Genomic DNA, 144,179 nt, shown 5'->3' on the forward strand with positions numbered 1-144,179 from the left:
CTAATGGCGCAGTTATAGCCAGGAGAACTGATTCAACAGTGATTGGACCTTCTTGATTTACAGGTGTCTTCATACTACAATCACTGAGACACATTTGCTGCACTGATGATCACCATTTCATTAATAATATGAATTCTACAACTAATTAAGGGCAGTTGTGTTGAATAAAGTGAATCAATTTCAAAGTGGGTAAATACTTGACTACATGATTCAAAGTTGAAAAGCAATTATAAGGGGTAAAACCTCCATGGTGGGTGAAACTATACATTACTAAATCAATAATATTATCTATGTCTCTAGTTGCATCTTCGCTTAACTACAACCTAATAGAGCTCCTAATGTGGACAACTTGCATAACCAACCCTTTAAAAAACATTAAATTCAAGTCCAAGATAGTGCTGCTGGTGAGAGAAAGTTCACCCACTAAAAACTCCCATAACACAATACCCAGGATCCATATCTAATATAAATCTGATTTCATTGGATGCCTGTTCTGCTGGCAAAAAAAAAAAAAAAAAAAGGCTAGGATTTCTATAGGTCAGTTTCAGATATAGTCGAGAAATTTATTTATCACATTCATTAAATCCCGGGGATATACACAAGAACAGGGCAGTTACATTCTTGTGCCTGGAGTAACTATAAACATCAGCAAGTATCTAGCATGAAGGGAATGAATAAATGTTAGATTTCTAAGCCAGACAGACAGACACTCATATTTAAATCCAATCCTGACTGCAACCCGAACACTGACTCTGACATTCATTTGAAAGCAGGTCAAACAGAACACAATTGGACGCTTTGTTTAGGACAATCAGGTCGCAGACTGTTGAGGTCATGCTCCTATAATTGCGCAGCATCACATACATATCCAGCCAATTTCAGAGAAGGAAGCACATTGCACGCAGTCATAAATCAATGCCTGAACCAGAGGCAGGTGAATGGAGAGAGGAAGGGAGAAAAAATGAGTCTGAGAAAATAGAAGGAAGAACAAAAGAGATGGAGGGAGATAGTGAGAAGAGAGATAGGTTTTGCTGTCCAAACCACATTCGTCTCCTGCCAAAACTGTTTCTGTCTCCTCCCTCTGTTCTCTTTGGAAATCTATTTATTTTGGAACTATTTCTCCCCTATGAACTCTTAACTTATCACATGATTGATGTGATTGTACAGAGGCAGTGCTGTACACTGAAATCATTTTTAATATCCCACATATACAACTCGATATGTCAAATAAGTGAGATGTCTTTCCGTTTTCTTCATCGTATGTAGGCAGTTTGTGTCATCTGTGCCAGTACTAACTGACATAATTTCCAATACAGGTTAATGCCACAATATGCTCAGAATCACTCACACATTATGACATGTAGAAACTACAGAAAATAATAGAAAGGCTTAGTTAAATGAGTGAGAGTTAAATTCAGGATTTAACTCTCACCAGAATGTGGTGAAGCCAGTATGTGAAGACAGCAATGCATTGCTGCCAGCTGAAACTTTTTTTCAAGGAGTGAAAATAGTTGTGTAAAGCTGCAAATTCTATTAACAAGTTGCTGTGTGGGGTGCTGTCATCAGTCTTGCGAGGAAAACAGACGGCCATCTTCTTTTCGTGCCTTATTTATCTAGCAGGCTCTTCCTTTCAAAATAAGAGCATAAAAAGCTTTGTGATAAAATGCACAATTTGTCTTTTCCTTGGTCTTACTCTATAAACATCAAAATATGTATCATCCATATGAACCCCAATCAAGTCTATCCTCTTTAAACTCATGCAGGCAACTTTAGTCAGAATGAACAAATAAGTAGCCTCGGCAATCCCTTCAGTCACATACACACACACAAAAAAAAGAAGAAAGAAAAAAGAGAGAGCACAAGCTGAAAGAAGAGAGAAAGCTGTTGTTATTACATCGCCTCATCTGAGTTTTTTTTTTGTTTGTTTGTTTCACTCACAGCAGTATGCTGTGCAAATTGTGCGTGGCTGGAGCTGGAGGTAACACAAAACAAGCACTCTTGTGTGAAAGATGAATCAGGCCAGAGAGGCAGCGAGTTTATTTGTGTTGCTCAACTATAACAAGGAACACACTTTGCATTGGCGGCAAAAAGAAGGAGAGGAGCACAGGAAACTGGATGAGTTCATGTTCAATATCACAAGCTTCTTTTTGTCACTTCTTGGAGGTGCCATCTCTCAAAGCAACAGAAGAGAAGTTCGTATTGCTGTTGACCTTGAGCGGTAACCTTTAAAACTTCACCACTTATTTGTAATGTTTTTGTTAGATGCTGTGAGACTACTCAACTCACATACATTATAATGAAGTTCAAGGACCAGTTTTAAATGCAACATATAACAAAAATAGCCAGAGGGCCATTTGTTTTAAGGTTTAATTTAATGAGGTTTCTTCGGTCCTCCACATACTAAAATAACAAAAAGAGCCCTTTTTAAAGGTAAATTTCAAATTTATATGCTAACTCGTTTAACCCTCTTCAACCCAAGCACCTTCAGGGCTCCTGACATATTTCTCTCCACTGTGAGCTCATTTTTCACTGCAATATAAAGTCCTGCACTTCTGTGGAAACAGCCATGGATAGAATTAGCACTCAGAAAAGTCTTGTGTGCCGTAACACGTAGTTGTAATGTTATAAATCATTGCAAACAGATTAAATGAATTTTTAATTATGTTTTGATTAATTTACAAGATTTGAATAAAAAAATGGAATCAACAGTGTTCAGTAACAACATGAACTAGGTTAGTGTTTTGAACATTTCTTATAGATAACCATCATTTTGTCGTACCAAATGGTGCATTGCCTAACAGTTCACACACAAGGCACCTCTTCCAGTGCTGCAACTGCCATCAGGTCTCTGCATGTAAAGGTTAGTAGATGTACTAATGATAAAAGGGTAGAAGTAATAATTAAAGCTGCATGCAGCATTGGTCGGGTCCACACATCCTTGCTGGTCAGTGAATCCAAGCATGTCTACCAAGTGGCGCTGCAACTGAGAGTGTATTTCGGCCTATGGCCTTTTTGATGGCAACCTAGCAAAATTGTCCACCAGGCGGCTCTATCACTGTTTATGTATATCGGCCTAGGTATGTTATCACGGCCGGACTGTGATGACACGTAAAGTTTGAGGCAGATTGGAGCATGTACAGGCCAGTTACGTAGTATTTCCTGTGTCATGGCGAATTGTCGAAATTACGCCAGTCACCATTTCCACACCCTCAGACTTTTGTGGAGCATTTTGATCATTTTAAATTACCCATGCCTGGTTTAAATCCTGGCCAAATTTTAGCTCTGTTAGGGTTACCCTGTTTATTGATTTTGTCTGTCCACAGTATGTCATATAATTCACAATGGCTGACTTCCTGTTGTGTTTTAGGTATGGCTGTCAATTTAAACCATAATTGACAATGGTTGGCCCTGCTGGGGCCTCATGCCAGGCCATCATTGTAAATGAGAAATTGTTCTCGACTTATCCTACCTGGTAAAATAAAGAATAAAATTTTTTAAAAATCAGTAAATTAAACTGTTGTGTGTCATGACAAGCCTACCAAATTTCATAGCTGTAGGTGACATGCTCTGTTTGAAATTTTCCAGGTGGCGCTTTTGAGCCATTTTGGCTCACACCTATATAAGCTCCATAATATAAATTTTTTCACAGGTTTTCAAGTATTTTTAGGCCTTCAAAATTGTGATTCAAAAAAATGTGAGAAAATATATAAAAAGAAACCCATGGGTATCAAGAGGGTCCTACACACCTTTTCATCATAAGAACCGTTTGGGTGGATGCATCAGTCAACAAAACATTTGAGAGTTGTTGCCATTACAACAGTCATCTCACCCTGATAAACCACTTGTTTTAACTCAAACCGTGATCTTTTTGTATATTGACTGAGCTGTTTAACCAACTGTCTATACTACCACTACTACTGTAACATTGGTGATGTGGTCCTATGTGTTGCATGACACCAAATAAATGAAGTATATGTGGAATTATATTCTCCAAGATGCACACTACATGGCAAAAAGTATGTGGACACTCACACTTTAAAGCTGTACGTGATAGCTCTGTGTGCAATTCCAAAGCCATGAGCATTTATCTGCTGCATAGGAGCCTGTGGAAATACTTTGAACCAGATGTTGGAACAGGGCTGCCAGGATTTGCTCCTGTTCAGAGGTGGTAAGGCCTGGCTTGCAGTCAGCATGCAAGCTGATTCCCAAAGTGTTTGATGGGGTATATGCCAAGGCTCTGTGATGGTTTTCCACAATAAATTGTGACAAAAAAGAAAAAAAAAAAACCAAACATATCTTTGTGAACTTGGCTTTACTGTATTACAAAGGTTTACATACAAGAGACTTTTTTTTTTTTTTTAACTATGTGGTGGGATCCTCAGGTATTTTGTCTCGATTGTCTTACAGGTTCACCTCAGTCTTCTGCTCATCAACACACGGCTGATGTGGGATTTGAACTCATGACCTCCCAACAACACAATAGTTTTTCCAGACAGTGAAGCACTATGTGGCTCACCCTGGAAAACCCTTCGATTGGAAAAGTGCAAAAATAAATCCCTTGTTTATTACCTGATACTGCTGATCCTCCAGGCCATATTCCCTCTAATGGCTAGTAGATATCATAGCTAGGTCTGAGGTGATTGCTCTAAGTCAGGGGCCAGCTTCAAAAGCCACGCTTGTGTATTTGTGTCAGTGTGAACCCGTGAGTGCAGGACAGACATGAAAGAAATTAAAGTCCAGGGTCTACCTCAGCATGGCCTGGTCCCCTCGGATGCCTTGTCTTGTGTTGTCGCCAGCCTGTGATTTCACCAGGACCTTATCTTTAACAACAGACTGCCTGTTTCTGCTGTCTCTGCCATGGCTATGGTTTCCGAAAAAAGCATAAATGACACCCATGCATAGCCCCCTGCTAAGGGACGGTAACAATGTAGGGAAATGCACAGTGACTAAAGTACATAGTGATTCAAGCGAAGATACCCACACGGATATGTCTATATCAAAGAACACAGAGAGTTTATGCACACACAGGCCTGCAGGTATACACACACACACACACACACACACACAAAAACACACATACACATTTTTTTTCCTTCACAGCTTTGTGGTTTCTCTGTCTGATTCCCTTCATGCATTTCCACATTTGCTACAGACAGGTCTAATCAGAGCCGCTGAGTGTGTGAACAGGGTCTATTAGACCCTTTCAAATTACCGTTACGACCACATCTGCAACGTCACGCAAACGGAATAATCCCAAAGCCCTGATCAGGTCAAGAAAGCACCCACGTGGCTCAAACCAAAAAATCACAAATAAAGCACTTATGGAGTTTTTTTTTTTCCATATACCCCTGAGCCTGTGTGATTTATGACTGTGAAAATTAAACTTCCTCTTGGAGTTTTTTTTCTCACCAGTATTCATCAGAGAAACTTTTTTTTTAAAGAGATGTGTGCTTGACGGCGTCCAGGAAAGTAAATGCATATCGAAATGGCCAATTTCTTTTGTCTTTAAACCCTCAATCAATAGCAATTAGCAGAGCTTACTTTTTCTCTAGGTCCCAGAGTATTGGAACATGTGGCTGCTAACTCTGTGCATGTGTAGGAGTGGAGTTTGTTTGAGTATTTCCTCTCGACATCCAGATGGGGTGTATATCAAAGGAAGTCATGTAGAACCAAGAAAATAAGGAGGGAAAATGCATTCCTGGTCTGCAATGAGGTGAACTCTGCCAAGCTTGGCTTGAAAACCTCCGTACAGTTTTCAGGCGCTTGTGTTTTGATTAAAAGTTGTTTTCTCAATGAAAGAGTGTGTTCAGTAAGTCTGAGACTGAGGGAACAACAGTATGCCTTCTTGTTTAATCAATTTAGTTGGAGCTTAAAGATGCAATTTGAGGGTGAAATAGTTTTTCTGGTTCTGTACAAATTATAGACATTTGCTCATTTCCAGTTGGGTCTTGTGGATTTTCTGTTTTTGTTTTTTCAGTTTTTTCCAGTGAGAAAGACAAATCCCACTGACCTCTCGTTGATTAGCTTGAGGGCTTGATGCTAACGCTGGAGGATTGACAAACCTGGAAATGTTGCTGTGCCAAGAACTCTGAACAACGATAGTCTGAACACACAAACTGTATGCACATATGCAGCACTCTCAGCTTAATGTCAATTAGTTAATGTCAGGTCCTGAATTATACCAAGAAGAAGTAGTATAAAGTAAAACTACTCATTCCCAGAAGCTTTGTGGCTTGTAATCATCAGATAGTTACTCCACCAAGGAACGTGGCAGAGTTATGTGATGATCTCCGTACATTTGTCGTTGTTAGCAACATTACTCAAAACTGGACTAACAGATTTGGATGAAAACTTCAGGGAAGGTCAGAAATGACACAAGGATCAATTGATTAGATTTTGGCAGTGATGCAGCTTATAGTCTGGATCCACAGATTTGTTAAAAACTTCTGTCAATTTCTGAAGTCAACACTATGTCAGATGCCTGCTGATGATCACATGATTGCAATCCTACTATAAATCCACTGCTTATCTATTGGGAATGATACAAGGAATAATTGATTAAATTGTGGGGGTGTTTCTGAGTCCCATCAATTCCCACCGCCTGCTACATATTTAGGTCACACGATTCGGTATCCGTACGTAACGTATACATGTAAAACACACGCCTGCGCTCAGCACAAAGTCATTTTTTTAATGAAATATTTGATCTGTTGGAAATGATACAAAGACTGAGCACCCTTGGCGGAGTACTGCGATCTCTGAGTGATTTTCTTGTATGTAATGTTATTGTAGCATTCACTTACCACTCAAGGTGCGCCTAGTTTTAAATATTTTAAATTAGCAACATCTCAATCCAATCACAAAGATCAAGGACGGAATTTTTTTAAAGTAATTGGTATTGGCTTTATTGAAAACTTAAGCCCAATCCTTTCTTTACATCTGTTGTCACACCGGTGTTGTAAAGGGAGAGCACAGTTTGTGAAAGGGCACATCTAAAATTTCTGCAGTGTGGAAAAATTTTTAATTGGAAAACAAAAGCAGTCCAACAGCCACTTCTGTGATGAGTATTTCATGAGGTGGTAGTAATAGAGCTGCATTCAGTAGTATCAGTTTGACAGGGCACCAAAAAAGTAAATACTCACCTAAACACACTGAGTTCATGCATGTAAAAGCTGCATTTGAAGGAATGGACACTGGAGGATACGTTTGTTAAAATATGAGAATTGTCCTCGAGACAGCAACAATCTGAAAAAGATTACAGAGAAGGGAACTCAATTCATCACTCTGGATGAGCAGCCCACCACTTTGATAGAGAATACAGCTTTTCACTGTCTTTTGATGCTTTGTATGAGAAGCCAAAGTGCTTTAAGTTGCCTCTGTTTGCACAAATTCACATCAAATGCTCCTTTATATGCAGTACCTGATGAGCAAGTCCCTGACCACCTATAGGGATTTTTATTGAAATGAAATTGAAATGTCAGTTGTTAATTTTTACTGTACTAACTAAACTATAATGTTGAATGAAATTGGTATTTGTATTTGTTGTGACTTGGAATGGAAAAGTTAATCTATTACACCCTAAATGGAACTGAGATTGTATTATTTACTTCAAGCATTGTGGTTTTACTAACAGAATGCAGAACTAATTTGAATTTTGATGAGAGCATTTTATGAAGACATATTTTAGTTTGTTTACTTGGTTCATTCGTTAAAATAAGAAATCAGTGTTGCTCTAAGAATGGTGACAAGTTTGTTTTAGTTTTTTCTCAAAATAAAAATGTTTTCTTAATGCATTGCAGAAATGTTCAGTCATCGAGCCTATACATTGGATTTATTTTATTAACTTTTTTTTACTTAAAGTATGCACAGTGCAACTGTCTTTCTGGTAAAATGGCATTGATTTGGGACTCGGATCGATCAGGGACAAAAGCAGTTGATCGGGACAATTCCTACTACTGCTGCTATTAGCATGCCATTAGTATGTAAAGGACCCAGTAAAGGTACTCTGAAGAGATAAATCTGAATGTTTATGAAATAATTTTTATATTTATGTTGTTGTTTTTGTTGTATAACCATTGTTTTTGTTTTTTTAAACTTTATTTGCAAAAAGTTTTATTTCTTGAGGACCTTTTTCAAATCATTGTTTTGTTTTTGTTTTGTTCTTTGTAAGGGTGTAAAGGTACAGAAAACTTGGTATTATTGGAGTCACAGTTCAGCACATTTAAAAACAAAAATGTGTTAGATTAGATGTAGCCTGGTTTACACAGAAAGTACATGTATGTAAACAAAACTGAACCAAACTTTTAATAAACACTGACATATTTTCCAGGTCCATTGTCCAAACAAACAGTTTGCCATTGTAGAATTATTCTGCAATGTAGAATTTATTGATGTCTATTACATTTAATTAGCAAATACAAGACGTTTCTGTGTCCCCATCACCAGGCCAGTGTGAGATTTTAGAAAGTGAAGCAAAATTTTACTTCTGTCCAATCAAAACTATCCATTAGAATAAATAACAAAGAGTCAGACACTGATGTTATTGAATTTGTTTTCAGCTGCAACTTCACTAAATCTGATGCGACAGAAATGAAGCACAGCAAATGCTGCATTCGTTTTAATCATAGCAGTGCCAGCCGGCCTCCTCATTTAATGCCCACTCTCTGTAGCCTTCAAATAAATGGTGGCGTGTTGCTTTTTGATAGCAGATATGGCCTGGTCCCGAAGCAGGGACCTCCAGTGCAGTTATTTAATTTCATCCAACGGGAAAATGAACTGTTTTGTTTGATGTACCAAACTTCTAATATTTACAACCTGGCAAAGGATGGAAGCACACAGCTGATCGGCTAATTTTCGGGAAATTTGATTAAAGAGTATATTATGTGTTGATTCCCTCAGTTTTTTATACATCTGTTTTACTTTGCACAGTCAAGGCCTGGAAAATTACAAGTCCACACTAAAGGGAGTTATTCTCTCCCACAGAAGAAGTCCTTACTTGCCTCTCCTGGCCTTTCTTCCGTTACTTATTTGCATCACCATGTTAACAATTTGCATAACGTCTGTCATTATATCCTTGCTAGAACCACATCTGCTCAAGCTACATATCAGCCTGTACTCATAGATCTGGGGTTATATCATGCATTGGTCTGCAAGTGTTACTTCGCTTTTGTCATGTCAGCTACCCAATCAGAACAGACTAGAACTTTTTAGGCTAGGGACCTTATAGAGACAGGAGCTAAAATGAAGCATTCCAGAAGGTATGAATATCAGTATAGGAAAAAAAAAAGATTTCTTTTTTCTTATACTTTGTTTTTCTTTTTTTAATTTGCCCAAGCTTTGGATGGAAACTTGGCTGTTCTATCTCATGTTCTGTGTTCACTGTGTGGGACTTCAGCAGAGGAAGTTACATATGATCACGATCATTATTAGCCCATACAGAGTCTCCACCCCATGTTTTGTCTGTGATTCCTTCCTTATGACGACAACCACATTCGTTATTCCTCACATTCTCGCCTGCTTCAGCATCTGAGTTTGGAGGACAATTTAAAAAGAATAGTTGCAGTGACGGTCCTTTGAACGATGGAGCGTGACATGGGTCTTTGCTGTGGCTTTGGAACAGCATGCGGGAGGATAGCGGGTGCTAGCATGGCAGGGCAGCAGTGGAAAAAGGAGGTGGTGGTGATAATGCAGAACGGATGCCCGGCCTGCTGCGGCGGGCCTGTTTTTGGCTCTCCTGGGCAACTGATGAGGCCCAGATGGACGACCAGCTGCTTTAGGTTTCTGAGCCCAGGGAGGTGGGTCTCACCAAGGAAGGGGGGTTTGAAGAGCTGGTATGCAGGTCAAGGGGTACCTCTGCATGAAGGTGTAGACTCAAGGCTCTAATGTCAATTCACGCTCCCTTTACCTCCTTATTGCCACTTGCTATTCTACCTGGAGGGGTTTCTATTGTCCACCACAGGGGCTCTAAGGGTGCTCTGGATCACTAGACCTTGATAAGTGAAGTCAAAGTATCCATCTGCCATTTTTTGTCCACTGCCTAGCTCCCCTACCAGAGGAGTAATTAAAAGGCCACCTGATATCCTGAATTGGTCTGCCTCTCAACCTAATAATACACCCAGACACACACACAGTCCAGACTGTAGCCGTCCTGATAGTCTGACTGCAAGATGAGCCCCTCATGCAGTAACATGTCACAAAGAAGTTAACCTGGTTGATCCTCCTGCCAAACTTCTGTTATATGAAATACATAGTAAATTCCTCTACCTAGTCTTTGAAGTCGACCTCTTTATTTTCCAGACCGCTGGTTAAGATGGGCATCCAGACAGAGCCTCCTGTCAATCCATCGCTCGTTAATTTGGATGATTGCCCCTAACTGGCTGGCAGTTTAGCTTGTTAGACATCTTGTCTGTTTCTGTTTTTTTCTCTTGTCATCATTTCCATCGAGACAGTCAGCTTGCAGAAAAACCTCTGTGTACAGTTTGGTTGAGCATTATTTGTCATCCGTATAACCACAGTCCACAACTGCGTACACTGTGGATATTCTGTTCAACCAATAGAGACAAAAAAAACAAACGGGGCTAAGAGAAAGCAAATGTGAGTATTGGAGCAAGGACATGGCAGACATTTGTAATGCACAATTCAGCCGCAACACAAGCCCCCTTTATTCCTGTTTCACATCGACCACCACTCCCTGCATCCTAATCAAGACCCACAGAAGAAATTTGATATTAAGCCAGCTGCAATGCACCATTTCACTGCAAATACACTGTCTCTTCTAAAGACAAACATGCAGAACACAAACCTCAACCCACAGACTAATTGTGTTTAATAAACACAAGTCAACCCGCCTACCCAGTCTCCTCCCTTCTGGTGTCATCTGGACCCTTTTTTTCCCCCCATCAAGATGCAAATTCTAGCAATTTTGTGAATATCAATAACATCTGGCAGAGCTTCCTGAGCAGAGAGCTTGGGATGTCTTGAGGCCATGCCAGTCACAGCTAAGCCCCTATGAATAAAGATTTCTCACACAGAGAGCCACTTCCTCTCCTTTCCTCGCACTTCAGCTCTAATTAAGATGGAGTTCGAAAACAGATCCGGATTCAGGAAATTCACAGAGGATGAGAGCGGGTACAATTGGCTGGTGTTGTTCTTTGCCACCGGTGGCAAAGGTGATGGAGGTCAACTGGTCCAGGGCTTTATAGAGAAGTCATTATTCAATTATCTGCCTTAATAAAGATGACACAAAAAAAAAAAAAAAAACACATTTGCGAAATGCCAATGAGCACTGCGTCCTCATGGAGTTAACCTTGAGTTATTGTATAATTAAATGCGCAAAAAGAATGTGTCTGAATAATTAATGGCTTGAACTATAACTTCAAATGACTGCCCAGAGGAACATCGAGGATGCATTAAGTCTGTGTTTGCTCACGTAAATCCAGTGTGTTTTTTGACACATAAATCTTGCCTGCTAAGCTTCAGAAAGCCTGCAAAAGTTACCTGCCTTGAACACAACACATTTGGACGCATCAGTCTCAGCTCAGATCTCAAGTCACATGGAACAGCTTGTTAACTTGCTCCAGTTATTGGATAATGGAGCCATCCCACCCCTACCAAACTATCAAAGAGTCAACCAATTCGCTGACAACAGCAGATGATAAAATCAAGCTTGTCTCATGTGGAACCCATCCCTGTCCCAGGTCCCGCCACCACTCCCTGCATTGTTTGCTGAGTGTCGATAACATGTACTGCCCAGCTCTGTTTAAAATGAACAAATGCCAAAATTCCACTTTATTCCTCTTGTTGGATGTGAATTTCTGGCAGACTCCAATGATAACACCAGAGAAGATTCAGAGTTCAGTGTGTGTGTTCTTTCTGGTTTTAATGTGTATTTAACTGTCTAATATCAAGGAATGGTTCTTGGACTTGGATTTCCATGTTGATCTTTTATTTTACTTCTTCAGTCTCTGGTGGCAGAGAATATTTCCGACTTTTGTAACGGAGCCTGATAAATACTGGAATTTTTAAGCTGATGTCAAAATTGTTGTTGAAGCATTAAACCTTTCCATTCTGGATTTTTTTGAATGGGTTCAATAACATTATTGTAACTGATTTCCTGTTAGAAGGCTGTTATTTCCTCTGTAATGTAATGTTTATCAGGTGATTAGGTGGATGTACAAAATTCAAGATTTGCTAGAGTTCTTCAGAGCTCACTCTGGTTATGGGAACACAGAGACTTAATGTATTTCAGAATTCTTTTAAGTGTCTCTGATCCATGGAGCACTGGGTTGCTTTGACCTCACAGTTGTGGAACGGTTGTTGTCTATGGTATAAGAGGTTAACACATTGGAAAAACACTCTGAAGCTCTTTTCCTTTTCCTTTTATCCCCTTCCTTTCTTCTCCACAATATATTTGCATACTGTGTACAGTACAGTGCTGTATTTTTTGTCTAACATTATTTTTATTTTATAATGTACAGTCAGGCACTGCAATGGTCCCGTCTGATTCATTTATAGGATGCATTTGTGTTTAAGTTGTCATTTTTTAAGGCCTGTATCATTTTTTAACACGTCATGTGAAAACACAGTGAGAGAAGAGTGTTTTGTATTTAGCAGTGCAGTGTCCTACTTTTGCTTCGTGTGTCTTAATTTTGAAAACAAAATTCAGATTTTGACAATAAAGTGCGCTTTTGACTCAAGTGTGCAGTGCTTTGTGAATTGTGTTCAAATAAAGAAAATAGTGTGCAGTGTGTTGGGAAATGTGTGCTATTATTCAGGAACAGTTTCTTATCAATTGAGGAAAAACTGTAATATCTTGAAACTGTAATTCAGGTTTAATTGGTAAAGTTTTGATATGTAACTTTATTTTGACAATTCAGGAGATTATTTATTGATCTTAAATGAAAATGTGTCTTTTGGTCATTGCTCATGTATGTAATAGTTTTTTTTTTTTTTAAATGACAAAATTAGCTGAAAAATGTTTAATCCTTTACAGGGATCAGTCAGAAATTGCTGCATGTGGGGTAAGAGAAACATTTATTTTAGTCTCCTGAGAAAAATCTGTATCACTTTAAGTGTAAATCTGTTTTTAAATATCTTTTGTTGTTGATCCTACCCTCAGCAGTTTACTGCTGAGCTTCAATGCTGGTTCTCAAATCTATTTCTCCTAATATAGGGGTATAATACCCTGACTGGATAAGTCCATTTAAAAACAAAAAAAAAAAAAAAAAAAAAAACCTTTCCGTACAAGAGTAATTGACAGTGTTTCTACTGGGTGATGACAAGGCTTCCAATACAACCCCGCATGCATTAGGTCATCATGCACATGCTAGTTTCAATAATGAGTGTCCCATCATCGAACTTCATTTCTTACAAATGACAAGGCAATATTGGCAGGTGTTTGTGTTCATGTAACATATGAATTTAGTTTGTGCTGCATGTCTAAGCCTTAATGCAGCTCCACAATTGAGCTGAAGAAGTGAATGACATTTTACAAGTAACAAATCAGTCTTACAATTGGTGTGAGACATGAGAGGTGGAGAGGCTTATTAGAATCAGTGGTTCAGCCTCGTCAGGTGGAACGCATTGTTTAGAACACCAGCACAGTGTGAAAAAAAAAAACCCTCAACCAGCAATTCACCTGACATTTAGCTGGAAATTAACTCAACATATTACAGTACAGCTCATAAAATGAACTTGCTTTCGATCAAGCACCTCGACACCCATATTTCAGGGTGCTGAGATAAGGTCAACTGTCACAGAGGAATGTTTGCCGAATAAAAACTGATGCATAACAAGCTGGAAGGAGGTTGAAGGTGGGTTTTCTCCTGCCTGCATGCTGCAGATCCTGACCTTTGCTTTATACAATTCAATATGGTTTACCTCATATGTGTTTGTACCATTCTGCCAAACTGAGAGAAGGCCCTCTTGGTTACCATATGCCACAGAGCCTTTCATCTGGTTTGTATCCCTCATGTATTTGTTATTTTGTTCCAGTGTGGAGGCACACAAAATGAGTCTGATTCTTCTCCCCAACTGCACCCATGTCTTTTTTTTCTTTTATGACAGCTTCATTTATTTATTTATTATCTCATCTGTGCTTGTTTCGTTGTTTTTCCTATCTTTTTTTTATTGGATTAGAGCGGGTAGAGGTAGATAAGATAGCAGTCTAGAGAAAGTCTCAGTGTGTTAGATGTACATTTGAACTCCTGAGCTCTTTTGCCAATTAGCAGGATACAGCGATCCCAGCAGTATGTGTTTGAAGCTCCATGAGTGAGGTGCTGAATGTGTGTTTTTGTCAGTGAGTGCATCTGCTCTCAGCTGTGTGTGCGTGCGTGGGTGTGTGTGTGTGTGTGTGTGTGTGTGTGTGTGTGTGTGTGTGTGTGTGTGTGTGTGGGTGTGTGTGTGGGTGTGGGTGTGGGTGCGCACTATTTTGTGCTTGTGCGTTCAGCATCTTTATGTCACACAACGGAGGTCAAAAGGACTGAAAGTGATGTATGTGTTAGAGCAGATGAGCAGTGTCAACACCCAACACAGCAGATGCAGGATGTCACGATATCTCACAGGTTGACAGCTTCAGACAGAAGCAGGTGTGAACTAACTGGCTGGTAATATGTTGTCCTGAAAATAGAAAATAGAAGAGATTCTTATAATATGCTTGATGCCCCTGTGCTAAGGTGAAATAGGTAGTCAATTGATAGTCATAGATCTAAGCTAGTAGTATGGCATTCTACAGCATTTGGCCAAGGAGCTAACCACGTGACAGAAGGAGCTGTTACTATGATCACTATCTGCTTGTTAAGTCTCACGTAGTGCCATTTCTGGGTCCAGATGCTCTTCAGATTTTAAAAGCAAACAAACAGTTGCATGACATTAGACATTAGCATGACTAATGCTGTTCTCTCTGGTACTATATAACCATCGAGTACAGGCATCCATGAAAAAGAGCATTTATGAGGTTAAAGGAAGTTAAAGTAAGCTTGATAGTTAGTTGACATCTAGGATGATATATTGCTCTGCCTGAAGTAACTAAAACAACAACAACAACACAGTACTCCTGTAAGTTTGGACATCAAATTGGTTGAAAAACTATGTTGTAAAACCGAAGTGATCCTGATTTGAGTTGCTGTGTCCCAACAGACTTTCTGATGCTATTTTCTTCTGTGTGCATTTGAATGGTTAACATCATTGCCAGACTGTGAGAAATATAGTGAGAAACACTGAGTAAAATAACGGCAGTCAAAATTTATAGACTTCACAGTTAAGGTGAGAATTCCTGCAAGTACAACTTGCATGCAATCCTACAATGAAGAGTGCAGCGCCAAAGCTGTGGGTCTGTCCTTTAGGTCCTGGAGGCCCACACTTCCTGCACAGATATTTAGAGCTGAGCCGGTGCTAGTCCTCCAAACTAATGTCACAGAGAGGAACTTTATGTGGAGTGTCGGAGGGAGGATACAGTTCATGGATGTATTACAGACAGTACAGTTACATTTTACAATGAGCAAAGCTTTTAGGCAGCATTTCTGCACATAGGTAGGTCCATTATACGAATTGCAACAGACAGTTTGTGTGTTTTTAGTCAGTAGAGGTGCAACACAGAGTTCTGCAACATCTCCAGTCAACTTCTATGTATGTTGCTTATTTTACTTGTCCCTCATATTATGGGCTCTCTCACATAAGGTAGGGTATCTTCTAACATATAACCCATCATACGGATGCACCTGGACACATCATTAGTAATGTTTCCTGGGATCATCGTGTATGTTGTGTCTTTCAGCATGACTTCTTTCACTGCATCATCCTCACCCAGGTGACCCAGCAGGCGTAGTTTAAACCCAGGTCATGTGCAGATAGTACTATGCCTACAGATATCTCTTACTTAGGGAGGTCTTTCAGGCAGATCAGAAACACATTAGATTATTGTTTGAATTTAACTACAATGCTGTTCAGGTGTCACTAAATGTAATTTGGAATTTTGTTGAAGCATAGGTACCTACTGATGTCCTGTTGCCCACAGCAGCAGAAACAATAAGTGCATCTTTAAAATTCAAAGTGATGTGTGCATTTACCTACAGGCACAGCAGCAACTCCTTTATCACAGAGTCTGATCGTAAATAATGTTCTGTTACAGGTCAGCTGTTTCACACAGGTTCTAGCCTTAATAAGTGGAATTATTTACATTTTCTGGACATGACACCCTATTTCCACCCCCATCTCCCCAAGACTTCACCTTGTCCCTCTAATGTCTGACTGATGATTATGCTCTTGGGTGCAGCGGTAGCAAATGGGACAATTTGAATGTGATGGAAAACCTTCTGAATGCATCTGGCCATAAAATATCTCTACTTCCAAAAGCCCAGAATTGTTGTTCTTACAATTATTCTTACTACTGGTACAGTTCTTACACATGTTTCGGTACACATTCAGCCAATGAGGTTAACATGTCAGTTATTGATATTTTGAGGTGCTGACAGGCAAGTTTCTCTTTAATTATTTTTATTTTTACTTTGACCAGAGAGTGGCAAACTGGTGTCCCCTGTGATGAGTCTTTGTGTTAGACTAACAACCTGTCTCCTGCTCTGGAATTAATAACAAATACAAAAAATAAAAATAGAAAAGAGCTATTTTTTAGGTACACACACACACACACACACACACACACACACACACACACCTTACCATCTTGTGCCACCCATTTTATTATTCCTGAGCTCTTGCATTCCCTGTGACTTTTTGTTAGGCATGGTAAAATGGAACAGTCCTCATGAGGTGAAGAAAGCCTGACATGATGTGATTACCAAATGACAAACTTTTGATGGCTCAGAGAAAAATGAAATTACCTCACTGACATCCCAAAAGATTACTTCTTCCTTCTTCCACACCATATCCAAAGGCTCACCTGCCCTCTGGGCCCATCACAGCACACACAGAAGAATCACGTGGAAACAAATTGAAAAATATTACACTAAAATCTCAATCAGAATGAAGATGCATCCTGAGCCCGAGTCCTGTTCTGTGTCAAAGAAATTGTTGCTGGAACATTCATTTTCATGATGTCAGGAATCTGAGTGTGTTTGCGGAGGGGAGGGGAGGCAAGCAAGTCATCAGTGTTGACTCATTACTGCTGTGTGTGTGCTTCTGCCATCTGCCACGACATCATCGTCTCAAACTGCCTGCAAGACTGTTTAACTTTCCTGTTTTACCACAGTAAAAAGGAGGTGAGGCCTTCTGGTTTATACTGGGGGAAAAAAGACAATCTGCTGTTAAAACAAGATGAATAAATCTGTAGGCATTCTCAGACTCGTACAAAAGGCATTTATACATGTAGCATGCAACATGTTTTTAAAACAGCATATATTGTATGTAAGCAACAATATCTGATTAGGAACCAGTTTAACTAGTGAAGACCCTCATCACCCTTTAGCTAACCATTATACAACCCACTTGGATAATATCATCTTAAAGAAGGATGCTATATATGGGGGCTTATTATGTTATGTTAATTCAGTGTGGTCCTTCTAGGGCTGCAGGATTATGGCTAATATAATAATTACAGTTATTTTGATCAGTATTGGGATCACATCAGGTTAGCTGGGCAGCTGTCACACAGCAGCCTCTGGTCTCTCCTCTCAGCTAGTGCAACACTGCAACTCAGACAGATGTGTAATCAGAAAAGAAAAATAGTTGAGTTCTAATGTCAGATTAATGGAGTTTACTACCAACAGGACATCCATTCATTATCTATACACTCCATTCATCCATCCATTCATTAATCCTCATTAGGGTCACGGGGAGCTGGAGTCTATCCCAGCTGACTTAGGGTGAAGACAGGGGACATGCTGGACAGGTCACCAGTCTATCACAGGGTTACACATAGAGACAAACAACCACACTCACATTCACACATATACGGACAATTTAGAATCATTGGTTAACCTCAGTATACTTTTTCACTGTGGGACGAAGCCAAAGAGTTTGGTGAGAACCCATACATGCACAGGGACAACATGCAAACTCTAGACAGAAAGATCCCAGGCCGGGATGCAACCGGGGATCTTCTAGCTGCAAGTCAACAGTGCTAACCACCACCCAACAGAACATGTTTGATGTTAATATCAAAATTTGTTATGTTCATTTAAATGTAGGGAATGCAAATCATAATTGTGACAGAAGGAACATAGGTGAGTAGTCCATACGCATAATCATATGATGTACTCACATGAAGAGCAGGTGATCAGGAATTGATGAAAGTTCACTGGCTTTAGCACAGAGCCCTTTGGTTGTGCCTTTGTCATTCTAGGCTAGCCTTGGGTGCTAGACTGCTTTTTGTTAGAGTTGTGCATTGTGACTCCATGTGACAACCTCTAGTCTGTGACAACAGGTTGACCTTGTACAGGGCTAGGCAAACGCTGACACACTGCTCCTGTTTGTAGTGGGACTGCACTGACACCCTTTATAGTGGTGTGTATACTTATTCCAGAGCAGGCCTGACTGTCTTAGCCTTAATTTCTTTTGTGTGTTTTCAAAAAAAACAACAACAACAACAAAAAAACAATCCATTGTAATGCTCATCTATCTTGAGTTGCTGGTCTTGGGAACACATTGCTATCAGTTATTTTGCAACAAGGTTTACATTTTTTCTTAGCAAACTACGGTTCTTTCAAACTGTTCCTGTTTAGGAAATTAAGGGTTCATTCTCTCTCTTGTAGGGGTGGTGTTGTCAGGGATAAAGAGGAAATTTTCTGTCTGCCCATTGCTTCATGACTGATGTGCAATTTATTATGAAGCCTTAGGTCCTTCAATCTGAGAGCTTGATTTCTTATTGTCATGTTCAAATATTGTAATGCTCTCCCTTGGAACTCTGCCCTCTTACTCAGTCAAATCCTGTGCTCAGATTTGCTATACCCTTGCTTTTAACTGCACAGCTACACACAGATGCAGTTTATTTTTGTGGTGCATGAGATGTTAGGGTTAATTGGGCAAATAAAATAGACTAAATAAAGGCATACCTGCTGGAGTGATTCTCCATATACAAGCGTACATGCACTGTAGTTGTGTGCAACGCTTCCTTCCATTGCTGCAGGCAGGTACCTGCGTACTAGTGAGAAAAATGTGAAAAAAAAAAAATCTCTATTGGGTTCAGCAGGTACTGAAATGATTTGATTTCAGAGGCATGAAATATTTGCATTTCAACCATGCCTGAACACGGACCTCAACTTAATGTATTCAGTCTCCACTGATCTGGGAAAGCTGCCGCTCCAAACCCAGAATATTTCACACCAAAGACTAGTCAAATAGAAAGAGTGCATGGAAGCATAGGAGTGATTTTTCTCACCTCTCTCTCTCTCTCTCTCTCTCTCTCGGGCCTGTTGAATGACAGTGTGACAAAGCAGCCTTGTATGTTTGTCTGAGAAAGGACGGGGAAGTCAGGGCCATGACAAGTGTCTGCTTCGATGCAGGAGGATGACAAAGGCGGTGACAGGAACACTGGCGGACTTTGAGACGGAACGAATCATTATCGTTCCCACTTGAATGCCTGGGTCCTGGTTTATCAGTCGTCACCAGCAACAGCATTAAGTCAGGTATGAGTATCGTTCCAAGCTATCTTTGGAACCTCCTGTTTAACATCTTTCCAAGCTATCTTTGGAACCTCCTGTGTAACAATCTGGATGGTCAACAATGTTCAGACAGCCAACTGAGAATCTATTTATGATTAACAGGAACTCAAATCTTAGTGAGGCCCTGGAAGTGCATGGATGAGCCTTTCTTTTACAAATTACTCTGTTGATTATAGAGCTTTTAAACCAGATCACCTGGGGATGCATTAACCTTCACTGACGAGGTAATGTTAGCTTGTCATGGGCACTAGCACTGATGAAGATTCTTAATTTTTCCTGTCTCATTGTTCTTTAAACATCTATTTCTGCCCAGATAGTACCGCACTGCAAAATGCAGCCAAGACCACAACTTCAGCTACAGAGGTGCTCTGTGGGCTGCCAGGGTGTCTGTGGACCCTTTAAAATCTCATTCATGTGATGAAATATAATGCATCTGCCACTGCAGATGAGAGTTATGTTTTGATTTCTTGCTTTTTTGAAATGAGTAAACGTCAAGACTGAACGGCGGCAGATGGTATGCCACTTTTGGTTTAGTGGCATCTGTCATTTCTACAGTAGTAATTCACTGGTATTCCACTGACACAAATAATCAGTCAACCATAGGTGACACTTAATAATGGTCAAAGTACCACATCAGTATGCAAGTTTGATGCAGGTACCTAATTTTACAAATACTTTAGTTTATCAATCAATCAATCAATCAATCATTTGATCAGACTTCGTTTTTACAGCAATACATGTTTAATTTCTGTATTTATTAGCAATACAGTCCAAGCAAATATGTTTAATATCAAAGAGCATTACGATACTTTCTCTTGTTAAGTTTAATGCTTTTGAAATACAAAGTGATTTGATATCACTGTCATGCAGCTAACTTGGCTATTGTTAGTCTAGCCAACACAGCCAGTCTGTCTAATCAATATCAGAGTGCAAGAGACATTTAACCAGCTTCAAATATATAGTCTGAATGTATGGACCAAGAAGTGTGAACAGTAGGTACCGTTGAGCAAGGGTTCACAAGTCACACACATTTTATTCTGAGGATGTGTACTGTCCAGGGGTCCATTTCACAAAGCAGGTTTAGTAAAAACTCTGAGTCTGTTAACCCTGAAATGAGGGAAACTCCGAGTTTTTCATTTCAAAAAGGGAGGTAACTCAAACCAGAGAAAGAGGGGTAACTCTAGCCTGTTTCACAGAGAGAGGTAACTTAAGCTCTCGGTCAGTTACCGTAGTAACAGAGTCTATGAATCTAACCTGGTTTTTCTCAGTAAACCTCAAGTTTCTCTCTGTCTCCGCCTTCTTTCAGTCACACATGCTATTTGATTTCCTCATTCATTCAGTCAGCAGGTGAGTTTTGGCATAGTTTAGTTCTGCCGTGTGTCAAAATGTCATGTCCTTTTATTAACGATCCAGTGGATGAAGGAGCAGCATTACTGCACAGAGAATTAAATATTCGTCGGGAGATTTTCCGATTATCAGACAGCGCATAGATGTTCTCGCATTTCCAGACAATTATCTTTTTGAGTGGTACCGTTTCACGTCACAGTCCATAATCTACATACACAACCTAATTCGTCCTTACATTTGCAACATTACCAACCGCAGTCATGCTCTCACATCCCATCAGATATTGTGTGTTGTGCTGCGGTTCTTTGCAAATGGAATCCCAAGTTGTTTAAATCAATCCAACTGGACTTTAAGAAGGTTCCTTGAAGACGTTTCACTTCTCATCCAAGAGGCTTCTTCAGTTCTGGTGGTGGTTGATGTTGCCTCAGCTTATAACCTCTGTGAGGTGTGGTCAGTGTTATTCACATTCCGCCGACCATTGCCAAGGCCCATCTGGCTCCTCAACGATGGTCGCTGGGAGCCAGGGAGTGACAAAGGGGGTTGGTGAAATGCAAGTTTCACCAAGCCTTCGAATGGTGGTCATTAGCATGAGCCACTTCACATGAGTTTTTTGTCTCTCACCACCCACTGGAGCACAAGCTAGGGGTCATCAGGACCCTTCAACACTGGGCCGACAAGTTACCCACCAGTACCCAAGGCCAGGAAAAAGAACACAAACACCTGAAAGGGGCACTGAAAACTTGTGGATATCCGACTGGACCTTTGTGAAGGCTCACACAAGATCCAGAAAGGAGAACAACCCAGTGAGGACTGAAGAGAAGAAGAACAGGCGAAATAACATAGTGATCCCGTATGTGTCTGGAGTGTCTGAAAAACTGAGGAGGATCTTCAACAAACACCAGATCCCTGTCTTTTTTAAGCCAAATAACACACTCAGACAAAGACTGGTCCACCCAAAAGACCCCACACCACACAGTCAGAAGAGCAACCTGGTGTATGCAGTTAAATGCAGCGAGGAATGCTCAGATCTCTACATAGGGGAAACCAAACAGCCACTTAACAAGCGTATGGCTCAACACAGAAGAGCCAGTTCCTCAGGACAGGATTCGGCGGTCTTCCTTCACCTCAAGGAAGAGGGACACTCATTTCAGGACACCAATGTTCAGATTTTGGACAGGGAGGACAGATGGTTTGAGAGAGGCGTGAAAGAAGCCATCCATGTCAAAGTGGAGAAGCCATCTCTGAAAAGGGGGGGTGGTCTGCGACATCATCTTTCACCATTTTACAATCAGGTCCTTTCAAAACTCCCCAAAAGAACTACTCAGCAGAATGACTCAGGTGAGGTGGCTCATGCTAACGACCACCATTAGCATACGAGGGCTCGGTGAAACTCGCATTTCAACGACCCCCTTTGTCACTCCCTGGCTCCCAACGACCATCGTTGAGGAGCCAGGTGGGTCTTGGCAATGGTCGTCGGAATGTGAATAACACTGACCACACCTCACAGAGGTTATAAGCTGAGGCAACATCAACCACCACCAGAACTGAAGAAGCCTCTTGGATGAGAGGTGAAACGTCTTCAAGGAACTTTCTTAAAGTCCAGTTGGAATGATTTAAACAACTTTGGATAACCATGACCTGGATGAATGAGAAACTACACAGACATTTTGCAAATGGAATTTTTTTCTATAATGTTGGAGATGCAGAGCACTTCAGTAAGGCAACTGTATGCAGGGCGGTCAGAAGTGTGCCTGGCCTTGAAATGGATTTTCCATGTATTTTCTTAACTTAAGCGTGTTAATTTATAATGTACATGCACGTATTGCTGTTTGATTGTGGCCCCTTGTATTTTAATGAAGAAAAAACAAAAACAAAACAAAAACATTTGTCAGAGACAACCCAGCAAAGAATGATTCAAGTTTCTGGCCACAGTCATGCCCCTGTTTTGTTAATCCCTCTCGAGTGTTTTTCTTTCTGCATCCCAGCAAAGAGCATCTCAATATTTCAGCTGTAAATAAAGGGCTCCAGCAGGACCCAGCAGAGATCAGGCTCAGCCTTTATTCAGATGCAGGTTGGAATTGTTTGAGAAAGTCAGTGCCGATATTCCTCACCTGCACCACAAAGCTGCAGCGGCTCTCAGAACAAAATGCCCACCCCCCCATTAAAAAAGTGATACAGTGGCAATAACATCACCAGGGGAGGTTGAAATTCTCCATAGAGAAACACAACAAAAATGAGAGTGATGTTTGATGCTTTCATGTTGAATGTTGTTTTTTGTCTCTTATTTTCCAGGATGCCAAAGTGTTATTCAGATTGGTTGGAGTCATGAATACAGTGGAGAACTCATCTCAGCCTAGTTTCCCAAGAAGAAAACAATCACCTAGTGTGTGCTGTTGCCATGGTGTTTATAGTCCTGCAGAAATTTGCCTTAGTTTATTTATTTGCTTCCATAATTACTCCTCTGCTACATATCCAACCTCCCTGGAATGATTACTTCTTCTTTTTTTCTTTTTTTTTTTTTTTTAATAAATAAAGTTTGGAGCCATATGAGAATGGCTTAATGAAATGTCAAGTGTATAATTTTTCCCCATGCTGGTATATTGTGATGCACAGTAATATAATGCATAAAATATGAGATTTTATTATTATATTATCTCTAATTTTTATATTTCTCCATGAGATCCACAAGGCTCCTCCTGTGAGACAGACATTTCTGGCAGAAGCAAGAAAATCAGCTATTAGCTGTCAAAATCATGCATATAATCAAAGTATGTAGGTTGGATTTGTTGGTGTAATGTAGATCTGTAGTCTCAAAAAAGCACTGCAGTGAGCTACCTTAGTCTTGGTTTGATCTGCATTTTACTGTTATGTCTTATGAATAACAGCTCTAATTGTGGTTCATCTCAGCACGGCATATGCCATCTTTGCACTCTTCACCTCTGTTTTAGACATTCAGGAACATGTGTGAGCTCCCCGCAGCTTTATTAAAAAAAAAAAACATTAAAAAAACACATTGATTTTTACATGACTATTTCAACAGAGCAGAAATTAGGCTCCTGGAACAACCTTTTGTTAAATGCGTTAGCATCTCTATCTGCTGCCTGATCTAAGCACACACCCCTAAATCATGTTCATCAAACGTCAAAGTTACATAAAGTTTATTTATTTTTACTATGTAAGAAGATGTAACTCTTCACTGTTGCTTTCTCTAGAACATACAATCCTACAATGTCCCTGCCTCTCTCTTCTGTCACCCCCTTCACACATGCTGCAGCTCGAGCACCTCATCTAAAACTCTGCTCAAATGCCATAAAACTACTCTGAAAAATTGCAAAATTGGATCAATTCAGCCATGCATGTTTAACCTGGAAAGCATTTGTGAAGAAGGATAATGATTCAGAAAGCCCCACCCAGCAAAATGACAGGACTGCTTCCTGAAATGTGTGACTGATAGAAGTCTGTATCTATTCCTGCATTCTAAGTCACATATTTATTTGCTTTCCTTACAGAGCGTACTACAGCTGCAGTATGAAACTGGTACATAGTTCATCATAGAATCGCTCCTCCAGCTGTAACTGACTTTGTCACGTTTATTGCAGTCTACCGTGTGAAATCACCTGTGCTCTCAGGTTTGTTACTTGAGTGAGTTAATGTGAAATATGTGTCTTCTCTTTCCCTGTCTAGAGGATTATGGGTCAAAATGTCCAGAAAGCATGCTGGCTTGCATGCAGTAGGACATCCTGGTACTTTTGGTAAACTGCATTCGACATACTACGTATTGGGACATATTAAGTCTCTTTCTAGCAGCGTGGTGATACAGATCTTGAAACCCACACTATGTTTATAAAACTTTCATCAGTACACTGCAGTTTCAAGGCAGAAATAGTCATAGATATGACCACTTACTTTAGTTAAAAATATGACACATCTTTGTGGTTTTCCCTGGACATAAACCTGTCAGAGCCATCAAGGTGGAGTTCCACAAGATTGCAGTTGAATGATGTAGAGATCTGTTAAATTGATTTTAAATCATATTCTCTTAATGACATTGTGCTGCAACCTCAGACGGGATTAGTAATTTTAATTTCTTTTAGGATTTCCCAGGGAGCGTTTTTATATTTCATCTTAAGCTGCTGCCACATGCGCTTCTCCCCCGCGGGATTGCACCTTAATGAAATAACTTAATAGGCTACCATTCAAACAGTTTTCCCTTGTAATATTATTGTGATTGCAAAGGGCTACATTTAAACTTACACACTGACCCAGGCAGCAATGTTCTCCCACGCCGTCTCCCTCTGTTTTGCAGCTGTAGCGATGCTGCACTTCTTTCTAAAAACGTGTTCAAACTCGCCATATGAGCGCATTAAGATCTCCAATTCAAGTAGGGGGAAAAACACAGCCCTCCCTTTCCCCGTTGCCATGGTGACTCATCGAATCGTGGCACCATTGAAACTGTCTTTTTATAGTTGTGGTGCACGTGCAACTCTGGGTGAAACTACTCCGAGTTGATTGAACCAACTCAAATCAGCTGTTCTTGAACCGGAAACTCAGTTTCCTATCTCAGAGTAGATCAACTCAGAGTTCAGGGTTACACTCAGAGTTTGTTGAACCTGCTTTGTGAAACGGACCCCTGATTAACACAGGATGTTTCTGCAAAGATGAGTTGATGTTATTTCCCATCTAAGTTCCATTTACCTCCACTGTGTTTGTTACATTTCAAAGTAAGCTGTCTGGAAATCGGTTTAACTATCTAAATAGCCAATATCCACTTGAGAGTATTTTTTATTGTATTTTATGTTTTGTGGAAGATGTGTAGGACCTGAAGCACTGCAAAATCCCAAAGGAGAATATATACTGGATTATACTTTTTGTATACTGGGCCACTGATAATGCATTGCCATGTATTTTCTTAGCTTAAGCGTGTTAATTTATAATGTACATGCACGTATTGCTGTTTGGTTGTGGCCCCTTGTATTTTAATGAAGAAAAAACAAAAACAAAACAAAAACATTTGTCAGAGACAACCCAGCAAAGAACGATTCAAGTTTCTGGCCACAGTCATGCCCCTGTTTTGTTAATCCCTCTCGAGTGTTTTTCTTTCTGCATCCCAGCAAAGAGCATCTCAATATTTCAGCTGTAAATAAAGGGCTCCAGCAGGACCCAGCAGAGATCAGGCTCAGCCTTTATTCAGATGCAGGTTGGAATTGTTTGAGAAAGTCAGTGCCGATATTCCTCACCTGCACCACAAAGCTGCAGCAGCTCTCAGAACAAAATGCCCACCCCTCCATTAAAAAAGTGATACAGTGGCAATAACATCACCAGGGGAGGTTGAAATTCTCCATAGAGAAACACAACAAAAAGGAGAGTGATGTTTGATGCTTTCATGTTGAATGTTGTTTTTTGTCTCTTATTTTCCAGGATGCCAAAGTGTTATTCAGATTGGTTGGAGTCATGAATACAGTGGAGAACTCATCTCAGCCTAGTTTCCCAAGAAGAAAACAATCACCTAGTGTGTGCTGTTGCCATGGTGTTTATAGTCCTGCAGAAATTTGCCTTAGTTTATTTATTTGCTTCCATAATTACCCCTCTGCTACATATCCAACCTCCCTGGAATGATTACTTCTTCTTTTTTTTTTTTTTTGAATAAATAAAGTTTGGAGCCATATGAGAATAGCTTAATGAAATGTCAAGTGTATAATTTTTCCCCATGCTGGTATATTGTGATGCACAGTAATATAATGCATAAAATATGAGATTTTATTATTATATTATCTCTAATTTTTATATTTCTCCATGAGATCCACAAGGCTCCTCCTGTGAGACAGACATTTCTGGCAGAAGCAAGAAAATCAGCTATTAGCTGTCAAAATCATGCATATAATCAAAGTATGTAGGTTGGATTTGTTGGTGTAATGTAGATCTGTAGTCTCAAAAAAGCACTGCAGTGAGCTACCTTAGTCTTGGTTTGATCTGCATTTTACTGTTATGTCTTATGAATAACAGCTCTAATTGTGGTTCATTTCAGCATGGCATATGCCATCTTTGCACTCTTCACCTCTGTTTTAGACATTCAGGAACACGTGTGAGCTCCCCGCAGCTTTATTAAAAAAAAAAAAAAAAAAACATCAAAAAAACACATTGATTTTTACATGACTATTTCAACAGAGCAGAAATTAGGCTCCTGGAATTACCTTTTGTTAAATGCGTTAGCATCTCTATCTGCTGCCTGATCTAAGCACACACCCCTAAATCATGTTCACCAAACATCAAAGTTACATAAAGTTTATTTATTTTTAATATGTAAGAAGATGTAACTCTTCACTGTTGCTTTCTCTAGAACATACAATCCTACAAAGTCCCTGCCTCTCTCTTCTGTCACCCCCTTCACACATGCTGCAGCTCAAGCATCTCACCTAAAACTCTGCTCAAATGCCATAAAACTACTCTGAAAAATTGCAAAATTGGATCAATTCAGCCATGCATGTTTAACCTGGAAAGCATTTGTGAAGAAGGATAATGATTCAGAAAGCCCCACCCAGCAAAATGACAGAACTGCTTCCTGAAATGTGTGACAGATAGAAGTCTGTATCTATTCCTGCATTCTAAGTCACATATTTATTTGCTTTCCTTACAGAGCGTACTACAGCTGCAGTATGAAACTGGTACATAGTTCATCATAGAATCGCTCCTCCAGCTGTAACTGACTTTGTCACGTTTATTGCAGTCTACCGTGTGAAATCACCTGTGCTCTCAGGTTTGTTACTTGAGTGAGTTAATGTGAAATATGTGTCTTCTCTTTCCCTGTCTAGAGGATTATGGGTCAAAATGTCCAGAAAGCATGCTGGCTTGCATGCAGTAGGACATCCTGGTACTTTTGGTAAACTGCATTCGACATACTACGTATTGGGACATATTAAGTCTCTTTCTAGCAGCGTGGTGATACAGATCTTGAAACCCACACTATGTTTATAAAACTTTCATCAGTACACTGCAGTTTCAAGGCAGAAATAGTCATAGATATGACCACTTACTTTAGTTAAAAATATGTCTTAAAGCATATTTAAAAAAAAATATTGACATGTTAACATTGCTGGAGAGAGTATTAACAATGGATTAACTGACATTTGTGTTAAATGTAAATTCCTTTTCACATGAAGATGGAGACAAACAGAAACTGTGTGTGTGCTTTCTTTAACAATATTAAAAGACAATAATTCAGATGTCATGGGTTTCTATACAATATCCCTTGTACTATAGAGCACCTGTACACCAATATGTGGCACAAAAGTTGATTTGTAGGTCTTTTTAATGATATTGTTTGTCAGATCCTGGAAAACGGTAGACGGTGGGTTAATACTGAAGCATTTAAATGCTCTATTTTAAATTTCTCTTCTGGTTGACAGGTACAGGACCTATGTGCTATTAAATGGTTATCGGTCTTTGCTGTGTATTTTGCTGTGCTAACTCCCACAATGTCTACCCCACTACCCGCATTTCTGAATACTCACAAAAGAGTCTCTGATTTTTCTGTCACATGACTGTGTTGGTTACACCTGAGGCACTAACGGCTTCATAGCTGTGCCAGGTACCCCAGGATTTATTTGTTTTTTATAGAATCCATTTAGCACAAACAATATATTTTTGGCATTTTAAAAAATGGGACATGTAGATAGATACAGTGATTTAAATTAAATACCATAACTCCAAGGCTAGATTTGGCTATGTTTTGTAATGCATTGACATGTAATAGGTTAGTAGTTCAATGGCTGTCCGAAAGTTGAAAATTCAACGATAATTTCAGTTTTTTTAAAAACATTTTTTAAAGCTAACATGCCTTTCAATACCTCCAGTGGGTTAAAATGGGGTTAAAATACCAACTCCATATGTGCAAATAAACAAATCCTGGCACAGGCAAGAAAAGGAATGATATTAGCTGCCACATGTACATCTTATTTCCTTTTCTTTACAGGAAAACACATGTAACCTGATTGCAGGCCACACATCTGACAGCTGTTCTTGTTAATTCTCTTGTTTTAGTTGACATCAATTCAATCTTACCCCTTTGTCAAGATATTTAGAGCCTCATAAACCCAACTGTAACGTGATTAGCAAATGACAACTAATTCCTCCTCACCTGCTGCAGACAGCTTCCTCCCTTTGCTGAGTCAAATGAGGAGACTGGCTCCATATTGTATGTGTCAGTTTGCTACATGGAGAGTGAGTGGTGTAGCAAAATAATCTGTCCTGCTTCCGTGGAAAATGATGCAGGACATAACTCACTCTGATGGTGATTGACTAATGGCTTTTTCCTTGAATGCTGAATCAAAGGAAACACACTGGGGGCACAACTGAAGTAGAACTGGCCCTTTGCCAACCACACACTAGCCAATATTTTTTCTTCTCATCCTGTACTGACTCCAGTCCTATTCTAATGCAGATTTTTTTGTTATTGTGGCATATTTCATCCACAGTTGTTGACTTGACAATACAGAAGCAGATACAGGTGAACACAAGCTAGCCCTACTATCAATAGGAGTCACAATTTTATTGATAAATGGTTCTCTCTCACATCACAGGGCTGATGTTGAGATGTCATTGTCAGCTCCATCAAAGTTGTCTCGCTCAGCTGAAAACATCCACTTTGGGCAATGAGTGATGAGCTGCAGATGTGAACAGGGACTCCATTTCTGATGTCAAGTCATGTTCATCCAAAAAAAAAAAAAAAGCAATTATCCTCTCCACTATCTGCACCCCATTATCATAATTGTATTTGTGGCTCTTCCCACTGTAATAACTTGGCACAGGTGCAGGAAGAATTAACAGGATGCAGGTTCAGACTAAGATGATTGTGCAGAGAATGGAGTTACAACAGCGGGACTCAGTCTCAGGGTGCTGCCTGGTGGTTGGAATGATTTTCAGAACACAATTATGAAGTGCTTACAACAGCAATGCAAGTCTGCTGCAATAAATCAGGCAAGAGAAAAAATAAATGGGCAAATAGTATTACTGTGATCTAAAAGATAAGATAACATCAAGGAGGAAACTGTTTTGCTGGAGTACAATAAACAAAGGTTAGTGAAATATACTCAATTACGAGGTTGGTAATTAAATAGAAATCCAAAAATAATACAAAGTACAGAAACTGTCTAAACAGGTGTCTAAGTGTGTGTGTGTATGTGTGTGTATGTGTGTGTGTGTGTGGTGTGTGTGTGTGTGTGTGTGTGCGTGTGTGTGTGTGTGTGTGTGTGTGTGTGTGTGTGTGTGTGTGTGTGTGTGTGAAGTGTGTGTGTGTGAAGTGTCTAAAAATGTAAAGTGTCTAAGTGGATGCCAAGGGATAGTGTCAATTCAATTCAATTCAATTTTATTTATATAGCGCCAATTATAGTCAAATTGTCTCGAGACGCTTTACAGAACCCATATGCCTGACCCCCAGAGCAAGCCAAAAGGCGACAGTGGCAAGGAAAACACCCTTTTAACAGGGAAAAAATCCTCGAGCAGAACCCAGCTCTAATGTGGGGGGACCCATCTGCTGCTGGCCGGGCGGGTTGAGAGGAACAGAAGAGGTAGAAAGGTAGAGATAGAGGGATGGAGATAGAGGAGTGGTGGAGGGGGGACAAGGACCATAAAACACACAATTTGATACATGCATGATAAGACAGATGATACATGCAAAGTACAACTAACATGGAAACTGATTATAGTTTACTGCTATGGTGTACGGCTCTGGCATTAAATATACTACATATATAGCTGGTGGTAAATTCAAAAATATGTAGATTAGCAAATCAAGTATAGTAAGGGCAATGCAGAGTAGATTGGTGGAAATGGGCAGCTGGAAGCAGTGGGCTGGAGGAAGGTCAGCAGCAGCATCCCACAGATGGAGATTAGGCCAGTTGGTGGGAGAACAACCACACATCTGAAGTATCCAGCTCTGGGACCAGGGACACTCGGAGAAAGGAGACAGGGAGAAACAGAGTGAGTGTAATGCAATAATGGTATATATAATAAATACATAGGTAGCTGTCAAGAAATAAATAAATAAAATGACACAACTACAAACTGTAAACTGCAAACTAAATAACAAGAAACAGATTAACAGAAAGTGAATTGAAAGAAAAAAGATGTACTGCACAGAAATATTGCACTTCACAATGATGATATTGACAGTGAGACTATTGCACCTGTTAAAAACTGCAGGCAAAATAGAGAAGTCCAATAATATTGAACATGAAATTGAATAAGTCCATTGATTATGTGTCCCTCCTGCAGAAGGGGGAGGAATTAGATGGTCTGATTGGCACAGGTAGGAAAGACCTCCTGTGGTGTATCTCGGTGGTCTCAGTCTAGTACTGAAGGTGCTCTGACAGAAGAAAAAGAGCAAATTTCACTTACAAAGCCTGGTTGTTGCTGCAGAGTTTTTTGAGGGCAATTCAATGGAAATTTGTATGACAAAAAATAACATTAAAACAAATAAATGTTCAGACAGTATACCTCAATTAGTTTAGAACATTTTTTTCATGTTTTCATGAAAGCTAGGTCAAGTAATTTTTGTATGGATAATGTTCATCTGAAATTGTGACAGCAAGAGATGCACAAGCTGAACATTCTGTATGTCTATGTTTCATATTCCATTGACTCTAGCTGAACCCAGCTAAAGTCAGTGAATACAACAACTTCTCCATCTGTCAACAGTTTACTGATACACTTGATGATTGCACTGTGATGTATTTTCATTTCAGTCTAATTATAGAGTTGAATGAATTGTCTTATTTTTGTTAATTCATTTCAATTAATGCATTAGATCACTGCAGTACTGTATCTGATGTACTGTACAAGTGTACTCTCAGACGCCATGACATCACTGGTGGATGTGGTTACATGCACACAAAAGTCACTTTTAACCACAGTCATCAGTGTCACAGGCTGAACTGCCTTTAAACTTTCATCCAGAGGGCAGCAAAAGCTTGCTTTTCAGCCAGGTGTTTAAAGGACCAGGTGAATATTTGCTTTGTTAAGAGTGCGCACAATGCATTTTGGTCACAAACACTGAATGTAAAGTTTGGGTCTTTAAAAGAAAGCCTCATGGGCCACACCAGGAGCTGCTTTCAAAGAAAAATAACAAAATTGGATGGTATGTGCTCAGCAGCAGACAGCAGACTAACAGGGTTAGTGACTAGCTGACGAACATTTAATAGCTACAGAGCCTAATGTTTCCTCCAGGACTGGTAGAGACCAAAAACAGAGCTACACTGGTATGAATATCCATTAAATAGATGCAAGAAAACCTGAAGATAATACTAATATAATAATAACAATAATTGTTAACAAGCTCACAATATGAGAGTGATGGCCTCAGGACTTCTGCCAAGTGACCAAAAGAAGATTGAAGTTGTCTTTAATAATAATGAAAGCAGTGGGGCTATCATGCCTCAAAGAAAGATAGATATACACTTATCTTATACACTTACCTTTCTGCACCACAACTAGAGACTCCAAAATGGCTGTACAGTTTTTTTTTTTTTTTAAATAGTGTCATTTTAAACTTGTTGAAAACAAAAACAGAACTTCCATGAGGACAGTGTTTATTGCAAGGCTACACTCATTTTCGTTAGGTGTACCTAATAAATTGACAAGTGCACATAGTCACATACACTACCATTCAAAAGTTTGGGGTCACTTAGAAATGTCCTTATTTTTGAAAGAAATTTTTCTTTTTTTAAATGAAGATAACATTAAATGAATCTGGAAATCCTGTCTAGACATTGCTAATGTGGTAAATGACTATTTTAGCTGGAAACAACAGATTTTTAATGGCATATCTATGTAGGGGTTCAGAGGCCCATTTCCAGCAACCATCACTCCTGTGATCTAATGGTACATTGTGTTAGCTAATTGTGTTGAAAGGCAGGTTGCTTCAAAAACCCTTGTGCAATTATGTTAGCACATGAATAAAAGTGTGAGTTTTCATGGAAAACATGAAATTGTCTGGGTGACCCCAAACTTTTGAACGGTAGTGTATACTGTATAAAGCCTTCACTGTCATGTTTGGAATTGCTTTCAGCTTAATCAGATGCTCATGCAGATTAAGACCCACTGACTTGAATTTGCTGAAGTTGAATAAATGAGTTTGATTAATTTAGGATGTTGCGTTCACCCAACTACAAGACACAACAGAAATGAAACAACTCACTTTCCAGTCTCTTTAGGTCCGTAATAAAGTACACACAGAAAGTTTGCCGTTTCATTTGTTTTTTGTTGGCTAGTGACTGACAAACACTCTAACTCCCTTGCATGTCACTTCTTCCACACTGGAATTTGCTCAGCTTTGCTCATTGTACGTCACATCCAGAGGCCCTGCCCTGATGTCTCCCTCCATGTCTGTGGCTAAAGATTTAAACAGATTCAATATAAAAGTGAAGACTTTTATAGTCTTGGGAAAGCTCAGCAGTAGCATTCCTGTTGATGTTTCCCACCATCCCGCAGCAGTCCTAATCCCAGCTCAGCACAGCACTGACTCCTCCCCCAAGTAATACTGACACAAACAGGTTCTTTTCACCCAGAGCTCTAATGATGACTGCCTGCAGGTGGCAAGCTGTGCTCCCGGCTGCAGTGCTTCAGAGATGGCAATACATTTGATAGGATTTAGTAAGTGATCTAATAGTCGTGGACAGTGGATGCCAGGTTAGGAGGGGATTAGAGTCAGCAGCCTGGCCCTCTTTTTGGCTGGCTGACCAATCAGGGAGGCTCCACTGTACTGGCCTATTTCATTACATGGATTTATGGGTGGGCAGTCACGTTGACCCTGTGTTTCTCTCCCTCGTGTGAATTTGCTCTGCCTCTAGATGTTTGTGTGCCAAATGTGAATCATGGCTCAGTATTAAAACACCATGAAGTTGAGGTATGACTTTTAATAGGACAAAAAAAAACTGTAGTAACACTGTATCAAGTACAGAGAGAATAGTAAAGAAGCTTCATCCCTTGTGTTCATCTTATCCTCCTGAATTACCATGGAGATTTAAAACTGACCACATGCTAGCCATGGTTACATCAAGGTTTGAAGGGCTTTGTATTCTCTGCTGCTGTCCTTTAACATCTATTGTGGATCGTTGAGCTCTCTGTGTGAAACTTTGGCAATATACTGGGCTTTTTTAGATTAGATTTACAGAGATTTAACTCCCTTTGTAACAGCAGCTTGCTAAGTCTGTTGACCTTCAGTTTATGTATGAGTGAAATATTCTCATCACAGCAGAAGCCCACCTTATTACAGATGTCAGGGCTTCATTCTGTTTCAGTTTGTGCTTGCTGTCCATTACAATGACTCCCTTCTTTTTCCCACTGTCTTTTGCATCTCTCTCTTTCAATAACCTCCTGCTAATAAAGGCGACAGAAGCTGGACAGGTGAAGATTAATCCATGTTCTCTAAGCATTCAGAAAAACATTTTACTCCCTCTCTAGTCTTTAGCACACTGCCAAGCCAGGATAACTCCCAGAGGTGGAACGGAGCGACTGAAGAGAGGGAAGAGAGGCATGGCCCAGCAGGCTCTACATGCACACTGAGAGCTTTCTTGGTGGAGAAGCTGCTACTGTGTGGACCCTGTGTGCAGGAGATGGGAAACCCTGCCAGCTCCTCTGGCGCTACTCCTCCACAGGAAAAAGGCCACAGCAGGCCAGTTCACAGCAGGATGGGGCAAACAGGGAGCATAGTCTCCACAGGGAAGGGCTACTGGAGAGGGAGGAGGCTGAAGCTGCTACTTCAGGTTATATGCAGGTCATCTCTGAGGAAACGGACAGCACAACAGGCCTAACATACAGTAGATATCTCACTGTCAATGTCTAGTGCTTTCCAGGCATTTTTATGAAAGTAAATTGCAGTGACACATTTTATTCCAAATAAAATGCTGCCTGGATTAGCATATATAGCATTGTCCAATCAACTACAGTCACAATATATACAGGAAGTAACTGTAGCCTCAGACGCTAGCACAACTTAAAATTAATGATGAAAGATTTTGTGAATGACCCTTTAAAGACTGATGTATCATTAATATAGCACCAAACAGTTATTTGCTATCTAAACATATATTGGAGTAATGGCATCTTTAGCACATACTGAAGTCAGACTGTGTGGGGTAATGGTTGTGGTTGGATTATTGTTTGCTGGTACTTGTGTACACAACCTTTCAGTTTATAAATTAAATATGAATGGACAGGGGAGGTATGATGTTTGTTTGATTTGGTCTGAGGTGCTGGTGCTCTCGTGTGTTCATCCAGTAGGTCTGAAATGTGTATACACAAACCTTTGCAGTTTTAGACTAAATGATTATCTTTTTGAAATGTACATATTTGTTGTGTTTATGTTAACTGGACTAACTTTTTGGAATTTGAGGTATGTTGACATGTTTTTGTAGAATGTCGCTGTGCTGTTTAATAGTGATTTCCATCATTATTAAACAGCATTTTCACGTCAGATATATAAGCACATTCCATATTTCATTTTTTACTACTCGTGCAAAACATCACATATTGGAAAGCTAACATTAGCATTGTTATTTGGTTTGATTCATTAAACAACAGTTATAGGGTGTGAATATTCACTAAGTATGATACAACCTTTTTTTTCATTTTGTCATGTGCAAAAGCAGTAGTATGTACACATATCTGAGGAGACAGATTTGTAATTTTCCAACTGGTTTGCTTATAGTCGTAAAGGAAATTTGATTGCTGCACAGGATTACCATTATTGATGTAATGCAAAATATGTAGTATAATGTCATGGACATTTCCTCAAATTATTGGGATCATTTCAAGTCGGATGTTTCTAGATGAGTTAGATTTGTGTCTGCTTGGCTGGCCAGAGCAGGTTGGTGTTCTTGTGAATAGAGAAGACATGGTGCTACTGCTGAGGCTGTCATATGATCCTCCTGGGAAAATCCATTCAACATGTAGACATCCCTTGGAGTGCTGTTATATCCCTGTACTCAGAGTGTTGGTATATATAATATGTGCACTCTCTGGAGGGTATTTCTTCCTCAGCACTTAGAAAATCTCTTTGTCTTTTATTAAGATATCACAGAAAGATGAAATCTCGGAGAAAAAAAAGTCTGGGAAAGGTCAAGTGACTGGGAGGGACAGGCAAAAAAAGATGGTTTTTCATCCATGATTGATGATGATGATCCGCCTGCAAAGCACTACAGCTCACTGTATAGAACAGGCACAGAGAGGTCACACATGCATAAGGATGAGTGTGAATAACTCCTTCACTCCTATAGACCCTCACAAAGTCACACACACATGAAGTCACAATTACATTTTTTATGCCTTAGACCACAAATATCAGATAATAGGCAATGTGTTGATGTAGCATTAAGTGCTGTGACAAAATGTATGCAATTAAGCAGATTCGTGTTATGATTGCTTTATTCAAAGTCTTTGCTATTGCAGTGGTACAGCATGAGCTTAATGGAGACTGGATTCCTCATATACCAGATCAGGGAAAATCTTTGTGGCAGCACCAAGGATTCAGGTTTGTTGGGGTTAGTTCTAAAAAAACTATTGATTAAAGGTTAGTGTGCTTCTCTAAAGGAGTTTATTTTCACCTGCAAAATTTACACATCAGCAGAACAAGAAGTGGGTAATCTATAAGCTGCAAGACCCATTGAAGCTAACAAAGAATGTGACCTTTAACAAAGAATCTAAAGTAAATGATATTGCAGTATTAGTCAATCTGCTAAGAAATTCTTGTCATTTTAGTGGATGATGATGTTTTCTTGTGTCCTTGTTTTTTTTATTTATTTATTTTTTTTATTTTAATGGTGCGATTAAGTGCTTCACACTGCCTTCACCTTTGTGCATTGTATACCATGGCATATTCCAGTCACAATATCATTTTTTTGCTCTTGTTCTTCTTTATTTAAAAACAGAACCAGAAGAATAACAAAGACTTTTAAGGCACATATATTGCATAAATGGTTAAAATATATCTGATTATAACAATTCCGTGACAAATTAGGTCTGCTGAGGGACTCTCATACAGTCACCTCAGCTGCCTCGAATCTGCTGCTATAAATGTCCAAATAGTTTTCCAGACCAAATCTCTGACATGTGATGGCAGAAAATATCACAAATGTTGGTCTTATAGAAATCACTCACCTTCAGCTGCACTGGCTGTGGCGTGCCTGGCCATAGTTTGTTTATAAAAGATGGACGTGACATCAGGCTCTGAAAATTGAAGCCAACTTTTAAGTGCCTTAAACCTGCTTTCTCTCTAATGGCCAGCAGGGGGTGACTCTTCTCGCTGCAAAGATAAACTTGACTGTATGGGAATGGAAGAGAAAATGATTATTACCTCAGAAAACATTCCCTAATGAGTTTTTGGTCTCAGTTGCTCGTTTGAAGTCTCCTTCATTAGATGATGATGTTAGTTTTACAAATTATGGCCACATTTATAATAAAATTGAGGATAAAGCAGAGTATACTTTAGAATGGGCAACTTTGTGATTGACAAATCATGACCAAACCACAGCACGCAGTGTCCTCAGGTTGTCAGTCAGCTACATGGCTAAATTCTAAACTTCATGGGTGAAAAGAGTAGATGGAATCACAGTGCATACATTCATCTTTTATAAATGGTCTGTAGGCTTGGCAGGACTGCACCAGGTATATGGAGAAACCCTACAGCATGGATCCTTTTATATATTTATCATCAAAAAGAAAAGAGCGATTGTCTCAGACTGTTTCACATTTAGCACAGCTTAATTTGGTAGTTGGAAACAATTAAGACCAGCTCAGTACAAACCGGATCAGTCACACAGCTTCATATCTCAAACATGCTAAAAAATAATTCATTCAAATTTGCATGGAAGATAAAAGGGCCCATTTTATTCTTGTGTGTCAGTTTCCAGCTGAGACATTCACAGCTGCAAGGTTCTGAAGAAAAACACCCTGCACTAGAATCATGTTGATGGATCTAAATTTAACTCTGTCTTATACAGGATTTACAATCACAGCTTTTACTCACTAATAAGACTGTTACAGTATTGACATCATAACAAGCCTCCAATTTCAAGCTGCCCAAGACAGATGCTCTGATAAATGCTTCGGTATAAATTGATGCAGAATAAATCTCTTGGAAAACAAGACAGCCATAAACAGCTTCTTGCCTGCTGAGTGCTGCATTTACATTGAGTAGACAGAGAATTATTAAAGCAACCCTTGAGGAGCTGTACGCTCCTCAGGAGAGTAATTGAGGGAGTGGTGACCAGCAGTGTCAGTCTTTGACTTTGATTATTCCAACGGGGTAGTCAGCTCGCTTGTAAAAGTCTCCACATGTGCACTTCACCTGTCTGGCCAGGATTAGATGGAAATATTAACAAGCTAAGCTGAGCATACATATTCATGAGACACTGTGTGTAGGATGAGTGATGAGCTTGTCATTGGTCCTAAAATGTAGGTTTGATCATCGATAAACTTGAAGGCAAGGAATTTCTAAAGCTTCCCTCTCTAATCTTGGAATCTTGCATCTCAGCCTCAGTTGAAGTGTTGGATTAATGTGAGAACTCTTCTATCTACAGTTCCACATGCATTTTCTTTCTTGGCTTTTTGTGCCTCAGCAGGTAAAGGTAAATTAGTTGGAAGTACAAACTGAGCAGATACATTTGGAAGATTTACTTCAAATATCATTTGCACTCAAAATAAGTCAGTGTATCATGTCAGGCTTTCTGGATTAGTGCACCAAAAGGTAAAATAAATTAAAGGAAATCTTGTAAGCGATTGTATGAAGGCCCTCATCCTTTAATTTGCATCCTCACCTTTGGCTCCGGTGTTACAGTGAGTTGTGTTGTCCTTTACTTACAAAGTGACACAAACGGCTGTCGACCAATGACATGTACACCAGGTACATACACCTGGACTGAGAGTAATGTGCGTTTCTGTCTCACGTTTTTTTTTTTTTTTTTTTAATTTCAAACAAGACTACAGTGAGATGCTAGCAGCTCTTTCATGCGATGCATAAACGTAATAGTGGCACAATTATTTATTTTTTTTCTATACATGCTAGATTTGGGGGTAAATGTACAGAGACCCTTACACTGCATTGTTGTTAGTGTTTTTGAACAGCATGCAAAAGCCAACAAAAAGAAAAATGAGTGCAACCACTTAACAAGACATGACATGTAGAACACAGTACAAACATACTTAGACACATATGGTGCATAAAGAAAAAATCCAGTTCATGCACAGACTAAAATTTTGGGCTGGTCAACAGGTCAACGTGGATCCTTGTGAACACATGTATAACACAGTCACAATGACAGTGCTAACATGCTGATGTTTATCAGGTTTGTTCACCTTAGGCTGGGCTTCCACTACAGTACATACAGGAGGTTTGGAATCCTAACAGATTTTGTTATCAGGTTGCACCACACGCATAAGGACATGCATAACATTGCAATATTTGAATACTAGCAGATCACAAACTACAGGATACTATTAAGTTTATCATGCCAGAGGGAGCAGTCAGGGGCCAGTGCACCACCTGACATGATCTCGTGGGGAAGCAGATGGAAATAAAACTGAGACTGTGGAGCAACAACTTGCTGTAATGCTAATATTACTTTGTAGGGGAACAAACAAAAAAAATAGCATTAATGAAAAAATGGTTGGGTAGATGCAGTCAACACAGTTGTCTGTCAACAACAGCATCTAATTATCAAATCAATGTTTGATGTTAGTGGCATGATGCTGTAAACCTTTCACGCTACCAAATGATAAGGACACAATGTCAGTTCAGACCATGATCCCAGACCCTCTTGATTGGCAGGAAAGGTGAAATAGGAGTAAATCCACCCAAAACTCCTTTAACGTGGACCCGTGCTTAGTTTCACACATCTTAGATTGGTGTGTTAGCATGCTAACAGTTAATTAGTGTTAAGCACAGTACAGCATGTGCAGATAGGAAGATGATGTGATCTAAGGATGGCGCTAGAGAGAAGTCAGTTGTTGAAGCATGTGAACATTGCTTTACAGGAAAGTATGGGGAAGTCAGATTCTCAAAGTTCATCCTCTGGAAAAGTCGATGCCCAACAAGTTTAAGTGCAATTAGTCAGTAGTTGCTAAGATATTTTACTTTGGACTAAAGTGATATCAACAGACCAGCATTGCCATCTCCACAACTGTGCTTCTAGCAAGGGTAAAAACAGATGACAGCATAGGATGTAGTCATGTACCTTTTAACTTTACAAAATGTCTGCCCACCTATCATTTTCACACCATCCCTTAAAGAACAGCATCTCTTAGTGCAGAGGTTGGTCTTGTGTAGACAGAGTAGAAGTCACAAACTCTGGCCTGAAAGCATTCCTGTCTGTCAGCGCAGCACTAAATGATTTACACAGAGCCATTACACTTCCTTCCTACTCATGCTGAATAACCTATCAGCCCTGACGATCCCAACAGTCATATACACTCAGGTGGCCGAGGAACAAAAAGCCACTGATGACTTTTCCAAGGTGCTCCACATCAACAGGTTTTGCCAACTGCAAGGAAAGGCCTCTATGATGAATGAGATTGGAGATGTAATGGATGCTTATTTTGGACTGTTTGACAGGCTGACGTGATGTGAAAGCTAATGGGTTTGCCCATTGTACCACTTCCTGGTGAAGACAAACCCCTCTGAGACTCAGTGTGGGCGCTGTTATCCAACTGGGCTGTAGGCAGAAGCAGGAAGTGACTTCACTCCCAAAGCGGGTTTGATAACGTGCATGCCAGCCTGTTGTACATCAGCAGTGGATAATCCCCTCCTCATATACTAAGAATAGAACATGTTATTTCAGTGTTGGGCAGCCAATGAGTGCTGTTTTGATCAGATGCTTTTGAGGATAAAGGGGGAGTTTTGATGAAACAGTGTTACTAAAAAACATTTACTGAATAACATTCGCGTAATGGCTTGCTTTGATTCTTTTAAAGGAGAGGTATCTAGAAATTCTGCATTTTTTAAGTCCCATAACTACAGCGATACCACTAATAAATCTATCCTACTAATCAATTATGCTTTGCTCAAAAAACAATCATATTTGAGTCCAAATTAAACTTTTAGGAGCTGTTGTAGAGAATCCAGCCAGCCATGTTTCCTATAGCTAAGTACCATCTCTAAAGTAAAATCTGTCAGATACTTCAGCGATACAGAGTAGGTCATAGATGTTTTTTATCTTCTCCAGACATTCCTTCAACATAGAAGCAGCTTCTCTTGTGCCAACTGATTTTTAATTCAGTATTACAGGGTTCTTAGGTTCAAGGTTCTTCTTAGGTCTTCTGAATACGTATTTATTGCTGTTCCCATGCATAATCAAACCAGTATGTAGCAATGTGTGTGGAGAGGTGCACTTTTGATTTATTTATTTCACAGTTTCATTTTTGCATTGCTAAATCGTGACTAGGCCCTTTACAGTTTTACAGACATTCATTGACCCTAGGGGATTACAGGATATTCACTTTAGCGAATACTTAATTTTCTTCTAGCATCACCAAACAACTATTTTATTTTAGTTTGTCTGTCAAATTTCTTCAGTTCAATGGGGTGCCATGAAATTTGGCATTTTGCAGAGTCAACAAACCCTGATGACTTTATTTGTAGTGCTATCGTTCATCCAGTACTTTAGTTCAGGAACAAGAACAATGTCATCAGTCTTAGCTGCGTATTGTGTTTGTTAGCAAATGTTAGCATACTAACTTGGCACTATGGGTTGGTACAGTGGTCTAGTGGTTAGAATTATTGCCTCACAGCAAGAAGGGTTTGAAACTGCAATCTGTCTGGAGTTGCCCTGTGTGGAGTTTGCACATAACCTTGTTTGCAAGATTTTTTATTTTATTTTATTGTTTTACAGTTGTTCCAACGTTCCTCCTCCCTTAATAACCTCAAAAAACAGCTTCTTCTGTTTCGTTTTTACATTTTGTCATAGTGGCCATGTCTAAACACCAATGAATCAAACATGACATGCAGAACAGATATGTTCACATTATTACTAAGCTCAAAGCACTGCTGTGCCCAGTTATTATTGCACATCTGAAAATAGTTTAGTAAAGCATGCTTTTTTGTAACATTTGCTAAAAACTACAGCATCCAGCACTTTGACAAAATCTCACAGCCTATAAAAATCTGTAAAAATGGATATCTTCAGAAGTAAAAATGTGCATGGGGCTGAGTGTCACAAAATAAATAATTAGTTAATTAAAGAAGTAATAACATTGAGAAATAAATTCTCATGAAAGTTGTTGAAAATGAAGTAAGTAATAATATCAATCCTCTTCTTTTATGACTTGATTTGTAAAACAGGAGACAATAAAAGCTTAGAGGGCAAATTCATGATAACTAAGTTTGTCTCTCACATCTACATAATTGTCATAACGCTCAACCTAGAGTGTCAAATAAATAACGACAATGTACCAAAATAGGTGATGGTTTAGCCACCGGCATGGGTGTTCTCAACAAAAATAAAATCCCATTAATCCATATGAGGGTTATTAAATGACTTTCTCCCTCAGTATTGATAGGAAAGCCAAGTGACTATAATTTTTTTTTTTTTTAAGTGTCTTCAAAAAGCAGTGGTGAGAACTTGCAGAGTTGCTTTGAGTTACCGTTCATGATTTTGTGTTTATGAATAAAAATTTGTCATGACCCTCTACTTCAATATAGTACACATTTGTGACTGATCTGAATCCAACCTCACTTTAGCTTCCTACTTAGTATAAAAACCTTGTGATAATGTGAACATGGCAAGAAATAACTCAGAGGTTGTTCTGCAAATTCTTTCTCATATTCTGACAAATAAAGAAAAGATGCAACAAAAGACATTCATAGCAAAAAGTTGTTCACTTACAGGAAAATAAATGTCTGTGAGGAGATTCTAATGTGTGGATGGATTTTCCTCAGAGAAGCTGCCAGACATGTCTAAAAAGTGACAAATATGATAAGAAAAAGATCTTAAATCAAAAAAATAGATTCGTGTCATTGGACTGGTGCAGGTTCTCTGTCTCTCTAGCGACCTGGCAGGGATGCAGTCACAATCTGTCTCTGTGCCGCAGGAATCAAGCACCACCACTCTAACCTTTGCCTCCATCTCAGGAGTGACTGAGATCTCCATGACGACCAAAATTTGAATAGCAGGAGTTTTATTGGAAGTGACACATTAATAAACCGTAGCCTCTAGAGGGACTGTAATCACACCTCAATTATTTTTTTTCCCTTCTTGCATCGTCTCTTCCCCATATATGAACGTATTTATTATGTTAGTGAAGAGAGTGGAAAGACTCCCTGTGGTCACTGTGATGAATCGTTGCACAAGCAGCAGAGTGTCATAACAGACCTAAGTGATTGTCAGACACGCTAATTGGGATTATAGATGTTTACTTACCAAGGAAATCTTTTTAAACCAACCAGGTTGGGGAATGTTCATCAGTATTGTTTCAGACACAAACAATGCATCAAACTATTGTGTGAGCCAAATATTAGAATTTGCTTATTGTGATAATGATATAAGCTTCAAAATTAGAAAGCGATAAAAACAAACTTTTAATTACTTTCCTATGTTGGAGCCCTGATTGGTTAAGCTCTCCTGTTAGCCCCACTGGGACACCACATGCTGACTGTGGGTCTGCCTCGAACTTGTCGCTTTTAAGAACTTTTAACATATAAAATTCAGTTTAAACATGATCCTGCAGCCTGTTTACTGAGGTATTTTTGAGCCTGAAAATAACTGAATTTTTCAGTAGCAAATAACAACTGCTAATGTGACAGTTTCGTTACAGCCAATTTATATATGAAAAGCTTTCACATCTGAGAGTTGTTTTTATTTTGTGCATAACAAATTTAGAACAAATCTGACTTTGCTGTTGGGTGTCACAAAATCTCTGAAGCTTTTTCTAATTTGCCTTTGCTGTCTTTTAAGTGAATTCAGTAAACTGCAGTGCTTACCTGCTTACATGTTCCTATCTCTGGAGATGCATTAGTGTAAACCAAATGCAATAATATTCTTAGTGCTGCATTGATCTGCACTATTTTAACCCAGCCTGAATACTGTAAGAGATAGGCTTCTGCTCTCCACTTTTACAATTCAGACAGAGATTCATAATCCAGATTTTTCTTTGTAAAAGTCTGACCCGGAACAGCCTGTCTCATCATTGTGGTGAACAATGAATGAAATTTGTCATGCTGCTGTTTTCCTTTCAAGAGTTAATGCTCCAACCATGCACAGCAGGATGGATAATGTTGCTTCAGAGTTGTTTAGCTAACTTGAGTTTATGTATGCTAAGTCTTTTGTTAGATATTTTACGCTAGACACACATCCTAAAGTGTCTGAGAAACCTCACAAAAACTTCAGACCTGGCCTCCGTGCTTTGACGGTTGCGGTACGGTGAATAGCAACATTGTGTCTGAACAATACTTGACAAACATGGCCATGGGCATAAAAGCAGGAAGCTGGCATGGCACTCTAAGGTAAACATCAGTGATGTTTCCTGTCCTCTGTGCTCGAGGCATGGCTGCATTGTTCTCAGTGCATGAGCTGCAGCTCTGAGAAAAGAGACTTCTGTGCTACGCTCAGTTTTCCTGAATTGTATGAGAATAATGGTAATAATAACAGCCACTTCCGCATAATAGGACCTGCTATATAGAGACTGGTCCCCCAGAGAATGGAGAACTGTATCCTTTCTCAACCGTGTATTCACTATATACCACAGGACTATAATGATCAATGGATCCCTGTGAACAATCATGACAAAGTGACTCATAGTATTTTAAACACACACACAGATGCAATATTGTGTCATGTATAGCAGTGTTAATTTTGACATCTGACGTTGTTTGAGTTGGAGTCTTTTAAGAAAGATATACATTACTGTTGGATCAATTTTAGTTGTTCGATTTATATATATTTTTTGTCAGCTAACATTGCAGACATTTTAGCTTAATTTTGCCTTTTTCATGTGTTATTCTTATGCATGGTTAGGTGTTAGTGTTAATGATGGACTCTCTTCAGTAAGTCCAGTTCATGATTGATCATTTCCAAACTCTGGCAAAACTGATTTCACTGTAGCCACATGCTCTGTCCTGAAGAGCAGCATCTCATTTGTACTGGAATGTGTTTCATCCATGAGGAAGTAACATCAGATAGCAGTATCTGGTAACATTTTGAACAGTGGGGGGGACTTTTCTAATCAGGCGCTGCAGTGTGTGATTCTGCAGTAGCTATATTATGATGTCTCAATTTGTCTGTCTGGTTAGTCTTTATTTTGCTTTAGTCTTGCTTTTTTTGTGTAAACTAAGTCATTGATGAATATCGTGCATCCATTTTCAACACTAGTAGGAACTGTAAGAAGTAACAATTGTGATTTAAATATATACTGTATATTACTTTTGATGGCCAGTGTCAATATCACATCTACATTCTCTCCCAGAATTTATTGTTCATTCATTTATTTATTTATTTTGGGGATATTAATGCACAAATAAAGCCTTTAGATGCAGTTTGAGATTTTTTTTTTAAAAAGAACAAAACAGCATTTTGTTTTGCAGGAACTTGGTCATTTTAACCACAATGTTTAACCAACTTCAGTAATTTAATTTGTTAATTTGATCTTATTTGATTTTCTTATTAGTTTTTCTAGTTGGGGACATGATAACATGGTCTTAGGCCACGTAAAAGCACTACTGACATGATATTTACTATCAAAAGAATCATGAATAAACACTGCAAGAATAGTCTACCACTTCATGCCTTCCTCAATTTAGAAAAAGCTATTAAATTCTGAAACATGTTGCAGAGCTATGAAGTACCTTTACATCTTAAGACTAGCTTAAACATGGTATCAGTAGGAACATGTGAAGAAACATGGTTTGATACTACTAGAGGATTAAGACAAGAAAATGTACTCTCACCAGTGCTCTACATACCATATATATTACTATATATAGATCTATATATACAGAGGTTGTGATATGAGAGCTTGTAGCTAATCAACCCCATACAAATGTGCTGGCATATGCGGATGACATTGTGCAACTTGACAGCAACAAGGACAATTTACAACAGCATCTGAGTAAGTGGCATGTGTATGTATTAAAAAATGGACTAAAGCTTAACCTAAAGAAGACATGTGGCACTACACAGGAGCAGACGAGTGACCATCATCAAACTCGACAACACTGTGATAAATAAGGCAGACAAGACATTTTCACCTACCTTGGAAATGTACTATTATCAACAAGCTTACTCGACACAGAGATAAACACCTGCATAAAGAAATACTCACAAAATGTTGGATTGATGTTTAGGCTACTGAAGGATAAGGATGTGCCAAACAAAGTCAAGAAAGTGATACACACTGAAATACTGAGGCCCATTTTTCTGTATGGAAGCGAGACTTAGAACATTAATAAGAACAACATGAAGAAATTAATAGCTGCAGATATGAAAGTGATACACATGATAAATGGGGTTACAAGAATGGATAGAATCCAGAATGTGGGTCTATAACTATAGAACTGATGGGACAAGATCTACAGGAAGACCAAGAAAGAGATGGATTCCGTATGTCAAGAGAGGAGACAGCCTACATGAAGTTGAACAGGCCAAAATATATGATGATAGAGAAATATGGCAGACACTGGTGCATAGCAGTCCTGGTGACACTCCTGACTGACAGGCTTTAAGCCTACTCTGGAGTCACCTGAGAAAGTGAGAAAGTAGAAATGCAGGGCAGTGTTTGCAACAGAAATAATTCTAATACATACATGTGTATCTTCGGATCAACACAATTCATATGAATGACCTTGTTGACACTAAAAATGCATACTAGTTTGCAATTATGTCACTATAAAATACTGGAAAAGCCTTGTATATAAAGGCTTTCAGCAATTACTACAAGTTGCATTTTTCTCACTATTGTGTACATCTGCTGAAGGAATGTGCAGATATCAGGTCTAGTTATTTTAACAAGAACCATCCAAGCTAATTTCTATGAAAGAGAATAAGAGTCTGCAGCAAATGCTAGCAGCTCTGAGAGAGAGCTTACACACAGTGGCAATGTGCAAATTTAAGCTATAGTCCAGATTTTTTTTTTTAAACCATAATGGAGGTGCATGAGAGACATAATTCTAATAGTCTAACAATAACCTTATCCACCTAACTGAATTTATCTCAGAAATACCGTCAAGTCAAAACCGAACACATAACCTGCTGAGAAATGATAGAAATGGTTCTCCATCTAACTTCAGAGGTGCTCTAACAGTCACCGGGGTTTTGAGTTGTCTTCAGTGTCAAAGAGATGGTAAAAAAAAATTCAGTGTACTAAAACTTCCAAAATGTAAAAAAAAAAAAAAAAAAAAAAGTAAGCAGTGATTACACTGATAGTCACGCTAGCATTGTAACAGCAGACAAACAGGATGGGTTTACAGATTTGTTATTGTTACATATTAGGAATTGGCTCAAGGGCCAAGTTAAAATGAGGGGTACCATCAGGGCAGTTGTCTCTCATGCAGGGCCCAGACACAGTCCAGGAGCTGACTTCATGTTACGCTTACTCACATCTGATGATGCATCAGACTGATGCAGTCCATAAATAACTATCAAAGAATGCAGCACATCAGTCTAACCATAACATACGTTTTTGAATATAAATTATACTTTTGATCTCCACCCTGCAGTCTTACACTTTCTATCGTCTACGACCTGCAGTCATTGTTTCAGAAAGATCATAAGCTCTCTCTTTTCTTCTTTGTCATCCTGCCACTGGCTTCTGTTCTTTGCAGCTCAGCCAGAGTGAATCATGGCTGTTATATTTATGACAGTGTCAGTCTTCCAACTCAGTTGTCTCTGGACTGTGTGATTAAACATGACAAAAGTGCATACAGGATAAATGTTGGAAGAGCAAAGATTGCCAGTATCATTCAGTCAGTGAATATTTAAGAACTTTAAAACTAAATGTAATGAAAAGGCACAGAAATGACAATTTATCATAGTTAATTAAGCATCAGAAACTGCAAGAAGAGTAACAAATATGTATTTATCAGACGAACATTACATTTTAAGGTCATGACAACAATAAATGTGAAAGTCGTTAGCAATACTATTCCTGCCAAGTACAAAATAGCAGCAAGATAACAAGTGGATAGCTTGAGGCAGCTGCTCGTACTGAGAGTAGAGATGGAGAACACATTTTGAGCATATCATCATAATAACATTATCAATATCATAACCTGTAAAACATTGATAAAGTGAGTCACCTAGAATAAATATGCCTGTTCCATTTGGGATAGCACTCATCTGCAACAGGGTTACATAGCTGACACATGTAGAGCCAAAACAAGGAGACATGGAAACAAAGACAATTGTCATACGTTGCTGGAAAAGTAAAGGATGTTGGGACAAAGTTGGGAGACGCTATAACTCTTTTTATAGATGGCATACATTGCTATTTCATCAGTCCATTAAAGTGATGTCATTCAGTCACTCACAGCTTCATTGAGCTCATCAGAGTAATGGAGAGTCACAGCACATAGTACCACAGTGGGAGGTGTCATTAGACCCTGACTGACTCTCAATTTCTCATCTTTGAAGATGCTACCATGGATCCTGCTGCTTTGTGATACCACAGGTATCTAATAAACTCAAAGACTCATACACACTACTGGAAACAACAAATTATACTTCAGCTCCTGTTAACGTTTGGCCAAAAACAGATTAGATTCAGTACTGGGGCATCTCACTAATATGACCTGTTGTGCCTTCATTGCAGAAAAGTATTTTTTTTAAATGGACATTTCTGTTGTGAAAATATACAGCACAAACATTGTGTTTAGTTGTATTTTCGTCTCATGTGATTTCAGCAGCAAACTGTCTTTTGCTCTCTGGAATTTCTGTCAGTAATGTTGCTGAAAGGTGGATAAAACATTTCCCAAACAGACTGCATGCCTGTGCATTGATGTGACTCCATGCTATTCAGACCTGTGCCATGTTGAAATTGACACAGGCATGTTACCGAGTCCAGTTTTTATGAAAAAGTGAGCTGGGTGCTCCTTTAGATATAAAATCAATGTTCTGGTGCCAACAGATCAATGGACATGGTTTGGATCAAAATCTATTCAGATTAGTCAAGTATGTTTAGGTGTCCAGTTACATACTCAACAATGTTTAAATACTGTGTTTAGTCTTGTTTTGATCATCTATCTACCACAAGTAAACACATGTAAATGATGTGTTGGAATATTAGACTATTTCAACTACAAATTGTTTTTAAAGTATAAGTCTGCTGGGGGGAGAATCAATCAACTAAGGTGCTTGAGTCTAGTTGCCTCAAAAGTTTTATTTACTGTCCACAATACTAGCTTTCGCTCAATCATTTTGAAACTCTCCTTGCCAGCCAACAAGAAGACCTTCATGTACAGTGTTATTACCATAATCTTATGTGATCATCTCGCCAGCTGACTGCAAAGTTAGATTGTGCATTAATTCTGCATAACATTTGTCAATCCTTTTGAGCATACATTCCCCCTGGTTTAAATCACTTTGGACAAGGATGAGATTTTAAGTAACAGCAACTGATATCGTCTGAACTCCAAAACCGGCTGTTGGGTTTCAAAGACGTTATTTAAAAAAGAAAAATAGTCAAAACTTACACCATTCATAGCAGGAAATGGGAAGAAACATCACATCTTCAACTTTTTGACGAAAACAACCAAAGCTAAAAATCTGAATATTTTATCACAAGCAGTTCATTCTATGTCTCACTTCAAATTGTGCTGTTTCTAATGCATCAGTCTTAAGAAATCAATAACTCTGTATTAGGGTTGTCTCTGTGTGTTTGTTTTAGAAATTTCTATCTTCTGTTCGTCACAGACATCTTCATTCAAATTAGATTTTTTTTCTCTAAAGACTGAAGAATAGTGCTTTGTTTTTTAGCAACCAGGTTAAAAAAAAATCATATAATCATCAGTATTGATCAAAAACCCAATCATACTCCAATTATAGTCATTTAGTTGTTTGGCATAGAAACTACCTTCTTCTTAATAACGTGGAATATGCACTTTCTCTGTCAGTGTTAATAGAGCCTTCTTCATTTTGGAACAAAGTCCCAATTTAAGTTTCCAAGAGGAACCAGTGAATCACTTTGTGTTGGGTCCAGTAAAAGTAGTCCACTGATAGCTCTGCCATTGATCTGCAGTGTGTGCTTGCTTTGCACCATTTTGCTTTGGCTGGCTTTGGTAAAACTGTGTTAGCATCACAGATCAAAGAGGACATGGTGTGTCTCCAGCAGCTTCTGGAGGCTCATGCTCTCACAGATGTTTCAAATCCTTTACAAAGGTATGGAACAGACATAGTAACAACCATCATGTGCCAGTGCAGGCATAATCATTCACACTTGAACAAACATAATTATCTAAACATGCATGTATTGTCTTTGCCACATTGTTTTTGGAACTAACATGTCATGGTGGAACACATTTATGTGTTAGCGGGTTAATGCCGTTTGCTGGAGGCCGTTGGCTTAAACTTAGTCCCCTGCTTTGCTACTTTATACTGATCCACTTCAAGTAATGGAACTGCTAAATCAATATTTGTATTCCTCAAGAGTGTTAGGAAGATTGTGTGTCACAATACCTCAATTTATAACAACTCAGGGCCTCCAAATATATTGAACTTTATGGTTTTTGAGTGATAGACGGTGGAAATCTTCTAGGCTGCAAGTGAGCACATCATTCTGGCTGAGCCTGCTACTACTGTAGCTTGTTGCGTATTATCCTTGCAAAATATCAGGTTGCAGACCACATTAAGCTGTTAACCTATTAAACTATGAAGGTTTTTTTTTTTTTTTAATTTTTTTTTTTACTGTGATGTTACTGATTATGTTATAGTTTCACAGTAACTAAACAAATATCAGGGGACATGCATGTAATTATATTCTTCATTGACTCAGTGATTTATTTCTTAAAAACGTGGCTACTGTGCTTCTATGGGTCATATCTAATACCTTTATACCTTGCATAGCGTGGCAGGGGGCGCCTTGGACAGAGCAGATGTATGTAAGGTGCAAGGTGGAAGAGATCTGCAGTAACTCCCAGATGGAGAAAGAGGTCCTCCGCATCGTTACTGAGGCTGCTATTTCAAAAAAAACTGAAGCGATTTGAGATACCCAAGAAGATCTGACTGAGTGCTGAGTCCTGGACTGGTTTGGTCAATCATGCATTCAAACTAAAAAGCAAGGAGGTCAAAACACACTACCAGGAAGACATTGAGATGATGTACAGTGGAAAATAACACAAAGGTCCACTCCAAACAGCACACAAACACAGACACTAATGTACTTACACACATACACAAGTAGCTCAAAACGCCTCTACCACAGCTATTTAGAGAAGAGTTAAACTTTAGTTACAGGCAGCGCACACGCTCACACATTCATTGTCTATCACAATGCTGCATTTAGAGACAAACAAGCACACTCACATTCACACCTACAATTTATAGGCACCAATTAACCCCAACATGTTTTTAGACTGTGGGAGGAATACAAAAACCCATACATGCACAGGGAGAACATGCAAACTCCATGGAGAAACATCTTCCAGCTGCAAGGCAACCATGCTAACCACTGAGTCACTGTGCAGCCCATTATGCAAACAGTTGAGCCTTAATAAAGGTCAGGATTTTAACATGGGGGTCAATGGGGACTGACTCATTTCTGAAGCAAGTCTCAAGTGGTACTTCCATGTTGGCTTATTTTTTAGCACTGCGGTTGCTACTTGATTGTAACTGCAATGTTGATGTTCATTTGGAAATAGAAACTGGTAATTAGAAGAACTGATATAATGTGAATGAGGCATTAGCTTTCAAATATCAAGGGGTTTTGGGAAATGGTGTCATTAAAGGGATATAAATTGCATAAACAAATAGCAATATTTGCTTTTCAACATAGTGTTTGTAGTCTACAAGTGGAGGTATGTGTGTATCTGTCAACAGCCTAATTTAGGCAAGTTACAATTACCCTCTGACTAGTCAGAATCCCATAATATGTCAATAATATCATTATAACAAGTCAAAAAGGGAGTTGGAAATTTCTGTAATTCAGTTCTGATGAGTCAAAACAGACAGTTGTGGATATCTCAAATGTCATTATGACCAGGCTCAACTAAGCATGAGGCTGTTCATGCGAGACCAATAGATATTGGTCTAGCAAAGAATTTGAAAAGTGTTAGCAGAGATAGTGGATAAAAATGCTAGAGAAATTCATGAAATAGGAAAAGCTGATCAGCAAGAAATTTGTGCAACATGAGAGCTTCACTCATCAGGGAATCATGGCTAAAATGTATTAGAACTTGGGCCTTAAATTGCTCTGACTTAATGGTATAATGACTGTATGTGCAGCTCTAGTTACTTCTACCTCCAACTAGCCATAGCGTCTGATGTAACTACAGATATCTGCATCTTCATTTCACCTTGTAGAAACTGTAGATATCTGTAATTATGTTTTGAGTGGGCACTATAGAATGATTGACAAGTTCAAATGTAATTTAAACTTTAATCTGGAAGTAATGAAAATATATCTTGAACTAGAATTATGACTAGTCTAAATATCGTTTTAGATCTCTCCAGAAAAACTACATGCCTAAAACTGGAATTCGAACGTGTCATACTTCATTTGTAGATATATATGATTAACAATGCAAATATATGCAACTGAATTGTGGATACCCGTAGAATGAGAAAGTCCATGCACATAAACAGAGAAATTGATTTGTCCATGAATAATGATGAGTATTCTGAACTGTTCTTTTTTTGTGCAGGAAGAAGTCAACCATGGATATCAACAGATAGAGTCTAGCTGTTAAATGTGTACACGATTGGCAATAGAAATCTAGATGTGGCACATTTTGAATGCAAAAAAAAGAAAAAAAATTAAGCCCAAACAAATAGTTATTCCCGTGCTGCTACTGGGTACGTTAACTCCTCGAGGCAGTGTACTGGCATCAATGTGAAATGTTGCAAGAGGTCATCAAATATTAAAAATCCCAGTACCTGTCACTTTCATACGGCAGGGTGTGTTTTATTCCATATCTGCCTCACAGTATTTCTAAAAGTCCGACAAGACTATTTGCATGAAAAGTGTTATTCAATCAGACAAGTCATTGACCTTTGGAGAGGAAACCAAACAACTCGGGATGACAAAGAGGTTCCCTTGGCAACCAACAAAACACAAAGCATCCCTGCACTCTTTGTGATTAGTAGTTGAACAGAATGTGGGAAGAAAGGGAATGAGTTTAAGAGGAATGAGCTTTTTAAAGAGGGAATTGAAGCTGTTTTTTGTTCAGACAATTCTCTTGATTGGTCTGCTGCACACTGTGTTTAGAAATATCTTCATCAGAATGACATAGGGGACAAATCTGTATGATGTCTGTTTAATGCATCTAGATGTGTGTCTTGTTTTGATTACTTCAGCTCACATTCCCTCCATAAAAATAGCTCCTCAGAGAGGTTGAGAATGTGACTGTCTCCTGTGTTTACTTTGAGCATGATAATCAAGTATGGTAACACACCATAGTTACCATGGCAATAAAGTCTATATTAATGTTCCAACTACCACAGAGATCAGACACATCTAGCAGACTGTAAGATAGAAAATATTTTTTTTAATCCTCACCTAGCAATAGCATTTGGCTCCTAGCTATACTTCCCCTGCAGCTTCCGCTAACATTAGAGCCTTGGGATTAGCAGAGGTGCCAGACAGGAGCCAAAAACAAATCCTCTCACACACCTAACTGTCTTTTCTCTTCAAGTCATTATCAAACACATCCAGAGTGCTATCCTGGCCCGCAGGATATTGTTTAAGTATTCAGTATCATTCACTGTGACACTGCAGACAGGTAAAAGCACCTTGTTACCAGTGTTAGGTTTATTGAAAGGTGATGTGCCAGCTGTCAAATGTGGAACTGCCATGTTGAAGCATGTTAATTTGTTTCAATGTGAGGATAGACTGGTTTCAGTAGTATTATATCTCTCAGAAACAGGATAGAAGCAGACCTAGGGAAGATAGCTGATGATCTGAAGGAAAACAACTCAGTAGATCAGCTAAAGGGTGAGCATATTTCTAATGTGTTGGTTAGATCATCTATGATCCCATGAATTGAGTAGATTATACCCATACAATTTTGGTAGCTTTGCAAAGCCTACAATCCAGAAAATATTCACACTTCATGCACAACTGGCCTGGTGTGTGGAAGTGGGAAAGTAAGGTTAGCATACACTTTAATCAACATTTTATGATCCCTCATCCCAGAATGCATCACATGGCTGCTTACATAGACAATAAATAAAAAGCATAGAAATTGTTGATCCTGTGGACAAATAACTGCACGTTGTTTTATCTTAATGTTAATACTGCTTCCATGGAAGAATATAAATGAAGAGTATCTGACCTTTTGAAAGAAATTCATTGCTGACTTAGAAAAGGTGCAGAACCATAAGCATTTTACATGTCCATTTACAACTTTTTTTGTGTTTTGAAGGGTTTCAAATACTCAAAAATCCTGATTATTTGTAGATTTACATGATTCCCCACTATATATAGAGATATGTGACAAATAATCAAAATTAACAGAAAAACAAGAAACAAAAAACAAAAACAACATGGGGTGTCTTAGTAAGGTGTTGGGTCACCAAAACACCAAAACCTAAAGAAAAGCAACAATGCTCCTTGGTATTGATTCACTAAATGTCCAGAATTCTGGTGGAGGAATAAATAAAAATGATTTTTTTCATACCTCTGTAAACCAGTGCCTGTGGTTTTTACACCAGTGAACCTTTAAATATGCTTTATATTCATCATGGTGGGTTTAGACATCGCATTCTCACTAAATAGTTCTTCATATGTAATTGTTTACAGTCTGAGTATGTCCTGCACTGACACTGTCAGTCACCTGAGGAAGATATTTTTGATCTTCTGTTCCACACTAAGGCACAAACACTGCAGTCATCAAATGGCCGTAGATGGAAATTAATGTAAAAACTCTGGTGGAGTACGTCAAATGGCAATATTTATGTTTGATATTGTACATGGTCCCTTTTTCAAGTAATAATAATAATATGCACTTCTGACTAAAATTTCTGGGCTGTGCAGTGGTTAGCAGTTTTGTCTTGCGGTGAGAAGATCCCTGGTTCACGTCCCGGCTTTCCCGGGATCTTTCTGCATGGAGTTTGCATGTTCTCCCTGTGCATGTGTGGGTTTTCTCTGGGTACTCCGGCTTCCTCCCACAGTCCAGAAATATGCTGAGGTTAACTGATTATTCTAAATTGCCCGTAGGTGTGAATGTGAGAGTGACTGTTTGTCTCTGTATGTAGCCCTGCAACAGACTGGTGACATGTCCAGGTGTCCCCTGCCTTCACCCAATGTCAGCTGGGATAGACTCCAGCCCCCCCACCACCCTAATGAGGATTAAGCGTTGTATAGATAATGGATGGATGGATGGATGGATGGATGGACCAAAATTTCTGTCCCTATAGCGGACTTTGTGATCAAACCTTCTTTCAAAGTCACTTACTGTAGATCTTTTAATTGTACCATGCAGTGCATATACTGTATATACTGTGTGTGTGCGTGTGTGTATACACACACACACACACACACACACACACACACACACACACACACACATATATATATATATATATATATATATATATATATATATATATATTCTTGATCAAAGTCCCAAACAAAATAAACATCCAAAATAAAGCCAGGATGTTTGGAAAAGCTGTGCTAAAAATTCCTTGATCTGTTTAACAGCAATTGGGAACTTTTGAAAAAAATAAAAAATTCATAGGTGGGGCTAATAATTTTCTCTTCAACTGTACACACTGATCTTTGGTACACTGAATTTAAACCCAAGCTTTTTATTATATTTTAGCAGCACTTATAATTATTGAGAATGTTAGCATATTTAATTATTTTTTTCGGCCCAGTAAAATTTGTTTTAAAACATACAGTATACTGAGAAGGCATTGCAATATCTGACAGCTGCTAATGCTATCAGTCATTTAACGTTTGTTTGTGGCACCTCTGCAGCTCTGCTGACCCCAGATATAAACAGACTGTAACACACACAGACACAGAGGAGGAGAGATAGGGTATTTAATCATCAGAGCCCAGACGGGAGGACAGACCCTGTAGGAAGCAGAACTGAGGCCCAAGGTCATTGCAGGGAGTGAGTACTGCAGCCGGTCCAGCTGGCCTTTGGAAGACCTGAAATTATACAAAATGAAAGATCACACGGTTTACATGTTTAACCAAATCAGTACTTCTCATAATACTAACCACTAGCTTGTAACACCTTACATGTTACATATACCAGTACTAAACAACAGCTTTGAGGATACTGAAGAGGAGAAGAAGAAGAGCTTTTTTTTTATGCTACATCTTTTAAAAACAGAGTTTACAAAGTGCTTTACTGACAGGGCAAAAAGAAAAGAGTACTTAGGAAGACTAGTTAACATGGTAAAAGATATTCAAAATAAGTCATACAACAACACCAGATAAAGTCACAAAAGAATCAACAATGTCATATCCAAGTAAGGAAAAAAAACAAGTGGGACAAACGCAAATAGAGGGTAAAACTATAAAAACATAAAAACAAGTAAGCCATCCATCCATTATATATACACTGCTGAACCCTCATTAGGATCGTGGGGGGCTGGAGTCTATCCCAGCTGATTTAGGGTGAAGGCAAGGGCCACTCTGGACAGGTCACCAGTCTATCACAGGGAACAAACGTAATAGAAGTAGAAATCACATAAATCTCTAAATAAGTAAATAAACCAAGGGTAAAAAACTAAAAGAACAAATGAAATAGAAATAAAGAAATCTCTGATGATAAAAACAGAAACGCAAGTTAAAATATTTCATTGGCAGTGGATTAAATAGATGTATAATGTGAAAGAGAGTACTTGTAGCAAGAAACCAAGTGACAATTAATACAACTCTGTAGCTCGCCTCAGCTTTATGGAGCACTTTGTTTCTTCCATTTGATAGTTTGGGTTTTAACCTTTAACTTTACTGTTTGGAGTAGAGCTAAAGGTTCAGTCCATGTAATTCACAAACAGTATGTACACATACAGTATAATAGAAAGTGAACTTATTATTATTATTATTATTATTATTATTATTATTATTATTATTAATAATAATAATAATAATAATAATAATAATAATAATAATAATAATAATAATAATAATAATATGCGCTTCTGACTAAAATTTCTGGGCTGTGCAGTGGTTAGCAGTTTTGTCTTGCAGCGAGAAGGTCCCTGGTTCACGTCCCGGCTTTCCCGGGATCTTTCTGCATGGAGTTTGCATGTTCTCCCTGTGCATGCGTGGGTTTTCTCTGGGTACTCCGGCTTCCTCCCACAGTCCAGAAATATGCTGAGGTTAATTGATCATTCTAAATTGCCCGTAGGTTTGAATGCGAATGTGATTGTTTGTCTGTATATGTGGCCCTGCTACAGACTGGTGACCTGTCTAGGGTGTCCCCTGCCTTCACCTGAGTCAGCTGGGATAGGCTCCAGCCCCCCCACCACCCTAATGAGGATTAAGCGTTGTATAGATAATGGATGGATGGATGGATGGATGGACCAAAATTTCTGTCCCTATAGCGGACTTTGTGATCAAACCTTCTTTCAGAGTCACTTACTGTAGATCTTTTAATTGTACCATGCAGTGCATATACTGTATATACTGTGTGTGTGCATGTGTGTATACACACACACACACACACACACACACACACACACACATATATATATATATATATATATATATATATATATATATATATATTCTTGATCAAAGTCCCAAACAAAATAAACATCCAAAATAAAGCCAGGATGTTTGGAAAAGCTGTGCTAAAAATTCCTTGATCTGTTTAACAGCAATTGGGAACTTTTGAAAAAAATAAAAAATTCATAGGTGGGGCTAATAATTTTGTCTTCAACTGTACACACTGATCTTTGGTACACTGAATTTAAACCCAAGCTTTTTATTATATTTTAGCAGCACTTATAATTATTGAGAATGTTAGCATATTTAATTATTTTTTTCGGCCCAGTAAAATTTGTTTTAAAACATACAGTATACTGAGAAGGCATTGCAATATCTGACAGCTGCTAATGCTATCAGTCATTTAACGTTTGTTTGTGGCACCTCTGCAGCTCTGCTGACCCCAGATATAAACAGACTGTAAGACACACAGACACAGAGGAGGAGAGATAGGGTATTTAATCATCAGAGCCCAGACGGGAGGACAGACCCTGTAGGAAGCAGAACTGAGGCCCAAGGTCATTGCAGGGAGTGAGTACTGCAGCCGGTCCAGCTGGCCTTTGGAAGACCTGAAATTATACAAAATGAAAGATCACACGGTTTACATGTTTAACCAAATCAGTACTTCTCATAATACTAACCACTAGCTTGTAACACCTTACATGTTACATATACCAGTACTAAACAACAGCTTTGAGGATACTGAAGAGGAGAAGAAGAAGAGCTTTTTTTTTATGCTACATCTTTTAAAAACAGAGTTTACAAAGTGCTTTACTGACAGGGCAAAAAGAAAAGAGTACTTAGGAAGACTAGTTAACATGGTAAAAGATATTCAAAATAAGTCATACAACAACACCAGATAAAGTCACAAAAGAATCAACAATGTCATATCCAAGTAAGGAAAAAAAACAAGTGGGACAAACGCAAATAGAGGGTAAAACTATAAAAACATAAAAACAAGTAAGCCATCCATCCATTATATATACACCGCTGAACCCTCATTAGGATCGTGGGGGGCTGGAGTCTATCCCAGCTGATTTAGGGTGAAGGCAAGGGCCACTCTGGACAGGTCACCAGTCTATCACAGGGAACAAACGTAATAGAAGTAGAAATCACATAAATCTCTAAATAAGTAAATAAACCAAGGGTAAAAAACTAAAAGAACAAATGAAATAGAAATAAAGAAATCTCTGATGATAAAAACAGAAACGCAAGTTAAAATATTTCATTGGCAGTGGATTAAATAGATGTATAATGTGAAAGAGAGTACTTGTAGCAAGAAACCAAGTGACAATTAATACAACTCTGTAGCTCTCCTCAGCTTTATGGAGCACTTTGTTTCTTCCATTTGATAGTTTGGGTTTTAACCTTTAACTTTACTGTTTGGAGTAGAGCTAAAGGTTCAGTCCATGTAATTCACAAACAGTATGTACACATACAGTATAATAGAAAGTCATTGTAAGGTGACTGAAATGTTTAATATTGCATTTGTAAATTACTTGAACTCTGTCCTATTATCAGACTTAGATTTAGCAAGTTAACAAACAAACCAAAACAACATAACTTTATTTAATGCTGGTGTTGTAAACAGAATGCACAGATTATTAAGATAATTTGTGTGTGCATGCATGCGTGTGCGTGAATGTGCATGTGTATGAGTGTATGAATAAGAGTAAGTGCAGCGCAGTCTACTCTTATTTATGTTCTTCTGAGTTGGCCTTAATGGAGTTGGCATATACTGCTAGCAATATGTCTGTTGATTTAGCGAGGTGTTGTATGACTTTTACGGCTTTAATTCTGCAGCCATACGTCTGTTTATTCTTGCATCATTGCAAGGATGTCATTAGAACTATTATAACTACAACTGCTTGTTACCCTATATAGTTTTCATATAAATAGCCAATTTAGTTACACAATAACTCTGTGTTTTTATTTCACTGAACTATATTTTGAGTGTATCCAATATTGTTTTTAGAGGATTGTGCTTCTAAGACAAAGAGACACACTGACAGAGGTTGACCAAGTATTATATACTTTTATTCATTTTCTGAACATAGTGATCTTATACAAAAAGAAAGGGGATTTAAGTGACTTTGAATGTGGTATGGTTGTTGGTGCCAGACGGGCTGGTCTGAGTATTTCAGAAACTGCTGATCTACTGGGATTTTCAGACACAATCATCTCTAGGGTTTACAGAGAATGGTCCGAAAAAGAGAAAATATCCAGTGAGCGGCAGTTGTGTGGACCAAATTATCTTGTTGATGTGAGAGGTCAGAGGGGAATGGGCAGACTGGTTCAAGATAATAGAAAGGCAACAGTAATTCAATTAACCACTCATTACAGAAAAGGAATGCAGAGTACCATCTCTGAACATACATCATGTCCAACCTTGAAGATGGACTACAGCAGCAGAAGACCACGCCGGGTACCACTCCTGTCAGCTAAGAACAGGAAACTGAGGCTAACCAAAATTGGACAACAGAAGATTGGAAAAAAGTTGCCTTGTCTGATGAGTCTCGGTTTCAGCTGTGACATTCAGATGGTCAGAATGTTGCATAAACAACATGAAAGCATGGATCCATCCTGCCTTGTATCAATGGATCAGGCTGCTGGTCATAGTGTAATGGTGTGGGGGATATTTTCTTGACACACTTTGGGACCCTTAGTACCAGTTGAGCATTGTTTAAACTCCACAGCCTACCTAAGTACTGTTGATAACCATGTCCATCCCTTTATGACCACAGTGTACCATCTTCTGATGGCTACTTCAATCAGGATAATTCACCATGTCACAAAGTTCAAATCATCTCAAACTGGTTTCTTGAACATGACAATGAGTTCGCTGTACTCCAATGACCTCCACAGTCATCAGATCGCAATCCAATAGAGCACCTTTGGGATGTGGTGAAATGAGAGATTGGCATCAAGGATGTGCAGCCGGCAAATGTGCATCCACTGTGTGATGTTATGTCAACCAAAATCTCTGAGGAATATGTCCAACACATTGTTGAAAGTGTGTCACAAAGAATTACAACAGATCTGAAGGCAATAGAGGGTCCAACCTGTTACTAGCAAGGTGTAGTTAATAAAGTGGCCAGTGAATGTACATCCTAAAACATGTTGCATCTTGACTTCCTGAAGAAACACGTTTGCAATGGATGTAGTGAATAAACATGGAGTCCTGATCATTAAGATGATATTTGGTCAGTATGCAAAATTAGCTATAAACAGTTCCTGTTTGCAGTTTGCTATTGGATGTACTAACAGCTATTGTTGAACTGTCTCTTCAAAACAAGTTGATGAGTTTATTTGTGATTGACATCTGAGATAATTAGCTCTTTGTAATTCATACGTTTGATTAAAGATCAAACTTAGTTTTCACAAAAAACAACAACAAAAAAAACAAGAATGCCTTGTTTCCAGACCCACATGTATTTTGCCCCATGTCTCTTCTCCTTCACATTTAAAAAATTCTTGAACAGTGTTATTTTCCATGAGTGGAAGCTGTGCTAACGGCCTGAAAAATAAGTCCAAATTATACCAATGCTCCTAAATCAGTTTTTATCTTCTCAGTTAAATAAATTATTAACTTGTAATTATTTCCTTCCCATCATAGTCTTTTCTTGTAATCATGACACTTAGATCTCATAAGATCTTTTCTCATTATTACACAATCCAGTTCTCGTAATTAAGAAACAGTTTTCTCACAATCTCATGATTACATTCATTTAAGTCTCAATTACATAATCTGATAATGAAAGATCTTTTCTCATAATTATACACTTCCAGTAAGTACAATAAGTTCTCAAGCTCATTTTTAGGAAATCATTTCTTGTAATTATAAGATAGTATCTGGAGTCGGGTGGCAGTGGCAGCAGGCTAAGCAGGTCATTCCAGGCCTTCCTCTCTCCAGCAATGCTTTCCAGTCCTTCTGGGGAATCCTAAAGCATTCCAAAGCCATTTCAATTATGAAACTCATACAACGAGTTCTGGTTTTACCCCAGGGTCTCCTTCCAGTTGCCCAGAAAACCTCCCAAGGAAGGTGCTCAGAAGACATCCTAATCAAATTTGTCATGCATCTCGGGTTGTGTTAGATGTGAAGTAGCAGCCCCTATTTGTCAAGACCCTATCTGGAAGTCTGAGCCCAGCCACTCTACAAAGTATACTAATTTCTGCCCCTTCTGTCAGTGATCTCAGTCCTTCATGTCACTATCCAGAGCTCATGGACACAGAGGAGGCTTGGAAAATATATCAACTAGCAAATCTAAAGCTTCTCCTTGTGGTTAAGCTCCCTTTTCTCCATGACAGTCCAGTACATATAACACCTGACTTACTGCTGATGCTTCATTAATCCACCTATCCATCTCATGCTCCATTTTCTCATCACTCATAAACAAGATCCTGACATACTTAAACTCATTTTCTTGGGACAGCAACTCACCCCCAATCCAGAAGGAGCAATCCACCTATTTCCAGCAAAGAATCATAGACTTAGATTTGGAGATGCTGACTCTGATCCTGGCTGCTTTACACTCGTCTGCACACCACCACAGTGCATGATGAAGGTGATGATCTGATGAAGCCAACAGAACCACGTCATCTGCAAAAAGAGAGGACTACTGAGGATAGGGACGTCTGGAATAACGTGCTTATCTTGCTGCAACTGCAACCCAAGAAAAATGGATGGATTGATGGATATAAGATAGCTAATCCTAATTCTGAGATAAGGTTTCCATTTTTTTCCTTTTGTGACTTCAATGCACTTCCATATTTAAAAAGCTAAATGTTTACAACACAAACACAGAGTTTTACAGAAAAGTGCCCTTGTACTGTACAGTTGTATAACACTTTCCAGTTCACATTCGATTGAGTTGTGCTTTTTATGTGGCTTCAATTCTGAGATTGGTTATTTGATTAAGCTGATGTGCATAGACAAATCAGTCATTCAGGAGTTAAATATGTTATCAGGAAGCTGTGGTAATGCTGTGGCATGTCAGAAATGATCACTCAGCAGTGCAGTAAAGCAAGGAAAACCTTTAAGACTGTAGTTCTTTCTGTCTAGCATCACACAAAGCACTATGAACTCTATTTTACTTTGTTCCTTGGATGACAGACTATAATTCTCCACGGAGCTGCCTGATAAAATCAAGGTTAGATAACAGTCTTCAGAGCGAAGACATCTCCTGACTTGCTGTATGTGAGACTCCGGTAGAGAATATCTGGGCAGAAGCTCATGGAGGTCACTTCTTATTAAACCACTATGGATATCTACACATGAGCAAAAGCATTACCAGACAGAGTACTGGGCTGTGTCAAAGCGGCTGTGTGTTGCTCAGCATTGATGCAGAGCTACACTGTATTGTGTGTTCAGTGAGAAACTGGAATGTGCTGTGACAAGCAGTGCAGCAGCTTCAAGTCTGCTGTGCAGCAAACACACGTCTGCCAGAGGTGGCTGTGACCTCATCATGGACACATTATGAAGATCAAGTGTCGATGCTGAGTAAATGCCACAGTGCAGCAGGGGAGTTTACAAAGATCAGCCTCTTCCATCAGAAAAAGCCACAGAAATCTTTCTTTTAGTCCCGGGGTCAAATGCTACGTGCACGCAATTCTTTACTTGTTCACATCTTCCAAGTGACGAGTGGGTGCACCGTGCAAATATCAGGGCATTTAAAGTATCTGAAAGTCAGTGTTTTTCCTGCAAACGCTCATACACTCACTGAATAAAATCAGGTTTATCAGATGGTAGACCCCACCCATCTGGTGCTGCAAGTTCCCTCTGCTCATCATATTATCTGTGTGGTTTCCCAGAGGGCATCGTCTTGACATCCAGTGACACAATAACCTACCTTTGTCTCTTGAATTTTACATCAGTTAACAAAAGTAGGTACAAAGTCAACACTGGAGGGTTTACCCACAATGCTCTGTTGCTCCAGAGCCTGGTAATCACACTGAATGTCCATTATATTTTCACTCTGTTACTCAGTCTGACATTATGTTTGTGTCATAGAGCCATAAGGACCGATGATAATATGCCAATGTTCCACTTGAAGATTCTTCATCTGCTCTGAAGTGACCAAAAAAATTAATAATATAAGTTTAATTATTGTCATTTTAATTGACTTATCACTGTGAAATCACTGGACATTATAAGCATTCTTAATTACTTTTACAAAATAGTGCTTTTCTCTCTCTCTCTTTAATGAATCACATTGTACATAGAGAATGCACAGCTAAAATGTTTGCTACATTGCTCAGACTAAAGACATCGAGCAGGAGTTCATGATTTGGCACATTGCACTTGAATATAATGCCTCCACTTCTTTTTATGAATAAAGGATTGTTTCAAATTTAGAGTTGATTCTGCACCAACATCAAGAATCTAAATCATACCCAGGATCAGTGACCAGAAAGCAGAGGACAGAACATCAGAATAAATAAATATGGCGAAACAAAATGGCAATTCAGTCAGATTATCATCTGCTGGCTGTTGTTCTGATCAGCTGTCAGTGTGGACAATACTAGTGTTATTTCAGGTCAGCGTTGGTCCCAGGCTAGTGGCTCTCAACCAAAACGCAAAACAGGCAAACATACTAATAGAATCATGCACTCACACTCCTCCATATACACAAACAACAGAATAAAAATGGCTGCAGTTGTATAAATCATGTCAGTGGTAAAAGGATATGAACATCACACTCACATAAAAAAAGAAATAAATAAATAAAAGAGAAAAGACTACAGTGTGCATATATAACTCCAGTTCTTACAGGAGCAGACAGGAGAACACAGAATGAGGAATCTGGCATGGAGGCAGCAGGGACATCGGGCAAGACTGAGAATGGACTTTCAGCATGTGAAATTAGGTTCCCTGCTGTAAGTTACAGCCCCTCTGCTGAAGAGAATATAAATATTTCCTCGTACCCTAGGGCCCCTGGGTAAAACCTTGCAAGCACAGGGCACAACAGGGATATACATTATGGCTTTTGTCAGACCATAAAATCCATGTTTCTTGATGCTTTAGCTGTGATTATTAGACAAGCCAGAAGGAGGTTAAGAACAGTGGGGTGGTTTTTGCTCAAAAGCCACTATGTCTCCTCAGAGATGTGATAATGGTTCATGTCAACAGAGTTTAGCAGCAGAGGACGACTCCAGAGTATGCTCCACGCCTAATGAACATGTAATTAAATAAGACAAAGTTTTGGCAGCAGAATATTTTCACTGCCATAACTGCAGCTCAGAGACTTGTGGAAACATCATAAGTCAAAAATTTCTCAAGACATACAGCCATAAGGAAAGAGTCCCCTTTTTTCTCTCCTCTTCTTCATGATGAGTGACAGTTAAACGTTCCATACAGAAGAGTAAGGCATAGATACAACAGGGTGTTACTTCATATTGATAGAACATGTCCTTGTGAGGATGTGTGATGAACAACCTGAGCAAAATGGGATGTTTCTCTGAGACAGACAAAACAAAAAGGTCACCTGCTAATGGGAAGGCTATTAGCTCAGATGTGTCTGCAGTCCTGTTTATAGAGGACACAATGTGGGTATGCGCAGTTACTTCTGACATTATGCATGTGTTCACAAACATATGACAACCACTACATGAAGTTTATCTGTTAACTATCTTCTATTACAGCAGTCTGGTCTGTCCAGTTTTTGTCAGTAAGGATGAGGGAACATTTTTACACCGGATGTTGTGAAAGATGCTTCTCTGGAATCATACCTTTCCTTTCTTATGCAGATCTGCAATTTGTAACTACAGCACAGTTCGAGTTAGATGATACAGCAGGTCACTGAGCTTAAACATCGAAGTAAATGTAGTTCAGAGCCCAGGCTTTAATCCACTCACCTCAGAAGAATAGAGCAAAGGCAGTTCACTAAGATCTGCCCTAAATGTTGAACCTGAAGCTGTTAGCGCTGCCCACAGACATACACTATATAGCAGCATATGATATGTGTGTCTGCTGATGCTATATTGAAGCAAATTTCAGATAAAATAACAGAAAATGTAATGTTTTGTGCTGCTTTTGGAGAAATAACAAGAAACAAGGCATAACATTTCATAGATGAAATGTTAGAAAAGTTACAGACTGAATCTGAAAGTCTGTAAATGATGAAGTAAAAGCCAATACACAAGCACCTGCCCAATCATGATCAATGGAATTGTTTTTTTATACATTACAGGATATCGTTCTTGTTGAAATATAGAAAATGATTTCGCCCTTTTTTATAAAAAAAAAAAGAAAATGATTTCCGCACTGATTCCATTCTGTATATCATGTAAACAATGTGTTTTAAAATTACAGAATTAAATCTATTTTAGTGTGTATTTAATGTGTAGGGCAAATACATCTTACATACAGAAGCTGCTGTTACTGTCTACAAGAGACAAAGAATTTTGGTAAGATTTTTTTCTAATTTAACCAATCACTCTCTACTGTCACTGACACACTGACATTTGTAAAAAAGAAAAAAAAAAAAAACTAAATGGGCTGAAATTCACAGAGATGTGATTTTTTTAGTGTGAAATCCAAAGATTTGCTCACTTTTTTAGCAGTTACCTTGTTTTATAAATTTGTGTGTTACTAGTTACTTGGACAAGGAACGTGGCAGAGTTATGTATCAATCAGCGTACGTCTGTTTGTCTGCTTTGATATGGAAGACATTTTCAGGGAAGGTCAGAAATAACACAAGGACCAAGTGATTAGATTTTGGCAGTGATACGGCTTATAGTTTGGATCCATGGATTTGGTTGAAGATTTCTGTATCATTGCAAGATAGCGGCACAGCGTCACTGTAACTATGACTACAAGTGAACAGTACACCAGCTACCTGCTGATGATCATATGATTGCAATCCTACTGCAGACTTATCAGGAACAATTGATTAAATTGTGGGGGTGTTTCCGAGTCCGCTACATATTTAGGTGACGCGAATCGGTATCCGTATATAACGTACACATGCAGAACGGCCTGTCCTCAGGGCAAGGTCATTTTGTTTATGGGTATATCTCTATCAAATAGCCACATTCTATGTTGTTGTGATTTCTGATAATCAATAACTAATAAACAAGTGCTGCATTTCTAAAGAAAAAGAAGCTGCATTTCTGACAATGCCATATGGGGGAATGAACAACAATGCTTTTCTAGTTTAAGTATAATGTGGTTGTGTATACTTGTAACTTGAATGAATTTTTTTTTAAAAAATGCATTTTATGACCCATTATTGCAGAAAACCATCCAACCTAAAAGGTTTACTTTTTTCCTTGTTAACATATACAGTAAATGTGAATGTTTTTTTCCTTCAGTTTTTCAGTGTTCTCTCTTCATTTAATATATCTACACATTATGTGGAACTGAAAAAATCTTCTGCAATTACACAAGTACCTTTGGAGTGGTGGTATTAATAATACTACTAAATAAAGCTGCTGCAATGTACATGCATATAATTTCAAGGGCAGCATGACGTTTGTCCGTTTTCGCTGCTATGCACTAACAGCTCAAGTGCTAATTAAAAAGTCACACACAAGTAGGATATAGAATTTTTATTTGTATTTTTTTCAAGTGCTGAATATGAAAAAATGTGTTCGTGATTTATAATGAAAATGTTGCAGAGAGTGCGTGTAGAGAATTCCCATAAGCACCGTATGAAAATGCATCCATCAACATGCAGGTCGAACAGCAACTGTAGCACAAACACACATTAACTGCTCCCTCAGAGACACATCGGCTTACATGGAAACAAAACAAAAAAAGCCCAGTGTGAGGTCAGAGCAGGAAAAAGGGGTTTGAGAAGCAGCTTTTCTCCAGATGAACTATTATCAAGTATTTATGGTGTCAGCGAGGACCTCACAAGTCAGACAGGTGGTGACAAATTGTTCCTTCCTCCGCCTTCCTTTTCTCCTTCTTCTTCCGCTGGCGCAAATGAGGGAGCCATTAGAGGAGAAACAAACAGTGTTTAACCTCGAGGAAACCTGCACTAACACAGGTGCTGTGTCCAAGTCTGGATATATACACACACACACACACACACACACACACACACACACACACACACACACACACACACACACACACACACACACACACACACACACACACACGAGTCCACACAGAGCCAACATTAATCCATTTTAACAGATCACTTTATTTTTGATTGCATTTGTACATTTTGCTTTCCGTAAGTTGCTGTAAAGAATATTTGTATGTTTGACTGTATCTTTCACAAAGATTTTTTTGTATATATTCATGGTCAAAATCAGCAATTATTGTCATGGCTGCAGTGCACTGATGACAAAAATATGGAATTAAACTTCCAGAGTTTCATACATAACAAATCTAATGAACCGATCCTTATTAATGTGTACCTGCTATACACAGAGACGAGTATTTAGACATTGAATCAACAACCTGGGTGGGGCCAGGTTCTTTGAAGCACACTCATGTTTTTTTTTCTCAAAATCAGGATAACGGTTGTGAAATCGGAATATGAAAATGTGAAGACAAAATGAAATACTTCAAAAAACCAAAGTCCATGAAAACACTCTAATTCAGGTCATTTTACATGACAGAGGTTATCAATAAGCTCTTGTGTATTTCTAAGGAACAGTATATGTGCACTGAAAATCTAAAAGTTCACCTGTAACTATGACTGTGTCTGCAGCAGCTGTGATGTCCTCTCTCTTCAGTTTGATTGCCACCATGGCTGTCATTGCTAGTATCACTGCGCACTGAAAGTTTACTTCTCCTGCAATTTATTTGCACTGGCAAAAGCAAAACCGTAACTTTTAAACCAGCATGAACAACAAGTCCTTGAAGTGCTCCGTGAAACGTGGGAAAACACAATATGTTTTGTTACAAACATGGCCACCGTAATAATTATCCACCAGACACATAAAATGAATACTGAACAATGTTATTCTGAACAAACTTTCAAAATAAACAAAACCAGAAGCAGGGAGAGTATTTTCAACACTTTCTTAACTTGCAGTACCTTTTTTTTTGTCCCACGTTTAAGACCCTAAACTTTTGAAAGGTAGTCTATTTATATAGTGTCTGCTAAAGGAGGCTAAACCAGTTATTTAAAAAAAAGAAAGAAACAAACTCATGTAGCGAGTACATAGTTATCCACAGCTTCTTTTTTTTCCCACACACTGCAGTGTCCTCGTCACAACTGAAGTGAACTTGTGTAAGATCCGTGCAGTGCCCCTTTAATTTTATGATTTAGCAGCCTAAATCTAACACATGGGACACAGAAAACCAATATGAGTAAACATGAATCAGGAGGCAATTATGTTTCTTCCAAAACTCATCTGTTGAGCTAATTAGCTGCAGATTTACATACTGTAGTTTGTAGCAGGTATGTTTGCTATTGCTGCCAGGTTGACTCATGAGTACGTTCTATCAGTATTAAAACATATTTCCACATGACTGCATGACCTCTTGCCGTGCACAGTCTCACGCACACTGCCTTCCTCCTCCACCACACACAGACTGGGGGGATCCACCCCTCCTTCTCCATCCACTCTGGCCCACCCTGCTCCTGACTCTGGACAAGACACACCTGCTTCCACTCAGCCGCAGCCTTTTTGAAGTCAACATGTGGAGGTCTTTCTCTACAGTGCCTAGGGCTGCGCTGCCCTAATTTCCCACTGTATACACAGATTATCTGTGCCTGGGTAATGCAAACAGAGGGATCATCTAAATGTATGTGAACGCCCCTAATGGGCCCTGCCAATTGGTCCTGGAACGGGGCTGCTAGATCAGGGATGACTGCAGTTAAGATTTGCACCATAGCTATTCGTCAAAGGGATTACACAGGCCTGCAGGGGTTGTTCCACAACTTAGAATTATTGGTATGAGAATCATACATACTTATGATGTATATACAGTATATCATCCCTTTCCACTGGATTTGGAAAGAGTCGCCTCTACTTATTCAAAGCCAAACATAAAACTATTCCAACTCCTGAAAGGTTGCTTTTTTTTTGTTGTTGTTGTTGTTTTTTTAGCCATCAGTGAAGATTTCCTTGGATGAATATTTGATATGGAGTTTATTTTTGCTTGGCACTGCTATTGACACTATGAGAATTAAGTTGAGGTAGCAGTGGTACTGCAAATATTGGCCATGTAAACTATTCAAATTGAAATTTAAATCATCCATATGTCAAATAGTATTAAGAATTGTATGTAGCAATCCAAACTAAAACCATTGATTTGGCAGCTTTGCATGTACCCAGTCTCTTTATTCAGTTTTCTGAACTCACATACTTGGATCCAACACATCTACATTTAACTAAAAACCTCGAAATGTCACTCCAAATGAAAGGCAACCACAATGCAGTGTGGGATACAGTTAATGAGTTTAAAAGTATGACAGCATCTGTTATGAGCCCCTATGAGTCACGCTGACAGGTATGGCCAAAATATCCACAGTCACTGAAAACAAGCTGCTTCCCACAGATGTTGCCGACAGATGACAGTTGCTGGGCATCTTCAAACCAGTCAAAAAGAAAAGAGAACTCCCGCTTTGCACCTGATAAAGTACACAAAGGCTTTCAGGCAGCAGGCCCAGGAATTCAGCTCAAACCCCGGGAAACTGGAGAAAGCCACCTGGAGGGACGGTACAGCCAAAAGAAATCTCTCTCAGTACAAAAACCTAACCATGAAATTATCCTACTTTCACGCAGCACTTTGTTAATGAGGACTCGGTGAGTGCGATGCAATGCTTATAAATTCTCAGTGACTGCAGATGCCTGCCTGCCTCACCCAGTAACCCCCTTTAAACAAATCATTATTTTCAGGGATGTTTCCCAGAGTGAAAGACAAGTTCCTATAATAAGCACTCCTCAGTCATTCAAAATCCAGAAATGGTGGATCAGGAATCATATGCATGTGCAGCTGCAGCAACATCAGAAGCTGACCTGTCATGGAAGAATATATGATTTACATATGGCATGACAAAAATTACATCATTAATTGGGCTGGCCCAAACACTGGTGTCTGGGATGGACTGCAGATGATGTCAGGGCCTGAGCATAGAATGACTGCAGACACTTGACAAATTGCCATCTTTGATTTTATTGGTGTTTGATCTTGAAACTGATGTAGGGTCCCTTCATATTACGAGAGGGCATAGATTATGAGCCAATGTGTTTTCAATAGAGGCCAGATCCATCCGTGCTAGCTGGTTTATGAGCGTTTTGAAGTGGTTATTCAGGGAGTGCCATAAGTGAGAGGGACAGGGATCGCCTTTCCAAAACCCTTCTTTAGGGCAGCCAGGGCATCCTTAAAATCATTTACAATACATCCTACTGTAATAGAATCTAAACCAGACTAGCAGTCAAGGCTTAAAGCTTTCAAACAGTGTAAGTGTCTCCAACTGGGAACATCTTGCTTTCCTTCGTAATATATGATATACTGTACTGTAAAAGAGTGCTATGACTAACTGCAAACCAGGATTGCGATGGTCCCACTGATAAAGGTTACCAAAATAGACATAGACCGTAAAGGAATGTCATATAAAATCTCCAGCTTCAATTTCAATTGAAGGCTCATGAAAAAAAAACACTTTATAAGCTTGTTTTAAGTTCTGTTTTAATGACATATGCAACATTTCAGAATTTAAAGGCTGTCGAGTCGGTTCTTCTGGGCTGTCTTACCATATCGAATTTTTAAATTGTACGAAGATACAAAAGCAACTCAAACCCAACTACTGTTACTTGCATTCAATGTCTTCAGTTTTCCTCAAAGGTAAAAAAAAACAAAACAAACAAACACAAAAATACAGGTAATCCGTATTAGCTGTTTTTGGTTGTCACCTGAACTGTGTTGCCATTTAATCAACAAATCAATACAGTTTCAGTGAGGGGATGTGCTGATCTGCTCATAGCCTATAGTAGGGATAAATATGGGTAAATAATACATGAGGAACATGCTGTTAATCTTGTGCAAACACACACACACATGCACACATATAAGATGTCATATTTTTGTATTTTTTCATGAACTAAATTAGTAATGAAGAAAAACGTATGTATAGTACAACTGAATCCTCTCTAAATGAAGCTGTCAGTCTCAGGTTGCACGCATACATGAATGTTCTCATTGTGTCACAGTGTGTGGTGCTATTTGTTTATAGTCCCTCTCTGATTATTGACTTAACCCCTAAAACCACATCTCTGTGCATACCATCATTGCATGTTTTGAGATGTTGTCTTTTCTGTTCCATGAAAATAATCCTTCACTGCTTTAACATGGGTGAGGTGTAAGTCTGTTGTTTCCTTTAGAATGTGCTGATCAATCTAGTCCCAAACTCTCTCTCCAACCATCCTTCCTCGCTTGCTGCAGTTTAAACATGTCAGTTAACTTATGACTTCGGTCAAACATTGTAAAACTACTCTGCACAATGGCAGACTTTAATATTGGATTAATTCAGCCATATAGATTTGAAACTGAAAGAGACTCTGTAGAATATGGAGCTGGAAAACCCCATGCTGCAAGTGGACAGGATCTTTTTTTTTATTTCCGTTTGTTTAGTTTGTGTCTTATTTTAGTACTGACAAATGTAATCACATAATTTTTACAGTCAAGCCCAAAATTATTCATACCTCTGGCAAATTTTGACTAAAAGTTACTTTTATTCAACAAGGAAGGTTTTTTGACTGGAAATGATACCGGCTTCTCCCAAAAGATAAGACAATATACAAGAGGCATCATTGCTGAAAAAAAAAATAATAATAATAATCAGCTCTTATTTACAGTTGAACAAAAAGTGGTATGTCCAGATTTTTTCATACCCTTCTCAATGATCAATAGAAAATCCTTTATGAGCTATTACAGCAATCAAACATGTCTTATAATTGCTGACCAACTTTTTGTATGTCTCCACTGCTATTTTTGCCCATTCGTCTTTTGCGATGAGCTGCAACTCTTTCATGTTGGAGGGTCTCCCTGTCATCACCCTGATCTTTAGCTCCCTCCACAGATTCTCAATTGGATTCAAGTCAGGACTCTGGCTGGGCCACTCCAAAACATTTATGTTTTTGTCTGCTAATCATTTCTTCTCAAACTTGCTGTGTATTTTGGGTCGTTGTCGTGCTGAAATGCCCAGTGCTGCCCAAGGCCTAGTTTCTCTGCAGACTGCCTGATGTTGTTGTTGAGAATTTTGATGTATTCCTCTTTTTTCATGGTACCATTTACTGTGATTAGGTTTCCTAGTCCATTGGCTGAAAAACACCCCCAAAGCATTAGGTCCCTACCACCATGTTTGACAGTGGAGATAGTGTTCTTAGGGTTGAAGGCTTCTCCTTTTTTAAGCCAAATGAAGGCTACAAAATTGTGGCGAAACAATTACATTTTTGTTTCATCTGACCATAAAACAGAAGACCAGAAATCTTCTTCTTTGTCCAGGTGAGCATTTGCAAAGTATCAAGCAGGCTTGTGTGTGCCTTATCTGGAGAAGTGTTGCTGGTCAACATCCGTGGAACCAAGTTGAACTGTCTGCCTTGAGACTTTACCACCAGAGGGGCCCAGATTCTCCAGGTTGGCCTTGGTGGTGATCCTTGGATTGTTTTTCCCCTCTCTCACTATCCTCCTGGCCAGCACAGGTGTCACTTTTGGCTTCTGACCACGTCCTCTGAGATTTTCCACGGTGTGAAACATCTCGCATTTTTTAATAATACTTTGCACTGTAGCCACTGGAACTTGAGCACATTTAGATACGGGATTAGAGCCCTTTCCTGACTTGTGAGCAGCCACAATGCGCAGCCGCAGGTCTTCAGTGAAGACTGTCCACAAACCAACTGCAGAAAGCTGCTGTTTTTCACCTTTTGAGTTGATTAAAACAGCTGTTCCCAATGAATCAGGGTAATTAGGATGCTATAGAACAACTTGGACTATTGGAACGGTATAGAACCTTAGATTTTACCGATAGACTGTGACAGTGACATCACTTCTTGTTCATATGTAAATAAAAGCTTAGAAATATTTTTTTCCACAATGATGCCTCTTATACATCGTCTTACTATCTTTTGGGAGATGCCTGTGTCAATTCTAGTCAAAACAAAACAAAACAAAACTTGTTGGTTAATAAAAGTGACTTTAAGTCAAAATTTGCCAGGGGTATCAACCAGTCAGATGTGAACAGCAACCATTGAGGACAATACAAATTCTTGGGTTTTTATTTGTTTTTAAAACAAGAACTAAAGAACGTCATTTTGTTGAGCAGGTAACACACATTAATGACAATACAGTGTTAACTGTAAACTGTACTGCTGATTTTTATGACCAATTCACCACTGACTTCTCCCCTCTATGATGGATTACAACCACACCGCACAGCTTGGCCCCCTCAGCGTACACATGGGTATGCCATTTCCCTAATCCAACTTATATCAAAAGGCACAATTTATTATCCTTTCTCTCCTTGTGCTCCCCCACCCACCCTTGTTCTTTCTCCCAGGCTATGATGAGGTATGGAGAAACAGAGAGGATTAGGTTACCAGGAAATTGAAAAGGTGCAAGAGCAGCCAGAGATTTGAGATTACTCTGGTTTATAACACATCGCCTGATGAGGATAACACGTGTGTGTTTAACACGGTGCGTGAGACGGCTCCAGCCGGTGGGGGATGGAAGGTGGTGATAGACTGAGCGATACCTGTGGATAAATGAGAATGCAGAGAGGGAGGGGTATTGTGTGGGGGTCTGTGATGTGGTTTGGTCTTCACTAAGGTGAGGTGTGGTGCACATGAGCACACATATGTTAAAATCAGATTATACTGCAGGGCACCGGAAGAAAGCTTCTGTCAGAGGCTTTGTATATAAAGATTTGATGAATTTATGTATATAGCATGACCCTTGCTGCACACCCCAGAATTTATCTCTGAAGCTAGTTTGCAATTCTTCTCTCCAGATGGGACCTTAAAATTCCAAAATTGAGCTTTCTGTGCTTTAATACATTAAGTACGGTATGCCCAAGTTTATAACATACTGATGATCTCATTTGATCTTCAAGGAAATTACTATAACCTCTTGTAAACCCAAGGATTAGCCTCAGCCACCACTGCCACAGCATAATTGTTTGTTTCTTCAGGGAAATTCACTGCAGGCATATCAAAGTGGAAAATAAATGAATACAGACCCCAGAGAGTATGTGTGCATGCAGATGATAAGTTTTTATTTGTGATTATGTTTATAATAGGGGTGCATTTGTACTCCTAAATCAGTAATGGCGTTCACCATGTAAGTATGCGTTTATTGTTTGTTTCCAGGTCTGTGAGAATGCCTGCATGTGGTAAAAATGACAGCAGGGGGTCTCTTCAGAAGCACTTCATGCTGTGAATCAACCCTGGGTTTCCTCTCAAATGTAATTACCACTCTGTAATTATTGACTAATTATACTTTATAGTGAATAGAACTGCTCCTAATCATTTTTGTTTTGTCCAGCTGGGAAATAAATCTGTGGAAAATGTGCATAGGTGCAGAAAAATAACAATGCGTGTCATATTTTCTCCGGGAGACATGTCCTCACCAACAACAAGCAGGACATAATGACCAGCAAAACATAGTCATTAAGTCTGATATTCCTATTGTCATTATCCTTTGCATAATGATATTCAGTGTGCAATGTCAATGGAGACCTGAAGCCAGTCACTCACATGTGATAATAGTAAGTATGCATCAGATATGTGTCATGACTTTATAGTCTCCACTGAGCCAGTAAATCGCAGGTGAGGAAAGCAATGTACTTATTTCCACTGTGTTAATTACATTTGATGACCTAACTAGTGAACTCAACGCAGTTATATCAATGAAGTCATCTGCATATATTTGCTCATAGTCCCATGACAAAGTAGTATATTATGCTCCAGTAAATATTTAGGGGGAAACTAGGGTTGATGATTTAGCTGAAGGTATTATTTAGCCCCCCTCCAACTCCCACCCACACACCCAAACACTATATGTATGGCATTGTACTGACAAAACATGCTCTGGAGTGATGCACTGGTGCTATTCCCATCTCTCATACTTGGAACAACATATCTGGGTCAAGTGAAACCTACCATTTTGTACAATGACAACCTTGGCTGTGGAAACATCATTTAACTGTGTAACTCTCAGAAAATCCCTGTTGAACACTGTCAGTCTCTGCAGGTCTATTCCCAAGGAGTCTCCATTTCTAAAAATGACTGCAGAGATGGTGCTGCGAGGCAAGTAAATGTCATTGAGTGCATATTAGGAAACGTCCCTCAAAAGTTCCTCCTATCGAATCATTGTCATTTATTGAAAGATATCTCAGGTTCATTATGAATTGGCTCTGTTTTTGTTGCTTTCTCCACTGTTTACTTGTAAGATCTGGGGAGACGACAACATTGTTTTGAAAAAGTGGATGGGGTAAAAATGTGTGATAATCTAGTCCTAAATGTATGATAATTATTATGTCAAGGAACGCGGAGGACTTATGTGATGATTGGCATTGGTTTGTCTGTTTGTCTCTCTGTCCATTCACAACAATACTCAAAAATGGACTAACGGATTTGGATGAAAGTTTCAGGGAAGGTCAGAAATGACACAAGGACCAAGTGATTAGATTTTGGCAGTGATGCGGCTTATACGGTAATTTCCGGACTATTGAGCGCACCTGAATATAAGCCGCACACACTAAATTTAAAAAGAAAAAAAATTATACATATATAGGCCGCACTTGTGTATAAGCCACAGGTGTCCACATTGTAACACGAGATATTTACACAGAAAGATTTCTTTTTAACTTTTAATTAAACAAATGTTTTCTTTTTTCAGAACAGTGCCTGTAACATGGCTGTAACATGGCAGTAAAACGTATTCAGTCTGTTCATGCTGCCGACTCCAACATCTCAACATCGATTCACTGATAACAAGCTTATGTGCAGCAGCTCTATTTCCTTCTTTGACAGAAGGAGCTGCATCATATGCATTCCTTCATGTGTTTTCCATGATGAGGGTGTGCGCATGAAGCACAAAATGACTGATCTGAAGAATTTAGTGTGATGGCGTTTGATTTAATTCGAACAGTTTCTTTGGTCCACTGTGACCTGTTCTGCTTTTTCTAGTTTTGATATGTCATAGTTTCAGTTTGTTCCATAATGGTGAGATTCTATATAGAATCAGAATCAGAGCCAGAAATACTTTTTTGATTCCTGAGGAGAAATTGCTTAGGTAACATTTGATCCCATTTAGTTTTACAAAGCAATACAATTTTTTTTTGTAGACGAACACAATTTTCTGTGTTCAGTCAAACATGTCACTATGATTCCTAGCATTGGTGTCCAAATTTGCTGTGCATGGCCCTAAGGTGGCTGGTTATCGTTGTGGAGTTGGGAGAACCAAAAGAATGTTTTATGTCAACATTTTTATTCAACTAAAGACAACAAAAATGTGATCAACGTGATAAATACTGTTTTGTTTGTCTCTCTAGAAATTTGGGAAAACAAACAAAACAGCATTTATAATGGTAACCAGCATGAGGTTTGAATGAGTTAGCATGACCGTATTGATGAAGACACATTGATGAAGACACTGATGCTGTTTCCCAAATTTTGAATAAATACTGCAATAAGCACATTTTAATGGCAGTTAGTAAATGTAATGGGCTCAATTACACAGAAGATTATAATGTGATCTATCTATCTATCTATCTATCTATCTATCTATCTATCTATCTATCTATCTATCTATCTATCTATCTATCTATCCAGCAACCATCACTATCTATCTATCAGTATAATAAACTGAAAGCTAGTAAGAGTGAGGGTCACCTGGGAATGTAGCTCTACAACCTCTAGTCAGCATGTAAAATGTAATTAGTGCGATGAGTCCCCTAAGTATCATCACAGTATCCTTTCCTCTCCCTCCCTTAATGCAATACTTGCAAGACTTTTATTTTGGCACTGAGACTACTGTGTTAACGTCTGCTGTGTTTTCAATGTCAAGTGGAAGCATCAGCAAGTGATTCATGACATTATTAAACATCAATAAAATCTGAGAAATCTATCTAGTGTGTCCTGCTTACTAAAACAAGATGTGCTGTTATTTACAATGAAGTGCTCTCCAGATAAAAGACAGTCACCTCAGGGTTATAGCTGGCAGTGAGGACAAAGATGTATGAGTAAGCTGTATGTATATCTTTAGGTGAGGGGAAGACTCATTAGGAGATGAGTGAGGATGCAAGGAAGATGAGGCCGACAAGAACAGTGTAAGTGGTTGTGTTAGATCAGAGATGTTAAAGGAAGGTATTATGCTGGTATTAATCTCTGGAGGGCCATTTCACACACCATGGCCATGATACCTTCACACATGCACTGAACTCCTATTTATCTACAATTTTGTTCTTAATCAGAGAGACACAGAAGGCCAGAGGCATAAGACAATTAAGTAACTGCTTAGAGTCCAGACTGCTTCTAAACAAGCAACATACAAATGATTAAATCCTTGTTTATTTGTTAAATTATTACTACGAAACATTATCTTCGGTCCATTCTATTTTCATATTTTCACTGAAACTGCACAGAACTGATAACGCCGGTTAAGAATATGTCCAATGTCTTATCATTAAAACTCACAATTACATTTACACAATTATGTTGAAGACTTTCACATAAATTGCATTATTCGCACTAGACCGCCTTCTTTTCAGTGTGACATCGATGTCATTACCCATTGTTGCTGTGCAATTGTGTCCAGAGATGCCCCATCACGTTTCATTCTATTTCATTTGTTGTTCCTGTTGACTGCAGATGTTGCTTTGCAGGCTATGTAGCCAGTTTATACAGGAGACTACTTAATATACATTGACGTTCCAAACTTTGGGGTCACCCAGACAATTTCATGTTTTCCGTGAAAACTCACACTTTTATTCATGTGCTAACATAATTGCACAAGACTTTTTTAATTATCAGTGAGCCTTTAAACACTATTAACTAACACAATGTAACATTAGAACACAGGAGTGATGGTTGCTGGAAATGTTCCTCTGTACCCCTATGGAGATATTCCATTAAAAATCAGCCATTTCCAGCTAGAATAGTCATTTACCACATTAACAATGTCTAGACTATATTTTTGAGCCATTTAATGTTATCTTCATCAAAAAAATACTTTTCTTTCAAAAAAAGAACATTTCTAAGTGACCCCAAACTTTTGAAGGGTAGTGTAATTCATTCATTTTACTGCTTTACTGTCATTCCTTTTCAGCCAACCAATTATATATTAGACGGGGTGTAGCTTGTCACCCTGGTAACACAGAAAATGGAAGAGAGGCTTCAAACATGTGGTGGAAGGGTCATATTTGGACCCAAACTGTGCATTACTCCAAAACCTAACCAAGTAATTTTGGTACTTAACCAAGCTTCTAACATGTAGTTACCGTTGTGAAAGTCAACCTTAGTGCGATCATTTTCAAGACCACGCCATTTTAGTGTCTAAACCAAAGGAAACAGAAAGTGAAAACTGAAAGAAAAAAACAAGTGAAAACAACACTGAAACCTTAGAATGTTAAAAGTTTTGTTGCTGACTTCTGCCTCTGTCCTCCCCTTCTCTCTCTGTATGTGATCTTTGTGGAAGCCTTTCCCACTATACCACAGCTTTGGCTTTTGGGTAGAAAGTGTTTACAATGAAATCGTGTCACATTCAAAAATAAATAAGTATGCAGTTAAGTACTGAAAGTTATGGGAGACAGGGTTTGTCGAAGAAATGCTCACAATGTGTCCTTATTTGACACCAACAGACATATAAGAGTTTTTTTCCATTTTGAGAAAGCCTCATAAGGACATTGGAGGTGGAGGTGGTGAAAGTTACAGGGCTTTCAGACAGAACACTTGGGTTTGTGTCCCATACTGGACCTTTTATTTTTCAGTTAGTTATTTTGTGACTTTTATTTTCACTTGCTGTTATCTTAAGCTGTTATATTAAGTGTAGGCATGAAAACTACTTGGCTGAGTTGAGAAAAAGATCCTGGTTTGTGTTCAAATATTCCCTTTACACATCACACATTAACCATGCGTTACAAGGCAAACTTCTTGTTGCCTGAAAAGGAATGACAAAGACAACACCAATAGGAAAAATCTGGCTACCGACTCATGTTGTCATGTTGTTCAAATATTCACAGATTTTCATAGGTCTATGGGGCTGTGCTGCTGGTTGAAAAATGATGCTAAAGTGAATGTTGTTTGTTCAAAAGTGCCAGTATGTGTCAAGTCAGGAGTGACCTTGACTCATATGGCTGCTGCAGTCTGGATTTGAGAAAGTATGCAAGCTTTCATTTTTAATTTATTTCTCAGGCTTTTTATCTATTATTTTTCTACTTTTTCGTATAAGCAAAAAGAAAGAATCTCATCTGCAGACCTGTAAACAGGGAGGTGCTGTGGGAAAATACAACAGCACAAAACTAAAGTATCAACTCCCACACTCTGTCACAGATAACAACAGTGTGAAATGTCCAATAAAGGTCCCTTGACCAAAACTGTGTTGTTTATTTCACCACAACTGTGTGCAGGAGTCAGTTTTTGTTATACACAGCTGTGCCACTAGTCTCTACACGTTTTTTGTTTAAACATTTAAACAGCACCCAGAGTGACTGCACAAACTGAGGTCCCAGTTTTCTTCTTTTTCTGACAGTGTCTCACTGCCAGCCTGTTTAGTTATAACATTACAAAAGTTGGAGGAATCGCTTCATACTTAAACCTGAAAAGTGTACTTTCAATTGTTAGCGACCTGGGACTATATTTCATCCTATGTCATTTCCTCATTTTTATTCATTAAGTAGTCTACTCCCTGGTATTCTTTAAAGTGTTTCTCTGTAACAGTGTCCAAATTGTACAAAATTTTGCACAGCACTGCTATTTTTTAAATGTTTTCATTTTTCATTTCAGCGTATAGGCAGTCCAATAAGTGCATTAACATACATTTTTTTTGAGTAACAATATATGCGATTGAAATCAGAATAGCTTTTGTAATTACCAGTTTGACCTGATGGTAACAGTGTTTTCTAAGTGCCTACACTCAGGCAGAGTGGTACAGATGCGTGTCTGTTCTGCTTGTTTTCACACATGGTATAGGGGCTGTATTACAACTTTAGGGCAGAACAGCATTTTCTTTGATATTGGAGGTCAACAGTTCTGCAAATGAAGATGCACTTGAAGCTGCTGCTGATAAAGAATGTGTTTCCTTGCCATTTAAAAGCAGAGCCATCTTATAATAATAATATAATAATATATATATAATAATAATAATAATAGAGGCTGACCGATGGACTGACGAACAAATTCCCCAGCCGTGTGTAGGCTTTTTGACACGCACAGGCACACGCACACGCACACGCACACGCGCACACACACATACACGCACACACACATACATACACGCACACACACACCCTTCACAGAATTAGATTTCCAGAACAAATTTCCAATCGTGAAGACAGAGGAGCTCAGAAACTCCCACTCTCATGGGGAACGACTTCCAAAAGCTGATGGAGGCTCTAAAAGTCTACAGAATTTCCAAAATCAGAATCACTTGAGCTGAAAATGCAAGATTACTGAAGATGCCATCCACGCTCAACTGCAAAACATTGTATCCACATTGCAATATTCATGAGCAGATGACTATGATTAGTGCTTACTGTGCTGATTGATTTGGGTTTTGCAGGTGTCTCTTTATGAGGAGTTATAGAGGACTGTGGAAACTTGAAATATGTTTATCTACAGTGACAAATGTGATTGCATTTTCCCTTTTTTGACATATAAATGATTGACATTTCAGACAAGACAAAGGCATTTGTTGTGTGTTTGTGTTGCTCTATGAGAAATTGATCACATATTTGAGTGTAAAAAAAAAAGTCATTTTACTTTACATTTTGGGTCAGTGATATAATACACAGTCATTACACAAAGGAAGCAGTATGAAATATGATGCAAAATCTGACCAGTTCAGTGGAAAGTGTATTCAGTCCTCTTTTGATTTTTGTGTTTTAGTGTTCTCTTGTTGTTTCAGGCAGTGGTCTGAGCTATCGGCAGCCTGTGAATCAAAGATGAAAAGTAAACACCGGCACTCAAAATTGGAGCGTGATCTCATCCCTTCATCCTCCAATCTTCACACTTCCACTTTCTTTTTCTTTACAAAACCCTGGAAGATTTGCCACACATTTCCATCAGTAGGAGAACCCAGATAGAAACCTTGAGTGCACAACACGTGTGTGTTTTTAAATGTTTCATATGTTTAAATTGGATTTATTCTATGGTTCAGAATACAACAATGGACAATAGTGCACACAATTCTAAATAAACTCAATACTTTAACAGTAACATCTTTTAAATCTGTTAAAAGACAAATGGGACAAAAAGCAACCTTGAAAGCAACTTAAAACAGAATGTTGGGTGTGAAGATTTCAATCGCTGCGCTCAGATGGAGGGGCACAGGGCAATGAAACTGAGAGAGGAGAGACATTCAAAACACAATGTATTATTCATCCTCCACCTTGTGCTACTGTATTCCTCAAATAACATCAAGGATACGAACTGGCACAGATCACAGTATGAGGGCTCTTGCTTTGTCTGTTGTCTGACTGTGAGGGGTGTGATCAGTTCTAACACATCTGAGCAGAATAGGTCTCAAGACAATCTTACTGGGTTCAGAAAACACATTTACACACGCACACGCACACACACACACACACGCACACACACACAGAGCACAGAGCATAGAACATGTATGTGGGCTTCTGTTGCATTTACTGTTCAAAACGGTCAAGTACTGCTGTCGTCTGGTTTCGATTAAATTTGCTTCTATTAGGATGCCCAATTGAGATGTCACTTTAAATAAGAATATGTAAAACCCTACATGGAATCTTACAACCTAAAAGCTCAGTTCAGTTTAGTGAACACACAAAAAACTAACAAATCCGTTGCACCTAATTAAGGCGTCCATATGGTGCCTTGTGTTTTTTTTTCTTTTCTATTTGTGTGATGTAGCTTATTTGTGCATGTAAAAGGTCTGCAAACTTGTAAAGCTTAAAGCAAATGCCAAAATGAGTTATTCTCTCCAACAGATAACACCACTGCTTACTTGCCTAAGTGTCTTATTTGAAATCCAGGCTTTTCTTCTGTTACTTATCTATCAAACTGAGTAACACATTTGCATAACTCCGGCCCAGCAGCTGGTTTGAGTTCTGGTAAAAAAAAAGAAAGAGCAGTTACAATGCACATATAACCATATTTCCTCATTAGACCAGCTTCTACTGGGGGTACATATCTATACACAGGTCTCAGGTTGTTTTATGCAAACAACATTAAATCACTTTATTCAGCTGGCTGACCAATCAAATCAGACTGGGCTTTTCAGGAGGGGGCTTTATAGAGCTTCATATCAAGTTTCAGCTCATTGTTTAAGTGTGTCTGAAACTTCAAGAGTTTGTTTCACCCAGTTCTGGGTGGTTATTGCAAGATGCTGGGGTTGTTGTCTCCGTTCAATTAACAGAAAAACAGCCTCTATAACATGTGAAACATTAGAAAAGCTCTGCCAAGGCTGTCCATTCCCCCATATGGCATTGTCAAAAATGCAGCATGTTTTTTTTTTATTTTTTTTTTGGAAATGCAGCATTTGTTTATTAGTTATTGATGATCAGAAATCACAGCAAAATTGAATATGGCCATTTAATGCAGATGTAACCACAAACAAAATGACCTTGTGCTGAGTACAGGCGTGTGTTATGCATGTGTATGTAACGTACAGATACCGAATCGCATGACCTAAATATGTAGCAGGTGGCAGGAAGTGATGGGACTTAGAAACACCCCCACAATTTAATCAATTGTTCCTTGTTTCATTTCCGATGGACAAGTTCCGATAAGTCTGCAGCACTGGATTTGTAGTAGGATCGCAATCATGTGATCGTCAGCAGGCAGGTGATGTAGCGTTACCTTGTTGTCATAGTTACAGTGACGCTATGCTGCTATCTTGCAATGATGCCGAAATCTTGAACAAATCTGTTAATCCAGACTAAAAGCCGCATCACTGCCAAAATCTAGTCACTTGGTCCTTGTGTCATTTCTGACCTTCCCTGAAAATTTCATCCAAATCTGTAAGACCATTTTTGAGTAAGGTTGCTAACAAGCAGACAAAAAAACAGAAGGACAAACGTATGCCGAGCAGCTGCTCAGCCATGGAAACCCATTCCATGAAGCTCTCTGCTGAAGCACTGTTCTTGAGCTAATCTGAAGGCCACATGAAGTTTGAAGGTCTGTAGCAATTGACTCTGCAGAAAGTTGGTGACCTCTTGGCACTATGCGCCTCAGCATCCGCTGACCCCGCTCCTTCAGTTTACGTGGCCTACCACTTGGTGGCTGAGTTGCTGTCATTCCCACACACTTCCACTTTCTTATAATACAGCTGACAGTTGACTGTGGAATATTTAGGAGTGAGGAAATGTCACAACTGGATTTGTTGCACAGGTGGCATCATATCACAGTGCCATGCTGAAATTCACTGAGCTCCTGAGAGCGACCCATTCTTTCACAAATGTTTGTAAAAGCAGTCTGCATGCCTAGGTGCTTGATTTTATACACCTGTGGCCATGGAAGTGATTCTGATTATTTCGATGGGTGAGCGAATACTTTTGGCAATATAGTGTAGCTCCGCTGTTCCTTCGTGGAGAAATAAATATAAATAAAAATTCTTCAGTTGTACGGTGCATCGATACACCGCTCAATCCTCATTAGGGTTGCAGGGGGGATGGGGCCTATCCAAGCTGACTTGGGCGAAGGCAGGGGACACCCTGGACAGGTCGCCAATTTGTCGCAGGGCTACATATACAGACAAACTCACATTCACACCTACGGGCAATTTAGAATAATCAGGTAACCTCAGCATATTTTTGGACTGTGGGAGGAAGCCGGAATACCTGGAGAAAACCCACGCATGCACAGGGAGAACATGCAAACTCCATGCAGAAAAATCCCAGGAAAGCCGGGCCATGAATCGGGGATCTTCTCGCAGCAAGGCGAAAGAGCTAACTATTACACCGCTGTGCAGCCCTTTAAAAATAATTTGCAAAATGTATTTTGTCCACAGAACTGTAAAACCAAATAAACAACACTGTGCTCTATAAAGAAGAGACACTGACTTATAAAATATAATAAGTCTCTGTGTCCCAACTACCTAAGCAGAGTGGGACCTTAAAAGCTCCAGTAAAAATTGACATTTTTACTTCCACCGACTCCAAACTGTAAATTAGAGAGTAAATAACAGCCTCATAACAATGAGTCAGTGACACTGGTGTTATTCAGCCTATTTTAAAATTCTCAGCTGCAACTCTACCAAATCTGATGAAACAGAAATGAACCATAATAGATGCTGCATCCATTTCAATTAGAGTAGCACCTGTCAGCCTCTTCATTAAAATTACAATGCTCTGCAACCTTTGAAAAATGTTGGCAGATTAAATAACCGATAGATAGATCATGAACCTCTTACAGGGACCTCTAGAAGGGAAGGGGTTCAAATTTGGGCTGCTATTAATTTATTTTATTTATTGTTCTCCATATATTATCTATAAAGGACTAACACCAATAATGTGTTTGTTTAGTCAATATTTTATGATTCCTCGACTCTGTCTGTGGCACTCATCAATTTAGGCCAATCAATTGGTCACAAATGTCATTTTAGTTATTTGGGCATTGTAGTAACACATTTAATTATTATATTACTATTAAATAAATCTATCTATTTTCAGCAGATTTATACATTTGTCATTCATTAGTGAATATTTCCAGGAGCAGGACTGACTGAGCGAAACAAACTTCAATGCGCATTCGTTACGATGAAAGAACACACCAGCCAGCGCAAAACGTAACAGGGTGTCTTATTGATGTGTTTAATAGTTGTTCGGCAACAAAGGAATTTGCTTGCACAGATGAATCAGATATTTCAGACTTTTTATACACACACTGCTTGCTTATAGGCTGTTGTTTTTAGGGATCTTTAACAATGAGATAATTCTATAATGTATCATATGATACCCTTTTCTATTCTGACTGCAAAGGAATTCACTGTCAGAATATGTATAAAGTCAGTAGACATGAACATGCACTATGTTTGCTCTAGATGATGCAACTTGAGCACACACTTACACTTAACCCATCAGTTGCTCTCTGTGATGAATAAAAATGTAAAGCAGCAGCAACAACCCAGAGGTCAATTTCACTAGGTGGAATTTGCTTCACTTTTAGTCTCAATGCAAGATAAGACTCGGTGGCGATGAAGGGCAGCAAGCACCTATTTATGTGATGAGATACTATTGAGGATAAGCTTTCTGTCATAAATCCTTCAAAAAGGATCAAACTGTTGCCTCGGTATGAGGATGATCCTAGAATGTAAAGTGATTTCTTGTTCGATTAAGATTAAAGGCCAAAAGTGGTGGAGCATACTGGGGAACAGTGCTGCAGATGAACATCCCTCACTGGCCTCATATGACCTGCAAGAATTCAAATTCAAAAGCAGGGGTTTCAACTACAAGTGCTTTATAACATGCTTGCCAGTTGGCTTAATATCAAGCTATCGAGCTAACTGATGATGCGAGAGAAGTCTTCTAAGACCCTCGAGGTAATTCTGCCAAACTTTAACTAAACCGTTAAAGAAACCCCTGAAAGAAAGAGTATCGACAGCAGAATGGTGAGAGAAAGGATTTTAGCAGTGTTAACAGGCATAAAAACAGCTAGCTGCACCCCAAATGCCCATAAAGGCTCTGTGCAAAGGCTGCTGTCAGAGATTTCATAAAGAAGTGTGATGCAAACAAGGACACAGAGGAAAACCTGTCAGTGCAGATTCAGAAGGCTTTTGGATCCCATCCTGATTTGTATTTACATGTATGACCTCCCCAGTCTGGGCCTCTTGTTGTGGAAAGCTTTGTTTACTTTAAATGCACCATTAATTGCCCAGGAAGAGAAGACACAAGAGGCTGCAGTCTTTAAGCTCCAGACATTTGTTATGTCTTAATCTCCTTTGCTATTCTGAAGAGCCTTGTGAAGATCAAGTTAGACCTCAGACTCCCCCAGGTTGTTTGAAAGCATACATGTAGTTAAATTCTAAATTACTTAAACCCATCTCAAATTCTGTTTTGATTTCTTCCGACTGTAATTGAGTTAGAGATGTTAATAATAAATTTGACCCACTACATTCTCAAAAACATTTTTACTTAAAAAAATCTAATTTCTAAAATTATTCATACCCGTTGAAACTGTCAATTTCAATGATGCTGGCAACTTTAACCAAGTTCTACAGGATCCTAATACACTATAATTTGATTACATCTGATGTAATAGTTTTCTTTTCAGTTACTAGTCAACTGCAAGTCATGGTTAAAACCAAAGAACTTGGTGAGCTTGCTGTTAGAGTCCTTTACTAAGAGAGACGTGTGCATTGTGACTTGGGTAAGGATACAAATCTACATTCCATTGTTCACAGTGCAAAGAAGAATCAAAACAAAGACGGAGTTCCACAATGTGGAAGATCTCAAAGGTTCAAGGAGGAAACCACAAGTTACCCCTGGACTTCCAAGAATGGCAGAGGCCAAGAAGAAGCCAAAAATCACCTCCTAGACAATCCTGATGAATCTGAAGTATTCTTGTACCAATATTTCAATTAGACACTACAGCAGAAACTGAGCAAGGCTGGTCTCCATGGATGCTGACCAGGGAGGACTCCACTTCTCCAAAACAAACACACAAAACTTTCTAGCATTTGAAAAAGTTCACCTGGACAAACAAGACAGCTTTCAGTCAATAATTCTGTGGTTAAATGGAAATCAGGTTATTTGAACACAGTAGCTGCCATTTGGTGAAGGAAGGTAGAAGCATTCAACCCCAAGAACACCATCTCCATGGTCAAACATTGTGGTGGGAATGTTTTTCAGCTAATGGTGCACTGAAACAACACCTCTCTGAATGAACACCAATATCGCTAAACATATCACCAATATACACCATCCTGTTGCTGGAAACAGTCAGTTGAGCACTAAATGTGCATTAATGTGCAGCTGGAAACAAACTAGTGCGCTGCAATGCAGCCAGCAAGCAATGCGGTGCATTTCACATAGACAATGAATGGGATGTGAAAAATTGACCGATCTTGTGGACACGTACCATTAATGTTAGCTACCACAGTCCTGGTACTGGCAAACGGTGTAGCCAGCCCACAGTAGACCACTTTTGAAGACACTGAAAGTGCTTGAGTTTACAATAAATCTTAAAATGTTGAATATAATCGCTATAATTGCACTTTGAGTTTGCAGTAATCTCTAAATGTAGTAGACAGATGAAACATATTCTCCAATGGATGGCATAAATGTGCAGACTGGTAGTTGACTCCATCCATGATATAAGGTATCAATTAGCAATTAGCAAATGCATTTCTACCTACTGCGTAGTACCTGTAAGTTGATGACATGTTTAATGAGATTAGAATCAATTCAGACAGCATGTATAATAAGTTAATGCTTCATTTGAAACCATTTTTTTTTCTTAATCTTAATAAATGAGTCAACAGACAACAAGGCTAGCTGAGAGCCATCTGGAACGGACTGTAGAAGTGTTTGTTAATATTTAATGTTTAAATTTGTTTTTGACTGCTTGGTCCATGAAAGGTGGGAATGGGAGATTGACATTTCACCTGTGGATTGGTCAAGACTGCTGTCTAACTGGGTACACACAGCAGGGTGTGTGATAGGACAGGAGACTTTTTCCTTTAGTCGTGCTTACAATGAATGAAACATGAAACAGCAGGGCATAGTTGCAAGTGGTGCGGCAGGATTTAATGTTAGCTAAAAACAGGACGTGAGAAAGAGAGGCATGTTGAGAAATAGAAAAAAACAGAAAGGAAGAGACAGAAAGGCAGGCTTTTGTGTGAATTTCCGTCCTGCACATGTAAAAACACCATTACGGGTCACTTGTTTTTACAGCCTATTTTATCGCTAATGTAATTCCCCCCTCATGACGTAACTGCCTATTTTCCCTTCGCAGAGCACATTCCCAGTTAACTTGTCACTTTCTCCTACTATATCACAGACACACACAGGGGCTAGGATTTGGCTCATGTCATAGGGGTTATCTTATCTAGTGTGCAAGCTGTGCAAGCATTCAGGGTCAAGCCAGGTAGCCAAACCTTACATACCAAAGTGTTCATTTGTCATTCAGCTATGTCTCACAGTAATCAGGATTTGCATTTTTTTGCAAAACACAATGTCAGTGTCTATATATGTGGTCTGTTTGTGGTTGATGAATCTCGTGGTGGTCACGTTGGGTCTTGCAGACAGAAGACTAAAAAAGAAGAAGTATTTGCATGTGCTTCTTTCCATGTAAGTACACAAAATGCTGAGGCATGGGCTCTTCTGAATGAGGCAACAGGGACATGAACTAGGCACTTCTGTAGACTCAGAGTATTTTGCAGCTATAGCTGTCAAGTCTCAAGTGATGCTCTGCCAGAAAGCACAGGGATTAGGCTAATTATTTTCTTTGTAGCCTCTGGAAAGTTTGTTATTGTTTTATTATTATGCCTCTAACACTCCCTGTAATCCCCATTATCTACAGGTTGCCTCATTTAGAAAGAATTTACTGCACATTCTTCTTCTTTTTACCTTGGTAAGAGAACAGAATCAACATCTGAAACTGTGTTAACACACACATGCACCCATACTCGTCTATAGGCTGTGTGTGTTTAATTAAGAGATGTGGATGGGGAAGAGACAATGGAGCATTGTTGCACACAGTGTTTGGATAGCAAATTATAGCAGTGAATGAAGAGCAAATTGAATTCATTAGTTGAAACAATTGATGATTTATGGAGCACAATCCCATAGCACACATCCTGGCGTCAGATGACAAAATGATAAAATCAATTCCACACAATCCCCAGTTAATCTGTTGTAAGTGTGGCACAGCAATCTGCACAATGCCGTTTCACTGACACTCTCTACTTTATTATCAAAGGTCTGGTTTGAATGCAAGATTAAACAGTGGATCTGCACTGTCATGCACAAATGCAACTTTATAGTACTTTTAGACTTAATTTACATATTTGAGAAGGTCTTTCTGAAATAGATAAAAGTAACATTGAGCAACACATGACTTTATGTAAACAAAAGGTCCAACTGCTTGAAAGCGAAGTTTACCATGACATGTAATGCATATTTAACTGAATTTCAAAAGTTTTCTTCACAATTTGCAGCTGTTATAAAATGTATGAATCATTTTTGTGCCTTATGGCTCACAGCATTACAGTTTGGGTTTCATTTCACTGTATTATGGAACCCGTGTTTAGCTGTGGCTGGCAGCTGATTAGAAAAATCTCTAAAATCCCATTGCATGCTACCAGCACAGCTCCAAGGTAGCTGGAAACTTTGCAACTACCTTGTAAACATTGTACCTTGTAAACAGCTAAAGAATGAGGCATTTTTCTCGGGAGTTGTTGGAGACAAAACAGATCTAGAGTGAGTATTTGACTCATATTTGCCACGATTGATTGGACCAGCTATTTATAAAGCTGTCAGTCCTCTCTGAGTTCTTCCTAAGTAACAACCAGCTGGTTTCAGGTTAAATTAAATTAAAACATCACTATTGTATTTTTATTCCTTAATTTTTTGGTTTTGCCAACACAAACAATAGATACATTTATAAAATACTTTTTGCCTTAATTTACTATCATGGTTTTAGTAAAAGTATGAATAATAAGAATTGGGAAAGAGATGAAAAGTAGCTGCTGCTGTGCTTCTTTCAGCTCCATGGAGGCCAGAGAGAGCAAAGGAGGGAGAAGAGCTGTTTATTTCAGTACAGCAGTGCACCTTATTTCTGACAGAGAGGCTCTATTTTACTAATTTACCCTCCTGTGTGGAATAAGTAGACCTTTGTAATGCTGCATGCTACAGTTCATGCAATTTTTTATTTTTTTGTAAAGGAAAACCAAGTCACTGGCACATACCTCACTGAGAGGACTGACTTTAACTCTTGCTAAACATACATGCAAGTATCTCTATTCGAAAGAATTAGTGATGAAACATCCTCATGCATGCATCATACATCAATAATATCCTAAAATTACTCAAGATCCATGAATATAAGGATACATTAAAACAGAAATGCCTGTTAAAAAATAGCATGTTGTAAATATATTAGAGACTCACCAGCATTTCACTGATAGTGTTTTCAGGGGAGCTCATGCCTTATTTAGAGCAGCCAGATTCCTCCCGACTCCTCTGTAGTTCACTCCCTGCCTATAACGTGTCAAAAATCACTTAAAAGCAGCACAATGGGTTTGATTTATATTTTTTTATTCCATACTCAAGCAGTTAAACAGACTTCTGCCAGAAGAACACCCAGCATGACCACCTGTGATTACCATGGATGAGTCTTCTGCACACTGTCACCACTTAGTGATCCAGCAACAATCTGATCAAAGTGAAATTAGCTGCAATAACTGACTGCCAGATCATTAGCTGTACAGTAACAGGGTGTTATAAAACAACACACCTCCTTACATGAGCAAGCCCAAAAAGTTTTAACAACTAGTAAGAACATAATATGCTATTAAATGCGTTTCACTCATCTAATGGTTGCTCAATAATGCTTAGTTTTCCTCTTTTTTTTTTCCATTTATGGAAAACTAAGTATGGTATGTCTCCTTCTGGCTTTGAAGCAGGGCTTGAACGGGAAGCACAGGCCAGGTACATGAGGGGGTTGCCCTCTCGTAAATCTGTCGTCGCCGTGGCACACAGTAGAACCCAGGTCACAGATTTACACCCTGTGGAGAATGATAGGCAGGCGCTCGGGCCGACAGCTTCTGCTCCATGTCTGGATGTCGCTGCAGCAGCAGGCAGGATGGACAGGGGAGGAGGAGGCTACAAAGTGGAGGGTTCCAGCTGACACTGTCCAGAGAAGGGAAACACAAGCCAACAAAGCTCGCTTTTACAGCCCCTTTTTGGAGAAAAAATATGCAGGTTTCTATGTGCTGAGTTAGGCTGCACAGGGTTACACCTTGGTGCTCATGCTAACTGAACTAGTTATGGAAGGATTGTGTCCCCCTGCTCGTTTTTGGGGTGTGTGTACATGTTCTTGGTGAGTGAGTGTGGGTAGTGTGAGAGTGTGTGATTGCAGTGAGTGTGACTGTGTATGTGGGAAGTGTCAGAGTCTGTTTGGGTAGGTGGGAGTGTGTGAGCACTCTTCTGTATATGTGTGGTGTCGACGAGTGGGAGAGAATGTGGGTGTTCCAGTGTGTGTTTATGGTGTGCATTTGTGTCTGCATGCGTGAGTCGGTGTGTGTATGCTTGCTTAGAAGTGTATGTCACAAGTAGGACAATCTCCATGTGTATGAATGTGTACATGTGTTTATCTGTAGGTGGGTGTGAACATACTCTCTCGGCCGTGGCTCATATACAGTCGACGCTGTTGATTTGATGTTCGTGTATGTGTGTGGGTATACACAAGAATATGTGTGACTGTGTGTGCATGTGGCTGTATAATATGTGTGGGGCTGGCGGTGCAGCCGTTGTAGCTTTTCCTCACTATTCCCACAACAAATTATATTCCCGTGTGATCTCAATAAATTGGTGTCAGAGTGCAGGGAATAATTATGTTGTGAATATAAAATATCAAGCTCATTCTGCTTTGTGCTTGCTGCCACATCTGATACACGATAAAATCAGCATATTGTGACAGCTCATAAGTGTTCTCAAGTTGAATTTGAAGAGTTAGAGTGTCTCAAATAATAATTACCTGCAATGTCAGACCTCGTACAGAAGGATGAAGTCCAAAATGTTTTGTAACACTGGAGGGTTAAAGTGGAAGTGTTTATTCATTTTAGTGGTGCTGTGTTTTATCAAGTGGAGGTAGTTTTTAAAATGTGGAGCTTTGCATTACTTTGCACTCAAGGACACCACACTAATATTAGAAGCTGGGTTTCAGTCGAAGGCTGGGTTATTAACTGAACAGAACAGGGAGTCTCTCTGTGTCTTGGTTTATGTTTGGTGCACTGTCCTCCACAAGTTGCCGTGCCATGTGGTTGTGCCCCTCAATTTTTACATGTGCATGTCATTGACTTGTTGCTTTTTCGCAGATGTTTTGTTGTGACTCCTGGGGTTTCAGAGAATACTTAAGAGTAAAAGCCTCTCTGCATGCTCGTAGCTTGTGCAGCGTGTACAGAGGCCCACTCGAGCATGACAAAGCTTGAGACCCCAGACCCTCTGGGGCCCAACAAACTCCAGATTTACTGAGGTGGATATTTATCACTAAATTACATTTTTTTAACTGTAAATGAAATGAAAAGGTCTTCAAATGGGTTTTATTACCTCATTTCAGCACTGTGACAAAAAACAGCTTTAATTTCTTCATTTAACACATTTTGTACCACATATTTTCCAATTCTAGCAGTTATTACAGCACTGTGCAGCAATCGTGGTCTTGGATGTTTTAGTGCCCAATAGGCAGTGGGATTTAAAAGCAAAACCAGGTATTATTTAGTAATGCAGTTGGACAGTCAATGTTTAAACTGAACTGGTCAACTTTGAATTTGCACTGACAAAGGCAGAAGCCAGACATTTCAACCATTTATTCCTGACTGTGGGCAGCACTCCACCGGTTTGTCCATTATTTTAATGTACTTTAACCATGTTTTCTTCAGTAGTTCAACTGTGTGTACTTCAACTATCCATTATTCTCAGCTGTTTGTTACATTATTTATCAATACGCTCAAGACATTGTCTTTAACTAACTATCCTAACTGATTTACCATTTCATAAATGACTGAAAGATGTAAATTACTTTCAGATCCTATAGTTGTTTATACATTGTTACAACAGACAGTTTTCTACTGCAGGAATGCAGGTGTAAGGTAGAGAAAACAGCCCCGTAATCTTCCCTTTCAGCTTTTCAGGACCCATTGTGGTGTGTACAATCCAGCAGCTTGGACTGTGACATTAACTTAGAGTGTGTCAACAGTAACAGTAGCTACTGGATGCAACTACATTTACAGGTTCTAGTTAATACAACAATATATGTTTGTTTGGTAGCCTACATGTTACATTATATGTTATTGATTATGATGTTATAGAAGTGAATGCTACTATTTGATGAAGACAAAACGAAGGCAGAAAATTCACTCTTGCTGTCCCCTACAAATTCAATCAATCAATCAATCAATCAATCAATCAATCAATCAATCAATCAATCAATCAATCAATCAATCAATGTCCAGACTCAAACAGCAGGTTTTTAGGGCCTGCTAAGAAGCATCTACCCTGAAGTACAATTTTTTCTCCTCAAAAAATATCCCTGAAAGTTGTTCTTCATGGGCAGTGCTCTGTACCACCATGTGCACTTTGAGTACCACTTGGGTTGGAAATTGCTACGTAAGTGCAGACCTTTTACAGCCTGGGGTACAAGTCCCTCTGCTTGGGTATCAATACTCCACAGGGTCTCACATTTCATCATACATTATTTTCCAGCTACCTCACTATTGATAGAGCAATACAACTGTTGCTTTGACTTAACTGATCAATAAATTTAATAGCAAAAAATAGAGAAAACAATAATAACTACGAAAGCACTCAGAGAGCGCAGTACGCCCTAAGGCTGTTCATTCCCACATATGGCATTGTCAAAAATGCCTATAATCTTTTTTTTTTTTAGAATGCAGCATTTGTTTATTAGTTACTGATGATCAAAAATCACGGCAACATAGAATGTGGCCGTTTAAAATAGATGTACCCACAAACAAAATGACCTTGTGCTGAGCACAGGCGTGTGTTATGCATGTGTAGGTTATGTACAGATACCTAATCAGGTGACCTAAATATGTAGCAGACAGTGGAAATTGAAGGGACTCGAAAACACCCCCACAATTTAATCAATTGTTCCTTGTATCATTTCTGATGGATAAGTCCCGGTAAATTTGCAGCCGTGGATTTGTAGTAGGATCGCAATCATGTATCATGTAATCATCAACAGGCAGCTGATGTAGTGTTCACTTGTTGTCAGGGTTACAGTGACACCGTGCTGCTATCTGGCAATGATACAGACGTCTTTAACAAATCTATGGATTCAGACTATAAGCCACATCACTGCCAAAATCTTGGTCCTTATGTCATATTTGACGTTCCCTTAAATTGTCAACGAAATCTGTTAGTATGTTTTTGAGTAATGCTGCTAACAGCTAGAAAAACAGAAGGACAGACAAACCAATGCCGGTTGCCATATAACTCCGCTATATTCCTTGGCGGAGTAACAAATCAACTATGTGTTCTATTTGAGTTACACTTACACAGATTTACAGTATGTGGAGCAAGTAAAGAATGCCTATGTGTCCTGTTGGGCATTTGTCTGATGATGTGACCCAGTGGGCATTCTACTTTCCTGCTTCACTGATGCTGCTGTTTTACATCTCAGATAAATACAAACATAAATTTAAACAAAACTGTATCTCTGTGCTGTTTTAAGTTTAGAATGCACTTACATGGTGTATCTTAAAATACACTTTTTTTTTTCCTTTCTGTATTTGTGTATGTGATACATATACAATTCCTACAATGATGATGACATTTTTGCCCCATGGCACACATGAGGGTTTACCTAGCCAGGGTCAACTGTCATATTCATGCTTACCTCATTAGTACATCATCATGTGTTTAGGTACTAGCTGAAGAGATCCAGTTTCTTTTATATAAGTATGTAAACTGTCCGCTGTTAATATTACCCAACTGATTCCATTATTATTATTATGTTCTCAACTGATCTTACCTACTAAAATAAAGAATAAATAAATAAATTATAATGACAAGGTTTACGTCTGCCTCCACCACTTTAGATCCCCCTTTAGGTGATGGAACTGTTGTATTACAGAAAAGCAGTCGGTAATAAATCTTTTGTTTTTGCTCTTTTACATCTTTAAAATTAGCCCCTAAAGTCAGTATAGTTTAACGTAGTGTTACAGTCACCATCAGCATTAACTACAAGCAACAAATGAGGCCCAATATGCCTTTTGAAACATGGTTTTGATGATTGAACTGCACTGATTAACTATTAATAGGAACATCATGTTGCTCTGTGTGTTTCTGTGGTGTTCATGTGCTCAATGCAGATGAATGCACGTCTGTGACTTTGTGCTGGAATACTAATGTTCCTCCCATAGGGGGCGCTCTTGAGTCATACAGCTAAATACGGTGAGAGGAGTTTTCTTCGACTGAGCGACAGAACAAACGCACTCACACATAAAGACACCCAGAGAGGGAGAGAGAGAGCGAGCATGAGCGTGAACAGAGCCTGCTCCTGCACTGCTCTGCTGGGAGGGGCCCTGTCATTGTGCAGCACCCAGCTGTATTGTTTGGATGTGTGTCTGCGCTGGGTGTAGGGAGCTTTTCCCAGGGTTTGTCCTGCCAGTGTATGGAGCCTCGCATCTCGGTTCCAACGCATAGCCCCTTCCTGTCATTCACAGCTGGTTCCTTCCTCTGTCCAAAAACCTCCCTCCTTCAGAGTAATGAAATTAACTCCTCATACTGACACACTATTATAACAGGAAAGGCTAGACAGACAGTTTTACGTGTTTCACTGAGAGGAAAAAAAAAAACAAAAAACTGCTGATGATATTTTTATTCCCCTCTAAGCAACAAGTAGACTGACATTACCCCTTCTGTTCGTTCCAAAGTCGAGGCTTAAATCCAAGGTGACCAAGGTTTCTCCTTCATGACCCCTTGACTTTGGAATGACTTGCCTGAGGAGATAAGGTTTGCAGAGTCAGTAACTTTTAAAACACTTCTGAAAACCCACTTTTATAGACTTGCTTTTATGTGAAGTTTACTTTTAGCTTTAATTAATATACGTCCTGTTTACTTTTTAATGTTCTCTTGTTTTATTTTAAGTTTAGCTGCCTGGTTCTTTGGTGTGATGTCTCTATTTCTTTAAATTCTCTCATTTTTTGATATTTAATTTATCATTTTTAACCCTCCGTCTGATTCTTTAATTTTTAAATTGCCTACTTCCTTTGTTTGGTATGTGTGCTAATCCAGCTAATTATTCATTTAGCTTATTAAGATTTTTAGTATTTATTTTAATTGACTGCTTTGCCTTGTCTCCTTAAGTCTTGCTTGATTATCTGTGTTGCATGTTTTGACAGTCAAAGCACCTTGTGAATACTGTTCTTCAGGGTGCTATATAAATTAAGTTATTATTATTATTATTATTATTATTATTATTATTATTATTATTACAGTGCCAATTTAAAAAAAAAGGTGTGCACTAGAAATGTCTCTCTCTCTCTCTCTCTGTCTCTCTCTCTCTTGTTGTGTGTGCACGTGTGTGTGTGTGCGTGTGTGTGTGTGTGTGCGTGTGTGTGGGTGTGTGTGTGTGTGTGTGTGTGTGTAGCAAGGTAACTTTGTAAGTTTATTGACCTAAACATGTGGTTGAATTCTCTCAAACTCAAATTTAAAAAAAAAAAAAAATAATAAAAACGTGTTAGAAATTACTGAGAAATTACCCGTCAGACAAAAGGAAAGGACGGACTAAGAAAAAACTGGAAAGAAGAAAAAGAAATGAAAGAAAGCAAACAGGGGGAAAGGAGTGTAATACAGACCCCCACTAACTGCCCCTGCATTCAGTGGCAGTGGCCCATAACTCTCCTCTATCCATCAGTGGAATTCTGCTGAACATTTTTAGACTCGCAGAAAGTTTTGAATTCAAGTTAGTGACTTTGCACTGAGCAGTTGAAAAATGAAAGAAAACATGAAAAAATCATGTTAAATGAATCCAACAGTTATTTTGGATGCACTGCAGATATTTCCTATTCACACTGTTGAAGTATTTGAAGCACTGACGAGAGCTGTCGATTTAGACAGAATTGCGAGATAAAAGTGGAAATAAAAGATGAGCTAAACGACACAACAACAAAGGACGTTTGCCTCACAATTTATTGAACAAAACAGTAAATGAACAAACATAATGTGATTAAGAATTCTAATGTTATTTTTGTTAAAGTAAAACAAAATTATATCTAAAAATTCTAGTTCATGTTTTGAGACCACACTATCTTAGAACTTAAAAGAAAAGTTCTTACAGATTGAGTTGACTAAATGTATTGCTGAGAAATTACTGAACTTCTCAAATTAAGGTTGCTGAAGAAACTAAGTTAGCATACTAACAAAAGTCATAAAAAACTCTGAAGGATTTAGTCAACCTAAGGTCATTTAACTCACATTTTGAGGAAGCAGGACAATTCCTATGGTGAATAAACTTCAAATGATCCACAGTGTTGGACTTAGTACCATCAGTGGTGTGTGTAGAGCATACCGGATGAGGGACACACTCAGCATAGTGCCAGAAGATTTCCATTGGTATATACCAGACCTGAACCTTTAAACATATCTGACACCTTCCAGGCCACAGTAGTGCAGAATTTTACCACCAAAATATGCAGGTACTGACTAAAAGTAAAATAACATGCATCATTACCCTTCCAAAATATGAAACTGTAGCCCACATATAACTGACTAACTAAATAATGGATGAGTTTACTGAAATAACTGTGACAAGTGCTGCATTATTCATATTTTTTATGTTAAATAACCAATCTGTCGACTCATTTCTATGTTGCATCATGAAATTATCAGAAATAAGAAATACCCAAGGGGAAAAAAAAAAAAACGCATTCAAATCTAAATTCTAAACAGTAAGAGGCACATGAAATTGTCAGCGGCAAGCCCACAGGTAGTAGTAATCTAAGATAGTATTCAGGGGTTTACAGGTTGACAACACTGAGTGCACACTGACCTCGGTACATGAATAAATCTGGTTAACTCTGAAGCTTCTGGTAGGTTTGTGCAGAATTCTTTGGTGTACGGTCTGCAGCTCAGACACGGGATACATCAAGGGCAGTGAGTCTGTAGAAGACTCGGCCTAAGCTAAGACTCTAGTACCTTTTATGGGTCGTTGGTGCTGAAATACATATCAGTCAGTCACCACTTGCACTGCTTTTCATTGCTATATTAACCTCCTGAGGGGCTGCAGGGCAATAATTTGCTACTGAGCCCCTATTGACCCCCACTGCATGTCCAGTATAGTCACCCAGAAACCAGCCAGCACTATAAGGCTAAAATGTCCTACGCTTTCATTAACACTATCAATTAAATAAATCTCACACCTTCTCCTCCTTTCCTTCTTATTGTTCTTCTCTATCTCCTCTTCTGCTCTCATTATCAGAAATCAGGTATCTTTTATGAGAATAAATACAATAAAATGCATGTAAACATTTTCAACATTCTAAACATTTTGAACTTTAAACTTGGTGCAAGCCAAATAGGGCAAAATGTGTATTTTAAACACAGTACAAAGTATGTATTTTAAACAAATTCTCTGTTTAAACCTAGTGTTTCCCCGCGAGTCAAAATTGAGCCATTTTAAAGTTTGAAAATGTGGAAAAAAACATAATATTTTCACAGTGAAATTTCTGATGGCTACATTTTCAACATTTCTGGGAAATCTTTGAATATTTTTTGGTGGGGAAAAAGAAATGTTAAAAAATGTTTCTTAAGAACATTCACAAAAAAATCAACCAAAATCCAGCAAATTTTGCTGGATTTTGGTAGATTTTTTGTGTGAATATTCTTAAAGAAAATATTAGAAGTTTTACTGATATATATGTAATCACTTCAGATATTTTTAGGATTTTTTAAAAGATTTTTACTCATTTTTTGAAAATATTTACAAGAATTTTCTTGCCAAATTAGTTTTTTGGTTTTGTTTTTTTTTTTTTTGTTTTTTAAAAAAAAAAACTTTTAAGGGAAACGTTTAAGGAATTATTGGAGTTTTCTTCCTGAAGGTTTTGCAAATTTGGGGAATTATTTTGCTGATTTTTTGGGATTTTTTTCAGACAAGGAAACAATATTTTTTGGTGCTCATAAATGAGGACAACAGGAGGGTTAATAAAACCTATTTATTTATTTATTCATCAAATCGATTTAGAAAGGCATTTTGTTAAGTGGGCTACAAATAAAAACAGAGAAAGCAAATATGACTTGGAAAAGGTACATGAGGGTCTGATGTAAACCCAATACAAAAGTGTAAGTGAAAAGAAAAAGATAAGGTCAATCTTTTTTTTTGTGTGGTCAGCAAAAATTACATACACATCCATACATAGTACACAAGTAAGTCTCAACACTGAGAATTACAAACATATGGTCATGTACCACAGTTGGTGGTTGGACACAAGGATGGACTGGATGATGACTACATGGAGAACAAGGAGACAATTGAGAACTGTCAATATTCATCTTCAATTTGTCATTATATTTACCAAAAGTGTGTCTTATTGTGTTCCATGTTCCCAGTGTCTGCTCTACACTAGATGCTTGTAACTGATGTCATTCAGCTAATAATTTCTGCACAATGGATGTTACTGCTAAAAAAAAAAAAAAAAAAAAAAGTTCAGCTTGAGCTTTTCTAATGTTGTGATATATGCTTTTGAAATTCCCTTTCTTCTTGAATTTTGATGAATAAATATTCTTTATGCTAGATCAAAAACTATTTCACTGACTGAGCCTGATGAAGATCTCTGTTGACTGAACTCTTTTGGAAGCCATCAGTACAGTTTACTCATCTTTTATGTGATTGCTAGTGTACTTTTCAACAGATTCCATAAGCCTTGACTGCCTACTGAAAGAAAAGGTGCAGATTCTCAAAGCATTACTGCTTTTCCCTGCCTCTTTTCATCATGGTAAACAAAGGGTGACAGAAGTGTGGTACGTGCATAAAAAGAGAATGACAGTGATGTTTCTGTATAACAATAAATGGGAGTAAGTGAAAAATGAGTGAATTCAGATTAGTGTCATGTGCAGCTGAAGACAATAATGTCAAAGCATTTACAATTTAAATCCAAGACATAAGAAACAATGTGAACATACAGACCATCAATGACATAAAACCATCTTGTCGTATTTAATCATATTCACAGAGACACCAGTACTGCATTATTTGAGGATAAATCTCTCCTGGGAAACTATCAAACAAATCTGCTGACTTTTTGACATATTTTTTTTTCTTTTCAATATTTCAGATTCATTGTCTTTTTTGTGTGTTTCAACAACTACACTCTTGTGGCATTTTCACATGCTGTCAGGTATTTAATTTATTTCTCAACTGTCTGTCATGGATCAAATTACTGTGAAAAGTAAAAGGTGAAATGTCCCTCACTATCAGTTTGCTATGCTGAATGCTATTCCATATTACATAGACCTTCTTCACCGGAACAGAGCAACATTAGTAAGCTGGTGTTATTTGGTCTGGTTAGTTATACAACAATTGCACATGGTCACCAGCCTAACAGCTGACTTTTACCCAGAAGTCTAGTGGGGGAGAGTATAGACACACTGACTTTGACAAAATGACCATGTGTCAATGCAGATAGGATAGATGGCGTGATGAGTCACCAACCATGAAAGTCTAAATGTGTTTGAGTCATGCATATTTACCTCACTTGGCTAACAACTGCAGATATTACGTTGCAAACATTCTGCATAAAAGTCCAAGTTTTTTTCTTTAACATAAATCCAAATTTCCCAAATATTGTTTCTTTTCAACACTATTGTTTGGTTTGGGAAATAAACATATTACTTTTAATCCAGCCAAATTCCAATGAGTAGAAGTGTTTGCCTCTTGGATACAATCCCCAAGCCATCAGACAAACACAAACTAGTGATATTTCTGCTCAGACACACAAGGGACCAGGTTAAACCCCATAGCGAAGCATTGGCAGATTTCTGCGTGAAAAGCTTTTAGATCAATGTGGCTATGAAGCAGCTGAGAAAATAATGGACATATTTCATAGCAGCTAAGTGGCGACATCACATCTCACAACAAAACCTATCGAAAAACTAGCTAACAGTCAAAATAGTCTGCAGCGATAAATCACTGCTCAGCTTTTAGTTGGAAGTTTAGAAGGACTTAACTCTCTTTGCTCATTTAACTTCCTATTGATAATAAGCAGGGTAAAAAAAAACAAAACAAACAAAAAAAAAACCTTCCTGCTTCTATATATACATTGTCAAAGCAAACCATGGTGTTTATTGTGGCACCAGAAACAGAGAATGGCATGCACGTCTGCAGCAATAGAGTTTATGTCAAAGCCAGGATGCAGAGCCTCACATTACAATGCTCTCTAAAGGGTGATGCCCTGAAAGCTTACCCAATGAACACTAGCTGATCTTTGGGGAAATTTTCAGACTGCCATGTTGCAGATCCTTAAAAAAGAAAAAAAAAAAAAAACATCTACAGGACAAAACAGCCACAAAACAACATTAGCTGGTAAGTAAAGTGAGAAGTTTAACCTTTTTATTCCAGCTATGGGTTAGGATTAGTGCAGCATGTCACATTCTTGTCTTTTTTTTTTTAAAAGTACATTCAAAGTTAACCCTGCATAAAGAAAAGCAACTGCTGGACTATTTGCCATTTATTATTTATCATAATGTAAATAATTGAGGTAGAATTTCCAGCTTACTGGAACATGACTCCAGAGTGCTGCTCTATTGATCCTAGAAGTGATCTAAAGTTTGCTAGTATTAAGACACTGACTCTGTTTTACTGCAGTGAAGAATGAAATAAACAGCATCTCATAGATGAACATGGACATATCTTTGCTTACAGGCTGGCAAATCAGTTGTGCATTTTTCCTTAATACTGGTCTGGGTTGTTACCAAGTTTAAAACAGCCTGCTAAGGTTGTGAGGCTGCCGCACATGCGTTTTAACTCAGCTAAAAAAAATGGCAAATGATAGTACATTACAATAACTAACTGTGGCAATTAACAATTACTAAAAAACACAGGCTAAGATTATTGTTCATCCTGAAAAACTGGGGAAGCTCTAAGGGGCTTGGGGGAAAAGTAATGTCATTTCTTAAAATTACAGTGACAGTGTGACAGTGAAGAAAATTAGGGCAAAGCACAATACACAATTTATGTGATCAGGCTGGACTTCATCCAAGTTAATTATTGTTGCATAACAAGATATGGAATGAATTCCAAATATGATGCAATATTTTGAATAATTCTGGATAACAGCAGGGTATTAAGTCAGATTCTGTCAAGTTGGATTTTTTTTTTTTTTTTCATTTTACATTGTGCCTAACACAATACCCTGCCTCAAAATGGAAACCTGCTATCGCTAATGATCTTCTGAGAGAATTCTCAGTCTTCCTTTCCTGGGGTGGTCCTCATCTGGGCCAGTTTCATTACAGTGTTTGATTGTTTGTTTGACTACACTTGGAAAATGATGTACTGTTGTTTGCCATTAAGACATTTAATAGGGTTATTTATGACACTACGTTGGCAAAACACAGATTATAGGACAGCTAAGAATTCCACCAGTCAACATTAGCCAAAGCTCATCTGTTGACTGAAAACCATTCCAAGTGCTGACTTCATGAAGCTGATTAGCATTTATCTATCTATCTATCTATCTATCTATCTATCTATCTATCTATCTATCTATCTATCTATCTATCTATCTATCTATCTATCTATCTATCTATCTATCTATCTCCAATAAATCCTTCTCACAGCTGCCTCAAAAATGTGTCATATTTATGTCTACTTGTGTATGCTAACATCCCCAAGCAGAGCGCCAGGACAGCTCTTATCATTCAGTCAGGGATGTGTGACGGAGGGCCAGGTCATGGAGGCAGGATGTGTAACTCCTTTCAGATAATGGAAGGATTCTGTCTGTCCCTGGAGCTGTAGCAGGCCCAATTCGCCAACTCATCAATCCACTAGCAGACACACCACGCCCCCGCAGCCCTCTGTTCACTTATCACCCCAAAACTACCACAGTGCTCTCTAAATAACTGCTTCCCCTGCACTAATCTGTTCCAATCCCCCACAATGTCTTTCATCCTTGGCATCAAGTCCCTTTCCTATCTTTTTTCTTTCCATGTATTTGAACAGAACCTCCCTTGATAACGGGTTGGTGACAAGGGACCAAACGTTCCACTCCTTTGTTTCATCTCCTGGACGTGGCAGCATAGTTATTTTTGAGATGTGTGATAAATGTGCGCCGATGAATTCAAAAGTCAGTATGTAGAAAAGGGATGGAGTGAAGATGGCGGCAGCAATTTGATCTCCATGGGTGGTCTGCCCTGTTTTAACTGACCTCAAGCTTAATGAGGAAAAGAAAAGAACCCTTTGGATTCACAGAGTGGTGGGGTGTTGGGGTATGGAAGGGAAATATGCAGATGCTTTCAGACGTAGTTGAGTATAGCAGGTATATAAAGAGGAGAAGTTTGGACAGGTCTATGGTTACTGTAAGGCCGAGCACGGCTGCCACATTGTGTTTGAAAACAGCGCTGAGCACCTTACTTTGATTAAAGGTGTTTACACTGGCCATTTGATCCAATGTGACAATAAGCCTGGGTCCGACTCTAACCTGAAGCCAAATACACACTAATGAGGACCAGGCTGGGCCAGTCTCCCTCTCCTCTTTAAATGTGACATTGTGAATCAGGCTCACAATACCTGACAGAAATAGCCTGTGCTGCCAGGGCCACTCTTTTCTCCTTTTTCACTTTCTTCTCCCCGTCTCCAAATGGTCAACCAGAGAATAATTTGCGGTAAGGGGTGACCAGATCATTCAGTCATATGTGTGAGTGTGTGTGTGTGCGTGTGTGTGTGTGTGTGTGTGTGTGTGTGTGTGTGTGTGTGTGTGTGAGAGACGACCCCATTGTTTGCACATTAAAGCTTTGGGGAGCAGTGATGCAATCAGGAAGTGATGTAGAGAATTAGCAGAATCTAACATTACATTGCCATTGATCCAGTGGTTTTTTTAAAATGATGGTATGCTGACCTGTAGTAATTTGTTATGTTACACAATCTCATCCAAACCTGATATTTGACATCTGCTTCTTTTCAAAGACCTGTTATTTTTTTTCTTTTTCAGCAGATGAATGAAAAGAGGAATACATATGACGTTCAGGAATGTTTCCATAACCCCAGTGACATTCAAGCTTGGACCTTACTAGATTTTCTAGCATAAATGTCCACAAGAATAAATAGCCGAGAGGTAGCAAAAAAATAAAAGTAAACATTCACGAATTTGGAGTTCACTTCCAATTGTGTTGCCTTGCGTCACATCAAATTCATGCCATTCAACCACAGCAGCAGGCAAATTGTGTTTGGATGGATAAAATGGACAAGAAGGGTAAAACGGGTCATGACCGGAGTCTGTACAAACTAAGTGCACACAAGGCTTGCTGGCTCCAGTACACCCTAGTGATAGAATAGTTGTAATCCTATATCTGCTTCAGGGCTCACTGCAGGACAAATTATCGCTCTTGCCGTGATGTCTAATGCGTTTTTAATAATATATTCACCTCATCAGCATCTCACCTCTGAGGGCAAGCTTGTGTACTCTAAATGGGCAAAGGAAGAGGGGGGCAGACATATAGCTTTTAAGCAGTCTTCTTAAGGAATGATGGCAGAGAAGACATGTGGCTCAGCAAAATTTGATCCATCCTGTGAAAAAAGCAAAACTTAAGTGTAAAGTGTGGAACTTGCCTTAGTTCAAAGTAATGTAAAGGATGAAGTTTCCTAATGAATCACCATTTGTCACTTTTTTTTCTTTCTTTAACCACAGACAAGGATCAAGAACATCTAAGATATGATACTAAAACATTCGCTGACATGATCCAATTAAAAAATTCTAAATAAAAAACAAACAAACAAAAAAACCTTTTGAAAAAAGATCTTACAGTGCATTAAACTTACAGGAGGGAGTTGTTTGAGGAGGTCAATCTTTTGATGTTGCTTTTACTGAGCTCACAACTTAACATTGTCAAGGCAACTGTAAATGACTCAATGCTAATGTATCACATATATATTTGCCACCCTACTAAATTTTTTAAAAATAAGAAGCTTTATTTAAGGCAAAACAGATTATTGTATTTGGCCCTAGAGACCTCAGAAACACACTATCTAATCAAATAGTTACTGTGGATGGCATTACCTTGGCCTCTAGTTGTACAGTGAGGAACTTTGGGGTTATGTTCCCCAGGATGTCCTTTAACTCACACATAAAGCAAGTCTGTAGGACGACCTTCTCATAACTGCATAATATTGTAAAAAAAAAAAAATAAAAATCAGCAACCTCCTGTCTCAGAGTGATGCTGAAAAACTAGTTTATACATCTGTAACTTTTAGGTTGGACTCCTTATTATCGGGATATTCCAAGAATCCTTCCATGATAAAAGCACAAGCAGTTTTCCAGGCTAAATTTTCATCTTCCTATGTCAAAGAAACTCACACATTGTTACTCTCCTGGTAAATGGTAAATTACCAAAAGTTTTCTTTTAAATTATTCAGCAGAAGCATTTGGTAACAAATAAAAATGACTTTCAGTGGACAAGGTTGGATCTAAATGTCATAGTTTATGTTTAGGTTGTTTTCTTGTTTGTTTGGTTTGCTTGTTTGTTTTTCTTGCTACTCTCCCTATCCCTCTCTTTTGGTTCTCTCTCATTTCCTTTCAGAGTGTGGCTGATCAAGCTCTCTCTCTCCAGTGCCAGATAGTTCTATGACTTTGCTACTATTACAGCAACAGTCTGGCCTTCACCTGTGAACCAGCTGAGAATCACTCTCTAGTACCTCTTGTTTGCTACTCTTCTGGTCTATTTTGCTTCCATGTGTAGATCCTCCTGTGTATCTTTTTGACAACTGCTGGTTCATGTCACCTGCGCTCCAGTGTTTTGTGTGCTCAAACCTTTACTTCCGCACTGAACTCTTCTTGTTTCTACCTGCAGAACATCTTCTGCCAGTCAGCCCTCAGTCACCACTGCTCCCCTTCAAAGGTTGGTCTGCATCTGGGTCTAAAAACAATCTTGCATCTCACAGCAAAGTCTTCTTGACAAAGCATGAATGGGGATGGAGTACAGCCCATTTCATAAAATTCACCCAAACATTCCAAGTAAGATTACCCAGACTGCTTTAAGTGGTAAAGTTAAAAGCCAACACGTTCAACCCTCCTCATCCTTCATTCTCAATTTGACACTAAGAAGCCAACTTACTGACCCCTATTGACCTTAACAATCCAATCTTAAGCTGAAAAACAAAACAAAGGGGGGCTGAGTGCCAAATGTATGGGCTACAAATAGGAGCAAATGGTATTAGCCATCTACACAGGGTCAACACAGCCATTAGGCTGGATCCCAAATATCCCCCATCGCTCTTCCAATTAAGTCGTCAAAGTGGGGCAGATGGTTGTGACGCTATCGGGGTGCCGTGCTGCCCTCGTGCCCACATCTCGTACCCTCTCACAGCCATCCATCACTGGAGGAGTTCTAATTAGCTTGTTATTCTGCCATGCAAACTATTCCAAGCTTGTGAAAAGGCCTCCTCATGTTTTGAATGACAGGGAAAGCATTGAGAGAGGGCAAATGGGGAGGGGGAGAGGAAAGCCAATCACTGTGCACAGAATGGCATTTGAATAGCCTTTTCAGCACACTACAGCACCAATTATATTCCCCTCTCAGACTTCCTGCCAGGATATTTTTCTTTGTAGTTTCTTCATCAAAACGGTGCCATCAATTGACAAGTTAAGCTTGACAGAATAAAAGCCTAAATGAAAGAGGTCAAAAGAGTGATTTCTTCTCAGCTGAATGTCATCGGTGTGGAAATGAAGAAGCATTTTGTTGAGGCAAAGGTTAAACAGTTTCAATAAGTGTCAGTGTAAACACTTGTTACTTGCCTTTACTGTAAGTCAGACACAGCTATACCCGGCCTGGCTTACTAAGGTAGAGAGTTATAGTAGGGAGCTCTTCAAATACTACATTGTTTGATGCTATTCCCATTATCTCCCTAGTGTCAATGCAGTACATGCTTGATCTGAGGTCACTCAAATCAAGTCAAGCTAAGTGCTATAGTTTCTACTCGAGAAACAGTTTAAACATGGGTTCACAAGATTACACACTAACTATTTGTATATGACAGTATAAACAAGAATCAGCATTCTTCGGGCATAAACAACATACACAGGGAAATAAAGCAAAAATAATTCCCCCATTCTTTGGGTGACAAAAAATAAACTGTGTAATGTTCATATGGAGCCACTGAGTTAGTTGTGGGTTAAATCTTAGCCTTGTTAGTTTTCTTCTTACTTATCCACTTGGTGCATCTGCACTGTTAAACCCTGCATATAGCATGCAGCTGTTAGTGTAACCATGGATGTGGCAACAATGATATAGAAAATTTTTGTTCTGACATGCACATGTATATTTGATGATCATTAGGCAAGATCTTAAGGTACTATAGCATTTTTTTAAATGGTCAGTCTGAATTTAAAATACTATCATGACCACACTATGCTGAGTACTATGTTGTTGGTCTTTTAGAAGCCACTGAGTCATGGACCTCTGATGAGATTCTAATGGCTGTTACCAAGATGTTCGCAGATGCTCCTTAAAATCTTGTCAGCTAGAAGTTGGACGATGTTGTTCCAGCATAGCAACCACAACTTCCAACATGAAAACAGTGAGAACAGACGGTTTACCTTCTGCACCCCAGATCTTCGTGATATTGTTACATAAGAAACATTACTCACTTCATCTAAGAAGGATCACATTCTAGTGTAAATGCATGAATGAATTTTTGAAGTTTTGGATGTTTATCTTCCTTAATGATCATGAGATATTGGACAGATTGTCTCACTTTGGCTAGAGGAATTGATGTGACTTTTGAAATCAATTGCAACAAGTCATATTTTTTCATTTTATTTAATTTTAGTTTTATATTAAGGTGGTATATCAATGAGCAATGTGGATAATGCCTCATGTGCATTTATTAACAGTCATCCTTCAGATACCGACTACAGTGGGAACTACCATAAAGGTGGTTTTAAGTGCTTTGGCACATTATAAATCAGTCTGTGGATAAATTGTATCAATGCCATAGCATCACAACAGAATAACAGAATCACTAAGAAGCCAGGACCTTCCATATAAGGAGTGTATAGTATTATTTTTTACATTCTGGAAACATGACATTTTAACTCACCTGACACAATTTCGGAATTAATATTTCTAGAGAGATATTGAGAGTTTTTGTCTGTATGTCCATTGCAGTCTGTATCTAAGGGTTATCAGTGGTATTGCACTTTCAGGTACTTTTACATTGACTTCATTCTCACATTTGTTGCTGCATGGAGTAATGTACTGACAACAAGCCAAATACTTCCACTTTTGAGTTAGCACGTATTTGCTGCAACATGCCCTTGATCTGCAAAGAAGTCCTGCCACTGCTCAACAATCCTGATGTGTATACTCATTTTGGGAGGAAGATGCATTTGCAATTCAACCTTGTCAGTTCCACAGGCCTAATTAGTTTATCCTGACAGTCAGATCAGACTGATCATTAGGTAATGAGCACACATTTCCATTTATTCTAAAACACAGCTCTTGTGTGGGCCTAATATATTGGAGCCAAAAGATATGACATTCATCACACTGTTCTATTTTCTGTGTTTTATCTTACATTCACACTCTTTGAATCAGCTATACACACTGTACATCACTTTGCACGTTAGTGCTAAGTTACTGACAAGTAAAACAAATTATCACCTGCAGTGGTTTTCTTTTTGTAAACTTTATTTTAATGGCACATATTGAGCACATCTCACTCCCACCTCTTTCCCCTCACCACTTCATTTCGTGGTTCTGGCTTGACACAGCAGGTTGCTCCATGCTACTTGTTTTCCTTCCATATTTCATTATCTCCCTCTGTTTCCTTTGGACTGAAACCTTGCCAGAAACTCAGTCTGCTCACTTTCTCCGTGCAAGTTTGGAGAGCAATACATGTCGATAAGCGTGCACTCCCAAAACAGGTTCTCTGTCCCCCCACCCCCCCGTGAGCAGGTTATGTCTAGAGCTGTGGGATACATTGAATTACTTTGGAGTGCCACATGCAGCACCTGGCAATTGGGACATAATAGCTGTCTTTGTTTACATCCATCAGTAACACATTTTCAGGTCATTTTTCTTAGCGCTGTAACAAAATCTTTACACACCTGAATAAGGTTGATGGGCAGATGAAGTTGGATGCTGAGGTATTTAGGAGAGAACAAGTAAATAGTGTCTGTTTCCAGAGTAACAAATTCCTTGTTAATTTTAACAGGCTATGTGAATGAGGAGGGTACCTGCCAGCAGTGTTAGTCAGTAGCAATGTGATCACTTTCTCAGTAATGAGCAGGTTTACTTGTGATCCATGTCAAAACCTTCAGTGCATCAGTCCACATGGACTCCAACGTCTCTTTGGTTGATGCTGTCCTCTCAAGAAGCTGTCTATCTTCCCCAGCTGGCAAACTTTTTCACACAATATTTTCAAGTATTCTCCGCAAGGAGTACACAGGGGACAAAATGGTATTGTTTTTATGTATTGAGTCGTTGATTTTGCCTTGATGACTGGGTTGGTACATGGACATTACACACAAAGGAATATGGTTCACACAAAATGCAAGAAAATACGACTTTGAGCATCATACAAACTACATTGTGTCTCTGCTCATGTTTCATACATCAGTATAAACTGTGAGTCAGGTGTGATGGATGTCCAATTGGTCAATATGTGGATCGAAGGTAGAGTGTGAATTATATGACAGTTGAAGGGTTAATAGTTGTCAGTGTCCCTCAGGGATGACAATCCAATGCATGTGCACACTTCAGTTAACTGAACTCTTACAGGATCCAGTTTGTCTAATGGTGTTTTACAGTCAGGGGTCACCATCATAGTATTTTGTAACAAACCGGACCATTTCAGTTTAAACAGCACACAGAAGATGTCCACCCCCTCACAGTGCCAAATAAAAACCAGTAAATAATGTGTTCAAGGGGTACAACTCAAAAACTATTTCAAGTTTTGTTCCTGAAACTTGTCCTCCCTCTCAATGGTTTTACTCTTTATAGAAGCTAATGCTAGTCTTAGCAGCGTGCCTAAGGTTAGAGAATGGATCACATTGAGGATGACTCAAACATCTTTGATGTTGGGTTGGATGACATTTTGTTTCCTTCCAGCCACAATGTTGATGTGTAAGATCTTACAAAGTATGTGTTGGTCCAGTCTGCTGCTTTACTTGCTGTGTGTATCAGAGAATCTCCTCTCACATTTCAAGGCAAGCCTTGTTTGCCACTATTCCTTTAGAGTCTCTCCATTGTTTGTCCCTTGCAGTTCACAGTTCATGCTTGCCTTGCTGGGTTTACCCAAGAGTTTTGCCAATTTGTGTGGTTCATTGTCACCACAAAGGACCAACTGTTTGTGTTCTGTTGGCCAGGTAGACTTGTGGAGTGAATTCAATGCCATTTCCTTTGCCTTCTACCTCTCCAGTACTGTGTACACAATTAAACTGGTCTGATGAGATGCTTTCTTGAACTGTTGATCTTGGTTTTTCACCCTGTGTTTTATTGTTGCTAGATGAACATGTTATTGTCTTCTCTAAGCTTCAGTGAAAGACTTATCATAAAATGTCCCTCATGTAGGCCAATCACAGAAGACTTGTGTATTGCAGTATGCCTGATATTTCAGCAGCCCTGAGCACTATATGTAGTTTAATAAAACTCATAATACAAGCTGTTTTGAGGTATATTTCAAAATGATGGCAGCTATGCACATATTTTAATGACTCGTGCACAGTGAATTGCAACTGTGAGATAAGTTGTCTCTGTTGTTAAGTTACATAACCAGGTAAAACTGAATTCATGCATCAAGCTTGTTATAATAATCAGTGAGCATGTTAATGAGACAGCTGTTGTAACTTCACAGTGAATAAATAACAGGTCCGTTTGAGTATGACATTATCTCAAAGGAAATACGATATGACTGGTTGAAAAAGTCCATGAGAAAAGAATGCTTCTCTTTTAATATGTTACCTCAGTAAACATTATCCTATTGAGGTTTTGGTACACTTTTGTAACACAGCATGATGTTCATTTCATAAATTATGGTAACATTTAGAGGAGAAAAGGGCAATAAAGCAGGGTATACACTACCAGTCAAAAGTTTGGACACACGGTGTCATTTAATGTTTTTTTTTCTTTATTTTCATGACTATTTACATTGTAGATTCTCACTGAAGGCATCACAACTATGAATGAATACATATGGAATTATGTAGTAAACAAAGAAAGTGTAAAATAAATCAGAACATGTTTTGTATTTAGATTATTCAAAATAGCCACCCTTTACTTTGATTACTCTTGGCATTCTCTCGATGAGCTTCATGAGGTAGTCACCTGAAATGTTTTTTACTTCACATATGTGCCTTGTCAAGGTTAATTTGTGGAATTTCTTGCCTTCTTAATGGGGCTGGGACCATCAGTTGTGTTGTGCTGAAGTCAGGTTGGTACACAGTTGACAGCCCTATTTGACAGGGTTAGGGTTAAGTAAGTAAGTCTAAATATCTTTTTAATAAATAACAGTAAGAAAACTAATAATATTACATTTTAACTTCTGACCTGAGTATACCTCTAAATGTACTTTCCGAAAACACAACATGGTTGCTAGCAATGAAATGTATTGCATTTAATTGAGTGACGTGAGAAACCAGACCCTGCTTCCCACTCTCTCTCTCTTTCCCTCCCTCTCTCCATCTCTCTCTCTCTCTCTCTCTCTCTGTGTGTGTGTGTGTGTGTGTGTGTCATTTTGCTGACAGTGGTGAGGCAGGTTTCTGGCGTCACAGGTGTGCTACTTGAGCCGTGTCACACTGAATTTCCTGTCTCTCCAATCACAAGATGGCCGCCTTCCATCACAAACACCAATGGGGCTTTTTTATTACCTCTATAGCGATATTGTTTCCTAATAAAAAAGGTCACAGGGCGATAAAGATTGATTTGTGAGACAGGTGGCCTGGCTCTGTTCACTGATTTGCGTGAATCTATTTCATGCACAAGTAAGAATTCAGTGACCGAATGGTCATAGAAGAAAAAAAATTAAAAGTGCTCAACTGTATTTGTGTTTATTTTAAGAATGTAAAGGTTTTTTTCCCCTATGGAAATTCTCCACATCAGCTCAGGGCAAGGTTGGACATTACAAGGTCCTTGGGATGGCAGTAGCCATTAAGCAGAAATGCAATAACTTCATGACTCCATGACAGAACTCATTTTCATATCCCAGATGGCTGGCAACTCAGGATTCCCACACAAGGGATGAAATTTTCTGGCAAGGCCTCATTGTTATTCTTCCTATCTACTCATGTATTAGTGTGCATTTTATTACAGCTCCATCTTTCAGTTGCAGGTTTATTAGAAGCTAACAAAGTTGAAAATCAATTATTTATTACAGTTTTAGACATTAAACTAAAATTTAGGAGCAGAAAATGAGCAACTTATGTTGTCAACATAATGGGAAAAAAAAGTATTTAGAGGGGGAAAAAATCTAATAAGCTGTCATTTGCACAATGCCTATGAAAACAGCATTAGAAAGTGGCTCACAGTGTAAATAAATGGGACAAAAAGGTCAAAACCCGCATAAGCCATATATTTAAAGAGAGTTAAAGTCAAGCTGGATTAGCATGGAGCTATCATTGCATGATGAAACCACCCTAAATGTGATAGGTCAAGTTCATCCAGAGAGTCAGATGTCCATGTTTCAGTGAATGCAACGACAGTGTTCAAGGGCAAATGAAAACAGCATTAAATGGCATCTATGTGCATGGCAGCAGGCAGTTGGCTGTGCATCCCATCTATAAGCATCACAGCGAATGCGAATGTGCACACAGACCTCAAAGTGTTAACAGGAGCTGAACGTAAATGTGTTGCTTCCACCTGTTTGTGGGAGTCTGCTCAATAGCTCAGAATAAAATAAAATAAATAAAACTCCACCTCATTCAGAGAGATAGGTGAAGTGGCAAAAAATTGAGCGTGTCCTTTAACCTGTCGTCCAGTTTCCTACAGTTTATTTTTATAACCTGGGGAGTGTGGGCGCAGTGCGTCAGTCACAGCCTTGTTTTTATTATGAATTCTGATTTATTGCAAACACCACAACAGAAAACAAAATGCAGCTGCTTTAGTACTTTTAATATTTGTACTGTGGCGTTGCAGATGCCATTCACCTGCACACACCTTTTTGGGGCTGTGCTGAAGCTGAGGTCAATGACAGTATTCACTTCAACCTGCCTTCACCCTACTATGCACTATGTGCACCAACTTGTAAGATGGCACCCTGACCAACTATGGAGGGTGCATACAAAGGAACAAATACAAACTGAAAAATCAGTTAATTATGTTAATTATGCTAATTAGTTTTTTTAAGTGTCTTCAACAGTGGGTGATGTAATCCTTAAAAATACTTTGCTGTTTAAAAACAATTTCTTTGTTCAGTGGCCTGTCACTCCCTTTCACATAAATACAATGGAAAATTGACTGTGCAAGAGGAAACAAATGGAGTTTGTTCCCAAGATGCATCATACAAGGACATCTACCTACAAGGAGCAGACCCTCTGCTTTCAAAAAAGAACAGTAATAACAATGATGAATGGATATGATCAAATGGCGATTGTCTTCCTGTTCCTGCATGTCTGCTTATCAATATGAGAAGGATCATCAAATTGCTCGCTCCCTGTGTTCTCAGGGCTTTGGTCAATAGTCTGTCCAATTAACATCCAATTACCCTGACTCGTATTAATCACCTGGGGCCAAGGGCAGTGAGGTTTGTAAAAGGTCACGTATGTGCAATGAAGATTAACAGTGACATGGTATTGATTGGCTGGCAGGAAGGCTAATGTAGTGGGTGCGTTGTAAGCTGTTGGTGGCTGCCAGATGCAAAGCAGAAAGAATCTGGGATGTAAACTACAGTGATGTAGCTTTCAACTGGCGTGTAAAGTTAAAGGATAACAGTGATTTTCATATTGTCATCAGATCTCACAAAAAGACCTAAAATGCAGAGGAAAATGTAATGTAATTGTTGGCTGCTGAATTGCAGTGGATGAATACTTGGACACCAAACTGAAATGCTGGAAATGCTAGGAACCAAATTACAGGTTGGAAAAGTGAGTTCAGAAGCAGCTGAGTAAGTATAAATTGTAAGTGTATTCAGAGTGCCATGAGAACTCCTGAATATACAGAAGGAGAGTGCCAAAAGCAAAAATGAGTTGAAACTTAAATAGCAGTTGATGGTGAAATACTGACAGTGGAGGAAAAAATAGTTCTGAAGTCCCTGTGAAAGGAACTGAAGATTGGTAAGAAAACTGAGATTTACCTAGATGAAACAAGTGTGAAACATCAGTTGATGTAAGGCCTAGAAGCAATATGAACAGGTGTATAATCAGAGTTTACAGAACAGAAATGATGATCTGAGTTGTGTTATTTTTGTGTGAACTGAAAGCAGTTGAAGGGCAGTTCCTTGATGAGTAACAGGTTCCAGAGACTAACTGTAGTGACTTGAAGTGGTCGTATGGATGTAATAGGTGGGTGCTAAGGGTTTTTCTGCTGGGGTTTCGAGGTGTCTGTGTTAATCCAGCTTTTCCATCATTTGATCTGAGAGAACTTTTTTTTTTTTTTTTTGTAATAGCCTGTATGTCTAGGACAACAATGTAGTATAGAAAGGCAGTTGTGTATAAGAGATTGTCTGGAATCTGGCAATATCGGAATCATAATAGTAGGACATGGTTTAAATTAGAAAAAGGGAAAAGAGTGTGATTTGTGCCTAACCTTCAATATTGTATTCACTGACTGCTGCTCATTGAACACATAAAGAAAAAATGACCAATGCTGTTGTTTACCCAGTCCGTATGGAGATTTGCACACCAGTTTTTCGGGGCAACTCAGAAGTACCTACCCCACAGAAGGTACTATTTTCTCCCCTGGCAACAGCCCGGGAATAGAGTCTATAAGAGTGGCTCCTGCAGTTAGAACACTCACAGTTCAAACTTCTCTAGAACGGCTCGCGAGTTCCTGCAGTGGAAAACTGCCCACAGAGGAATATGATACATCAGACTTCAAATACACACACATATTTACTTGTTGGTAGGCCCAAGTCATTCTTAATTTGGTATTTTCATGAAATTGTGATTGATGAAAATCAAAATGATGATAACCCTGGATCAATAAATGATCGCAAGACTTTATGTAACATAGTTGACAGGTATCATAATTGACATTTTTGCTGTTTTCAGGCTTAAAATCAACATGGCCGCCTATATCCAAACACCACATTGCATTTTTATAGGAACATTCCTCTAAATATTATATATATATATATATATATATATATATATATATATATATATATATACACACAAATTAGTAGAATTGAAATTGAAAGCTGTTTATAAAGATATTGTAGTAACACTGTGGATGTGATAAATTCACACTTGACTCACACACTACTTTATATTAATTAATTAAGACAGCCTTGGAGTCTCGCCAGTCTTTTCTTCCAGAGGAAATGACATCATGTGGAGCAGGTCATGTGATTTTGAATTAATGCACTTCCTTAAGAGGTGTTTTTGTAATGTGTAACTTACTTGAAAGTGATTTCTCAGACACAGAAGTAATTTGTTATTTTCCATATAAAATTTTATATATATTGTCAAAAAAGAAATGTCTGTCATGATTATCTCAACGTAATAAAAAAAACACAACCAAAACCATTTTTGAAAAAGTTTATTTTATTATTCTTTAGTTAATTAGAAGGTGGTTGTTATTAAATTTGGATGATCATTTGACAATTTTGTGATATACAGTCATTTTTTATTAATAAGTGACTGTTTCCATAATAAATAATTATGGAATTTGTAAAGACACTATCGTAATGAAAATAAAAAAATTGTGTTTTTTTTTTTCTTTTTTTAACTTTTAATAAAAATGTATGCAAGATATACCCTATGGATTTCAAAAGTCCCTCAATTATATATTGACCCACCTCATCCTTCAAACTACATTTTGGACACACCATTGTTTTTGTTCTTATGAGTAGTTACCATATTTGCGATGGGGAAGCCCCCCTGCAATGCTGGTCATTTTGATACCCATCACTGTCACCCCTTTCACAAGGAGCAGGATTTGTATCACACTTGTTGACATTTTAGAGCACCACTAGCATAAAATGACCAGTGTAAAACATTCCCAATGACAAATCAACTAAATTCAATCTAATCATGTATGTCTGTCTCTATCTTAACAGTCATTTGCGAGTGTACTGTGTGATCTTGTCTCAGTCCTGAGGTACAAAAGACACACTGGTGACTAAAATTAGATTAGAATTAGAAGAAACTCTAAAAATATTTCTAAATGTGAAAGTCATATAGTTTCTAAACAATGTATGTTTGTGGAGTCAGCATATATTACTGCTACTAATGGACATCAATAACCTGAGGCAGGACTGCAGCAGGACAGACACAGTTTAAGTGCTAAACCTTTGATGGAACAGACAGAAATGTAATCAACACTACCCCTATGCACGTTCAACACACCCACCTGAACACATTATCCTTTCAATGCAAGAGCAGGTCTTGGACTTCACTTGTCTTCGTCTTCATATTTCAACTATTGTTTCACTGTAGGCTGGCAGAAATGCATCAATAGTACATTCATCCATAGGGAAGTCTCCATCACAAATCAATAACGTTTGGACTGCAGCATATTGCATATGATAGATTTTCAAACATACGCCATCTGTTATGCCAACACAGCAGACCAATGGTAACATGAATATCTGCCCTTGAAGTAATTGATTTTCCCTGGTTAAGCCAAAGGATTTGAACAGATGAAACAGGCAAGTATTACAAACTCAGGGCTGTGATGAATTTTGCAACATCTTTTCACAGAAGTGTACACATGAGCAGACAGATGCAATATCCACACACAAACACAGAGCAGCAAATGCTGTAATTTAATTACAAAACCATTCCAGGACAAACACTTCACCAACATACACACACATGCATACACACTGCCTTCCCTTATCTTCTGGCTTCTCTGCCTGGGGAGACATGATTTAGGCCTTGATCTTTGCGGCCCCTGGAGATATTGTGTTTGATTACTGTAGCCTGCCTGCTAGATCGATGAGTCATCAATAACAGTGATAATGTCTAACATGCTGTGGCTAGCCTTTACCATTCCTCCGTGACGGCTCCTAGGCAAAAGGAGAATTGAGTCAATATGTGCGTTGTTAGGATCTACTAGAAAAAGAAAAAAAAAAAACAAAGAAACAACAACAACAAAAAAGCCCTATTATACCTCGGTATAGGAATGCATTGATGAAAACAGCCTGACTAATCAGAGTCATGCTTTGTCTTTTGGTAAAATGTGGAAAGAAGGGCATTTGCCACAACTCAGTGTACTACACAGTATGCTTTACATTATTGTTGAAATTCATGAAAATGCAATAAATGAATATGTTTTCTAATGCATATGTCTAATACTAATATATATATATATATATATATATATATATATATATATATATATATATATATATATATATATATATATATATATATATATATATATATATATATATATATATATATATATATATATATATATTTAAGATAAGATTGTTTAGTAGTCCAATGGGCAGATTACAAACACATGCCAACACACACCTCACTCCTGCCCACATGAAGGCAAAGGCAGGAGTGGGAGAGGAGGGCATGACAGTACATCCCTGTGCAACATCACTTAAATGTCAAATGATTCAAACTGAATCACCGCTCAATAACTGCATTATTTCTAATTTGACAAGTCAACTATTTCCTCCTGTGAACAATGAAAAATAAACACTTTACAAAGACTATACTGAAAATTAGGCCCCAAAGTAGAAATTCAATGCAACACAATCAAATACATCTGTAATCAGTGACATACGAGGTAGAACACATATGATCACTGAAAGTAAACTGAGAACACCTGTGGTTTTCAATTAGCCAAACTGCATGAATACAGTGGATATAAAAAGTCTACAGACCCCTGTTAAAATGCCAGGTTTAAAAATGAGCCCAAGATAAATCATTTCAGAACTCGTTCCACTTTTAATGTGACGTATAACCTGTACAACTCAATTCAAAAACTGAAATATTTTAGGGAGGGGGGAGTAAAAAAAAAAAAAAAAAAAGGAAAGAAAAAAGTAAGATATTGTGTTTTCCTTTCATAGTCATATATGGGTAAAATGAACATATAAGACAACCTTACAAATGTTTTGTTTGTTTCTGACAGAATGCTATGGTTGCTTCTTTCTTTCTTTCTCCAGTCATTCTGCTAAGCTTGGCTAAAGACATCCGAACAACACTGTACTCATTGCGCAGACTCTTTTAGAAGAAAGGCAAATAAGAGCAATGAGAGACGCTTTGAGGTTTCACGCTGTTTCATTCCATGTAAGCATTAGTATGTTTCTATAATGAGCTTTTATTAAAAACTGCAAGATTCATCTCAAAGCAAATATAGGCTTGAAGGAAGATCTCTGCTCCTTCTTCTCTTTGTCTTTTTTAAAGTTTAATTAAAGGCACACTTTTACTGCTCCATGTCAGAAGCACTTCACAGGATCTACCGCAGAAATTAAACTATGATGACTTAATGACATGTTTTGTGGTGCACCTGAGAGGGAGAGAGCAGAGAAACTGGCTACCAGGGACAAAATGATGAAAGTCTTTGAAGCTGCAAATGTAGCAGCTGCAGTAATAACAAAGGGAATGATATTCATGAAAGAGTTGAGAGGAGAGCGAGACGGAGGCCCAAGTTCCAGGCCTTAAGGTACCTCCTCAGTAATTACCAGAAGGTAGGCATTAAACAGAAATGCATCATTATGTTAACAATTAATACAATCATGTCAGGCCTCCCGGCGAACATGTTTGCAATGGCTCTGTTGTGTGCAGTGGGCTTTGGTTGGGAGGAGGGAGGGTGCAGTGTGTGTGTGAGTGTGTTGTTTTCATGCACATTGTAAATGTGAGTAGATTACCTTTTTGCAAACAAAGTCAAATGTAATTTTACCATTAACACAGCCTGGTAAATATAAACAAAGCAGGAGAATATGATTAACCTCTTTTTTCTTGCATCTCCTGTTTTACCCATCCCTTTATCCCCACTGATTCTCTCTATCTCCAAATTTGCCCATTCATTTTTTTGAGGTAAAGAAGCACAGCGAGGCTTATGTAATAATAAAACAACAAAAACAAAAAAACACATGTGCATCATGATATGGAGAACAACTGTGAACTGTGATCCTTCCCATGAAGACAGAAGTATTCAGATTTTCATCTGCCAACCCCTCCAAGTAGTTGGAAGTGTCTTTAACTGGAATTATGACTCATCACAACAGAATTACAGATGGCTCTCACTGTGGTTTGACTTGTCAGAATGAAATGATAGATATGTGGAATAACAAACAAATCACAAGCAAATAACAACAACAAAAAAGATACCCTCCTATTCAAAAGTTTGGGGTCACCCAGACAATTTCATGTTTTCCATGAAACTCACACTTTTATTCATGTGCTAACATAACTGCACAAGGCTTTTCTAATCATCAATTAGCCTTTCAACATGATTAGCTAACACAATGTAGCATTAGAACACAGGAGTGATGGTTGCTGGAAATGGGTCTCTCTACCCCTATTTAGATATCCCATTAAAAATCATGCGTTTCCAGCTAGAGTAGTCATTTATCACATTAACAATGTCTAGACTGTATTTCTGATTCATTTGTTATCTTCATTGAAAAAACAGCTTCTCTTAAAAATAAGGACATTTCTAAGTGACCCCAAACTTTTGAACAGTAGTGTACATGTCATTTTAATCCTGCATAGTTAAATTCAATTATTAAATGTTAAAACAGCATGCCATATATGTAAATATATGGAATTATTATTTACAGTAAAACCTAAAACAGAATTATAAGTAAAATATGTCTGACACATTAGAAACAGTTTTTTGCAGAGCAGGTTTTACAGATGGAAAATAGCATCTTGTATTTAGTCTACAACTTAAATGTAAGCAAAAAAAAAATAAAGAGCTCAAGTTATGCTAGCCTCTCTAGCATCCTTACAATATAGCTGGTTGGTAAATGTTTACAAAATGTGTATAAGCTCTGTGCTGTCACCTCAGGTAGGTGCAGTTTTAATGGATTTGAGTTTTCCTTTTAAGTGGCTATTTAAGTAAGTCCCATGAAATCCAAATAAGTGATAGAATTTGTCAAGCACAATAGGGTTGAATTAGTGGCAATACACAAAGAGATAAACTATTCACAGTATCACACAGAGTCAAAGCAATAAACAAAAGCCTGTAACGAGATATGTGTCTTGAGCTTTTCCCTGTTTCATCTGGGGGTTTGTCTTGTACGGATCATATGAGTACAGGAAGCACTGATTGCTCTGAGACAAACAAATATTCTCTTTTATAGCATGGACAGTAATTTGAATCAGCACTTTCCCTTTGCTATGTGTGAGGATCGAATGCAGGCTATGTATTATCTTCATTTTTTAAGTTTTTTTTTTGTATCCATTTACCCAGGGTCACTGAAAGCAGTCTGCACATGATCACATGAACAGCTTTTATTCAACACACATTTCATTTGAACCCCCAGGAATCAACTCCAGTCTATGTGTGCTCCTTCAGAAACATACAAACTGAAGCATCCCACATAGAAGACATACACACATCTGGCATACACATCATAAAGTGCAAACGCAAAAATGTGAACGTCCTCATTTTACTTCTGTAATTATAGCCAACACAGTGATTTACTGAGTCTCCCTGCATGAGGAATGATCAGTATGTCTCACTGACTAAACATTGCTCATATTAGGTCTTTAAAAATATGTTTTGCACAGATGTTGTTCAAGTTGCAATTACAACCAATGTGCCTAAAAATAAAGATTCAGTATACCATTGGTACCACTAGCAATTAAAAAAAAAAAGGCACACAGCAAACAGTTGCTGCAAAAAGTTCTTCATTGTCAACTAGTTTTGATTTTTTTTTAGCATGGACTTCTGCAAAAGCTGTTCAAATTACCTTTTTAAAAAAATAAACATTTAATAACTTTGACTACTACTCTTCCTCATTTACAGTCATGAACAAAAATTCACATCCACTTGTAAAGATCATGTATATCATGGCAATCTTATATTTGCAGTGACTCTCATGACTCCTATTTTTTGATGACTGAGTGAGTGAAACACACATATCTTAGTCACAAGAAATAACCATGCATTTTGTTTCCATAATAGATTTATTACAGATCTTCTTTATTCCACGAAGTACGATTGAATCCGCTGGGTCAAATATACACATACAGCAGTTCTAATATTTGGTTAACTGTCCTTTGGCCATTTTCGCCTCAGTTAGGTGCTTACGTTACCTATCCACAAGCTTCTGGTTGTATCTTTGACCACTCCTCTTTGCAGAATTGGTGCAGATCGGGTTTAAGTCAGGACTTTGAGAAGTTTTGTAACTTGCCCTGACCTTGGTGATTAGCGCTTTTGCCTTGCAGCTGAAAGATCCCTGGTTCACTTCCTGGCCTTGATGGGATCTTTCTGTATGGAGTTTGTATGTTCTCCCACTGCATGCGTGGGTTTTCTCTGGACACTCTGGCTTCCACCCACAGTCCAAAAACATGCTGAGGTTAATTGGTAACTCTAAGCTGTCCGTAGGTGTAAATGTGAGTGTGACTGTTTGTCTCTATATGTAGCACTGTGATAGACTGGTGACCTGTCCAGGGTGTCCCTTGCCTTCACCTTAAGTCAGCTGGGATAGGCTCCAGCCCCCTGCGACCCTAATGAAGATTCAGCATTTTTCCAGTTTTAAATTGAAATTCAAGAATTTCAAGTCCAATAAATAGCTTGAAATGCTACAAAAGTAAGTGGTGAACTGTCAGAGGTTTTAAAAAAAAAAAAGGTACGGTTACCCAAAACTGAAAAATAATGTACATTTCAGAATTATACAAAAAAAAATGCCTTTTTCAGGGACCAAGAAATGGGTTAACAACTTAAAGCTGTTCTGTAGCAATGGAGGTTAAACAAGCCTTGAAAGCTGGTGCTACCAAATCCTACAGGTGTCCCAACTTTTCTTGGTTACTTACAACCCCCTCTGTCTGAACAAAAGTAGTGTTGGAACACACCGTGGCACCATACCCTCGAGAGCATTATTTGAACAGTACTGTACTGCAGAAAGCAGTGTGTTGCTATAAAAATGATGAGGAAAAGGAAATTAATAATAGAACTGATGAATCAAAATTTGAAATCTCTGGTTCTTCTCACAGGATTTTTGTATGCCGTCGAGTAGATGAAAGGATGGTTCCTCAGTGTGTGACATCAACTGTCAAACATGAAGGAGGAAGTGTGATGGTCTGGGGCTGTTTTGCTGGATCCAGGGTCAGTGATTTGTACAGAGTGAGAGGTACCCTGAACCAAAACAGCTACCACAGCATTCTGCAGTGACATGCAGTATCCTCTGGTATGTTCCTAGTTGGTCAGGGTTTCATCCTACAGCAAGATAATGACCCAAAGCATAAGTCCAAGCTATGCTAGAACTACCCTCGGAAAAAAAGAAGAAGAAATGCTTGAAAACATGGAGTGGCCAGCACAGTCTCCAGACTTAAACCCCATTGAGCTGAGTTGGGATGGGCTGGACAGAAGAGTGAAAGCAAAGCAACCTACAAGTGCCACACATTTATGTGAACTTCTGCACCAGAATTGGGAAGAACTTTCTGAAGGATATTTGATTTCCAATGTGGAAAGAATGTCACAAGTGTGTTCAACTGTTATGTTAATTTTTTAGATGTGTCAACAATACATAGATTTTCTGGTTTGCCACCTCTGCAAATAGGTTATTTTCTGTGCAGACTTAAGTGAATAAAATAATGATGGCTATTTTGATTAGGAATTACGCACATACAGTCATACAGTATCCAACCATCATGGTTTTGACGTTGCCGGGTTCTAGACAACCTCTCTGACATAATTATGGAAAAGTTTTCTCCACTGTCAGCATTTTATTGTAAGTATCATGGAAAACAAGAAAACCTAATATTAAAAATCTATAAAGTTATTATCATTTCAGATCAAAACACCATATCAGATAAAAAAAATAACAAAATAAAACAAACAAAAAAAAGACAGCATTTAAAGCTAGACCCCAATGACCACGATAAGAGTTTAAAGGTTAAGGGCTCATAGGGTTAATTGATCTGCTGCTAACAGCTTTTTACCTAACCCCAAAGGGTAACTGTAGACTCCATGCCTCAGAGACTCTGAGCTGTTTAGTTGGGATGCAAAGCACCTACAGCATGTCAGGAAGCAGGAACCATGTTTTGGCTACCAGCATAAATAATGTCCATGAGTAAGGCGGGACTGAACCTTCTTTGACTTTATGAAGATGGCTCATTTGGTTTTTGATATATATGACTTTGATATTTATTTTTACATTTGTTCTTAGTATGATTTTACATTCTTTAAAATGAATTTATTCCACAGTCTACCACGGTGATAATGACAATATATAAACAGAACATTTTAATTTGGTTAATAGTCTAAATCTGAAGACTGTGCAAATCTAAGGCTGTATCCTGCAAAAATCATTCCTAGCTCAAATGGAGGTGCACATGCACACTACCATTCAAAAGTTTGGGGTCACTTAGAAATGTCCTTATTTTTGAAAGAAAAGCTTTTTTTTTTTCAATGAAGATGAATCAGAAATAAAGTCTACACATTATTGATGTGGAAAATGACTGTTTTATCTGGAAATGACTGATTTTAATGGAATATCTACATAGGGGTACAGAGGCCCATTTCCAGCAACCATCACTACTGTGTTTTAATGGTGCATTGTCTTAGCTAATGGTGTTGAAAGGCTAACTGATGACTAGAAAAGCCTTGTGAAATTATGTTAGCAAATGAATAAAAGTATGAGTTTTCATGGAAAACATGACATTGTCTGGGTGACTCCAAACTTTTGAACGGTAGTATACATTCCACTTGGATTCAGAGAACACTCATGCAATGCTCACTGTGCATGGAGAAAACTGCCTCACATAAACAGCACAATCATTCTGGCATATCCCTTTATCTTCAATACAATTACAGGAACAAAGGGAGAAAAAAAAGCACATTTAGACAAATAATCCTCATTCTTGATGCCTAAATGATCTCTCTGGATGTTTATTGTGAACGAGTGTGTGATCCCCTGTTGGCCGTGACATAGATGAATGCTACGGCAGTCTGGAGCTTCATTATGAAGCATCTGTACGGTAATCCCAACCACCTTCGCATGATAAAGATGAGCCTTGTAACAGCACATCATGCCAAATGAGCCTTCTCTGTCACATCTCACAGAAGAAAAGCAATTGAGCTGCTATTGGGTGTGAAATGAGAGATATGGTAGACCAAGCAGAATGGAGTAAATACACATATATTTCCACTAATAGTAAGAGATGTGCTTTGGTGAAGCATTTATTAGATATTAAACACCTGCACTAGTAAAGTATGTAGCTTGTTGTTATGCATAATTAAATGCATGAGTATTCAGCCTGCTGTATTTTATGAATGGACCTAAACCTCAAGATAGCAAAGACACAAACTAGCTCACAGAGTAAGAAAAGTATGACTCTAAACATATTGGATTCTAACTGTAAAATATCAGTCTTCTACAGGGGAGAAAAACAGGTATGCAGTGAATTAGAAGGTGCAGAAACACAGGTGTCAGTGTCTACTATGAAGTGCACTAATTATGTCAAAGAGGAGTCATCACAGTACAACCAGAAACTTGTGGATGTCTAACAAATTTACAGTTTGCAAACAGCCAGTGTCTGCATTTAACTCCAGTTCACCAGTAACCAGCAATGCTGCATCCATCTCACTGCTTCTCGCTTTTGTATTTACTTTAATTGTACTTGGACAGCCAGCTGGATAGCTCAGTGACTGGCACCCTTAACTTTGACACAGGCGATGGGTTGTTAAAATCCTCATCAGGGTGCAGTTACCCCACCTACCTACCTTTTGTTGTATGTCAGTCTGGATAAAAGCGTCTGCTAAATGAAAATATATACTTGTCAGTTTCATATCTCACTTGGAAGTTTTGGAACAGAAGCAATACCAATAAATTTTAAAGAGTAGTGCTTCTCCAGATGCTTTTGGTGTTGTTTTAGGCTGGTACTTGATGATGGTTTTTGTACACTAGTAGAATTCTAGCTACCTACTGACTTTTTTGTTACATTTTTTGTCCTTTCTTTCATTGTAGTTGTTTTGTTGTGTTTGATTTGTATCTACTAGGGAATTGTTATCATGTTTGTGTTGCGTTATTTTGATGGATGTGCATTGTACTGGTTTGGGTATTAGTCTGTATGTGCTCATTGTGGTAAATTATTTCTGATCTAATTTTGTTGTTTTAAGAATCTAGGGACTATAGCTTAAATGAGGCTATAGGGTGTACTCTGGTTAATTTACCTTTTTTATGTTGATCAATGAGCACTGTCCCTGTTAAAAGAAAGAAAGGAAATTAATACAAATTAATCAGTAATGATATGGAGAAATATTTTAAATGCAACTTTTGTTAAGCTAATAGTGACACATCATTCCACTGCTGTATAAGTGGTAGAAATGCACCAAAAAGGCAGCAATAGTCATTTACTCAATGCAGCAACTTGGAGCAGATATGAAGTGGTGCAAATGTTTACCCTAACTTGTCCTTTCTGTTTCATCCACCAATCTACCAGATTTGCAAGGTAATACAATACTTCTGCAACAGCTTTGAATGGAACAGCACACTTTCAAGTGCTTTCCAAACACACTAACACAATGACAAGTAATAGTATACCGAATGCAACTCCTGTACTACTGTAACAATAGAGAAAGCTGAGATGGTTGTTGTGTTGCTGTTTGTTGTGTTAGCCTACATGGTGAATGAACTACTCGAAGAGGACATCAAGAGGACAGAGAAGATGACACTTATTATTGTCTCTAACTTTAATCAGTTGGCATCAAGCTTCGCCCTGCTGTTTTTCAGGGCCACTGTAAACAGCCTATCTTGTAGTAGGTACTATATTTTCCACCAAAAATAGGCCTGAAAGAGGTTTTAGAGGGTCTTTCTCTGCAGTCAACACAAATCTACAGGTGGCCCTAAAGCAGCCTGTGAGTTCTTACAGAGGTAAATGGTCTGCTGCCCTAGCTAGTATAACTAGTAAAGCGACATGTACTCCAAATTAAATGATAAAAAATGCTCGTTGTTGACACATTCTAGAGCAACCCATAGAAGTGTTTACTGTTCTGATGCCACTATCAACAGAATGCTATCATATGTCTGCCTTCAAACTACAGACAAAGCAAGCAAGCAAACTGGTTTACTAATCTAACAACAAAATGGTTATATTATATGGTTAGATTTAGCCACAAAACCAGGAGAGAATAAAGTTTGGTTTCCTTGGTCATCATCATGTTCATAGTATTAACCAAGTGTTTGCGGTAATGAAACAAATCTACATAAAATATCTTCGGAAGGTATTGGCATTGATTCTGTAAGTTTCTGGAACTCTACCAGAGGAATGTACAGCATAGAAATGGTATATTTCAGATTTTGTGTTTTGATGGTAGTAGAGATCACTGTCTGTCACGGGGCCAGGGGAATATGAACCCAAAGTGAGAGAGACCACAGCAGTTGGCAGGCAGGTCGAAATTAAACAGGTTTATTTTTACAAAATAATAGGATCCAAAAAACCAAGGCAACTACTCACTACAGTTGAGGGAGAGCCGAGGGCAGGCTCCAGGGTAACGGCAGTCTGGTGAGGCTCACTCCAGCACTCACTGCATCCAGGAGAGGCGCAGCAGCAGCGGTCTGGGGAGACGCCGAGTCCTCCTCGGGGAGCGGGGCCAGGTCACGGGAGCAGTCGGGGGTCCATGTCCCCTGTCTGGCAGACGGCTTCCAAAACCTCTCTCGGGAGGCTTTCTAGGGGGGAGTCCAGGTCCTCTCTCCAGAGGATCATCTGGAGGGGAAACACAGGCTGCTCCGGTGCCGCCCTGTGTGTCCACAGTGGAGACCAACAACAGGAATGATCCGGCGCTACGTGCAGTGCAGCGTCTTTATTGCAGAGGTGATTGTGATGAGCTGCAGGTGTGTAGATCCAGCAGCTGCTCTGCATTGAGAAGACAAACCGGCAAAGGAGAGGATGGCTGGAAGGGGGCGGGGCTAGGCTGAGAACGTGACACTAACACATTGGTCCAAAATCTCTGATACGCGATCAGTTCATTTGAGATTGGGTAACTGTGAAGGATATAGCATATGATTCACATCATTTGAGGTTAGGGCCATGGGTCTTAAATGGTTGGGCTCCAAGAAGCCTTCCACATAGCAGAAACTCTTTCCAGTCTCAGACTCTAAGGTCAAAGAGGTAACTGACCACCTGACAGAGCTGGACTGCACAGTCCCTGAGGAGTCTGGAACTGATGTCATCAGGACCCGTGGCTTTCCTAGCTGTGGTCTTGCTAAGCAGCATTCTCGCATGATCCAAGGTTGGTGTGATGCGAGGAAGAGAAGGTGGGGGGAGAGAGCAGAGCCCTTAGATGGTGATGGTGGTGGTGAAGGAGGTAAGTGGGAGCGGGTGAGCAAGGAAGAGGAGCTGGAGGTAGACTGGACAGCGCTCAGGCTGGAAGGGGAGGAGGTGAGGCCAGTATCAAATCTGTTGGAAAAACAGGTTTAACTCGTTGGCTCAGCCTCTGTCCCCAGGTTGGGGTCTTTTTGCCTTTGCCCTGCCCTGGAGAGGACTCCAGACCTTGCATTGCTTGTATGTAGCTGATCTTTCATTTTCTTCCTGTAGTTGGTCTTGTATTCCCTGATCTGATTTTGAGATCATTCTGTACTCTCCTCAGTTCTTCACTGTCACGACTTAAAGGCCCTTCTTTTCTGCAGCACAAGGCTCTCAGCTCAGGAGTCATCAATGACTTGTTGTTTGGGAAACACTGCATTCTCTTTAAAGAAAATATAAAATGAATAGAAAGACTGGCGGAAAGGGGGAGTTTAGACACGCCAGATAATGGCATTTATTCATGAAAGCTATTGCAGTAGTGTAACTGCAAAATTAAATCAATTTTATTGACAATCATAATTTTGAATTACCACAATTAGATGAACAGGATCATCTGTGCTATTGATAGTTAAAATGCTCCGCATTTAGAATACAGCCTATGTAAATAAAATCACTTGGTTTTGGCTGGGGTAAATCTCACATTAGAATGCCTTATTTCACTGTTTGTAAAGTAATTTTTGGTCATAGACTGGCCTGAGCTCCTGTGCTGTAGTACCTTCTCTCCAGAATCATGTGCTGGTGTGACCAACTGAGGAACTTGGTCGCACCAGTGCTACCAGTGGAAAAGTTATTTTGGAGGCCTGTTGAAAGCCTTGATGTTCATGATGTGGTCGGCAACTGGCAACTGTGAGTGACTTTTGGCTTTACCGCTGCTCTCTCTGGCGCCTAAACTCACTCTGGTTCCACTGTGAACTGAAGTTGCTAATGTTAGCCCATGTGTGGGCTGTTCAGTGTTTCCACTACTCTGAGACATTTCCTTCAAACTTAGGCAAACATTAGAGTGTGTAGAGTGGTTTTTTTTTTTTTTTGCTTGTCTGTTTGTTTGTTTAACCAGGCTTCAAACAGAAAAGATGGCACCAAATATGGTCTACTGACATTATGACTGAGATATGCCAACCAGTCAGTATAGTGTGAAATGCTGATGGTTTGGTCGTACTGATTACCTATTTGAAAGTCATAAAAACTCATTTTATATGGCTTTACAAACATGTCATGGAACACTATGAGAATAAGAGCCAAATGCTATAAAAAATTTAAAAAATAAATAAATAATGATAATAATGATTAAAAATAAGCTTGAATTCTACCTTTATCTTCTTGATTATCTTTTTTGTTTTGCAGCCGGTGACTATGCAATGTCTTTTCTTGAATTTTCTTGATCTGCACAATGCTCTTAGTCAAGGAATAAGCCACTTACTACATTATTTTGAAGCACTCACTAAGAATTGCCAGGTTTTACATAGGCTGCACTATTTTTTTATTTTCCATAGTAAATATCTCAGCAAATACAGCAGAAAACAAGGGCCAAATACATTAATAAAGATGTTTTGTGGTGGGTTTTCCGTGTAATACCTTCTATAATAGCCTCATTTATGCTAATCAAGGTAAAAGGACACTGAGGCATGGCCATGTTGATCACTGGTAAGATTACATAGTTGGAGCTTGACAGATATTATGACCTCATCTCCCGAGGAAAGAAGATAATTGTTTCTGCACAGATTCTGTTCTTGTTGAGTGTGCAGCAGATAATGATATTTGGTCAAAGTCATATAAATACACAACTCAGATAAACAATCTGATGCAATTATGGCTATTGTGCCTCTGACTGAATTAATAAACACTTGAGTGGGGGCCAGAGAATTGTGGAAGGCATCCTCGACCTGAATATCAATAACTTTCTTTTATTAACAATGGAAAGAAGCAATACATCGCAGCCACACTTTGAATCCATGAGAACAACAATAACAACCTTACATTATAAGGAGAATCGAAAGCACGGCAGTCATCACAATGCCATTTCATAGAAATGCCTTTTCTACACATCTAAATTGCACCATCGAATACATTTTTTTGTTGTTCACTAATCGTAAGGTAGGAATTGGGTGCTCTGCTGTATTCCGAGGTGTCTTTGAACAAGACACTGAACCCCAAGTTGATGCCAATGGTAGGTCTGCCACTAATGCTGTGTGAATGTGTGAAAGGGTGACAAACACATTGTAAAGAGCTCTGTAGACCCTACCTCATGTTAAAAAGCCACTGTATAAGTGCAGACCATTTACTATTTTGAGGGGAAATTATGACTTTCTGTTAACATAATGAGGAAACATTAACAAACACATTTTTTCAGGTTGCAAATACATTAATAGGTAATATATGAGAAAAAAAAGTTTACTAACAACATAAACATGATTATTTTTATTTATTTATTTATTTATTTGCCGAGATATGCAATGGTTCATTACAATATATATGAGGGTACTTTAAAAAGTTCATAGACTCACTTGGAAACATGGGACGTGACTCCCATTTTGGGGCATAACTGTGTATTAGAAAGCCTTGTGTCCACAAAAACTCAAATGTGTCATTTCTTTGCAGGTGGTGGCCTAAAAATCATTAGGTGAGAGGGAAAACAAACCAACCAACAAACAAACAAACAAACATAGCAAAGTTCACAGTGGCAGAAGTAGCAAAATGTAATTACTCTGCCAAGGAACGTGGTGGAGTTATGTGATGATCGGTGTGCGTTTGTCTGTCTGTTTGTCTGTCTGTTCGCAACGTTACTCAAAAACAGACGGATGGATTTTGATAAAATTTTCAGGGAAGGTCAGAAATGACACAAGGACCAACTTATTAGATTTTGGCAGTGATGTGGCTTAAAGCCTGGATCCACGGATTTGTTGAATATTTCCATATCATTGCAATATAGTGTCACGGCGTCACTGTAAATATGACAAGTGAACACTATATCAGCTGCCTGCTGATGATCACATGATTGTGATCCTACTACAAATCCACTGCTGCGGACTTATCGGGACTTATCCGTGGGAAATGATAAAAAGAACAATACATTAAATTGTGAGGGTGTTTCCAAGTCCCATCAATTCCCGCCGCCCACTACATATTTAGGTAACTTGATTCAGTATCTGTAATAATATATACATGCATAAAACACACCTGTGCTCAGTGCAAGGTCTTTTTGATACATCTATATTAAATGTCCACATTCTATGTTACCACGATTTCTGATCATCAATAACTCATAAACAAATGCTGCATTGAACAAAAAAATGTTGCATTTCTGACAATGTTACATGGGGGAATGAACAGCCTTAGTGGAATACTGTGTTCTCTGAGTGATTGTCATGGCTCTTCTAGATTTGAACTGTTGCACCTTATTCATTCGACCTGGCACCTGGCACAATCTGACTTCTGTTTCCCAAACTGAAAGCCCTCTTGCATGGTCATTATTTTCAGATTGATGAGTGAGACATCCATGCAACTGTTGAGAAGTACCAGGAAGCTCAAGATGTGACCTTCTTCTGTGAGTGCCCAGAGTAACTTGAGACACAATGTAACCAAAGCTAACTGTAATCAAAGGGATTGTCACATTCAACACAGACCATAGAAAGTGAGTTTACAGTAGACCCATCACCCACCACCTACAAACTCTAACGTTCTATATAACTCTATGGTGCTACATTCATTTAAAGGAAAAATATAGATGAATAAAAAAGGTGCCCCTGGAAGTAATCCACTTGATTGTTCCCAGTTATGTTTTGGCAGAACGTAAGTGTACTTATATAATGCCTTTAAACCCTGTCATCACAAGCATCTTAGGGTTCAGTGTCTTGGAAAGTTTGGCACGTGGAGTGCCTGGGATTGAATTACTAACCTTATAATTGGTGGACATCCCACTCTGCCTCCTGAGCCAAGGACACTCTGTATGATGTTGGCTTTTTTCTGTCATTTCTACTGACCAATCAAAATAAAAGGTAAAAGGTAATTGGGAAAAAAAAGTCGCTGCCAGGAGTCACTGTCTTTCGTTTAATAGACATCAGAAGTAGACTGACAACAAAAGTCTGCTTGGGAATTTGTTGTCAAGCTGGCACAAAATATGTGCTGATCAACAAATCCTTAATTGATAAAACAATAAAAAAATAAAAAATAAAACACACATGCATGCACGCAATCTGCTCTTTTGTATTGTTTGTGTTACGTAAAATGAAAAACGATGAAACTAATTTGTATGCTGTGCTGTGGCGTTAACTCCTCTTCCATCCTTCCCCTTTCCGGTTCAGAGCCATAATTACCTGTTTGTTCAGATGGTATCTAACAAATTACTTTACTGCTGGACTGACTAGCCAATATTTTATGGTATATAGGCTATGTTGTCTGTGTTGTTTAAAATGTAAATACAGTAAGATTACAGGTAAAAAGCAGGCAGTGCTCACAGATGGTGGATGTCAGACAAACCCGCTGAACATCATGACAAGGTCTTCCTCACCTTATGATGCACAGGATCACTTTTATCAATAAAATATCCATAATCACTGCACTGAATTATTTATTCTTCAAATATTTAAAATTTTTTTTAATATAAAATGTAAATCACTTGTTCTCTTGATTTTTCTTTTGTACAACACAAGACACACAAAGTAAACTTGTTCTGAACTGCCTTTAGCATCAAATGTGCATCAATCTAAGACTAAAATTAATCCATATATATATATATATATATATATATATATATATATATATATATATATATATATATATATATATATATATATATATATATGAACTTACTACTGTTTTTTTTGTTTTTGCCTTCTGTAATAACCAACAGGCTTGGAACTGAGAGACAGCTTGGGGGAGTCAAGAGGCATTGAGAGGTGGTCAAATGTGTATTTTTTTCCCCATGGGATTGATTGACAGTAGCAAAGAAAGATTTAAAGTGCTACATATGCTATAGTACTGCACTGGATGCTACCTACATATACAGTTAATTTCTTGTAGTTTCTGTCCTGTTTTATTTTAAGAATCCCAAGGTTGGATACCTTGAAGGTGTTAGAAGCCTTAATATTATTAGCAGTACTTTACAACGCGTGCGTGCACACGCGCGCACACACACACACACACACACACACACACACACACACACACACACACACACACACACACACACACACCACTGGAACAGGTTCTGTCAGGTCTTCCAGATGGCTTGTCTGACCTTCCACTAACAGGCAATTTATCAGGGACTGCACTTGTTTTCTCATTAGTTTATATTTTTGGACCATGAGGGGAAAAAAAGACTCAGAAAAGGACAGAGATGAGAATATGATAGGATAATTAATCACATTGCCTACGAACTTCTAGCTGTGCGGTGCCTGTGTGGCTCTTGTGATGTGCTGTGACTCACAACACAAGACATTAATGAACTCCAACATGTACTGTGCTATGTGTACTGAGCATTAATGTGTGTACAAAATATTACTGAAAACAGAAACTACCATCATGTGCTTCATAAATTGATGCAGGGGCAAAAGCTTGGCTTCTAGCAGCAGTGTCCCTACCGTGGCTGGTTTTTTTTTTGTGTGTTTTTTTAAGACATGACCATGTCATTTTTGTTGCTGTAATGTGTAGGTTTCCATCCAATACTGATGCAAACTTAAGAAAATTTTGAGAAGTCTGATGAAGACAATACAGTTTAACAAACAGTTCCATCTAATATTATTACTCAAATATTAGAAGTGGATAGCACTGTTGCCTCACAGAAAAAAAGATTGTAGGTTTGAAGCTGCTGGTCAGATCCATGTTTCCTGTCTTCCTCCCTTTTCTCCAGCTTCCTCCCACAGTCCAGATACATGCATGGTAGGTTAAATGGTGATTCTAAAGAGACCATAGGTGAGAATGTGACCATGCCTTGTTTCTCTATCTCTTTGTGTCAATCCTGTACTGGCGACTTGTCCAGTGTGTATACAGCCTCCCACCGTCTGTCAGATGTTCATAAAGTTTATCAACAGCTGACAGGCTGAAACGGCTCTAGTCAAAGCTCATGCAATAAGAACCCTTTCCATTTTAGCCAAACAGCTGTTTGCAATTTTCACCTTTTTTTCAATGCAAATTGAAAGCGCACATAAAAATGAAACACCCTTGATTGTCAACCCCGCTGCTATAAATTCCTTTTTGAAAAGCTTTTGTCATACTTTGTTTGAATTTACTTTATTCACAGGCCAACAGCACAGTTGAAGGGAAGCATAAGTCTGATCAGTGCATGAGAGGTCTTTTGTGTTGTTGGATCACAAACATGCTTTTTGTCATAGCTCAGCAATGCATCTTGAAATCCTCTTCAAAAGAAGGTATCCTTGTATCCTTTCCTGAATTGTATTTCAGGAATAGATGGCCAGGACAAAAGACGCTTTCTTACTGATTTCTCTCAAAGGAAACCACTCACCAACAAGGTTTTCAACAAGGTACAGTCTGGACTAACACCTTATTAGCAGCCATAACACACAGCTTTCCTCTGTGAGCCTCTGTAACTCTGCCAAAGTTGTACCGAAAATTGTCTGCTAGTGACAAAACTGGCAGCCTCTATGTATATGTGGAAACCTTCAGCTCACACTCCCAGAGTTTAAGTCACTGCTTGAATAGGCTTCAGCCTGTCTTTGTTCACTGTGATGAAACTTTGGACAACTCACATGAATGGTGCCAAGAGAACCAAGTGTTGTATACATAACAGTCTATTTTTTGCTCCATTCAGATTGGCAGGAAATGCAGACTTGCTTCTGAAGGGATGCCATGGAGGGAATTGAGATCGACACTAAAGAAATCTTGAATTCAGCAAAACCACTAAAGACAACCTTTATACAATGTAGACCAGAAAACTTTTGCCACCTACTGATTAGAGTCACACAGTCAAATCAATGATTGTGTGAGCCTGGAGCTACTGAAACTAAAAAGTCTTCTCTCAGGTCTACCTAAAAAGGAAATAAAAACCATACCAGTATGCTGCTGTCAAGAATATACAAAGATACAGGAAATGGTATCAACCTTCCACCAGTATTCTTGGTGTTCTCATCTTCCAGGTGACAATTCAGAAAATAATGTATGTAGCATAACAACGTACAACTCACACAGTCTTCATGCAGATGGCCAGGGTTTTATCACATCTCGACTGTTAATGCTGTTTTAGGCTTTGTTATGCTATTAGCCTGTTTTAGTTTCTTAGCATTAAACATATTTTGTAAATAATATTTGTGATCTTTCTAGAACCTTTTTAACATATTTGGTAACATATTTGCCATGTGCAGGTAATACGTTTTCAGCAGCTGGCATCAGATCTTAACAAAGTTATCATTGAACATAATCAGAAGTTTTTCAGAATCCAAAATCAATATGTTTGTCTGGTGAAAGGACTGACTCAGCATATTACCTACACATTCAGAGGTTTTTCTTAACTATTGCTATTTTCAAAATGTAGAACAAAACCAGCACAGTGGCTTGGTGTTTAGCACCATCGCCTAGAAGGTCCCAGGTTTGCGTCTCAGTCCTCCTGGGATCTTACTGCATGGAGTTTGCAAAAACATGCTGAGGTTAACTGGTCACTCTAAACAGTCCGTAGGTGTGAATGTGAGTGTGATTGTTTAACCAACTTCCAGGTAAACACAATGTGTCATTTTGGCAAATAGGGGTCTTTCATCAAATGATAACAGAACATATGATTTGATTGACATTGTGATGTGAACCAGGATCAGCATTATACGCTAACAAGGTTTGATGTGATGAAATGAAGTTATTTATATGGAGTTGTTTGTTGTAACTCATGTTGATGCATGTCTCCCTATATAGTATATATTTATGTTTAAGAAAAACAATGTGTCAGTTTTAGGTTTTTAAAATATGATTGTCAGCAGTGGACATTACCTTGACAATATGCATCTGATTTCAACACAAAAAATAGTTTTGATACAATGCAAACTGTGTCACTCTCCAACTGTCTTTTCAAAGTAACAAAACTAGGCTTTGACCATGTTCCAAAATGCCAAAACATTATCACAGTTGTTGCAGCAACATGAGTTATCAGATGGCCTGTATCACTGAAGCATTGTCTGCAATGTTAAATGATAGAGCTGGAGCTTTATATGCAAAACATCAATAGGACAGTTTTCAATGAGATCTGTCTTGCTCAGTCTTATGGAGCAAGATGGAAAATAATTGATCTAGAGAGATGAAGACTGTTGCAGATCAGTTATGATGGTAATATAATTGGAATTAAAACATTTTGAATCATATTGTATTGGGTGAATGATTTCTAAGGCAGCAAAAATCTTTCAGGCAACTGTAAGTAAAAGAAACTAGTGTGGACTCTACACAATTAAGGATATTGGGTCAGAGCTGAAGCATAGCTGAGACTTAGGGAGGTAAGCCAAAGACCTTAACAGTAATGTGGTATAAAAAGAAAAGCCCCTGGTGAGTTTTAGTAGCAGTATGGATTCAAATTCTGAAGCAGTGTTGTACAATATGAAATCGCTCTAAGTCTAAACACTTTTCTTGCCTTGATGGTTCCATCTCAGAATCTGCCACCTTTTTTTTTTTTTTTATACTGGTCAAGACCACAACAGGGATCTGACTAAATTCCTGCTTTGGCTTATTTATCACCATGATTACTTTAATTTGATGTATCATTCATCTGTTCATTCTCCCATATGGCATTGTCAGAAATGCAATGAGTTTGTTTTTTTGTTTTTTTTTTTAGAAGTGCAGCATTTGTTTATTAGTTATTGATGATCAGAAATCACAGCAACCTAGAATGTGGCCATTTAATATAGATGTACCCACAAACAAAATGACCTTGCACTGAACACAGGCATGTGTTATGCATGTGTACATTATGTACAGATACCAAATCGCGTGACCTAAATATGTAGTGGTCAGCAGGAATTGATGGGACTCGGAAACACCCCCACAATTTAATCAATTGTTTCTTTTATCATTTCTAATGGATAAGTCCCGATAAGTCCGTAGTGGTGGATTTGTAGGAGGATTGCAATCATATGATCGTCAGCAGGCAGCTGACAAAGTGTTCACTTGTAGTCATAGTTACAGTGACACCATGACGCTATCTCGCAATGATACAGAAATCTTTAACAAATCTGTGGATCCAGACTATAAGCTACATCACTGCCAAAATCTAATCACTTGTTGTGAACAGACAGACAAACCAACGCCGATTGTGACATAAGTCCGCCTTGGCGGGATAATAATTAGTTTGATTGGATCCCAAGTCATCCACATAATAATTCTAACTACACTAGTAGAAGGCAACTGAACTTCTTTTTTAGTCCTTAAACACATGTCACTTTTCAACCAAAAGGCAAAACACCTTCAAATGTCTTTTAAAAACCTAAAAGAGAAGTCCAGTTGCCATCCAATTAGAAAACATTTGTTACTGTTAACTGCAATCATGCTCCCTTCACATATTCTTCCAGAAAGTAAATGCAGAAGGCAGGAGAAAATGTGGGTGTGGGTGAAATGTCAATTACTCCTTACTAAGATGTTGCTGCCTAAACCACAAATAGTTCATCTACTAAACAGAATTCACAAGAAGGCACAGAGGATTATATAAATTATGCAATGCAGTACTTACTAAGATGACAGGGGTCATGTCAGATTTGTGCTGGTACATAGAAAGGAAGTAGAAAGAATGGTAGACTAAGTGTAAGCAGGGCTAGCAAAGCGAGCTAGCTAACATTGTTATCTGTCTCTGTACTGAAACTCCTAAGGAATCTCAGAGAATCTCAGAGCAGCAAATGTTAAGTACTGAAATACACGCTGTATGTTTCAGGGGACTGGTTTCAGTGGCACAATGCATTAGTCAACATGTTCCACTGTGGGTCATGCAGTGTTCTCGGTTATGTCTAGTCAAGGTCTTGACTAGACTGTCATAATATTGTTATCACTATGATCAATGGCAACAGCACAGTACAGGAATCCTTTTATGATGATGCACTTGGATGAAGCATTCCTCACCATCAGAAAGAGAATGTACAAATTTGAACTGCGTTGGAGGCATGCAGGAAAAAGCTTTTGCTGTCCAAAAAGAACATCAGAGCAAAACTGTAGTTTGTCAGTGAAAATGCAGGCCAGGAACAGGCCTGTTTGAATAATGATCAGTGGGCAGATGAATCAAAGATAGAGATGTTTGGCCACAAACAGCTTTTTATCTTTTAAACAGTAGAACCTCAAACTAATTGTGAAGCATGGTGGTGGAAATGTACTGGTTTGGGGTTGCTTCACCGCCTAAGGGACCGAACAGCTTGCAGTCATGGATTCAACTATGAATTGTGCATCATATCAGAGAGGCTGTAGATAATTTCACACCATCTGTCCCAGAGTTAATGTTGATATGCAAACTGACCCATCAGCCCATCGGTGTGCTTGTAGCATAATGATCCTACAAGCACTTGACACCTTGACACCAGAAACAAGCAATGGAGCGTTGTGGAGTGGCCAAGACAAAACCTTCATTTGAATCCCATTGAAATGTTGTGGAGGGATGTGAAACGAGGAGTACATGCAATAAAATTCTCAAATATCTTTTAAGTGATGGAATTTTGCATGGAAGAGATCTTTGAAAAAAGAAAAAGAAGTCAGCAAGCTGATGTCAGACATGGTGGAGAGCTATGCATACACTTACAAGAAGTTATTTCTATGAATGGGAGGCAATACTAACTTGTAAAACCAAGGATGTAGTTGCACCTTCAATTTAAGAGATTTAGGTGAATGTTGACTGTGCTGCACTTTTTTGTCCATGTAGACTTGCCATAGTTTCTTTTTTCCACTGAAGAAAGTCTAGAAGCAAACTGTTGTTTTTCATTCCTCTTTCATTTTTCCTCTGCTGAACCCTAAAGAGCATACAGTATTACACAATGTAATCACTGCTTGACGTAATAAGATCACAAAGGTCTGAGTTTTTTCTTAATTGAAATAAACTACTTGAAGACACTTGTGTTGCACAAGCTAGAGGAACAGAGACCAGTGCTGTTAGATGGCCGGCTAAGGTAGTTCACTACAGCCCTGTGAGTACATTACCTATAATATTTCACATTTGGGCCAATGAATGTGTGACCCAACACTTTAACTCATTTCATTCGCTCCTGTTTTTACTGAAAAAGTCTGAAATCGTGGAGGTATTTCAGTTGCTGGACTGCAGTGCATTGGGATTCAACTGTATCCTCATTGAAAATAGGAAAGTTAGAAACTACTGTTCTGCTGTGTATGCACTCTTATTATAATTTAAGAAGCAATTGTTGTTGTTTGGTATCTTAAAATGATTAAACTGTTTGCATCACGAGACTTCATGCTTAAAAACTATGTGTACTTTGGTTTAGAGTGGGGCGATGCCATTAAAAATCCAGCATTGAGTGTTAAGTAGGTAAATCTCCTTCCTACAATGTTTTGCACTGGTATAACAACAACACTACTTCCAATTCTTTTCATATTAATATTCTCTGCAAGCCATTGTTTGGAAAATAGTAATATTTTAAAGTTGAATTTCTCCAATTATATCTCCATAACCTGTCAGTTTAAATTTAGCGTGACAAGCTATCCTTGTAGTACGTCATCAGAAGACCCCCCTTTGAGATATTTCTGTAGAAACATGTCCTGCCAGTGTTTTTTTTCCCTTTGTTCTAAACAAAGAGCTTATTGCATTAGAAATGCTCAAGAGTAAACGGGGGCATTCTAGGTCAGAGCACTTTGTGATGGCAAGTGTAAATACCATGAGGCAAATCAAGTTAGGATGCACTCAGTGCTCATTTGCTAACAGCGTGAAATGAAAGCAAGGTGTAGTAGGATCTCTGCTGAAGGTGAGCTCTGGGAGAACTGCAATGAGGAACAGATATACATGTGATTGACTGAGAGGCTGCTAATTTGATTTTAGTTTTCCTTGATGAGTAAGTCAGCACTCAGATGGGGGCAAGGGAGGAAAAAAATGAAAGTGGGAGGAAAAGCTGAGGTCACTTGCTTTCAAATCAGCTGCCTCTTCAAAGGAGAGACACAACAGCGAGAGTCAGCAAGCAACCAGCAAAAAAGTTTTTGTTTCTCGCGGTTCTTTTCTGTGGCTTCATTTTCCAGTGTAATTAATAAAACCGCATCAAGTGAGCACAGAAATGACAGGCAGTCTATCATGTCTTGTTTTGAAGTTTCAGCCTCATGTGATGGTGCCAAAAGGTGGGAACATGCTGAGCAGGTTGCAGAAACAGCAGCCAAGTTTAATTTCTCACTTTCACCACGAGAGACCTGCAGAGAACAAACGAAATCGCACTGACTGTGAAAATGTTTTTTTCAATTTTGGAGAGAGTTACTTGTAATTAATTAGAATCTATCAAAGGCAAATTTCATACTGCAGAAAATAGACATTCTTTTTTTTTTTTTAATCAAATGGCAGCAATATCCATATTCTATTCCTTCTTTGACTTGGCACAGTTGGATGTTTCTAATGTCCAATTCACAATACTGTACAAAAATCTTAAAGCAGGGTCTGCTCATTTTTAGCCAATACTTACATGTTCATGCTTATATTCTATAAATCAGAATGACAAACGTGTTTATTGCAGTTTTGCCATTTCTGTAATTTTTCAACTTCCTACTGCTGAAGTTAAATCTAAATGTCTGCTATGGATCGAAAACAACTAATGGCGGTATCAAGCGTAAAACAAAATGAGAAGCAAAGGCTCTCCTAAGGCTTTATGTTACACACTGCACTACATATACAATAAAAGCACCTTTAAGCTTCCAGCTGAAGACATCATTTAGTAGGAGTGTTGGTCCAAAGTAAGCCCAGCACCTGAGGACAGAGGGAAACCTTGCTACACCTGTGCTTCTCAAATATGAAACCTGATTATACTCCTCAAAACCACTTCTTTTTGCTAAAATGTGTGTGCTTCGGAGGACTTCTTTCTAAAATATGAATGTGCCATTGGAAGAGATGACACCGTGTCACAGTGATGATGACAAAAACATAAATGGAGGGTGGGCAGAGTTTAGGTAATCTGTTATGCAGGCAGTAAAGAGGGAATGCAGCATCTCTTTCTACGTTTACAGTGTGACTACCACACCAATGACATGTAGGAAGTCGCTGAAATATAGGTATCTCAGTGATGCACATTACTTCAACTTCAACTTTATTGTCATTCAGCAATGTATGCAGTACACAGTTACACAAAATGACATTTCTCACATCCATTCACAGTGAAGAAAAAAGTAATTCTGTAAAAAATTAAGAATGAAGTCAAATAAATATAAGGTAAAATAAACATAAGATCAATTAAAAAAACAAACAAACAAAAAAACGTAAGCATACATCAGACACAATTATACTTGCTACTGGGGTGATAATGGGTGAGATTAATGTGACTGCAGTTTTGAGTTTGGAGGTGATGGGTGTGTGTGTGCAGACCTACATGTGTTGTAGCTGCAGGGTGTTCAACAGTCTGACCGCCTGTGGGAAGAAGCTGCTACAGAACCCTGATGTACGGGTTTTGATGCTGCGCAGTCTCTTTGATGATGGGACGGCAACAAACAGTCCATGTGAGGGGTGGGAGGGGTTCTTCATGATGGAGTTGGCCCTGCGTATGCTGGTACATCCTTGTAGATTTCCTGGAGAGCCAGGACGGAGTTGCTAAACCACGTGGTGAAACAGCCAGTCAGGACACTTTCCACAGTGGCCCTGTAGAAGGTGGTCGGGATGGGAGTTTGAAGGCTGGCTCTCTTCAGTCTCCTCAGGAAGCGCAGGCATTGTTGGCGCTTTCTTCACTGTGGAGTTGGTGTGGAGAGACCAGCTGAGGTCATCTATGATGTGCACCCCCAGGAATTTAGTGCTCTTTACCCTCTCTACTGTGGAGCCGTTGATGTTAAGCGGACAGTGGTCAGCCTCCTGAAGTCGACCACCAGCTCTTTAGTTTTGTCCACATTCAGAATCAAAGTCAGTCAAAGTCATTAACTCTGTTGGACAGCATGAATGTGTCTGCTGGTTGCCTGGCAGTTGCTTGGTGTTGAGGAAAAAAACCCTCTGTAAAACATCTATCCATCCATTATCTATACACCACTTAATCCTCATTAGGGTCGCGGGGAGCTGGAGTCTATCCCAGCTGACTTAGGGTGAAGGCAGGGGACACCCTGGACAGGTCACCAGTCTATCACGGGGCTACGTATAGAGACAAACAATCACTCACATTCACACCTACATAGAAGAATAGACAAGAATTATCAATTAACCTGAGCATGTTTTTGGACTGTGTAGTACCGGAGAACCTGGAGAAAACCCACACATCCACAAGGAGAACATGCAGACTCTCCACAGAAAGATCCCAGACCCAGGCCAGGACACAAACCGTGGATGTTTTAGCTGCAAGGCGACAGTGCAAACCACCAAACCACTGTGCAGCCCTCCTCTGTAAAACAGTAAGTTGTAAATTTCATTGTTTTACATTTACGTTTGAAATAATGTATTACTAAGTGAGCTGCAAAGCCGATAGAAGGTTTTTGCTTCCTTTGAACTTTGCTGGGGGTTCCCCCTGGCTGGCTGTTGCTTCATATTTAAAAGACTAATATGAAAGGTATCCATCTTCTCATCAACAACCTACCAGAAAGCACATAGGCATCACTGTGTACACCACCCCCTGCAGGAAACAGTAGCATCACTGGGCAGTTCCTTCAGTGACAGACTGCTTCCCCTGCAGTGTCTAAAGGAGAGGTACTGCAGGTCCCTCCATCTTCCTGCAGTCCAACTGTACAATCAAGCTCCCAGGAGTTCAGCTCACCCACTAACTTACTGCAATAAATGTAAATAAGGACGTGATGTACAATTTCACAGAAATTTTTCAGTAAACATTTATATTTTCTCTATAAGGAGAGAGTACCTATTTATGTTATATTGTATATTTATATTGTATCTGTCCATTCAACTGCAGCATGAGGTCAAACTGGAAAACAACAGTGCCCACAGCTTATGCCTCATGCATCCTGCATTCTGTGAATCACAGCTTACCTCTAATGCTCTGGCTCCCAGCAACCCTGTAGATGTTTTAGATATTACCATAGCTAATATTAACTAGAAAAACTAGTGTCTTTTGTCATTTTTGACATTCATAAAGACAAACAGTTTGAGGAACACTGGGGTTGAGTGATTCATTTTAAAGAAATGACTATAGTGTGGAGCATCTGCACCTATTTTAAATTAAAAACTAACAGACTAGACTTACTATATTAAAAAATATAGACCCCACAGTATCAAAGTAACAATACAATTTAAAATTCCATCTATTTTTTTTGTATATTCTTGGTGGTCAATCCCCCTTAGTAAGGAGAATACTAGTGTTGCAAAATATTTTTGATGAGATGTTCTGTTATTGTTCAGACTCAGATTTTCAGCTGGTCTACTTTTCTCTTTAAGATAACCCAGATGGATTCTATTTGATTCAAGTCAGGCAATATGCTTGACCAGGTCATAGATTTCACTTTCTTTCTCAAAAACTTTTGTGTGATGTTGGCAGTGCGCCTGGGATCATTATCATACAAAGTACTCAAGATCATGATATGGCCCAGAGCTGGTAATGACTTGAAGGGCATTTAAGCTCCTTTAACTGGTTTAAGCAGATGACATCACATCAACCTAATCTTGGCCTCTTTCCGCTACTTCCGTGTTCATGTTAGAAGTGATTTCAAGATTTTACTGATCGCTTTTAAAGCATGTCAGAGTGTGGCCACAAGCGACGTAG

This window comes from Amphiprion ocellaris, chromosome 11 (assembly GCF_022539595.1).
Source record: "Amphiprion ocellaris isolate individual 3 ecotype Okinawa chromosome 11, ASM2253959v1, whole genome shotgun sequence".
Lineage (NCBI taxonomy): Eukaryota > Metazoa > Chordata > Actinopteri > Pomacentridae > Amphiprion > Amphiprion ocellaris.